This window comes from Bos indicus, chromosome 8, assembly GCF_029378745.1.
Source record: "Bos indicus isolate NIAB-ARS_2022 breed Sahiwal x Tharparkar chromosome 8, NIAB-ARS_B.indTharparkar_mat_pri_1.0, whole genome shotgun sequence".
Lineage (NCBI taxonomy): Eukaryota > Metazoa > Chordata > Mammalia > Artiodactyla > Bovidae > Bos > Bos indicus.
This window is the reverse complement of record NC_091767.1, coordinates 28,178,529-28,304,406: the sequence shown is the minus strand read 5'-3', so window position 1 is coordinate 28,304,406 and position 125,878 is coordinate 28,178,529. Positions and strand designations below refer to the sequence as shown.

Below are 125,878 nucleotides of genomic sequence, written 5' to 3'. Positions count from 1 at the left end.
GTCCATTGAGTCGGTGATGCCATCTAACCATCTCATCCTCTGTCGTCCCCTTCTCCTCCTGCCCTCAATCTTTCCCAGCATCAGGGTCTTTTCCAATGAGTCAGCTCTTCACATCAAGTAGTCAAAATATCGAAGCTTCAGTTACAGCATGTCTTTCCAATGAATATAATATTCAGGGTTGATTTCCTTTAGGATTGACTAGTTTGATCTCCTTGCCATCCAAGGGACTCTCAAGAGTCTTCTCCAACACCACGATTTGAAAGCATCAATTCTTCAGTCCCTAGCAGGAAGCATTTCTGTCTGCATATCTTATGGGTAGCTCAAAGTCAACAAGCCCCAAAGAAAACCCACTAATCTTTCTCCAGTTATCCTTAAATCTGTCTCCTTCCTGAAATCTCTTTTGCCTGGTGACCACTTATCTATGAAGCTTCTCAAGGCAGAAAACTGGGAGGGTCTTGAACTTCTCCCTTTCACCCTGCACCCCTCTATCCATCTCCCACTTAACAAGTCTGTTCTATTATCTCCAGTATCTCCTAGACCTGCCTTTCGTCACTGCTTTCTGTCACTGCTTTAATGCAGGTGACCTTTGTTATTCGTCCCTCCAGCATCATGAGAGCCTCCATGCTGACCTCCCTGTCTTCATAATGGCAAATATGACCATCACCACCTTCTCTCATTTCCACCACTTCTGAAATGAACTCGAATAGTTGATGTAGGCATACCAAGTCCTTTGTTATCTGAGGAGGGAGAATGTTGGAGTGGTTTAGGGTCACTACTCCCTGGATGGAAATCCTGACATCTCAGGTGAATATCCTGTCCTTTCTCAGCCTCAGTTTCCTGAAGGGTAGAATTGGGATCAACAGTACCTGTGTAAGTATTCCATAAGAAACACTTTTTATCAGAACCTGGCCCCTATTAAGAGATCAGTAAATGTACTCTATCATCATTGCACATGTCATGCATCATCTCATTACTGTATCCTGTTCCTCATCTGATACTTGGCATCCTTGGCTCTGGACTGGGGAGGGAATGCAGATGCATAAGGATCAGCACATTGCCAGCACTGGCACTGTCTGGAAGCAAGGCCCCCGTAGGAAAGGACACATGGGGGTCCCTGGGTGAGGAACAGAGTTGTGAGTCTCTGCTGTGTCCAGCGATGAGCTCTTATGATTCAGGCAAAGCACCAATTGACTCATCAAATTTTGACATTGGAGGCCAAACGTGAGCTGCCTCCTGTCCAAGAATTCATCATGTCCTGTGCACCTCCTGGGGAGCACAGTTAAGAGGCCCAGAGTGTGCTCAGGGCACACTGCCTGACCAGTTGAACTCATGTATACACGTGGCACCCTGCATGACAGCTGGGCTGGCCAGAGAAGGCGCAGGCTGGTGGGCCGGGTCGGTGTGCCCCATGTGCTTCAGCCTCCCCACCAGAACTGTCTAGGAGACCTGGCTGGGGGAGAGAAAGGTCAGGGGGTCCCCCTGGTGGCGCCCACCTTGGAGACTGAGCTGGAGGCATGGGCAGAAGATGCCTCATTCCAGCAAATAAGTGATGACCTCACGTCCTGCTGCCTTGTAACAGTGACAAGACCCCTCCGTTTCTTCAAGGGTCCCCCTCTGACAGTTCTCCATTAGAGGCTATCGATTAGATCCATTGGATTATCCATTAGCTTAGATTATCCATTAGCTTAGATTATCTATTAGATTAGATTTGGGGTGAAGTTCTCAGGGTGCAGACCTCAGTTCTGCCACTGACTAGCCCCTGTGATCTTAGCTAAATAGCTTTCTGTCTCTAAAGGTTTAGGCTCCTCATCTGTAAAGTGGGCATAATAATAGAATCCACCTAATCGAGTGGCTGTGAGGATGTAAATGTTTAAGAGACTTAGAACTGTGTCTGGCACATGGTAAGCATGGTGGACAGGAGAATTAGCAATGACTCCAAGGAGGCATTTAGGCCACAACCGCACACGGAGGGGACTCTGGTTTCATCTGTGTGTTTGATTATCCACATTGTTATCTCTCCCCTCTGGCTTCAATTTACTTATCTACAAGAAGTTTGGGGATGCTGTATGTTTACAGCAGCAGGTCCCAGGCCTCAGTTTGTACCTTGTCCCAGGAGGGCCCCAGGCCGTGCTCTTTCCCTGCCATCCACTCTCAACTTATCTTCTCAGTGGCCTGGATGGGCTTGCTCTGGTTTCCCATCTCTAGGGAGCTGTTTCTCAGGGTTCTATTGCCCCCCAATCTTTGGGGGCCTGTTGATAACACCTCTCTACGTCTAGCTCTCAGGCACCACCTACCTCGTCCTTTGTTGTTTTTCCTAAAGTCAGCCCACACTATGGTTTTAAAAAAATCTCCTTATCAAACACTCCTGGTTACCCATCTTGAGTGTGCCATGACAGATCTGAAATCCATCCCCAGCGTTCTCAACCACTTATACTCTACTCATCATCTCAGGATACAAGTGATGTCACATCTCTGTCATCTACCAACTAAACCTGGCCTGAGCTCCTTCCATAATGGAAAGCCCCATGTCTGTTGGGTCCTCTCCATCCCTCTGAATTGCCTGTCTCCATCCAAAGGGGCCGGGGGACAGAGGAAGAGAAGCTCTGAGGAGAACAACCTTTGTCCTGGTCCCAGATCCTGCTGCAGTTTCTCTAGCATAAGGCCGTGGGGCTGTCACTGGGGAAACTGGCCTGGACAGTCTGGCCATCCTCACTTGCTGCTGCCCATGAGCTCACTATTCCTTGAGGCTGTTTCTTGTCACCGAATGAGTGACAGCACTTTCATGTTAAAGGCACTGCTGAGTCACACACTTGCAGCTTCATATTCACAAAACCCTCAGGAAGTACAAACTTTTCCCACCAGGAATGAAGAACCTAAAGAGGTTGACTAAGTGACATGCCCTATAGACATTGGAGCTTTTCGATTTTTAAAATGAAGTGTTTGCTTTTCAAACCTAATTTCAGGCATTAGAATATGGAGAGTCAACTGTGGCCTCCCTCCACAGGCCTGTGCTCTACTTGATGGGCTGAATATGTTTTGGTTTTATCACTTTTTCTTTCTTCCTCTTTGTTCACTCCACAAACCCTCTTCCTTAACTCCCCTTCTCTCCCCAGTTACACTTTGAGAGGTCATTAAAATCCAGCGTCAGTGAGCATGTCCCATTAAAACGCTTTTTCTTTTCAAACAGACCGTGAGCCTTTCCAGAGTCCCTCCCATCGCCCATTTAAGCCTGATACTGACAGACGGACTTCCGCTCTTTCCAAAAACCCTTCCCCGGCCAAGAATATTCTATTCATACATTGTTGCTGGAATGGTAACGTTTGCAAAGCACTAACAATCTGAGTCTTGTATCTGCAGGAATAATTTTTCTCAAAGTTGTAGCTGGATAAATTCTCACTGATGGGTATGAGTTATGAAGATCAAAGAATATTAGAGCTGGGAGGACTCTTGGGGATCTCCAGGCAGGTCCACTAGAGAAAGATGAGGAATCTGAGGCTGTAGAGCTCAGGAAAGCAAAAAGTGGAAGTGTTAGTCGCTCAGTCATGTCTGACTCTTTGCAACCCCGTGGACTGTAGCCTATCAGGCTCCTCTGTCCATGGGATTCTCCAGGCAAAAATACTAGAGTGAGTTGCCATTCCCTTCTCCAGGGAATCTTCCTGACCCAGGGATCGAACCTGGGTCTCCTGCATTGCAGGTGGATTCTTTACTGTCTGAGCTACCAAGAAACCCCAGAGCTCAGGGGACCTGCCCAGAATCACCCACTATCTGGACTAGTGCCCAGGCCTGTGGAGCCTCGGGCAGCCCCTGGCACCTTTCTGCCCATCTCACATCTTCTCCCACCTCCTGCTTCATGAGATTGCTTTTGGTGAGGGAGAGTGTAACCGACAGATGGGGAGGGGTCCAGGGGACTGAAGACTAGTAAAGGCTCCCATCTCAGCTCTGCCCCTGCCATGCCTTTGGATGAGTGGCTACACCCACCCAAGCTTCAGTCTCCCATCCTGGTATGCTTGTTCTCAGGATGTGAGGCACAGATACAGGTCAGGGAACACCTGCCTCTCTTCTCTCTCCCTTACAGTCCTTTGCGTTTCCAAAAAGCAGTCTGGCGGTTAGCCTGCCTCCTAAGTGTGGTCCCTCAGCATCACGGGTGACAGCAGCTGCTGTTTGTCATGAAGGCCAAATCCCCAAACGCTGCACTGCTGGGCAGAGAGAGCTCCTGATGTGAATCTGACACCGGCTGCAGCCCTGGCGATGCTGGCTGCCTTGCTGTGGCCGCGCTTCTTCATTTCACAAGCTTTTTAGGGTGAGGGGTTTTAAGGCACAGTTTCAGAAGATTTTTGAGTCCACAGATGAGTGTAAATCTGGCCATCCTTTTCCCTGAGCGGGCTGCCTCTCAAATAATAGTCCTGTCCGACCCTTAGTGACCCCTTGGACTGCAGCCTACCAGGCTCCTCCATCCATGGGAGTTTCCAGGCAAGAGTACTGGAGTGGGTTGCCATTTCCTTCTCCATCTCATATAATAGATGCATTCATTTCTTGTCCCTCTTACTGCTCTCATTTCAGTTTGGGGCTGAGCTGGCCTTTGTCAAGGGGGAGGGGGTTGGAGCTAGCTCCCAGCACCTGTGGCCGGGCCTGATGCTGCCCTCTCTGACCTCCTACAACCTGCCTGCCTTGTCCTGCAATTTTTCTAAGTGTGTTCGTGAGGCCTTCACATCTTTGAGTGCGTGGAGGATTGTGGTCCTTTTCCAGACCCACTGTCTGAGCCCTGGGTCCTGCCTTGATATCAGAGGTTGGTCAGATAATGGCTTCATAGGCAGCAGCCAGACCATGGCCAGAAAGGACAGAGGGATCCTGGAACTACACCCTGAAAATCCAGTGTCTTGCCACCCTAAGAAGGAAAGCAAAGGGGACAAACCTCCGGGGGTCTGAGGTGGAGTCTATTAGAGACAGTGATGGCAGAAAGGCCTTCAAGGTGCCACTTGAACAGAGAATTGAGTGCAGGAGGCAGGTGGCTGGGTGGCAGCTCCCAGGGAGCCAGAGCATCCAATGTGAAGGCGCAGATCAGGGAGAGCCAGACTCCACATGGGGAACTGGAGTCAGGGGAAAGGGGGACTGAGAGGGGAGGGTAGGTCAGGGGAGACCTCCTAGGTCATGGTATGAAATTGGGTCTGCATGGGATGGGGATCTGTGGGAGGTTTTGAACAGTGTCTAACAAAATCTGACTTTAGTTTTAAAAGGATCTCTCTATTTCCAGCTTCTCAGTGCTGAGCTCTTAGCATTTGGGGAGGGATAATACTTAGCTGTGGAGAAGGCAATGGCAACCCACTCCAGTACTCTTGCCTGGAAAATCCCACTGATGGCAGAGCCTGGTAGGCTGCAGTCCATGAGGTCGCGAAGAGTCAGACACGACTGAGCGACTTCATTTTCACTTTCACTTTCACTTTTCACTTTCATGCATTGGAGAAGGAAATGGCAACCCATTCCAGTGTTTTTGCCTGGAGAATCCCAGGGACAGGAGAGCCTGGTGGGCTGCCGTCTATGGGGTTGCACAGAGTTGGACACGACTAAAGAGACTTAGCCGCAGCAGCAGCAGCAGCAATACTTAGTTGTGAGGGACCATCCTAACATTTAGGATACTGATCCCTAGGCACTAAAGGCGACAGGCGTTATTGTGACAACCCCAACTGCTCCTGTGTATTTTCGAACACCCCAGGCAGAGTGGGGCAGGGGGACCCACCCAGGTGCAGAAGTAGTGCCCTGAGGGGCATGTGTGGAAACAGAGACCAATTAGGACAAGAGCCACTGGGCCAGGGTGGCAGAGAGAGGGAAGCTTGAACTTGTGGGATTTAATGATGAGCTTAACAATAGAGAATTGCGAGAGCAAGAAGGACCCCAGATTTTTAAAAACTTGTAACCTGTCCCCCAGGTTTGTTCTTTTGTTTATTGGGAAGAATGGGATAGAATTACATTTTACTTCTAAAGTAGGAGATATGCCTATAGAAGATGTTCAGGGGGGTCTGAGAAACTGGAGTTCCAAAAGAGATCATGAGGCAGAGAGAAATTTGGGGGTCCTCATGACCCCCTTACCTGGTTTTCCGTCGGGCTTCCCTTGTGGCTCAGCTGATAAAGAATCTACCTGCAATGCAGGAGACCTGGGTTGGGTTCAATCCCCTGGAGAAGGGAACGGCTACCCACTCCAATATTCTGCCCTGGAGAATACCATGGACTATGTAGTCCACGGAGTTGCAAAGAGTCAGACATGACTGAGCAACTTTCAGTTTCATGATTGTTAAAGCCAGGAGGCTGGCTGACATCACCTGACGGAGAGTGAGGTCCAAAGGCAGAGCCTGGGGCCCTGGGCAGTCAGAGTTCTGGAAGCAGAGAGGGTCCTCCATAGGGGATGGAGAAGGAGCAGTCAGTGCAGGAGGAGAAGCGCCTGCAGAGGGGGCTTCTGGAAGCGTGCTGGAGAGTGTGCCAGGTGCTGTGGGGGGCCCTTTCAGGTGAATCACCTCCTCAGCCCTGGGAGGCTCCTGGGATGTCACAGAGAGAATGCTCTGCTAGCGCATAATCCTTCTGCCTTAGCTTTTGGCAAATGAAACATGTAATTTCATGATGATTATCCTCATTCTGCAGCAGGTTGCCCTTACTTCGTGTCTGCCGAGCACAGCCTTCAAGTCCTGGGAGATGGGTGTTCGGAGGCCTGATGGCCTGTATGCAGCCCCCAGCATTTTCAGGAGCTCAGGTGGGGAGAAGGGCCATACTGGTTCAGGTGGATTATTCCTGGATATCAGCTAGCTGTTCCTGGATTTTGTGTATGTTTCTAGTAAAAAGCAATTGATGATACACTGCCATAGAATGAAGCAATTTCTCTGCCCCCTTTAAGCTGGCAAATGGTATTAAGTTTTAAAATTTACTTTTATTTAAAAGAAATTCAAACCTGTGCCCTTTGTATGCCTAACAATAAGATAATGGCATCACTATTTAATGTAGTATTCTCCAGCCACTGACAACGTTTCTGAGCAGGAGAAAATAACATGGAAGAATGTTTATATTTTATGGTTAAAAAGGCAGACTATAACATTATAATGTTGTTTAGATGATAACCATGCAATGTAAACAAAATGAAAGATACAGATGTGCAGAAAAAGGAAAACATTATAAAGAATCTAATGGTGGTTTTCATTGGGTAGTAAGAAAAGAAGAAATATATTTCTCTTTTTCATGGTTTTACGTATTTTCCAAAATTTTGTAATGAGTATACAGGCATAGGGCTTCCCTGGCAGCTCAGATGATTAAGAATCGTCTTGCCATGCAGGAGACCTGGGTTCGATCCCTGGGTCAGGAAGATACCCTGGAGCAGAGAATGAATACCCACTCTAGTATTCTTGTCTGGAGAATTCCATCCATGGACAGAGGAGCCTGGCAGACTACAGTTCATGGGGTTGCAGAGTTGGATATGACTGAGTGACTAACACACACACACACACACACACGCACGCACATACAGGCATAGCTTATTTTTACACTTCACAGACATTGTTGTTTTACAAATTGAAATTTGGTGGCAATGCTGCATTGTCAGATGATAGTTAGCTTTTTTTTTTTTTAAACAATAGTCTTTAACTAAAGAGTGTACTTTTTTTAGACATAAGGCTTTTATTGCACATTTAATATATGGACCACAGGATAGTGTAAACATAAATTTTATATGCACCAAGAAAACACAAAATTCATTTGACTCATCTTATTGTAATATTTGCTTTATTGTGGTGGTTTGGACCCTAACCCACAGTATCTCTGAGGTATGCTTGATTGGCCCCAGGGTGGCCAGTGACAGCAGAGAGACCGGAGAGCCCTTCGCTTCTGGGCATCCTCCCACATCGATCAGCTCCAGCCAATGACTCCACCAGGGTCTTTTCCCAGACCCCCAGGTGGCACACTGACCAACACCCAGTGGCTGGTGAAGATTTACAAACCCAAGAGGACAAGCAGTGGGACACCCAGGGCACTGGGCTTGTCCTCTGGCTTCATGGAGCAGCTGCAGGGCTTGTCCCTGCTAGTCAGGGCCTGACAAAACATGGCCCACTGGAGAAGGGAATGGCAAACCATTTCAATATTCTTGCCTTGAGAACCACATGAACAATATGAAAAGGCAAAGAGATATGACACTGAAAAATGAGCTTCCCAGGTTGGTAGGTGTCCAATATGTTACTGGGGAAGAGTGGGGAAATAGCTCCAGAAAGAATGAAGAGGCTGAGCCAAAGCAGAAAAGATGCCCAGTTGTGGATGTGTCTGGTGATGAAAGTAAATTCTGATGCTGTAAAGAACAACAATAGGAACCTGGAATGTTAGGTCCATGAATCAAGGTAAATTGGAAGTGGTCGAGCAGGAGTAGGCAAGAGTGAATGTTGATATCTTAGGAATCAGTGAACTAAAATGGATGTGAATGTGCAAATTTAAGTCAGATGACCATTATATCTGTTACTATGGGCAAGAAGCCCTTAAAAGAAATGGAGTAGCCCTCACACTCAACAAAAGACTCTGAAATGCAGTACTTGGGTGCAGTCTCAAAAGTGACAGAATGATCTTAGTTCGTTTCCATGGCAAACCATTCAATATCACAGTAATCCAAGTGTATGCCCCAACCAGTAATGCTGAAGAAGCTGAAGTTGAATGGTTCTATGAAAACTTACAAGACCTTCTAGAACTAACACCAAAAAAATATGTTCTTTTCATCATAGGGGACTGGAATGCAAAAGTAGGAAATCAAGAGATAACTGGAGTAACAGGCAAGTTTGGCCTTGGAGTACAAAATGAAGCAGGGCAAAAGCTAACAGTTTTGCCAAGAGAATGCACTGGTCCTAACAAACACCCTCTTCCAACAACACAAGAGATGACTCTATATGTGGACATCAACAGATGGTCACTATCAAATCAGATTGATTATATTCTTTACCATCTTCACCAAAGATGGAGAAGCTCTATACAGACAGCAAAAACAAGACCTGAAGCTGACTGGCTCATACCATCAGTTCCTTAATGCAAACTTCAGGCTCAAATTGAAGAAAGTAGGGAACACCACTAAGCCATTCAGGTATGACCTAAATCAAATCCCTTATGATTATACAGTGGAGCTGACAAATAGATTTAAGGGATTAGATCTGGTAGATAGAATGCCAGAAGAACTATGGATGGAGGTTTGGAACATTGTATAGGAGGAGGTGACCAAAATCATCCACAAGAAAAAGAAAAGCAACAAGGCAAAATGGTTGTCTGAGGAGGCCTTATAAATAGCTGAGAAAAGAAGAGAAGTGAAAGGCAAAGGAGAAAGGGAAAGATACACTCAGCTGAACGCAGTGTTCTAGAGAATAGCAAGGAGAGATAAGAAAGCCTTCTTAAGTGAACAGTACAAAGAGATGGAGGAAAACAATAGAATGGAAAAGACTAGAGATCCCTTCAAGAAAATTAGAGATTCCAAGGGAACATTTCATGCAAAGATGGGCACCACAAAAAACAGAAATGGCAAGGACCTAACAGAAGCCGAAGAGATTAAGAAGAGGTGGCACGAATACACAGAAGAATTGTGCAATAAAGTTCTTAATGACTGGGATAACCATGATGGTATGATCACTCACCTAGAGCCAGACATCCTGGAGTGTGGGCCTTATGAAGCGTTACTACAAGCAAAGCTAGTGGAGGTGATGGAATTCCAGCTGAGCTATTTCAAATACTAGAAGATGATGTGGTGAAAGTAAGTGCTGGACTCAATATGCCAACAAATCTGGAAAACTTAGCAGTGGCCATAGGACTGGAAAGGGTCAGTTTTCATTCCAATCCCAAAGAAAGGCAATGCTAAAGAATGTTCAAATTAATGTACAATTGCACTCATTTCACATGCTAGCAAGATTATGCTCAAAATCCCTCAAGCTAGGCTTCAGCAGTATGTGAATCAAGAACTTCCAGAAGTACAAGCTGGATTTAGAAAAGACAGAGGAACCAAAGATCAAATTACCAACATCTGTTGGATCATAGAAAAAGCAAGGGAATTCCAAAAAAACATCTACTTCTCCATTGACTTCACTAAAGCCTTTGACGGTGTGGATCACACCAAACTGTGGAAAATTCTTCAAGAGATGGGAATACCTGACCACCTTACCTCCCTCCTGAGAAATCTGTATGCAGTTAGAAGCAACAGTTAGTACTAGACCTGGAACAATGGACTGGTTCCAAATTGGGAAAGGAGTATGTCAAGGTGGTATATTGTCACCCTCCTACATCATGTGAAATGCTGGACTGGATGAATCACAAGCTGGAATCAAGATTGCTGGGAGAAATAATCAACAACCTCAGATATGCAGATGATACCACTTTAATAGCAGAAAGCAAAGAGGAACTAAAGAACCTCTTGAAGAAAGTGAAAGAGAAGAGTAAAAAACCTGGCTTAAAATTCAACATTCAAAAACTAAGATCATGGCATCTGATTCCATCACTTCATGGCAAATAGATGAGGGAAAAGTGAAAACAGTGACATATTTTATTTTCTTGGGCTCCAAATTCACTGTGGATGGTGACTGCAGCTGTGAAATTAAAAAGACGCCTTTTCCTTGGAAGAAAAGCTTTGACAAACCTAGACAGCATGTTAAAAAGCAGAGATGTCATTTAACTAACAGCAGCCTGATTAGTCAAGGCTATGGTTTTTCCAAGAGTCATGTTTGGGTGTGTGAGTTGGACCATAAAGAAGGCTGAGCATCGAAGAATTGATGGTTTTGGACTGTGGTGCTGGAGAAGACTCTTGAGAGTCCCTTGGACTGCAAGGAGATCCAACCAGTCAATCCTAAAAGAAATCAACTCTGAATATTCATTGGAAGGACTGATGCTGAAGTTGAAGCTCCTGTACTTTGGCCACGTGATGCAAAGAGCCGATTTACTGAAGAAGAATCTGATGCTAGGAAAGATTGAGGGCAGGAGGAGAAGGGGGTAACAGAAGATAAGATGGTTGGATGGCATCACTGACTCAATAGACATGAGTCCGAGCAAGCTCCAGGAGATTTAAAGGACAGGGTGTCTGGTGTACTGCAGTTCGTGGGGTCGCAGAGAGTCAGACATGACTTATTGACTGAACAGCAATGCTTAGCGGTGTTTTATTTATTTATGGCTGCCCTGGATCTTAATTGCAGTGCATGGGCTTTTCTAGTTTTGGTGCCTGGGTTTCTTGTTGTGGTGGCTTCTCTTGTTGCAGAGCACAGGGCTCTGGGCACATGGGCTTCAGTTGTTGAACAGGGCACGTGGGCTCAATAGCTGTTACCTGCGGCCTCAGTTGCCCCATGGTGTGTGGGATCTTCCCAGACTGGGGATTGAACCCATGTCCCCTGCATTAGCAGGGGATTAGCAGGCAGATTCTTAACCATTGGACAACCAAGGAAGTACCCCTGACAGGATTTTAGAACAATGTTTCTAAAATAGAACTTTGTGCAGTGATGGAAACAGTCCATGTTTTTACTGTCTAATCCATAGCCACTAGCCACATTTGGCTATTGAAGAATTGAAATGTGATTAGGGTGACTGAGGAACTAGGTTTTTAATCATACCAAGCTGTTACCAAGTTAAATTAAAATTTTAGTGGCCATTTAAGGCTAGTGACTACTATATTTGACAATAAAGTTTTAAAAGTGCAAAAAATAATACAGGTAATTTTCTGCTTTTTTGGAAGTTCACTTTTCACCACCTCATTTTTTCAAAAGACCTGTATTAGTACCCATTTAGTTAACCAGAAAGAAATCCAAAAACAATTTCATTTTTACAGAAAAAGACAAAATGAAAATAACGTCCAGAGTTGGCTTTGCAGTGAGCTGTTATAGGGGCTGACAAGAGTGGCCACTCTGGGCTCCTTCCAGGGAACCACACACAGCATCTCAGCATCAAGCCACCATAGCTTTGACCTGAGTCTGTGAGCATCTGTGTTTTATCGTGATTGATTTTATGCAGTGGTTAACAAGATGTGCCTAAGGTAACTGATTCTTTGCTTCATGGCGTTTTGGCTTATGGAAGGTTTCATAAGAACACTGTCCTCTTGGATAGTGGGGAAACCTGTCTATAAGGACACGTGTATCCTATCTCAATAAGCTATTAAAAATAATATAAGCATTTAAAATATGCTCACTAAGGTTAGAAATTTTATTGCCGTGTGGAGTGAGTTTGGATTTCATAATAGAGAATGTGGACAGAGCACAGAAAAAACTGTGGCTTTTATTTTAATAGTTTATTTTCTAACTCAATAAAAAATGATCCCGCATTAGGGTTGGTCATGCCCAAGTTCAGTTTTAGACTAGGAAGAAACAAATTACAACCTGGATGTCATTAATTGTCGTTCTACAGAAAGTTCTGCTATTGTAAATAATATTCTTCTGCATACACGTCCAGATGTAAATTCAAAACGTAATATCTTTTGAGGTGGAAGCAAAGCTTGTTACTCCCATTTTACAGATAAGAAAAATGAAGCTTACGAAGGTTCAGTTCCCAGAATCATGAAACAAGGAGCAAAAGTAATGCCTCTTAGCTCTTGAAGCCCAGAGGATTTTATTATCTTTCACAATATGAACAAAACAATTTCTGATAAACTGTCTTGGGAAGGGGACTTCACCAAGGAGCTGGAAAGATTTGCTGTTTTTAAGTCCTTTAAATGAAGTCCTTTTGTTTTGGCTTTAAAAACTGTCCCAAGATTAGTTCTCAGAAAGCAGAGCACTGTGCATTTATCAAAGGCAGCCCTTTATTGGGTTGGATCTGTGTTTTTATGCTTTCCAGGGGAATGCAAGTGAAAAACCCTAGCCTTTACTCCCCAGTCCTGTACCTCCATCCCTCTTCTGTCCCTCCACGGTGCACAGCCCCTCTTTCTGGGTAGAAAGTTAGCCAATCATAATTCCACATCTGGCAGTTTAGAAAGATTTAGAAAGATGCTAAGCTCTCCCGGGATCATGTTCCCTGGACCAGGGGAGGCGCAGTGGACACAGTATTCGAGAGATGACCTCAGTTGGACAAGCCACCCCCCTCCCCATGCTCCCTTCATCTGGGTGGCCCTGAGTGTTTGCGAAGAGCAGCAGACAGCAGCACAACTGAGCACAAATGAATACACTGAATGTTTTCAAACTGAAAGTCTTAATCCTTTTTGATTCAAGTTCTAGGGGGAAGGTTGGAGCCAGTTGTGATTTAAAAAATAATAATAATAAAAAAAATTGGTTCACCCATCTGTCAGTACCGCCAAGAAATATTCACATGAGTAGGACTATCCAAAAAAATGAAGAGTAGCTCTTTTCCAAGACAGATCTCTGGAACTCTCTCCCTCCCTTGCTCAGAACCACTTCCTCTCCTCAAATCTCACTTTAAAACCTTCCTGTTTGCTTTAGCCTATGACTGACTCAAGCCCCATTCATCTTTCTTTCCTCTCTCCCCATGACCACATCCTTCCACTCTCCCCTCACCAGCCACCGTGAGAACACTCGCCGGCCTCTTCCTCCCTCCACTGCTCAGGCCCTTGCCTGCTACCCTGCAGTGACAGCCTGACTTGTGGGGGGTCCTCGCTGGCCTGCGTGAGTCACCCTCACACAGCCCAGACGTGTTTGGAAGGGTGAGGGCCTTCTCTATGAGGGTCCTGCCCCCTGGTCCTCAGAGGAGGAAGAGGTAGTGAATTTCAAGGTGACTTCTGTCTAAAGAGGTGCTTTGCCAGTTTTCTTTCACAAGTTACAGACTCAGAAACTTGAGAAGCAGAACACAAAAAGACCTTGTAATAGACCCACAAAGACACCAACTCTCAGGCCTGTTTCCCATAGGAGACTTTAGGTGAAGCCTGAAGGCTAGATGGGGGTGAAACACAGGCCAGACCAGAGCTGTTGTTACACCTCCAGAATAGAGTTGTAATTGTCTCAACTGCCTTCTTCCCCTCAAAAAACGAAGTAAAATTCCTCAGCAAAATTCTAAGGCAGGATTGGCCCTGGGAAAACTGTCTCAAAGTAAGCCCAACTGTTGGAATCCTTTTCATCAGGGAGTACACCCAGCTCTTTCTAAAGAGTATGTCCAGAAACAGATTCACAGACTTAGAGAACAAATTTATGGTTACTAGGGTAGAAGCCAATGGCACCCCACTCCAGTACTCTTGCCTGGAAAATCCCATGGGCAGAGGAGCCTGGTAGGCTGCAGTCCATGGGGTCCCAAGAGTTGGACACAACTGAGCGACTTCACTTTCACTTTTCACTTTCATGCATTGGAGAAGGAAAAGGCAACCCACTCCAGTGCTCGTGCCTGGAGAATCCCAGGGACGGCAGAGCCTGGTGGGCTGCCATCTCTGGGGTCGCGCAGAGTCGGACACGACTGAAGTGACTTAGCAGTAGCAGTAGCAGGGTGGAAGGGTGGGGGGAGATTGGGATAGATAGATTGGGAGTTTGGGATTGACATGTACACACTGCTATATTAAAAGTAGATAACCAGGGTCTTCCCTGGAAGTCTGGTGGTTAAGATTTCGCCTTCCAGTGCACGCCTTCAATACCTGGTTGGGAAGCTGAGATCCCACATGCCTTGTGGCCCAAAAAAAACAAACCATAAAACAGAAGCCATATTGTAACAAATTCAATAAAGGCTTAAAAAAATGGTCCACATTAAAAAAAAAAAAAAAGATCTTAAAAAAAATAGGTAACCAACAAGAACTTACTGTATAGGGGAACTCTGCTCAATATTCTGCAATAACCTAAATGGGAAAAGAATTAGAAAAAGAATAAATGCATGTATATGTAGAACTGCAACAGTTGGCTATACACCTGAAATTACACAAGAGTGAGTGAAGTTGCTCAGTTGTGTCTGACTCTTTGTGACCCCATGGACTGTAGCCTATCAGGCTCCTCTGTCCATGGGATTCTCAGGCAAGAGTGCTGGAGTGGATTGCCATTTCCTTCGCCAGGGGATCTTCCCGACCCAGGGATCGAACCCGGGTCTTCCGCTTTGTGAGCAGACTCTTTACCGTCTGAGCCACCAGGGAAACTGGAAATTACACAACAGGGTTAATCAACTTTTGCCTGCTTGCATGCTAAATCACTCAGTCGTGTCTGACTCTTTGCGACCCTACGGACTGTGGCCTGCCTGTAGCCTGCCAGGCTCCTCTGTCCATGGGATTTTCCAGGCAAGAATCCTGGAGTGGTTGCCATGCCCTCCTCCAGGGGATTTTCCCAACCCAGGGATCGAACCCTCATCTCTTATGTCTCCTGTGTTGGCAGGCAAGGTCTTCACCACTAGCACCACCTGGGAAGCTCTGTTCCAATATAAAACGGGAGTGTGGTTTCAGATTGGCTGTGTCGGCAACAGGCAAGCTGTGGGCTCTCCCACAATGCACTGCTCTGCGATCCCGAGGCACAGCCGCTCCCGCAGACATGGAGACAGGTCAGGCCGTGCCATCTCCACAGCAGCCTCACCACCAGCTCTAAAAGAGGTGCTTCCAGAACCCAGCACCAAAGGTTTTATCTTATGAAACACACACTGGTCTTACTTTTGATTTATCATAATAGCAACCAGTGCCTTTTTTTTTTTAAACCGCATCGCTTTTTTCCAAAGCACGTTCACGTTTGTTACCTGATGGACGTCAGGCCACTAATAATTTTTCCATTTTGCCCATAAAGGACTAAGACCATTGCAGTTTGACTAAGGTCACAGAGAACGTAAGCAGTAGAGTTGAAATCCACATCAGTCTTCTATGGGAGCCATGCCCCAACTCTCGACACGCCCAGGTGAGCACTTCCTTGTCCATAGACTGACAGTCTGGGGAGGGCTTCCACACGGTGGATTTGCAGACAGCCCTTGGAGATGGCTTTCCAGTGAATTGTGGGGGTTTTATTTCATTTTGGGTTACAGATCTTCTTTTTGATCTTGCTCAATCCTAAAGGAAATCAGTCCTGAATATTCATTGGAAGGTCTGACGCAGAAGCTATAGTTTCAATACTTTGGCCACCTGATTCGAAGAGCTGACTCTTTTGAGAAGACCCTGATGCTGGGAAAGATTGAAGGCGGGAGGAGAAGGGGACGACAGAGGATGAATTGGTTGGAAGGCATCACCAACTTGATGGGACATGAGTTTGAACAAGCTCTGGGAGTTGGTGATGGACATGGAAGCCTGGCGTGCTGTAGTCCATGGGGTCACAAAGAGTCAGATATGACTGAGGGACTGAACTGAACCGAACTGCCTCATTTAAAACCATAGGAGTGAGTCAGTGTTACCCACGCTCACCCAACAGGTGGTAGAGTGATGGGCCTTTGAATTATGCTTAGGGTGGAGCCTGCCTGGGGTTAAGTCTGGAACAATGAACTCTGCTGTGTGAAAAACAAATTACTAAAAAACATATTTTGAAAAATAAATAATTAAAAAATTGCCCAATTTCAGTTTTGAAAGATATGTGTGAGAGAATTTGTATTGAGTTGTGCCATGATTTTCCTCCCTCCAGAACCTCTTTTGTTATGCAGAAGCTTCTCTGAAGGTGAGCAGCTTGATCTGCACTAATGTGACAGTACATGTCCAGTGGTGAGATCTTGGGCAGACGGAACAGATGATTTGGAGAATGGGACAGGGAAAGAGAGCAAAGGGGCTGTTAGCATGGACACTCGGGCCTGGAGAGCCATTTCTGAGTGGAGGCAGGGAAAAAAGTGAGCCAGGCCACGAGGGTCCTCGCACAGTGCCTCCGCGCCACACCTGGGAACGGGGACTTGAGAAGTGGTTGACGTGTTTATTTGGTGTGAGGTCAGCTACAGCTCTGAAAGCAATAACACTATTCCCATAAAACAGAACTCCCAGGCTGGGCCACCAACCTGCTTGCCGCCAGAGAAGGATGGTGGCCTAATAAATGAGACATTGCTGTCAGATCTCCGTAATTGGAGGATTCATTCACTTTGTGAATTATGCAGGCTCTTCCTTGGTCTCCCATCTCCATCCCATCTATTGCTTTAAGCCCTTTCTTGTTTTGTGCTGCTTCTTTCAGATGAAGAAGAACGGAAAAGAGATTTGATCTCTGTGCCTATTAACCATGCCAATAGAAGGTTGTGTGAAAAACGAAGCTATTGGTAGAAGTTTGGGAAAAAATCTAGTGATTAGACCAGCAGAAGATCTGAACTTCGGAGAAGACCACAAATGAATTAAAAGACCAGTTCTCTTTTCAAAAGCTAACACGAAATGAGGATGGGTTTTATACAAAAGCAGCTGCTCCTGCCAGTGAGCTTATGCATGTCTGTCTTTCATATGCCACAGTCAGACCTAGGAAATTCCCTGGGAAGTCCCCTCTACCACAGTGCTTGCCGTTTCTCCATTTGACTATGATTCTATTGACTCTTGGGAGATTGATCTTCAGGAAGCTCTTATCACAAAACAGCTCTTCCTGGAGTGAGGAGAGAGCATGGTACCTGGGAAGACAAAGGGAGTGGACTGGGACATGGGAATCTGGTTCCCATTTTAGTTCTACAACTAGCAGCCTGGTGGCTTTAGGAGGAGCCTGCCATTTCCCTGGCCTCAATGGTTTCATCTGTAAATTGGAACGGCCTGGAGATGATAAAAGTGAAAGCATCCATTACCATGCCTGGAAGTGCTCAAGAAATGATTCTTTCCTGCCTGCTGACTTCCATTTTCCATCTGTAAGGTAAGGAATTGAACAAGAAGATCTCTTGTCCACTCTAATGCTTTAAGGTTAAGTCACTTTTAGGTGACTCTTTTGGTGACATTTTAGGAAATTGCCAACTAACATTCTGTGGTTGTAGTCTATTAGATTCCATCCAATCAGAATAGCGTTGTGATTGTGACTTTGTATTATGATTTTTTATTTTCCCTTATCCTGATTTTTATTTTCTATTTTATGGCTTGTGCTTTATTAAGTTGTCATAAATCCTTTCGGGTATAAGAAAAGAAGTATAACAAACTGGATGAAAGAATGCCTTAATGGAAAGCCAGAGAATAATGCTAATACTAATAAACTGCTTTGATTGGCTACATACTATGTATGAGGAACCATGCTAAGCACTTTATTTAGGTCACTTAAGCACATTAGATCACTTAAAGGCTCACAATAACCCCTTGAAGTTATAATTATCATCCCCATTTTATGGATGAGGAAATTGAGTCTTTGAGATACCAAGCAGGTTGTTCAAGGTCACACAGTTAATGAATGTCAAAGCTGAGTCACAACTCCAAGTCTGGCTAAATCAGGGCAGTGGTGGGCTGACAAATAGGCTCCCAAAAAACCTAAATCAAAACAAAACTCTAAATCCCTGATATAGAGTATTTACTGATTTCCATCATGTAAATACCTTCACCATGACCAATTTCAAGTTTCTAACAGTTAAATCAGCTAAAAAAAAATCCCAAATATTTAACAATCTGTTCTTGCAAGCCAACAGGAGCCAACGCCAAAACACTCCAGAAAAAGCCTGAATCATCACCACTGAGATACACTGCCTCCCTGGATTATAGGCTGAGGTTGGGGATAATAGAAAAGAAAGAAGAAAGGGAAGATGGTCATAAACAGAGAAAGTAGAGAGATGACAGATTCATTCATTCATTCCACAGAGGCTTACTGAGTGCTGGCGAAGGACCAAGCATTGTGATATGTGCTTTGGATTTGGGCAAGAGTAAGATAAGCAGGGTGCCCAAGCCAAAAAGTCCAGAATGTTTGGGGGAGAGAGCAACACTCAAACAAATAATTGAACACATTATGTGATACAAGTATGTATGAGTCTACGGGAGCCCAGCAGAGGGAGGAATGAATTCTATCTGAAGGATGCAGTTAGCGACACACACATGGGGACTCCTAGGTAATACACGTTGTTCTTCCTTCCCAATTTGTAAAGAAGTTTGCCTCACTAGAGAGGTGTGTTCAGCTTAGAATTCTGCATTTCTGATTATAGAGAAACTAAAGGTGGGATTAAGAAAGGGACAATGATATAGAAAGTAAGCTCTTTGAGTTAGGGGTGTTGTCTGATTTACCCCTATATTCCTGAGACCTAGCACCATGCAGAGAATGTAGTAAGCCCCCAGTAAATATTTGTTGACTGGATAAACCACTGTTGAATAATGATTTATGAGCTTCAAAGAATTTTGCTTGAGGAAAGAGGACTGATAATAGGTAAGAAGTAAGCAATATAAATGGGCTTCCCTGGTGGCTCTAGTGGTAAAGAATCCACCTGCCAATGAAGGAGATGCAGGAGACCCAGTTTCGATCCCTGGGTTGGGAAGATCCCCTGGAGGAGGGAATGGCAACCCGCTTCAGTATTCTTGCCTGGAGAATCCCGTGGACAGAGGAGACTGGCAGGCTGTAGTCCACAGGGTTGCACAGTGTAGGACACAACTGAAGCGACTTAGCACAGCACAGCAAGCAGTGTAAGTGCATGGAGGATCCCGCAGAAGAACAGAGTAAGTGGGGGGCAGTATATGGGCAGGGGCTCCAGGTGCCAGGATGGGGTAAGGGCCCAGAAGGTTGTGTGTCATGCGATGCTGTCACCTGTTGTGCTGGCTGGCCTCTCTGAGGATGATCAGAGGACGGGGCAGATCTCTGGCTTCCTCTGAGAAGCAAGAGGTCCTGTCACATGCCTGCAGATGTATTTGGTGAGCTGGGGAAGGCCAGGAATGATACCACTCATCGTTTGACTTCAAAGTTCAATACGGGAAGTGTTAGTTGCTCAGTCATGCATGATTCTTTGAGACCCCATGGACGGTAGCCCACCAGACTCCTCTGTCCATGGAATTCTCCAGGCAAGAATATCGGAGTAGGTTGCCATTCCCTTCTCCAGGGGATCTTTCTGATCCAGGGATCAAACCCAGGTCTCCTGCATTGCAGGCAGATTCTTTACCATCTGAGGCACCAGGGAAGCCCTCAATATGGGAGACGCTAACAAGTCATTGGTGCGATGAAGTTTGAGGATTTTAGTGGATTTCCTTCACATTTGTTTGTTCTTCTCTTCCTCTGATTATCTGAGAGGAGGCTGCTGTTATGGAAAACCAGGTAGTTTGAATATTCATTCTTAGGACTTAGGACTGGTTTTGTAAGAAATGGGTCTGCTACTAATGTGTAATTTGTAGATTATTTTCATCATAACAATGCCTTATATGTGTGGATGGTTCCTAGCTGCAAAGGTTTTTCCGGTAATTACTTTTGATGCCTCTTCAAGACAGTCCCATGAGGACATTAGAAAAGATGTGAGTGGCTCTATTTTACTAAAGAAGTCAAATAACTCAGAATCACGGAACTGAGTTCTAGTAGAGCAAGGGCCCAGGATCTGTCATTCCAGACACAGAGACCTCCGTGTCCTCCTGGTTTCTCTTATGATAATGCCTGCCTCCTGGAGTGAGCTGGGACCCAGCAGCGTCCAGGAATGGTTTGTCTTGGTATTCGAGAACTTTTTTCTCTATAGTGAAAAATGGAACCTGCCTGCCCCAGTTTCCAAACCACCTCATGATTCGAAAAGCAATTGCTTTAACTCTGACAAAATTAGGCCACCTCCAACCTAAATGGAGCCCGTTTTCAGAGTAAGACCCTGCCTGGAGACAGCTCTTTCCTGGAAGGATAACAAAAGCATGCTTATGTGTGTATTTCACTTGATGGAAAGGAATCCCCAGTGAGGCCATTTTTTCCCCCTGAATTCTCCCAAGTCCAGAATGTGTCCAAGTTTCCAAGATAATCTCAGAAGAGCCATTCATCTATGAAGATGGCCAAACTGTCTTCCAGCTCAGTAGACAAGGTCTGTTCAAGAGAAAGAAGGTGAGGGGGTGAGAATAGGGGTGTGGAAAGAGGGTGAGGGAGGCAGAGAGCAAAGGAGTAAGACATGCAAGGAGAAAATGTGTGTGGACGAATGCTGACGGGGAAAGGAAGGAGACCAAGGGGCCAGCCCTGACTCTGGAATTCCATCTGCCAGGGACATTTGCAGCTGATTCTTTTTAGAACCTGTCACGGTCTGCCTGGAGAGCTGTCACTTCTCATCACTTGGCTCTCGCTGAGGATCTTTGTGTCATCACTGTCATGAAGAAACCTGGCAACTGGCAAAGAATTTCCTGGGGCGCTACCTGATATGCCATTATTTGCCTCTTATCATCTTAGTAGAGTAGTTACACCGCTGTCAGAGGTAATGGAGACCATGCCACTAAGAAAATTGGCTGTAATTTATTTATCAATTGTTTCTGCATACCACAAAAGCGGCCTTCTACTTTACAGTTGCGTCTAAGGTATTTGAGAGCCCCTCAAGTTCATGGTTTTCCGGTATTCTAAGTTCTACTTATGGCCTTTCCTGTATATGACACACAACACCACCCTTGTGGCTTGCAGGCCGTTTTCTTCTTTGCTTTCTTTAGTCACAAATCATCCTGAGGCATCCCTTAAGTGCATTTGTATTGTTAAGTGCACCGGCTTGATTTGGTGTTAATTCAATTTGAGTGCCCTTAATATCTTGTGGGGGTGATGCAATGCGGGCCGCCTGTACCTTGTAAAATCGGGTCCCAGGTCTGCCTGGGAGCAAAGCACCTTTCGCATAGCCATTTACCAAAGTTGCTGATAAAATTTTCATAAGGGAACCTTTTTAGTCTGACCCTATTGTGTTATTGTACCATTAAGTCTCGGAGAACTGAGCTGGCTTCTAGTGACAGCTTATCACGTTCTCCATTATTGCTGGCTGCATGAAGAGCTAACGGGCTGGGTGCAGTGCAAGCCCCCTCCCCCCTCCCACTTCTGGTCCTTTCTGGGAAAAGCTTATGGGCCAGCACCTACGGGCTAATGTGTGATTGTCTCTCTGTGGGTGCCAGAGAGCTGAGCTCTCTTTCTGATGAGCCTGGGAAAGCTTGAGGAGCCCTGAAGGACTTGGTGGAGCCTTCGTGACAAGAAGGGGAGAAGAATGGGCTGAAACAGAATGAGAATTACAAAGCACTTTGCTTAAAAAGCAACCTCCAAAGCGGTAACGATAATGTTGACACCACTTTGACACATAGCTGGAGGTAGTGGATTGGGCCAGGATCTTTGGAAGGTTGGCATTAGAATTCTGACACCATGATTAACTCAAAAAAGAACTCCTAATACTGGGGTTTGGGTGTACCTGGGTTTGCATCCAGCCTCATTCATTGGCTTACCTGCCCTGTGATCTTGATCATGTTTAGTCTTGGAGCTTCAGGGTTCCATCTGTGAAATGGGAATATCAAGGTCAACTCCATAGGCTTTTTGTGGTGATGATGTGAGTGTGGAGTGTGGCTGGCACTCACACAGCATGTCTTGGGGTTATCTTAGAATCTCAGAGGTTAGGAGGTGAGAAATCTGGTTCACATGGTAAAGAAATTAGCCAGCTACCACAAGATGAAAAAATGAAAGAGAAAAATCTAGAAATCTGGTCTCCAGACCCTCATCTAGGTGTCTTTCCATCCTTCCATGTCCTGTCCACAGACATCAGGAACTTGGTTGGATTTGGGGTGCAAGAGGCCACACTCCACTTCCCTAATGATGGTATTTCTTAATAGCAGAGCAGAGTGCTTCTCAGCCCTTCTGCTTGTCTTGGTGGAAATGGCTTGAGCCTGTCTAACCGTGTGAGCCTAGGCCCCGCTTGTCTCTGCTGCTCTGGCTGAAAAAGCTTGGTGGTCTGAGAAAAGAAATGGAAGGTGCTCTTTCTAAAGAACATTTAAAAATCATTGTTATAAAAGCAATACATGTTTACTGTGGAAATGAGGAAATCTAGGTAAAATATAGAAACTCTAGTGAAAGAAAAAACCTCACCTGTAGTCCTACCACCTGTGACCCTAGGCTGCTGCTGTGTGTTTCCTTTCAGGCTCCTTTCCGTGCCCACACACATGCTAGCTTGTTCAGACCCTTGCTCCCTGCAGTGTATTTTAGGCATTAAAAGTGCAGTCTGGCTCCACAGGCAAATCATTTAACTTTTCCACTGTTGTTTCCTCGTCCATAAACTAGGGCTTCCTCAGAGGGTGGATCAGAGAAGTAAATGAGCTCATCCACCTGACACACAGTATGGAGCACACAGGAAGCCCTGCCGAGGCTTTCCTTAGGATGAGGATTATTCAGTATAAATCTGGGATTACCGTATAATCTGCTGGAAATACGGCTCTTATGGGAACCATTTCTTCTTTGCTCACCCCCAGTTGCTCAACTCTGATGCTTTCTTAAACTGCTCATCCAGACAGGGTCTCAGGGTCAGACTGACCCCACCCTTCCCCTGCTGAATGGTGATAATCATGTGTTCATCTTCCCAAAGGATTAACGCACGAATTCTCGCAACTTGACTCCTGGTGGGCGTATTAGACCCACTTTATAGGAAGGAGAACCAAGATGGAGCAGGCATTGAAGTGGCTGTATGAGGTCTCCAAGCAGATGAGGTGGATGTCCTGGTTGCTGAGAAATGAACAGGGCCACCCATAGGAGTGGTTGGGCTACCCTGGGCTTAGGATTTGCCTTTATTACACTGGAGATGAGGCTTAGATGGTTCAAGGAGGAAGGCTGAAATCACAAGAAGACAAGTTCTTGTAAACGAATATCTCATGGAAAAGCTCTGAGAGTCTCGTTGATGTGTGTTTGTGTGTGCGCACATGTGTGTCATCTTTTTGGTGTTTTAAAGCCTCCTTTCCTGGGATTCAAAGATTCTGAGAGCGAAAAATGATCATTTTAAGCCAGACTGGACAAGGTAGGATCATAAATCAGAAAGGATGATAAGGGTCCAGCTTTGTGTGTGTGTGTGTGTGTGTGTGTGTGTGTGTGTGTGTAGCACATGCACAGAGAAGGCGCCAGTGTGCAAGCCTCTTGGGGGTGAGTGGGAGGAGCGGACATGGGCCTGCAGAAGGGAGCTGGTTTTGATGAAATATTGGCTAACGCTTGGGGCACCGAAGGAGAAGAGGCTCTGGTCAGGGAACTGCGCTGCATTAGAATTTATAATAGATTAGTTTATCTGCCCCTTGATCTTCAAGGGTATTCGGGGAGCTGAGGATGAAGCATGTCTGCCTTGATTTTCACAGCGAGAGGAAACCTCTGGAACAGAATTCCCAGCCTCTCCCTCTGCACAGCCCAAGGCGGTGAGAGCTTGCTATTCACACCCCAGCTCAGGTCATTTGGAGGAGGCTGATGGTACCCAGGAATGCCGACATACTTCACAACATCACATGAGAAAGAGCCCACTCAGATTCCTAAGGGGAGCTGCTGTCGGTCCATCCGGGTCTGGACTGCAGCCCTGGATGTGACGGCCCCTGCTCCCCATCCCGCTGCAGAAGTTTGCAATCCATATTCATCCTCACTGTCCGCAGGATTCCCTTCTCTCCATCCGTCTGTCTGTCTTTCTCTCTCTTCCTCGCTCACTCTCATAATAAGGGGAGCCTGCTAGGGTGTTTCAGATGCTCTGCTTCAAATGCCAATGAGCAAAGCGGCCAGGAAAGAAAGAATAAGAGGTGAAGTGTGGTTTGATGTCTTGGGGTGCTGGGGAGATGATTCATATAACATGAGCCCCTTGGGGCCCTTGGTTAAATCCCAGCCTAGCACCCCTCCCCGACCCCGGCTGAACTGGAACTCTGAAGTCCAGCCAAGGAGCATTGCTGGTGCTCCCCTGGCAAACAATCGGAGGGTCAGAGGCAAAGTCCAGGGGAGGGGTGATTCTTTCACTGGAAAAATTACCTGCTGGGAAAGAAGGAATCGTATGATGTGTGCGGTGAGAAGTCCAGTCAGGAAGGACCTGGCTGTTGCATTACAAGGCCGCTTTCTGAAGCCAGAGGGACTTTTATTGCCTGAGAGGCCTGCAGGCTCCAGCTAAAGTGGCTGTGGCAAGTCTCTGGGAGGGCATGGTGATGAGGGGCTGCGAGCCAGGGCTCTGGATGCCAGTTTGGGAATGAGGGGGGTGGAAGCTGGGGAGGGGCCTTCACTGTCCTCAGACTCACTCTCCTAAGGCAGGAGGGAGACCCAGCAGAGAGAGGGGCTGCCTGCTTCCCAGCTAGCCAAGGGCAGTGCAGTCTCCGTTGCCCCCACCTTAGGCTTTGTTTGACATGCCCTATGTTTGGCCACCCTCTCTCCACCCCCAGCTTCTTAAAACCTTCCCGTCTCTCACTGGACCCTCTCTCTGCTTCTCTCTTTTTATGGAAGTTGCAAATCATCTTTCATTGAGGACAGCCCCTTTCCCCCAGGCTTCCTTCATGTAGGTATGGGTGCAGAGACTTTGGGGCACCTGACCCAGGTCTGGCCAGGTGATCCGGTGATCCGGTCCAATAAGAAGCAAACCTGGAACTTCAGTTGGAAACTTTTGTTGGAACTTTGGGAATGGAGAAGTTCTGTTTAATCTTGGTTGATGAGATGAGAGGATAAAAGCCTGGCTTCCAGGGAGGCCTATTAGGATTGGAAAATCTGTGTGAAAGTGAAGCTACTGGAAAGGGAAGAAGAGTGAAGAGGTGGATAGAGATGAGATTCTAATGGCATCCTTTGAGCACTAGGATCTGATCTTACTGGAAGGCGGAGTCTACACCTGGACTCTTCAGTTTTACCAGCTAATACGTTTCCTCCCCTTTTCCCTTTCTTGTTCGAATTTTTCCTGCTACTTACAATTGAAAATGTTATGTCTGTATGTTAGGTGGATATACTTTTCTCTCTTCCGTGCATGGATCAGCTATGACTATCTCCCAAAGTTGAGTGCTTAGCTTGCTCTTTTTCCTGACTCATTCAGGCTTTCCATGCACTCTGTGGTATCAACTGTGTGTGACCCCCATGAGAATGATCCTGACTGCCACATTTGTGTTTCTACCTTAAATCTTTTTCCTTGTATAACACATTTCCACATGGGCGTCATACATGAGGTCACACACAGCTAGCTGAAGTCAATATGTTACTCCTGATCCTTGGGAAGAATGAGGGGCCCCCTTTTCACGTTTCTCCTCTTCAGACTGGGCATCTGCTTCCTCTAGTTCAAAGTCAGGATTATTTTTGATTCCTCCTTTTCCCCTTTTCTGCCCTGTATTGCATTATCCATCAAGCCTCAAGAATTTCTCTCTCGTATGTTGTTTTCCTTTATCTACTGCCATCCTCTGGTCTAAGATCTCATCGCGATAATCTCAAAAGCCTCTTACCTGGCTTTCAAACTGTCCCATCTATGTAGCACCCTCCAGCATATTTTTAACTTCTTCAAATACCTCTCTCACTTCACAGCTTACCTGGGAATGTTGGATTTCTCACTGTTGGGCATCTCAGTGTCCCTTAGATATTGGCATTCATGAGGTGTGAGAAGTCACAGAAACATCTTTCTGAAATACTAATTTAATCTGAAATCTTTCTTGGGGTGTGGAAAGTTAAGGGTTTTCATGAGAAAGTAATTTAAAAATGTTTTTATATTAAAACAGATTGATCTCGGGTTTCCCAGGTGGTGCTAGTGGTAAAGAACTCTCCTGCCAAGGCAGGAGACGTAAGAGACACAGGTTTGATCCCTGGGTCAAGAAGGGGGCATGGCAACCCACTCCAGTATTCTTTCCTGGAGAATCCCATGGAAAGGGGAGCCTGGCAGTCTGCAGTCCATAGGGTTGCAAAGAGTCAAACACGACTAAAGCGACTTAGCATATACACACAGATTGATCTCATATAAAGAAGAACACAAATGCATATGAATTTTAAAGATTAAATATTGATTTCAAAGAAGTTCTGAGATTGTAGACGTCTACTTCCAGCCACCACCCAAGAGTTCTGGGGTTCCTTTTCCTATGCCATTGGGAAGAAAGTTTGGAGAAGCACTAACATGTTGAGTCAGGTTTCACGTCCTCAATTTGGTGTCTGCCTCAACTGCCCCAGTCTTTGCTACCCTCCTCCTTGTCTCTCATCATTTCTTGGAGGTAGAGGGCTTTCCTAGTTGTTCTTTGAACTCTGTACTCTCATTCCCAACTTCGTTTCTTGTCACTGTCTCCTTTCCCCAGTGATTTCCCCTTTCTTTTTCATCAGCCTAAATCATCTGCCTCTTTCAGCCTTAATCACCAGCTCACAACAGTTTCTCCCTTCTCATACCCTTGTAGCCTTTGGCAATCCAGATCGATAAATGGAGTATGTACTGGCCAAGAGTCACAAGCCTGATCAAAACCCTGACAAGGCTCCCTGTTATCTGGCCGTGGGATAAAGTCCGGATTCCTTGGCATGGCTTACTGGCTCTAGGCAGAGCTGGTCCCTGCCTGATGCTTCGGTCTCATCTCTCCTATGACTTCTGATCTTTGCCATCCAGACTTCAAGAACCATTTAGCGCACCTACAGCATAGTAGCCACTCTCACCTTTGTCTTAGTCCTCTTCATCCCCTTCTCCTTCCTTCTTGTCTTTATCCTTTACAGAAAGTATTGAAGAGAGTGAGGTAAAAAGAATGGAGCTAGAGAGGTAAAAGGGACCACATCATGTAGGGCCTCACAAGCCCTGATATTGAACTTTATTTTAAGGACAGTAGGAAATCATCAGTTGCTCTAGGTATAAATGTGACTACTTGGTTTATGTTTTTTTGTGGGGGGAGTGTGTTGCCTTGTTTTCTATTTCTCCCATTTTTATCATTGTTACTTTATACATATTGAATCTATATTGTGAAGTTCATATATCCCAATGATCGTTATATATAGTTCTTCTTTCCTGTTCTTCATATTCTCTTTTTTGGCTTAAATTCCATTTTCAGATATTGAAAGCGATGCCATGACTTTCTTTGATTCATATTTTCGCTGAATATTTTTTCATCCTTTCATCTTTTTGTTTTCTTTTAATTTTTCTCACAAACCACATATAGTTGAATTATATGCAAAAAATTTAGCTAATCTGAGAGTCTCTGTCTCTCCTATACTTAAATCTACGTATCCCCACAAATATCTCAGATCTATCTCTATTCCATCCTCCTATCATCTATTATCGATCATCTATCATCTATGTATAATCTTACCCTGAACAAGTTGAATGTGTTCACATATCCTCATTCTTTTTGCTGTCCATTCCTTTCTCCCATTCCCTTGTTGATATTGTTTGAAACTTTTATTCTGAGTTCTTATCAACACACTTACTTATTTTTATTTGTTTATTTTTTAGATAGCAAAAATTATAGTAATTATTTGAATTTCTTTATTTTCCATATTTCTTTTAGTAATCTCCTGGATTTATTCCTTACCTGAGTTGTCTAAATAGTTTGTTGTGTAGCAAGCCTGCTAAAGCCTTGTATGTTTGAGAATATATCTATTGAGCTCCCAGATTTAAATGATAATTTGCCTGAATATAACATTCTACTATAAAACTCCTTTTTTTCCCCTTTAGTAACAGGTGTCTGGTTACTAGGAGGGGCTCTAGATTGATGGAGCTCCTAGAAAGGGTCAGAGATGAGCTCCAAGGCAGAGTATCCAAGTTCCCCAGAACTACAGCATCTTACCTCAATTTTTTGCCCCTTCACAGGCCACAACTCTGGCCAGAATCCTCTTTTAAATGTTCTGAGAAAGTACCCTTGGAAGGAAGTGATCACTGTGGATAAGCTTTTCAAACTCTGGGTAGCAACCCATTAATGGATGATGAACAGTTTAGTGAGTCAGCCAGTGTAGGTATGGGGAGGAGGAGGGAAGAGAGAGGAGGAAGAACAAGAAGGACAGAACATGAAGAACAAGGAGGAAAACGAGGAGGAGAAGCAGATGGAGGAGGAAGGAGAAGGGGCGGAGAGGGAGAAAAAATAGAATGGAATAGAACAAAATAGGCTGAAAAAAAGTGGAGGGTATCCCAATAGGAAGCACATTCTTCTGTGAAATTTTGTTTCATTTATTCAGGGCTATATGTTTACTGAGTCACCACATGAAATGTGTCCTCTCATTGTGAATGGAAGTCAGATTTGAAGAACGTAGCTTTTGATGTGACCCACCAACCTTGAGGTGAGAGGGCATGGAGGCAGTGGTTTGGTGGTTTACTTGCTTGATCGTGTCCAAATATTGTGACATCATGGATGGTAGCCCGCCAGGCTCCTCTGTCCATGGAATTTCCAGGCAAGAATACTGGAGAGGGTTGCCATTTCCTTCTCTAAGGAATCTTCCCTGCCCAGGAATTGAACCCAGGTCTCCTGCAGCACAGGAGGATTCTTTACTGCCTGAGCCACCAGCAGAGGAGTGAAGCTCAAGACCGGCTGACCAACCCAGCAGTATGTCACTCCACAGGGTGTTGCACTGTTCTGGTTTTACCCTTGTCCCACTGACCATCTGGCTAATGTCATTGTCTTCTTTTCCACAGTAAGGCAGGAGATTATCTCCTGAAGGTAGTGGCAAGGGCAGAACTTGGGAGCTTCTTTGATCACTTTGCTCATACCTGCTGCCCCACCCACATTCAGTCTACTAAGGGCTTCCCCACAGTTTTATGTTAGCTCTCCAAATCCAGTCCTGCTGCTTCTTTCTGTGGTTCTTCCAGCTTGGTTGTGTGGGAGGGAGCCAGCATCTCAGGCTGGTTTTCATGCTGTCAGAAAAAGCAGAAACCTTATTTGCAATCTGACCTAGAGCCACTGTGGCCCATACCCTGCTCTTCCGTGTCCTTACCTTTAGCAGCCTTCATCCTCTTTCCACGCCACCCTAGGCCCTCCCACCTCATACATCCTCCTGCTTCATTCTCTTCCTTCCCCCGTGCACTGTCTATTTTGACTTCTGCCATTGCCTGTGATTATTGGAAACCTCAGGCCCCAGTCAGCAGGGAAATTTATAGCTAAACAATTACACTGTTGAAACCCTGACAAGTCTACCCTGGTTAATGGCTTTGAAAATATGGGAGAGGTGTGAACAACTAAGTCTAGGAGGCTCATGTTGTGGGTCCTACAAAGATAGACTTGTAGGACTTACTTTAATGGGAATTGTTCATTTTCTCTTCCCCTTACATTAGTGTTCCAAATGCTAGTCTCACTCAATATGGATTCATTACCTAGAGAATGCCTTGGATATTTGGATAATCATCTTCTAAATAGTTTCTTTTTTCCCTTTCCTATTATGATTTTTGGAGCTTGGCCAACAACAATGCACCAGGCAGGCAGCAGACTGAGGGAAAAAGCAAACAGTGCTGGGTTACATTAGTAAATTATCGTCTATTAGATGCAGGTGGGATTCCTCAACTTCCCAGCCTGGCAGAAAGCTTTTAATAAAGCAGCATGAGAAGGGAAGAGCTGCTTTTGAGGTGGTGTCATGGAATCTGGGGAGGAAAGGATCCGACAGGAGAGTTCAGTGGTCAAAGACAAGACTCTGTACTGCTGGAAAAGTGGGTACCTAGGGGCGAGCCATCATGGGCATTCTGAAGAACTGGACCTCTGCCTTATCAGGGCAAGCAAATGACTGATCTGACCCATCATTCCCTTGGAGCAGTTGTACCTGCATACCTTTTACATGACTTCTGGTAGGGAGGTGTACTTTCCTGCCCTTTGACTTTAGAGTGGGCCAAGTGATTTGCCTTGGCCAATGGGAGGTTTGCGGATGAATTGTGAGCCTGGGTTTGAAATACACATGTGAGATGGGACTTGCCATCTTGTGCTCCTACTTTCGCCATGGAAAGGACACAACTCAAGGAAATGGTCTTCCAGTGAAGATGAGAGATGTGGGGGAGCTCAAAACCCAACCCACAGGTTGGGACCAAGCCCAGCCACACCCAGTCTCCATCACTAGCCAAATCCCTGTCAACTCATAGTTGTGCGAGTAAAAAATAAGAGCTTTTTGCTGATTGCCTCCCAGATTTTTGTGGTTGGTTGTTATGAAGCGTATCTCATGGATGTACTCAGCAGGGCTGCCCTGGGACTCAGTGGGGAGGCACACTCTGCTCTTCACTGAGCTGGTGTAAGAAGTGGAGGTGGTTTTAGAACCCTGGAAAAGTCTAAGCTGTTGCTTTCTGTGGCAAGGTGACCCATGCAGATGGCAGTGCCATTTTCTCCACAGCATGGTTCTGGGAAGGAGAGCAGAGATACAGTCTCCAGAACTTGCTAAGACAGAGGAAGAACTGAGAGAGCATTTCTGTAAAGGAGCAGGGGTACAGCATTTCCAAATGTTGCTTCAAATGGGAGGTTGAAGTCCTTTGGGTGATCTGCATGTCATTTGTGCCAAGACAAAAAAATAATGTGCTGAGAGGTTTTATTGTCATGACTTAGTTAAGAGTAAGCGGGAATATGTGTTGTCTTGACAGGTGTAGCTTCTAATTCAACGCTGGAAGTTTCAAAGGTTTGATTTGACCGATACTTGGTCTCAATCTTCAACACTTAATACAGTACTAAACAAATAGGAGATGCTCAGTCAATTGACTTATAATTGATAGGTTATCAGGAAACTTAAACCTAATCACAGCACTGCCATTAATTTATTACATGACCCCAGACTAAAAGCCTAACTTCTCAATTCCCTCATGAGTATGAAGCTATTTGATGTCCATAGTCTCCATGATGATAGTTGGGAGGATAAAACGACATGAAGATGGAAAAAGTCTGCAGTGCTCCATAAGTGATAGATTGTTATTCTCCCATAGGCACTGCTGTATTGGGTGCTTGTAACTTGTCGAGCAAAAAGGAGGCTGAAGCAAGAATGCGGCCTCGAAGGGGTCAGAAGGTGCTATTTCCCTCTGCTGTCTCTACAGGAAAATGAATAAAGGAAGTAACAATAATATTTCCCAGTCCTTTTACTACTGTAATTTGTGAGGCCAAGTCAGGTCTCTGGGTTGAGAAATCAAGCTTTTTATTGCACCTTAAATTGCATGATGTGAGCCCTGATTTGACCTATAATTATTTTGTAAAAACATTTCCTCAATCAGCTACATTGGAGGATTAAACTAGCAGCATCTCTGATCATAGGCCCTCTGACCTTTTTTTAAAGCTCCCTGGTGACATAGGTAGTAATGTACGCATGTGAGAGTGGGACCATAAAGAAGTCTGAGCACCGAAGAATTGATGCTTTCAAATTGTTGTGCTGGAGAAGACTCTTGAGAGTCCCTTGGACAGCAAGGAGATCAAACCCACCAATTCTAAAGGAAATCAACCCTGAATATTTATTGGAAAGACTGATGCGGAAGCTCTAATACTTAGGCCACCTGATATGAAGAACTGACTCGTTGGAAAAGACCCTGATGTTGGGAAAGATTGAGGGCAGGAGGAGAAGGTGGTGACAGAGGATGAGTTGGTTGGATGGCATCATAGACCTGATGGGCATGAGTTTGAGCAAACTCCAGGAGATAGTGAAGGACAGGGAAGCCTGGTGTGCTGCAGTCCATGGGGTTGCAAAGAGTCGGACATGACTGAGTGACTGAACAACAACAAGTGACATAGGTATGGTTTGAACTGTGTCCCTCCAGATTCATATGGTAAAGTCCTAATACCCAGTATCTCTTGAAGTGACCATGTTTGGATATAGGGTCTTTACAGAGATAAATTGCAAATAACCAAAATAGCCTTCTGTGACCACCTAACTTAAAATAGAAGCACCTCACCACACATGTATTTGCTATTTCCCTTTCCCGCTTTACTCTTAACACCTGTATCTGCATGCTTTAGCTTGTTGATTATATATTGCCTAAATCCCTGTACTAGACTGCAGACTCCATGAGGGCAGGAATTGGGTCAGGTAACTGCTTTATTTTGTGCACCTAGAACAGTGTCTGGCACAGAGTAGCCATTCAGGGATGTGTTTGTTAAATAAATAGATCAGTGTTTGACATACAGTGCACTGATAAGGTACAGTGTTGTATCATCAGAAATTGTACCATAACGTTCAACCCTGATTCATTCTTAGTGATATGGGAGTGATAAAAATGACAAGTAAAAAATCAGTTTTCTAAGGTATATATAGTAGAAGATCCTAATTATATAAATACATGTTTCCAGGAAGAAATAAACCAAAATATTAATAGTTATCTCTGGTGTGGCTTCCCTGGTGGCTCAGGCGGTAAAGAGTCTGCCTGCAGTGCAGGAGACCTGGGTTTGATCCCTGAGTTGGAAAGATCCCCTGGGGAAGGAAATGGCAACCCACTCCAGTGTTCTTGCCTGGAGAATCCCTCAGACAGAGAAACCTGGGTGGGATACAGCCCATGGGGTTGCAAAGAGTCGGACACAACTGAGCAAATAAGCACAGCACAAAGATAAACAAGTTAAAATGAAGTCATTACTGTGAACCCTAGTTTAGTATGACAGGTATCTCCATAGAAAAAGAAAATATAGAATCAGACATTCACACAGGGAGAACTCCATGTGAAGATGAAGGCAGAGGCCAGGGCAATTCTTCTAAAAGTCAGGGAACACCAAAAAGTACCATTGGTCTACCGGAAGCTAGGAAAGAGGCATGGAACAGATTCTCACAGCCGTCAGAAGGAATCAACCTTGCCAACACCTTGATTCAGACCTGTAGCCTCCAGAACTGTAAGACAATGAATTTCTGTGGTTCAGGTCACCCAGTTTGTGGTATTTTTTTAGAGTAGCCTTAGCAAACCAATACACGTAGAATTTCTATTTGTGAAAAAGCTGGTTCTTTGTATTGATAGCAAAGATGTCTACGGTGCTTATGATTTACCAGGCAAGGTTCTAAGTACTTTACTTATAAGTTGGCTTAAAGCTCAACATTCAGAAAACTAAGATCATGGCATCTGGTCCTATCACTTCATGGGAAATAGATGGGGAAACAGTGTCAGACTTTATTTTTGGGGGCTCCAAAATCACTGCAGATGAAATTAAAAGACGCTTACTTCTTGGAAGGAAAGTTATGACCAACCTAGATAGCATATTCAAAAGCAGAGACATTACTTTGCCAACAAAGGTCCGTCTCATCAAGGCTATGGTTTTTCCAGTGGTCATGTATGGATGTGAGAGTTGAACTATAAAGAAAGCTGAACGCTGAAGAATTGATGCTTTTGAACCATGGTGTTGGAGAAGACTCTTGAGAGTACCTTGGACTGCAAGGAGATCCAACCAGTCCATTCTGAAGGAGATCAGCCCGGGGATTTCTTTGGAAGGAATGATGCTAAAGCTGAAACTCCAATACTTTGGCTACCTCATGCGAAGAGTTGACTCATTGGAAAAGACTCTGATGCTGGGAGGGATTGGGGGCAGGAGGAGAAGGGGACGACAGAGGATGAGATGGCTGGATGGCATCACTGACTCGATGGACGTGAGTCTGAGTGAACTCCGGGAGTTGGTGATGGACAGGGAGGCCTGGCGTGCTGCGATTTATGGGGTTGCAAAGAGTCGGACACGACTGAGTGACTGAACTGAAATGAACTGATTCCTCATCAGAATTCTCTGAGGTGGGGACTCCTAGTATCCTCATTTTGCTGATGAGGAAACTGAGGCAACCAGGTGTTTTAGCAACCTGCTTAGGGTTAGAGTCAGTATGTGGCAGAACCAGGTATGAACCCAGGCTGGCTGGCTCCAGAGCTTGTGAGATAGGACATTTAATGGTGTCCACTTGTTTGTACAGAGATCCCAAATCTGCTGTCTTGGTCTTTGCTCTCTAGAGTAACAGAACAACTTTATTTCCAACTCTAAATGATGCCTTTTCTGCTACATTTATGATATAGTTTCCCAAACTTTCCCCCTTGCCTTCTCTGAATAGCCCCGACTTTGTCAACATTGTCATTCATTTACCTCAATTATCCAGGATCCCAAATGTGGTCTGATCCAGTTGGAAAATGGTAAAGTTATCACTTGCCATGATCTAAATATTATATTGATTTTTTAGTAGTTGCATTACCCTAATGATCACATATTAAATCATGGTCAACTGACAGACCTGGTCAAAAGTCATAGCTCTTAAGCTAGTATTATCCTGTCTGTACAGTTGATTCTTTCAACCAACGTAATTGACTTTGCATTTGTCCCTGATTTTTTTCCCCCCAACATTTGCACTGTCAAAATTATTTGAATCTTGATTCTATAATTCATGGCCACTTATGATTTTATAGTAGATTTCTTTATTGGAATATGTTATGGGCCGCTAGTCTTCTGGAACATTCTATCCTTTCTACCTAATTCAAGATCACATAGCCAAGCAGTTACTTTGGTCTTAATGAAATGACAATTTCAGGCAAATGTGTGTGTATGTGTGTATATATTTATGTTGGTATCTACTGTATTACAGTTTTAAAAAATTTGGTTTGCTCGTAATTTTCTTTGATTTTCTTAAGCTCCCTAAGCTTTAAAATCGGAGAAAGCAATGGCACCCCACTCCAGTACTCTTGCCTGAAAAATCCTATGGGCAGAGGAGCCTGGTAGGCTGCAGTCCATGGGGTCGCTAAGAATCAGACACGACTTCACTTTCACTTTCACTTTTCACTTTCATGCATTGGAGAAGGAAATGGCAACCCACTCCAGTGTTCTTGCCTGGAGAATCCCAGGGACGGGGGAGTCTGGTGGGCTGCCGTCTATGGGGTCGCACAGAGTCGGACACGACTGGAGTGACTTAGCAGTAGTAAGCTTTAAAATAGAAATATTGAAGCATGTTTAGATGAAGAAGCCATGCCTTGTTCTAGATTTGATCTGCCCAAGATGAGCACTATTCTGTAACCTTCCTATGGTCAGGCAGTCCAATCTGGAAATCCAGTCTGCTCACCTTTGGGGAGTTCTTGGAAGATCCTCTTTTATAAGAAACATTATTTTCCACCTCGAGAGAGAAAAGAATATTCTTAGCAGTATTCTTAGTAGTTCACCAAGCACTCTGGAATTACCTTCACATTTTCAGCTTCAAGCCCTTATCTAAAAGACACTGATTCCCAAAGCCATACCAGCCTCCTTCTTTTTCATGGTAGGTGGCTTTTGTCTTCTTTGGGCTTTTCTCCTGCTACTTTGCTACGCTTATCCATTCTGCTGCTTGCTATCCTAAACCAGTAGCTGCTATTTCTGTTCTGCTGATATGGGGAATGTCTTTGTTTCTACTGATTTTATGGCTCTTATACTAGGCTCTGATAAAGTTTCATCACTGTATTTAAGTTTCTTTGCAGCCCTCTCTCTTAAGGAATGCAGAATCTGTTTTTCTGAGGCTAGGTGGAAGCACATGGGTTTTTAATTAGAAATACCCCTTCTTACTGACAGTGGACCACTGTTCCACATAAATTCCAGCCACACCATCAGGGGTCAAATTCTTACCACTTCTGGTAAGGTAAGCTCATTGGGTTCTAAGGTGGACATTGTCAATTGTTTACTAACATCCATTCTCTTTCTTCTTTCCTAACAAAATCCTTATTTTCTTCTTAGTATTTGAGAAGAATACCCTTGGCTGGGTACTCTGTACCCAACTCAGCCTTGTAACTTAAAGGAGGTTTCTTCAGTCTTTCATTTCAGGGATGGGTCTTGATTGGTCTAAGCCAGTCCTTACCATCCCTTCTCCTTTGCTGGTCATTACCCCTGGAGCCAGGGATAGGACAGTTTATACCTGATGGTTCCCTGGCAACTGCTGGTCCATTGGGTAGCCCTGGGACTTATGCTGACCAAGTAAGATTGAAGGGAAGAATTTTTAGTTCACAGTTAAGGGAGAGTTTTTGTCTTTTGCTCACTGAACATGAATAAGGAAAAATGTAACCCTGTATGCTGCTGAGAGCTAACTTGTAATCATGAAGGAAGTCAGCTTGAAGACAAAGCCAACAAGTGCCAGAAGAACAGACTGAGGGAACTTCGGAGGTTTAGCATCTGGGCCATGATGTGCCCTGCCTTACTGATATGTGGGGTAATACCTTCTTCTTTCATTGTTTATAGCCGTTCTAGTCAAACATGTTCAAATTAATGCAGGATCTTAGGGAAATGGGAGTCTTATGTTCTTGCAGGTTTGGTAGAATCCCTGAGGTGGGCTTGCATCCAGGGGAAACCCAGCTTTCAGCTTTGTTTGTATAGTGCAATTGAAATATTTGTTTCTTATGGATTAGCTTTTTTAACATGACAGAGATGCTTACTGAACCCTCAAACGTCTCCATTGATCCAGTGGCTTATCCCAATTATTCTAAGCTTCCCAAGTGGTGCTAGTGGTAAAGAACCTGTCTACCAGTGCAGGAAACATAAGCGACACAGGTTTGATCCCTGGGTCAGGAAGATCCCCTGGAGGGGGCCATGGCAACCCACTCCGGTATTCTTGCCTAGAGAATCCCATGGATTGAGGAGCCTGGTGGGCTACAGGCCATAGGTTCACAAAGAGCTGGACACGACTGAAGCGATTTAGTGTGTAGCATGTATAGGGTGGTGATGATCATGTCTGATCGTGCCTTATAAATGAAGCATAAGTATAGGAACCTTAAAAACCTTTAAAAATCTGATGTTCATTTTATAAAGCTGTATAAATTATGTTGAAGAAGGGAGACATTTAGTTCATGCATGACTTAAAAAAAAGAAAATGTTCATTGTGACCGTCCATTTCAAGATGCCTGCTCTTAGGAAAGGCACTTGGTATCTTCCTAACAAAAATGTACATACTCTTTCCAGTGTGTCATATCTCTGGTAGCTTGGAGAGCTTGGAGGAAAAAGGATTTTATGTGGTAACATGATTATTTCTAGCGTTTCTAATCAAATAGCTTATAAGGAAGTGAATTATATACGGTCCAAGTTGGTTTGAGGCAGAATAAATTCACTCACGTCTTCATGCTAGGTATGATGGGTTTTTAAGTTTCAGACGTTCAGTCTCTTTTCTTTTGTGACAGCCTCACTTTAATGTCTCAGGTTTCCTGAATACCAAACTCTCTTTGGCTGATGTAAACTTTTATTAGTGTTTCTGACCTAAAGGTGGGATAATTTGCTTTTTTAGGGCAAAGATATACTTAGTTTCATTTCAAGTAACCAATAATCTCTAGTTTTTCTTTTAGTTGAACTTATATATTTGTGTAGTGTGTGTGTGTCTGTGTGTGTGTGTGCATGCACGTGCTTTTGTATGTCTCCTTATGGACACACATGCCTGAGCTTTTTATAAACCAGTAGCAAACAACTTAAGAGATGTGGTCATATAGAATGGACTGAGCATCCTTTTCTTGAGTGAGAGATAATAAATCATTCTTCTCAGGTGGAATCTTTTATTTATGCTTTGGGATTCCCTTTTATCAAGAAAGCTTTGGTTTTCCTTTTTGGCTTTGTCTAAGCTCTACTTTAGTAAGTAATTCCAATCAAGCTGACATTTATTAGTGAGGACACGGTCCACTCCAATCTCATACTCACAGTCCAGCTGTTGCCATAACAACTTTGCTCTGGACTTCCCTATTTGTAAGTACGTGTGTATAATGGCAGTGCTGTGTGGTTGCAGATTTGCTGTTTGTTAGTAGAATAAAACCACTATCTACTCCTATGCCTTAGGAATCAGTTATCACGGGTTTTGTCATTAAAAGAGTTTTAGCTTAAAATCTGAGCAATTGAATAGTATTACCATAAACAAGAATACAAGATTTTACTTACGGGTTGTATGCTGAGAATATTTCTGTTTTCTAAGACATTTCACACTCATCGTTTTATCCTCACAGTAATCATGGAGGTCTAAAAGGTACATGCATACATGCCATCATCACTGTTTTATAGTTGAAGAAAATCAAATCAGAGCAAAGTGGTTTTTCCCAGGGCCACTCAGTTAAAAACTGGCCAGTCCTGAGATTCAAACTCAGAGCTTCTAAATTCCAGCACGGTTTTGCCACAGGAAGAAGCAAAGGTTGAAACAGTACTCTGAGGTCATTCCAAATTATTGTCTGTGTTGTTCTTGTGTGTGTGTGTATGTGTGTGTGTGTGTGTGTGTGTGTGTATATGCACCATCTCAGAAGGTAAGAGCCACCTGTGTTGTTTTTGACATTAATTTTCTGAGATATCCCAAGGAGATTTTAAATAATTTCCTTAGTTGGAAAATAGAGCTGTTTATTTGGGTGCTCTGGCTGGTGTGCCAGTTAAATAATTTCTGTGTTAAGTACTTCTTAGAGGTGGTTCTAGAAAGATAGAGCTTCACATTCCTTTCTTTCTTAGAGATCCAGAATTCAGATTCCCTGGGGATAGAACCTCTTTAGCTTCAGGGTTTTTTAATAATCAAATTTATTTATTTTAATGGCAACACACTCTAGTATTCTTGCCTGGAAAATTCTATGGACTGAAGAGCTTGGTTTGCTACAGTACATGGGATAAAGAGCTGGACATGTCTGAATGACTAACACTTTCACACTTTATTATTTATTTTTATTTGAAGGCTAATTGCTTTACAATATTGTGTTGATTTCAGGTTTTGAAAGGATTTGAGTTGTTAGCTCCTCCATGGAAGAGTTTAAAATTTTTAGTGCTCTTTCTACTGTTTTTGTTCTGATTGTCACATCTCCTGGAGTTCTCTCTGTGATTTCAAAAACTCATTCAGTGAATTTTTTGAGTGTCCATTTATGCTGGCAGTGCTCAGCGCCTCCCTTTAGTGATCTCAGTTTTCTGGTTTACAGAGACTGTATTCTGAAGCAAACAGTTGATTTTGCTGAAACTAGTGATAAACTAAAGAGACCGAAACATTGTTTTTCTCTCCAGTTACTCTGCTCTTACAGACTGTTCCACTGAGTTAATGTTGGACACAGGTGGTTCCTTTTAAACCTGAATCAATATGTTCTAGAAGTTGTGCTATTAACATCTGCAATCTGTATAACAGGATACTTAAAGTAAAGCCTGTTTCTTTAAAATGGGGAAGGAATATTTTTGGAGGCTGGGAACCATTTTTTCTTAACTCTGATGAGCATCAGAAGGGGTCTTTGAGACTGGGGACGAGCCCGCTGAGCTGGAAGGCAGCCTGTCAGCGCAAGGCAGAGGAAGGAACGACATAGCTTATGTGCTTCTTTGTCCTCTTCTTGATCTACACTCCCTCCCAAAGTGATTTCTTCCTATCCCAATGGCTTGCTGCATTTTTCAGAGCTTGTTCAGAGAGATAGAAGCTACTCTAGGGAATTCCCTGGAGGCTCAGTGGTTAGGACTCTCTGCTTCCAATGCAGCAGGGCTTGGGTTGGAGTCTAAGTTGGGGAACTAAGACCCTGTATTCCTTGCAGAGTGGTCAAAAAAAAAAAAAAAAAAAGCCAGTCTAAGTATTATAAGCAGTAATGACTTCAGTTCAGAGAATTAGAGGCAAGCAAAACTGTTCAAGGGCTGGGGAGCTAAGGTCAGGGAAACTCCCAGTGCTGATCTCAGCTGCTGGCAGCACTTGGAGTGGGTCACTCTGGAAAGTTTCCCCAGAAGTCACTGTGAACTTCAAGTCTCCAGGAGCAGGTGATTCTCCAGAGCTCTCCTGGAAACCCCCGTATGTGCTGATGTGTCTGCCTGGAAATCTTTCTGGAAAACTCTGGCTTCCAAATTTTGTGCAAGGGCCTCTGAGAAGAGACCCTAAGCCACAACCAGAGGGGAAGACGTCTAAGAAATGTGTTTCCAGGCTCTCCCCCGCCCTGCGACGCAGAGGAGAGTGTAGCAGGAGGTGGCGCCGATGCTGAGTTATCAGCTGACAACCAAGGGCATTGCCTGTATCCATTTTAAAGACCATTTTTTCAGTCCTTACCACGTGAAAAACAGTTACTATATGAGAATGTGCAAGTCCGAGGCTCCATGATGATCACAAATATGAATGAATTTGGTAGCCTTTATCCTCTTAAAAATTGTTCTTTTAGCAAAAAAGTAGGGAAATAAAAAAGAAGAAAGAAGAAAACCAATGATAGCCTCATTTTAACCTTTGTCTCTGTCCACAAAGTAAACAACTTCACTAACCAGTGACAGTAATTTTAAAAACTTTCATTTAAATCATTACAATTGGGGCTTTCCTAGTGGCTCAGTTGGTAAAGAATCTGCCTGCCAATGCAGGACACCTAGGTTAGATCCCTGGGTTCGGAAGATCCCCTGGAGAAGGAAATGGCAACCCACTCCAGTATTCTTGCCTGGAGAATCCCACGGACAGAGGAGCCTGGTGGGCTACAGTACATGGGCTCACAAAAGAGTCGGACATGGCTTAGTGGCTAAACCACCACCACCTCCCTGAATCTTTACTAAATCTGAATGAATTTCAAATATTGGCTAAGAGTTTATCTACTCTACCATAAAGAGAAACTCCTAAATCAACAGTTCTCAAATGTTTGATACAGTGAAGTACTTCTGGAGTATTAACACAATGAAGAAAAACACCTTTCTTTTACAAGTAAAAGAGGATGATCAGGAATATAGAAATAATTCTTGTAAAGTAGAAAATCTTCTCCTAGCTCTTCCCCTCCAGCTATTTCTTTTTTTTAAATCCCTATTTCATTATGTGCTTTTTCTCTAATTCCTCTTTCTCTCCTCACACCAGTTGTACCATTAGCTCTTCCTTCTCTTTGTTTTTCCAAGGAAACCTGGTCATGGCCAGGGATGGTCATCCCCCCACCTCAGGAACACTGACTGTGCTAATATAAATCATTTGTGGAGAACATACGATAGCCGACAGCCCAGGCCAGCAGGTCTTGGAATGTGTTCTCCTGCCAAAGCCCCTCCTCCCTCCCACAGACATTTTCATCACTGGATTTCAAAGACAGATAATGCATGAGAAGAAGTAACAGCCGTTTTTCTTCCCCCAGCATACCTTCCTCCCACCAAAACTCACCCTGATACCCAATGGGAAAGAAATGAGACAATTAGATTTTTTTTTTTCCTTAGAAAATTTGCAAGACGAAGCCCCAGAGACAGAGCATGCCAGATGTTGTGGAGAGCATGGCCGCTGGGTCCCTTTGGCCACACATGCTGAAGTCATGAAGTCAGGAAACCTGACTCAGGAGTCGCCGTTCCAGTGTGGGGGCTGACAAAGCACTGCATGGTCTAGGACGGGTGGAAACCGAGCCCATCCCTGGAGCCCAGTCCTCTTCTGAGTGCGTTCTTGGGCTGGGGTCAGTGGGAAGGAGCCTGGAGACTGCAGATTACTTTAGCACTTTCTGGGAAACCCTGAAAGGTCAGGATAAACTGGGGGCTTGGTGTCCCTGCAGTTGCAAGGGGAGTCCCATCCACACTGTTGATGGATGCTGAGTGCCTGGAGTCTAACCCTGGGTGCCGGTACAGGGTCTTGGATGCATACTCCCACAGCAAATGAGATGAGATGTCCAATAGGTTTAAATGAGAGAAAGTAAGAAAGCACATGCTTCCATGTTTTTCTATTCCAGGTTTGCCTTTATTAAAATTACAGTGAGACAGTCCTCCAAAAAATGAACACAAACACAAGAGTGAACCAAGTCTTAAAATGCAGGCTCTGGGCTCAGCCTGCTCCTCCTTGAGCCCAGATACAGTCAACTCCCACTCTGCCATATGCTCTTGTTCCAGGTCGAGCTGGCATATTTATACCAGACTTCTATGGATTCAGAAGGCTTCAGTGCTATGCTCATTTGCTCCAGACTTGACACAGCCTGGCAAAGCAAATAAGATCCTCCTTTTTGGCCCTACTGATCAGCTCTGGGAAAAGCCCCAGCTGCCTCTGATTCCCTGGAGACCAGAGCATCCTCCTGGGCTCACACATAGAAATGTTCCCCAGATATGGAGTTGTACAATCAACATGGACCCATGCTCTGGTTCTTAAATTAGTTCAGAACATTCACCAGGGAGACTTGTTATAGATACAGATACCAGGCTGCCAGCCCCAAAGATTTGAGTGGACTGCTACAGATCAGGGCGTCTTTCCTAAGTTCCCAGGTGGGTCTGATGGACTTGCTGATCATCGGTGACCTAGCTGGGACAGCTGCATTAGAAACTTCTTCTTACAGCAATGCCTCCAAGTGCCTCCCTAGTCCCCCCACCCTCCCCCAACCAGACAGGTGTAGACATTTGCTGTTTGCTGTACATCAGAGCATTTTACAACTAGCTTTCTGTAGAACAATAAAAAACAAAAGAGTTCAACTTAAACATAGCCAAATGACTTTTCACAGAGCAGTAAAGTGATTTCCTCCCCGGCTCTGCTGTGAAGCAGATCTGAGCGGCTCTGTCCATGCTGGACGTTTTTGCAAGTTGACCCTGGGCCCACTTCAGAATCACCCTGCGAGGGACCTGGACTGCCGGGTCCAAAGTCCATCATTGGTTAATTTCAGGCCTGCATCCCCAAGGGTGGGTGGGAGCTGGCTGAGGCCTCAGACCAGCTGGGTAGAAGAGCCCCATGCCCATGCTGCCTGGTGGCCTTCAGAGCACTGCAAGGTGGGTGGTCTGCGAGCTGGCAGAGCTCAAGGCTGCAGGAGTTCACAGCCCCCTCTGGGGGACATGACGAATGGCCGCGCTGACAAATCCTGGTCTGCTTTCCATCTTGGAGCCGCGCATGGTTTCGCTTTCAAAGCAGGAAAACAAACCACAGGAACCAGACACAACACTCGCAGGCCACAAATGATACAGCCATTTTCTCCTCTCAAGTCAGGGACCTGCAAAGGTGAAAGAAAAACTGCTGTTAGAATTCCTTGATGAAGAGTGGATACAGAAAACTCCCCCAGGGCTTGGCCTGAAACCCCCGCTGCACCCTCCCTCGTCACCTCTCCTTCTGACCAGTCTGAGATTCAGTCCTCTTTGGTGCTCAGACCCATCTGATACTGGTCTTTTCCAGGGCTTCCCAGTTTGCTCAGCCCTGATGATCCCTAGGCCCCTGAGGAAGGGCCACACGGCACACCAGCCAGTCCGTGTCTGCCAGATGCGCTCCTGGTGTGCCACTAAAACCTCTTCTGAGGAGAAGACTCCGCCAGTAAGGACATTCACAATGTTCTAATCTACTCTGACCTCACCTCCGTTTTAATGATGAGTCCAGTGAAGAAAGGAGGAGAAAAGATCAATGTCACGAGAAGCAGGTTGATTTCTGTGACCCGCTTCTCTCTGATGTTGCCTTGTCCCCATTCCCCTCTTTCACCCTGTGCTCCTTCCTTTAAGGTCCGGATGGTAATTTAAGGTTGAATTACCAAGAACCAGAAAGAACTAGTAAAGAACTTTGTAGATTGTGAATGAAAACCATGTTAGCTAGCCAATGTAATAAGTGATTCCCCTGCCTCAGCCTCTCCCAGTTGGCAGATGGATCTCTGGGATGCCTGGGTCCTGTCTGCCACACCCGATCACGTCAGGACGCCTGTCTTCTCTGTGTTCTCACAGCAACATAGGAAATGTAGCAGACAACTTGGGGCGGTCCCCTCCCCTGGCTGCTCATATATAAAGTAGCTTTGTTCCCCTAGCCGTAGCTAGCTAAGCCAAGCTGGACCAATGAATGCCTTCTCTTCATTGTGTAGTGGTTAACAGCAGGGATAGGCTCATACAAGAGGTGCTGTAAGAAGTAGGGCCTAAGTGTTGTGGGTAGACAGGACACTATGAGCAAAGTAGGGAGGATCAAATGAATAAAGAGTTCAGAGCAGGCCGTAGGGAGCACTGGGAAAGAAGGGCAGAGCCCCTGTTGTATCAGGTTAAAGTACTTGGAGTACTCTCCTAGGCAATTGGCAGACATTAGAAGGTACGTTAAATAAGGAAGTGAAATGATCAAATATAAGTATGACAAAGTTAACTCTAGTGGCTCAGTGGAACATGGATAGGGAGTGAAGAGGTGGTTAGGAAAATCTATCTTAAATGGTTTATTTGTTTAGTTGTTCAGGAAAAAAGCCTATAGTGCTCATTGGGTGTCAAAGGAGAGTAGATAAGAGCTTTAACTGTGGTGATCCCTCTGAAGAAGAAGGAGAAAGGGATTCACAACCCAGGTCCAACAAGGCTTGACAGCTGGTTTGCTGTGGATATGAGGGAGGAGCAGGACTCAAGGGTAACCGAGACCACAAAGGGGCTGTGTGCGCGCGTGCCGAGTTGCTTCAGCCCTGTCCGACTCTTTGTGACCCTATGGACTGTAGCCCATCCGGCTCCTCTGTCCATAGCACTGTCCAGGCAGGAATACTGGAGTGGGTTGCTGTGCCCTCATCCAGATGATCTTCCCAGGGATTGAACCCACATCTCTCGTGTCTCCTGCATTGGCAGGTGGGTTCTTTACCAGTAGTAGGAAGCCCACAAAGGGACTGACAGGCCACTATTCTGAAAGGGACATGTAGGAGGAGGAGCTCTTTGGGATGGAGTAGGGGGAGCAATCAGGGTATATATCAAAATGTGTTTCCTCCCTGACCAATGAGGCTATCCTAACATTAGAGAACTATCCAGAGGTTTGGAATCAATCCACGCCACCTACAAAACTAGTGTGAAAACAAAGGAGTATATCTCATGATGATATGAAACAATCAGAATGTGCTAACAGGGAGCTCACAAAAGAAACAAATTATTAGGAAAGAGTGTGAGCCCAATACTAATATGAAAGCCCTTTTCAGGAGTAGTGGGCATCTTAGAGATTCGTAGCAGGGCTAGGACACAGCCACCTTCAATGAGTGTGGGCTTCTTTGGAGAACTGAGATAAACATTTGGGCCCATGGCTGGACTTCTTTGGAGAAAGGATCTCAGGGAATGAGTAGAGCAGAAAATTTTATTTTCTGCCAGTTTTCTCTCCTTCTTACTCCCAGTGTTCTAGAACATTCCTCAGATGTGGTCTTCCACCACCTTCTTCTGAAATTTACACTTGGCTCTCTCTCTCTCTTTTTAATGCATACCACATGCACCTGTGTTTTGAAATATGGATAACTCTGACTTACTAGAGTATTTTTTCTGTTATCACCTGCTTCCCTGTAGAAATGTTAGAAAGACAGAGTGGGGGAAATCACAGAAAAAGCTTGGCTTTGGTGCCTGAAAAATCTGTTGTCAGATTCTACCTGATGTGACCTTGAGGAAGACACTGAGCTTCTCTGGGCCTCAGTTTCTTTAAAACTTCATTAGACTATTTCAGTATTTGAGGTGATGTATAAAAAAACATTCAGTACTTAGTAAGCATTTGGTAACTATGAGAATGACAGTGACTTTACACTCTGAGATTTTCTTGTTTCACTGTTCATTATCATAAATGGTCCCAGCATATATGCCAACAGGTAAAATTCTCTAGAAACAAAACTTTAGCAAATATCAGTGTGGAATTTATTCATGTTTTATTTAATTACTTAGGACATTTAATGAAAGAATGAATTATTAAGTGAGAACATTGATTGTTCCCTGTGTATGGCAAGAAGATCTCTTGCGTGTGCTTAAAATAACTCCATAAAGTGTAGATCAAGCCGTAGTAAATTAAAGGAAGGGAGAAATGGCACAAAGATGAAAAACACAATTGAGCCTGCAAGTTTGCACAAAACGGTAGCCACACCCCAATTATCCCACATCCCTCACACTCAGGATTCTGGCTCTCTGGAGTGCTGGTGGGTGCTGGCTTCATGAGCCAGAGTAAGACAAGCTCTCTCCGGTGTCTGTGTTCCTCCAGACCCTCTACCCTTCTTCACCCTTCTCTGGGCCCTGGAAGCCTTGCTCTCTGGCTTTTCACTGGGTCTGTCCAATGGGAAACCCTTGTAGGGTGTGGGAGTGAGGGAGAAGAGAGGTCTGAGGTATTTATCGCCCTGATTCTCTCTACTGAGTCTCTCTCTTAGACAGTCTCTAGGTTCTAGAAGTTAAGTTCCAGGTTCCCTCCCCCTACCACTATGGGCCTGGAGGTGGTGACAGCTCCCGTGTCTTTAGACCCAGGGGACTGGACCATCTCTCATGTGGTATACTCTGCCTACACTTTGCAGATAGTCCTTTCATTAAACCTTTCTAGAATTCTTTGGATTTGAGTGTGCCATCTATTTCTTGCTTGGCAGTTAGCAGTTGATACCAGCCAAGTCACAGTGGTACTAAAGGCTGAGAAGACTGGAGGAAAGGAAGCAAAATGAGAAAGCAGAAAATTAGAAAGAAGGGAGGCTATGATAGCCATGGACAATATCGCTGGAGGACAGAGGGATAGAGAAGGCAGGAAATAAACTAGGATCACACCAATGGAGCAGAAAAGTGGTGTGTGGGGCAAAGACACGCAACACCAGCCTAGAGTCTAGGACTACCCCCTCACACTTGGCCTCACCAGCCCTTGAGAACCTCTCAGGTGTCAAAGTAAAGCCACTCAGAGTGGTCCACAGGTGGGCTGGAGTGCTTAGTGCAAGAGTAAATTGAGTCACACGTAAGGCAGTAACCTCTGAGTTACTTCATTGTGTGAAGACATAGTCTAGTAGCTGATGGTTAAAATGTATGTAATCTAGCATCTTGAGATAAATCTGCATTATATTCCATACATTCCAAAAGGGAAAACCATATTTGTTGAGGGTCTAGAAGGCAATGGCAACCCACTCCAGTACTCTTGCCTGGAAAATCCCATGGGCAGAGGAGCCTGGTAGGCTGCAGTCCATGGGGTCGCTAAGAGTCAGACATGACTGAGCTACTTCACTTTCACTTTTCACTTTCATGCATTGGAGAAGGAAATGGCAACCCACTCCAGTGTCCTTGCCCGGAGAATCCCAGGGACAGGGTAGCCTGTTGGGTGGCTGTCTATGGGGTCGCACAGAGTTGGACACGACTGAAGCGCCTTAGCAGCAGCAGCAGCAGCAACAGCAGTCCTTGCCAAAACAGGTTTTTTGTAATCCTCATAGCAGCTGAAAGGAGAAGAGTGTTACCCTCATTTCATAGGTGAGGCAGTACCTTCAGTGAAATCAACTAACTGGCCTGAGCTACACAGCTTGTGTGTTTCAGATGTAGGAGCTGACTACAGTCTTTCTGATTTCACTGAGGAATCATGCTATCTCAAAAACAATGAATCCTTATCCAGAGTGATCCATGAGCATTCTCAAACCCATGAACATTTGAGGCATGACTATACATTGCTCTGGTTTGCTTTCAGTTTCCAGAGGCAATTTCTCGATTCATTTCCCTTATAATGTTCCCATCCTTGTGAGAAATAGACTTGTGAGTGTTAGCCAGAGACAGTATGTGAACTGGGATTGGGGAGTGGTAATGATATGGTGGCTCAGATGGTGAAGAAGCTGCTTGCAATGTGGCAGATCTAGGTTCGATCCCTGGGTTGGGACAATGCCCTGGAGAAGGGAATGGCTACCCACTCCAGTGTTTTTAACTGGAGAACTCCTTGGACAGAGGAGTCTGGCACGCTACAAGTCCATGGGGTCACAAAGAGTTGGACATGACTAGGCAACTGACACACTCCTATCACTATAATGGTATGATGTGCTGTGCTTATGTTATGTTTCCAGGAAAACTGAGGCTGCTCTGTGAATTCCCAACACCACGTACTAGGGCAGGGTGACTCATGTTGTAACTCTGACAGGAGATTGTCACTAAGGATATAATGATAACCCCTTGTGGAAGGTTTGTTTTGTTTTTTAATAATTTTTCTTAAAACAGGAAAGAACTAATCAGTATAAAATCTAGTTGATTCCACAACTGTGTAGTGAGTGACTGTTATATGTAGGACCCTAGGTTTGGAAGCTCCACCTCTTTAAGGCTTATATAAGCATCAGTTTTTACTAGAATTAATCAAACAAAGCACTACCAGGATCTTGGCCACCCTGCTTCCCTGGTGGCTCAGATAGTAAAGAATTTGCCAGTAGGGCAGGAGACCTGGGTTCGATCCCTGGGTCGGGACGCTCCCCTGGTCAGGATCCCCTTCCTGGAGAAGGAAATGGCAACCCACTCCAGTATTCTTGCCTGGAAAATCCCATGGATGGAGGAGCCTGGCAGGCTATAGTCTGTGGGGTGACAAAGAGTCAAACACAACTGAGTGATTAACACTGTTAACTTTTACCTTTCAGATGGGTTAACACCCAAATGCCTCTTAGGGGCAGCTGCATGTGCCCGTGGGACTGCAGCCTGTTCTCCTAATTTATTTTTCTGTTTCCTTTTCAGAGCAAAGAGGAGAAGAGGCACAGGAATTCCCAGGTAAGAAATATAGATAGTAAAAGCTGTTGCACGGAGCTCCTGGAAGGCTGGTGAGCAGGTGGGTAATGATGTCAGGGTGAAGATATGGCGGGTGAAAGAGACTAAGGTTAAAGTAACCATGATTTCGTTTGAAGCCACATCAGCTCTTCCTGATTTCCTGTCGCAGACAGGAAATTTTTAAACATTTAAAAAGACATAAAGACATTTTAAAAGACATTAAAAAACATAAAAAGACAAGAAATTTTTAAACATTTCTGATGTCCTTTTCATAAGAAAAGTACTGTAGGATTCCCTAGTGACTTCTATGACAGATTCTGAGAAGCTTGCAGTGGAGGCAATGTTTGCATGAAATGCATGAAGAGATTAATGAAAGAGAGCGTCAGAACCCTATTAAAGATGCCCCAGATACTCATATTCATGGATTTCTGATGCGAGTCTCTGGCCTGCACTGGTTTGGCATTGAGAGTGCATCAATAAGAAAGACATTGCACAACCGATATATTTAGTAAATGTGATGATGAAGGAAAAGACTTGAATAGATCCTCTTCTGCAGGCAGTTAGGAAACTCAGAGCAGACACAAGACAAGTTAGTGTGTCTTGGCCAAAAAGGAAGATGGAAAGAGAGAATGATTATAAAAACACCTACCGGTCCTTTCAGTGGCCATTACTTGGCTATGGAAAAGGCAACTTACAACAAACCAGAGACTCTAAGAACCAACGCTGTAGGGAGATAGCTTTTGGGTCAGAAAAAATCCTCACTAATCCCTCCTTTGCAAAACATCAACGAGTACATCTAATACTAGCAAAAGCTGAGCTTTCAATAAATCAGAAAACAATGGAGGCATTGTCTGAACTCGCCAAATAGTCTTTTGCTCCCACCACACAGAACACTCCAGTCTGTGTGCAGCCAAAACTCAGCCCAATCTTATCGAACTAAATTGATTTATGAGAGGAAAAACCTAAAAAGGGAAGCAGAGAAATAATGATATTAATTCTAATAATGCATTGACTAGTGCACATATAAATCATTCTCCCCACTCAGATTGATTTCATACAAATAAGAACTCTATGCATAAACTTGTCTCCAGCCGCCCAGGCAGCCACCCAGAGCCTGCTCTTGCAGATAGAGCTCAAGAAAAAGGGTGGGGGGTCTGCTGGAAGTTCACAGAAGTCTTGCCTGAGAAAAGCCTGTGGGATCAGCCCCAGAGGTACGATGTAATTGGCCACACACACAAATGTTGCCGCATCCGAACATTTTTGGCAACCCATGAAAGCCTCGTTCCTAGAGGCCACTTGAGTGTCCAAATAAAAGGGGATTTTTGTTAGTGAAAACTGGAAAGAATAACCCATCCTAGGATCAGGCTAATAGGGCCTGGCCTGTTAAAATGTAACACTGGGCCGGCCAGAGTTTGAAGTGTTGCTGGCAAGGATTTGGAGCAGCCGTGAGGAGAGCCAAGCCTCTCTCACAAGGAAAACTCTGCTGGTGAGGGGAGCTTTCCACAGCCCAAAGAGCCTGTATGGCCCACCTCGAGAGGAAAGCTTCTTCTGGGACAGGGATCTTATGTACAAGGCTGAAGGGAGAGAGCCTGGGGTTGCTTCTGTCTCCCTCAGCACCTCGGGCTCCACTCCCCAGTTCCCTACCCCACCCACCAGGCTGTGCTTCAAGGCAAGTGAGACTTGGTGGCTGACCTCTGGGGCCGCTTCCGCACATGGCCTGGGAACAGCAATTGCTCTCCGTGTGTCTGCAGGGTGTTGACAGCCCTGGGCTGAGGGAGCTGGGGGAGGGAAGCAGAAACAGTGATGCTGTAGAAATCAGGCCACAGAGGCCTTCTCTTATCACCAAAGGGCCCCCAGCTGAAGAAAGTTCTACTGCTGCCTGCTTCACAAAGGAAATGCCTTCTCCTACTGCAGGCCAATCTTGGCCTGTTCATGTAGCAGAGGCCCCTAGGTTCTGCCTCTAGTATTGCCAGATAAAATACAGGATGCCTGTTTAAATTTGAACCTCAGATGAACAATGAATGATATTTAAATATAACTGTGTCCCAGGTGTTGTATGGGAAAATGCCATTTTCATTTGTTGTGTTAGGTAGAATTTTTAGACACCACCAATGACCCTGACTTTTGATTAATCTTCTCCTCTGACGTGTGGGTAATACCAGTAACTAAAGGAGCCATCACTGCTGTGATTGTTTTACATTACATAACAAAAAGGATTTTATGTTTGCAAAATGCTACTAAGGTAACTAATAAGTCGTGTTTGAGTTAATCAAAATGGATTAACTATACCTATCCATACGAACCCTTTATATCTGGATCTAGAGGCCAGAGACACAGTCCAAGATTCAAAGCAGTAGAGAATTCTCTGTTGGCCTTGAAGGAGAACACTCTTGTGTTGCAGAGAAGCCTCACAGCCAGGCACAATAGCCAGCCTCTAGAACCTGAAAACAGCCCCCAGTTAACAGTCAACAAAAAAACAGGGACCTCAGTCCTTTACCACAATGAATTGGATTCTGACACACTGAAAGAGCCTGAAGGAGGACCCCAGGCCTCAGGAGAGATGGCAGTCTGGCCGGCTCTGATTTCTGCAATGGGAGACCCTGAGCAGAGAACCCATCCATGTTGTGCCAGACTCTGGACCCCTGCAAACTGAAAGAGGAAAATCCTTTTGTTTTCAACAGCTGTTTCTGGTAATATGTTAGGCAGCAATAGCAAATAAACACTTTTGCTGTATCTTAGAGCTCTATCTGTATCCCGTGGTCTCTAAGGCACACTTGTAGGGGTTCCTGGTGTAGACAGTAAGAATAGAAGATGTATGAAGGGACGAGGCAGACCTGGATAAACTGGGCCTCAGTAGAAGAGCAAAGGCAGGAAGACAAACCATAGTATTGTATGCTCTGGAGCTCATGTCCTAACAGGCAGGAGTGGTCTGGCCTCATGGACCTCACAGGCCCCAAGTCTCAGTTTAGACCTGTAAACACACACACACACACACACACACACACACACACACACGCACTCTTATATATATCTTGTCTCCCAGGGAGGAATGTGGGAATGTGCAAGACAATCTGTCCCTTGTCTCAGAGACAGATACAGTTAATAGATCTGCACATAAAAGTGTGGTATCAGCCAGAGCCCATTACTGATCCAAAGCTATAGAAACACATGTGTTCCATGTAAGGATAAAGTGTGTGTGTGTATGTGTGTGTGTGTTGGAGGGTGGGTGTGAATATAAACAAAGAAAGCGAGGGCTGTGCCAGTCTAGAACTTCCTTGGGCATCAATTCAGCTTCCATTCAGATCATGTAAACAAGCCTTCAGAGACTAAAAGAAACTTGCATATCATTTTTAAAAAGCTCAGAGGCTTGGTTTTGTGTTTCATTTATCCAAATGTTCTTTTGCTTATGGATTCCCCTAAATTTTCTTTCCAACCTCTTCTCAGCCTCTCTGGCCTCACACTACCCTTGAAAGTGGCCAGCAGGAAACTCATAGGTGTCAGCCAGTCGGCATGGAGAGTTTTTCTTTCATCCCCTGAGTGTCTGGAGATGTGAGTTTAATGAGAGTCATCGACCTTTGAATTATACAAATGGACCTCTTTAGCAATCACTTCCCTGCCCAGTCCATACCCACCCTCAGCTTTTAATCTTCTCAATTATATTTCCTTTTCATTGATTACTACTTTGCTAACTTTCAGATTGAGCAGGCAGTAAAACCTTAGCCACACAGGTAATGCAATTGCTTTTTGAGCCTGACACGTACATCTCACCTCCTGAGGGGGCTTTCAGGTCCCCCTCCCACCCTACTGGATCTTGGCAAGTCCATCGGCCTTCAATTGATTTTGCAAAATGGCCCCTTCCAACCAAAGACCGTGCAATCCTAGTTAGAAAGACAGAATTACCGTTCTGAGCTTTGGTAGCAAAGATTGGTGAGGTGGGGGTGTGCTGCGTGCTGCTGTAGGGAGTATGGGAAGGGCCCTCACAGAAGCTGGCTGTTCCCAGCTCCGCCTGGGAGTGGCAGGTGATAGGCTTGGGAGTGGGGAGTTCTGGGTTCTGTTCCCACCTCTGCTCTGACTTTCTGAGCGACCTTCGTTGAACCACTTAAGTTTCTGTGCTTTCCTTTCTGTGCCATCTGGAAGGGGGAGACAATGACACTTGTCTGTGAAAATGCTTTGAGGGATCCTGGCATAAAAGACCCAATGTAAAATCAAGTGATGGGCAATGCTTCCCATAAAGAGCCCCTTGTGTGCATCTGCAAGAGGCCCCACTTGAGGGCAAAGAAGAAAACTGGAGAAATTTCCTTGATATCAAGGCCAGGTGGAGGACGGACATTGCTCGGGACGAGTTAGAAAACCCTGCTGTAGCTGGGGGCTCTGGAGCTACAGCCGGGATATGAGCTCGGCGAGGTGCATGCTGGGACCTGGCCAGCAGAACAAACAGATCTGAGGTCTCTGCACCAAGTAGGACCCTGTGCTGTATCAGGATTAGCCAGGGGACCTGACCAACAGCAAGGGGGGGCCTGCCTCCCATGATTTACGGGCACTGACGCAGGGACCCACCGGGGGAGGGGGGAGTCAGAGAACTTTGGGGACATTTTCAAAACTGGAGGTCGTTCAGAGGAAATTACTCAATAAAAACCAGGTTTCTCTAACTGAATAGATCAATTTACAGCTCATAAGGTGGAAAAAGTCTGAGACTTCAAGATTCTGGTTGGGCGGGTCTCCTAAGGTTTCCTCCCTTGGCAGAGCGGCTGTGGCTTTGGCTCTCTCAAGCCAGGCACCCCTTCTGTAGCTTTCAGGGCCAGCATTTTTTCTCTCATCTTGTTTCTCTCTTTCTCTGCTACTTAAATTTTTCTGGTTAAGATTCCTCCTCTCTTCTCTTACAAGCCTCCAACTTTCACCTCCCTACAGTCCTATTAGAGAAGCCCCTATTGTTTTTGTTTTCCTGATAATACAGTTTCTTTTTTCATGGTTCGCCCCTCTCAGCTGCCTCCCCTTCCCCATGGCTCGTCTCAGAGCCTCTCTTCCCTCTGTTTTCCCTTCAGGTCCCTAAAGTTTCTGCTTTTCTCCTCCAGCTGCCCATGGTCTGTTTTTCTGTGGACCTTTCAACCTCTCTATTTCTCTCTCTCTGCCTTTTATCTTCCCGGCCCCTCTCTTTGGTTGCTCTCTTGGCCTTTCTCAGTTGCTACTGCAGTAATTCATGATGAGCGTCCAGTAACACCATCACCTATTGACTGGGCTTCTTTAAGACAGCACAAAAGCAAGAGATTTCTCAGGGAGGCAGGATCCAGGACCCGGGAAGGAAGATAGACAGGACCCAGATGGAGCTGTATTGGAATTCCATCATCCATCAGTCATCATTCATCCATCATCCATCTATCTACTCATCGACCCATCCATCCCTTCATCCAAACCTTCATTTAATCATTCATTCAGTGAACATTTGTTGATATGTGCTAAGTGCCATGGACTGGGCTAGGCACTTGAGAGAAAATGGAGATCCAGTATAGACATGAGCCTTGATTTCAGTAAGGGCTAAGGAGAGGTATAGAGTTACCAAGAGACCATCTCCTCAGGATAGGAGCTACTTAGGAATAGGGAATGAGGCTCAGAGGGGAGAACATGCAGGCGGTGTACATGACTTTTGAGAAAGGCTGCCGCTCCTCACCCCTACCAAATCCTCTCCCATTGGCAGACCGAAGGCTCTAGTTCTTCTAGCAGAGGTCAGCGCTGTTGGGCATTGACTTCAAGTGAAACACATCCTGTGACCTGGAAGCAACAACTTGGTCTAAGTGGTAAATAATAGTCATTAGTCCTTTCCTGGGAACAGACTTTATGAGTGGGCAGAAGGCATTTGACACCCGAAGGTGGGAGCTTGTGGGAAGAAGTCACCTCTCGAATGTGGATGTGTCCCCAGGACGACGTGCGTGCTCTGCACGGTGCTGGGGGTGGACTCTGAGGGTCTGAGGGAAGAGGGCATGCCTCCCCGCCAGCCTGCTCTTCCAGGTGTCAGCTGGGGCCCCACAAGCTGCTCCTTCCCTCTCTGGAGCCTCAGGCCTTCCATAAACTTTGGAGACCAGGTAATTCTCGAAGCCCCACACCTCCCTCCTCCCTCTCCATGGCATTGGTCACAAATTCAAAGCGGCCCTTGAGTTTCATGCCTTGATGGCCTGGTAATTGTTATTGGAACTCGCCTTGGATGGATTTACGGTAATGAATTTACCTAATAGCAAACCCGTCACAGGGCTCTTTGCAGACAGGATCTTTCCCGTGTGAAGATATTAGAAAACCATTCTGCAAAGGAAAAGCGGTACTGACTGGTGACTTCAAGTTTAAGAAAAAACACCACTGTTTGAGTTTTTCTGTTGGTCTCTAACTTTAAACACTTCATTGGCCAGTTGCTAACCAATAGAGTTTTTGGCCAAGATCCTGTTTATATTGGCACCAAATGTGTGTATCACAAGCAGTTTGTGTGTTTTGGGGCATGTGTGTATATGTGTGTGAATCTGTATATGTTACAATCTCCAAAACTTTTGAGCACAAGGTCTTATGCTCTGCTTTTTGCAGATTGTTCTGTCTGTAGACTGAACTAGCAGGCAGAGCATCCATGTGCATGAATAACTTGTTGTCAAGCCACCCTTTCCCATCACAGCCACCCTCTGGCTTGGCCTGACCTGGCATGGAGCTCTCTGGCTTCCCTGGCCCCCTGTCCTGCTGAGTAATGAATGAGTGAGATGGCCTCTGCCCAGTGAAAGGGGCTCCGGGGACAGTGGGTGCTTTCTGTGTCACCTCAGTCCGCAGGACCAGAAGGCGAATCATCAGGAATGCTTGGGATGAGGAGGAATTTGCTCCTAGCTTGAGCCAGGAAGGCTCCATGTTTCTGTGGCTTGGCATTAAGAAAACAGCTGCTTTTTTGTTCTCTCCTCAAATTATTTGTCCAAACAAAAGGCAACTGTCATGGGGAGAAAAGTACAATTTTTCCAGCGCTTGCCCCTCTGTGTGCCTCTTCTCACAGCATGCTCTCTTTCTGTGTGCATTTCCACAGTTCAGTGTCAGGTTTCCAGCTGACAGCAAGGCAGGGTCTGCTGCCCTGCAATGTGAAAGCCACCCTCTGCCACTCTGAAGCCTCCTGACCCAGCACAACATCAGAGCTAAAGGCCAGTTTCCCAGGATGGCACCTTCCCTGTCCACAATCCCCAAGGATTTCTTAAGTCTGTAAATCATGAACTGAGAAACATTCCCTTGGAGACTGAAAGTTTGGAAAATCTGTGAATCCTGGAGGAAAGAAGATGCTCCCTCAAACTCCCATTTCTTTGGAAAGTTTTGTAGTTGGTTCTTCTGCCTGGCAAAGGATTGTTATTTAATTGCGAGTCATCCTTTAGAAAAGACTTGGGTTATTAGTTTGCATGTCATTAGAATATGGTAAAATATGCTAAACAATACAACTAAATGATACAGAATTTAATCTTCCTCTGAGGCTTATTGGGATTAGGCCATGTCCTTATCTGCCCAGCACACTCATGACTTTTCTTCAAGACTTGGGGCAAATGTCACCTTTCTAGTGGGGACCTCCCCTGTCACCTGACCCAGAACTGCCCTCACCTGCCCTGCAGAATTAGGGCAGCCTCATCCAAGCTCCCATAACTCTCCTAGTACTGGCACATCACAATGTTTACACTTTCTGTTCCAAAATAATTTCAGACTTATAGAAAAAATTGCAAGAAGAGGATAAAGATTTCCTATATACCAACATTTCTCAACCTTTTCCTCATTATTGCCCCCTTTCCCCCAATCCTTTCTAGATTTTTTTTCCTAATTATCTTCTGCCATGAAATTTTAATACAATAGATTTGCTGTAAATATGCTTGTGAAATCTCTGTATGTCTGAGCTTTACATGGAAAAAGAGTGAGTTGTGTTGCCCCCAAGAACAATTTCCATTCTTGTGAGCACAGTATTGCCTCCTGGAGAATGTATGCTGTATATCCTTTACCTAGACTCCCCACACGCTAGTGTTTTCTCATATTTGCCTTATTGTTTTTTCTCTAAATATGTATTGTTATTGTTTAGTTGCTAAATTGTGTCCAGTTCTTTCGTGACCCCACAGGCTGTCCATGTGTCCAGGTAAGACTAGTGAAGTGGATTGCCATTTACTTATCTGGGGGATCTTCCTGACCTAGGAATCGAAGCTGTGGGTTTGTGTCTCCTGCATTGCAGGTGGTTTCTTTACTGCTGAGCCACTGGGGAAGCCCCTAAATATGTGTGTGTGTGTATACACACACACACACATACACACATATATACATAGAAATATACACATTTATTTATACATATACACAGTATATATTTTTTCTGAATTGTTTAACAGTAAGTTGCAGACATGATGCTAAATAATTTAGAAAGTGTTCTTGTAAACAAAGGCTTTGTCTTTGCATTTTAACAAAAAAAATTTTTTTAACATTTCCATCTTTTCCATGTGACTGTGAGTTTCTCAGGGTCTACAACCTGTTTTTTACTATCTTTGGAGACTGAGTACCAGAATAGGGCCTAGCATATAGAAGGAGCTACTATAAAATAATACATTTAATTGGAATATAGCATATGCCATGCATTTTGATATAATTTCAATATAATTTAACAGATATGATGAAATTTTTTCCCTTAGTATAAAATATATAATGTAAAATATCATATGCTGTACATAAAAATGCAAAACATTTCTATTTATAAATGAATGGAAATCTCAGGGTCATCAGTATAAACTTCAATCACAAAGTAGTCTATAGTTTCAGAAGCTAGAAGAAATCAGACTGAAAATTTTCAGACTTTGGAAATTGCTGTAAAAATAGCAAATAGCAACCAAGAAACTGTTCACCTGATGTCAGTGTCATAGAAAAATACTTGGAGTTGTCTGAGCGTGGCACTTGCCACCTGGTCTCAGCATTTGTGTTACTCTTTGGGAGACAGTGTAACACAGTAATTCAAACACTGTCCTGTTTTCTTGCATTCACTCATAAAGATTTATTGACAACCTTCCATTGACAAGCAGGTATCAGAGGATCTTGAATTTTATTTTTCATTTTCTATGTACTGAGAAGTTGCCTAACCCACATTTGCCTTGATTTCTTCAACTGTAAAATGGATATCAATACATTGTGTCCTGTGCTTCAGCACATTGCTTAATGTGATATAGAATATGCTGAGGACTGATTCTTCATGGATTTTAGAAGGAGAAAATGTAGAACAAAATTCCAGGGACCACTGCTGCCAGGGACTAAGATGACCCAAATAAGACATATTCCAAGAGTTTGGCATCATAGGTGTGAATACACTTGGTATGAATAGATACCCATCCCACAAAATATGTAGCTGATGTACAAAACATGTAGCTGATGTACAAAACATGTAAAATATGTATGTTAGGTTAATTTATTTCAAAATAAATTATTTTGCTGAATTAAATTTTACCAATGAAACATTGACAACCCTAAGCATAAATGAGAAAAAAATATAAGTATTTGCTGTTGTGACCACTATTTAAAGATTTTCTTGACTTTCTTGAAGATTGCCAAACCCCACTGTTTCCTTGTGTTATGTCCAGTCCAAGCAGTCTGCTCACCAGATTACCCCAAATATCATGTGAGAGTCCCTGAACTTGCGGGGGAAAGCTTGGGTTGGGGGAGCTGAGAATAAGCTGTGATGTTCTATGGTTAAAGGGTAAGACTATATCAAAGGCTAATTTTGTTGAAATCACAGTATTCGCAATCGATGTTTCCATACTTTGTGCCTTTCATTTCCTCCACAGCAAATGGACAAGAGAAGCTATTCACATCTTCCAAACTCTGAGACAAGACATCCCGGGACAAATCACTGTGAGGACTGCAGCCAGTTATGGCAGAAGGTCCCGCATCACTGAATCCAGAGCTGGAGGAGTCCAGGTGAGTGAGATCTCATCCTGTAATGTTGTAGACAAAGTGAAGTCCCTGTGGGTGGAGGTGACTTGGTTATGGTCACAGAACAAGCTACTGGCAGAACTAAGACTACAGTCCAGGTTTAGCCCCTAGTCCTGGCACTAGGATACTTTCTTTTTTTAAGTGCCCTCCTTGGAAAATTTAAAGATTAGTAGATGAGAATATGTTTTGTTCCCACTTCTTTGAAAGAAACGTTCTGAATAAATTTAAATACCGTATGCACCATTACTTGAGATGATCCAAGGCTCTGATTAGATATCATACTAAATTCATGAGACTAAGAAACAGAATCAGTATCTTCATCTATTTTTAATTTCCCCATTTTGCAGATGAGAAAAATAGGGTCTAGTTGCACTATTTTTGGCACTGTGAACTTTCCTTGAAGATCTAGCAGAGTTTGGATGAGGATTTTTATCCTAACTCAGTTATCTGTGGAGTTTCTACTAGATTTCACTGTTCCTTAGTGGTGGGGCTAGGTATTTTGGACAGGTGAAATTTGATTTCACTTCTTTTTCATGTTTCCTTGTGAGTATCTTTTCCTTAAGCCTCAAGGTAACCAATTAGAGTATATATTGGAACTCTTTTCTTCCCCATGACTAGGCTTTCCCCTCTCTTACTATCAGAGTGCTGTATGTACTAGACTGCCAGACCTCTCTGTCTTTTGAAACATATCCATCCTCTGTCTGACTCCCTTATAGTCCCGTTCATCTGCTATTGGGCCCAGTGGGTCCCAATAGGTTCATCATAAAAGTGATCTATACCAATGAATAAAATAGGCAATGTGTTAGTCTATCCATATAGCTTCATGCCATAACTAATTAAATGTGTATATAGTGTAAATAATTCCCTCCCTTGTGGTAAACTGTTTTTGAAATTTTAAGTCCCTTTCTTTAAAAATATTATATTCACAGCAAAAAGAATAAGATACAAAGTGACTGATGAAAATCTGAGAACATTCTTCCATTTTTCAGGAGACACCAGCAGTCATTTTGCCGGAGATATTGATCAGCCAGAGAATACACGTCTGTGCACTGGGTAAGTCCAGGAGCAGGAGTGGAGGCAGGTTTACCTGAAGTAAGCAACAATGTCCAGTGGAATGAGGAGCCTAACATTCTAGGTGACAATTTTTATATCCAATTCACTGGAAATATGGTTGAGTCCCTTGGTAGGAAAATTTATTTTTTTAGCACTATGGCCTCGGAACCAGCAGAGTTCCAAGAATGAGAAGTAAGCATTTAAAAAGTCCAGCACTGGGTGAAATACCAAGTGTTCCTTTCCTATTTCTGCACTTTTGTTGGTGGAATTATGTTTTCCACCTGTGGAAGAATCGCTATACATTGGTCACTGGTTCACAGCTATGTCACATCCTATTGTTCAGTCGCTCAGTCGTGTCTGACTCTGCAACCCCACGGACCACAGCGTGCCAGCCTCCCTGTCCTCCACTGTGTTCCATTCTACAGGACTCAGTCCAGACTTGGAACATGGTATCTTCCATTTGGAGCTGAAACTGAGTGTCCAAGTCCCTTTTACCATTCTGTGAGACTGGCTACTTCTGGGTGTTGGGATACATAGTAACACAATGGATGCCATAAGTCTGTTGCCTCACTTTTTTGGTTGAAAATTAGGCAAGACACAGGAAGAAAACCATTAAATAAAATGTGATCATTGAACTTCATCAAACTTCAAAGCTTCTACTCTTTGAGAAGCTATTAAGAAAATGAGGTAAGTCACAGATTAGGAGAAAGTATTCATATTTATATAGCTGACAAATGACTTGTTTACAAATATATAGAGGACTTTAACAACTCAGTAAGAAAATCAATTGACAAGGGGCAAAATTTGAACAGAGACTTCACAAAGATATAAAAATATCTAATAAACACATCTCCGCATCACTAGACATCAGGGAATGAAAATTAAACCTACAATTAAATAGTGCCAAACTACACCTATAAGAGTAGCTAAAATTTAAAACATTGACAGTACTAGATATTGGAGAGGATGGGCAGCAGCTGGAACACTCCTATATTTTGGTGAGATTATAAGACGGTATTTTGAAAAATAGTTTATTGATTTCTTTCAGAGTTAAATATGCACTCACCATATATGCCTCAAAAGTCTACTCCTTCAGTATCTACCCAGGAGAAACAAAAACGTATGTCCAAACAAATACTCTGCAAGAATATTTATAACAGCTTTATTCATGAGAACTATAACCTGGAAGCAACCCAAATGTTTAATAATGGACAAAAAAATTGCAGTGTGTCCATACAATGTGTTATTTCTCATTAATAAAAAGGAGCAAATTGCTAATATTACTGATACGTGTGACAGAATGGAGCAGTCTCAAAAATATTGTGCTGAATGAAAAAGATCCCAATACAAAAGAGTTAATATTGCCTGATTCCATTTATATAAGACTCCAGAAAAGATAAATCAAGTATATAATGACAGAATTAGTGGTTGCCTGGGGCTAGGTTCAGGGACTGGAATAGGGATTGGTGTGAAGGGGCATAGGAAGCATTCTGGTTGGAAGAAAATGTTCCTTGTCTTGATTGTACTATGGTTTCTCAGGCATATAAATTATCAAAAGTCATTGAAATGTGCACTAAAATGGACTTGTTTTATTGTATTGTACTTACCTCAGGTACAATAAAACAGATGGAGAAGCTCTATATAATTAGCAAGAACAAGAGCTGGAGCTAACTGTGGCTCAGATCATCAGCTCCTTATTGAAAAATTTAGGTTTAAATTGAAGAAAGTAAGGAAAACCACTAGGCCATTCAAGTATGACTTTAATCAAATCCCTTATGATTATACAGTGGAGGTGACAAATAGATTTAGGGGATTAGATCTGGAAGGTAGAGTGCCTGAAGAACTATGAATGGAGGTTTGTAACAGTATGGTACAGGCGGCAGTGATCAAAACCATCCCAAACAGAAAGAAAATAAAGAAGGCAAAGTGGTAGTCTGAGGAGGCTTTACAAATAGCTGAAAAAAGAAGAGAAGTGAAAGTCCAGGGAGAAAGGGAAAGATATACTCATCTGAATGCAGAGTTCCAGAGAATAGCAATGAGAGATAAGAAGGCCGTCTTAAATGAACAATGCAAATAAATAGAAGAAAACAGTAGAACTGGAAAGACTAGAGATCTCTTCAAGAAAATTAGAGATATCAAGGGAAAATTTCATGTGAAGATGGGCACAATAAAGGACAGAAATGGTAAGGACATGACAGAGGCAGAAGAGATTAAGAAGAGGTGGCAAGAATACACAGAACTATACAAGAAATGCAGATGGTGACTGCAGCCATGAAATTAAAAGACACTTACTCCTTGGAAGGAGAGTTATGACCAACCTAGACAGCATATTAAAAAGCAGAGACATTACTTTGCCAACAAGGTCCGTCTAGTCAAGGCTATGGTTTTTCCAGTGATCATGTATGGATGTGAGAATTGGACTGTGAAGAAAGCTGAGCGCCGAAGAATTGATGCTTTTGAACTATGGTGTTGGAGAAGACTCTTGAGAGTCCCCTGGACTGCAAGGAGATCCAACCAGTCGATCCTAAAGGAAATCAGTCCTGGATGTTCATTGGAAGGACTGATGCTGAAGCTGAAACTCCAATACTTTGGCCACCTGATACAAAGAGCTGACTCATTGGAAAAGACCCTGATGCTGGGAAAGATTGAGGGCAGGAAGAGAAGGGGATGACAGAGGATGAGATGGTTAGATGGCATCACCGACTTGATGGACATGGGTTTGGGTGGACTCCAGGAGTTGTGATGGACAGGGAGGCCTGGCGTGCTGCTGTTCATGGGGTCGCAAAGAGTCAGACACAACTGAGTGACTGAACTGAACTGAACTGATACAAGAAATGTCTTAATCACCTTGATAACCATGATGGTGTGGTCACTCACCTAGAACTAGACATCCTGGAGTGTGAAGTCAAGTGGGCCTGAAGAAGCATTTATTATAAACAAAGCTAGTAGAGGTGATAGAATTCCAGCTGAGCTAATTAAAATCTTAAAAAGTGATGCTGTTAAAGTGCCACACTCAGTATTTTAGCAAATTTGGAAAATTCAGCAGTGGGCATATAGACTGGAAAAGGTCAGTTTTCATTGCAAGTCCAAAGAAAGGCAATGACAAAGAATGCTCAAACTACCACACAGTTGCATTCATTTCACATACTAGTAAGGTTATGCTCAAAATCCTTCAAGCTAGGCTTCAGCAATACCTGAACCAAGAACTTCCAGATGTACAAGCTGGGTTTAGAAAAGGCAGAGGAACCAGAGATCAAATTGCCAACATCCGCTGGATCATGGAAAAAGGAAGAGAGTTCCAGAAAAACGTCTACTTTCCCTTCATTGACTATGCTAAAGCCTTTGACTGTGTGGATCACAACAAACTGTGGAAAATTCTTCAAGAGATGGGAATACCAGACCACCTTACCTGTCTCCTGAGAAACCTGTATGCAAGTCAAGAAGCAACAGTTGGAACTGGACATGGAATAACTGACTGGTTCAGAATTGGGAAAGGAGTACAACAAGGCTGTATATCGTCACCCTGTTTATTTAACTAATATGCACAGTACATCATGGAAAATCCAGGGCTGGATGAATCACAAGCTGGAATCAAGACTAACTGGAGAAACATCAAGAAAAACTCTCAGATATGTAGATGATACCACTCTAATGGCAGAAAGTAAAGAGAAACTAAAGAGTCTCCTGATGATGGTGAAAGAGGAGAGTGAAAAAGCTGGCTTGAAACTCAACATTAAAAAAACTAAGATCATGGCATCCAGTCCCATCACTTCATGGCAAATAGAGGGGGGAAAAGTGGAAGCAGTCATAGATTTTATTCTTTTGGGCTCCAAAATCACTGCAAATGGTGAGTGCAGCCATGAAATTAAAAGACACTTGCTCCTTTGATGGAAAGCTGTGATAAACCTAGACAGTGTATTAAAAAGCAGAGACATCACTTTGCCAACACAGGTGTGGATAGTTGAAACTCTAGTTCTTCCAATAGTCATGTACGAATGTGAGAATTGGATCATAAAGAAGGTTAAGTGCCAAAGAATTGGTGCTTTTGAATTGTGGTGCTGGAGAAGGCTCTTGAGAGTCCCTTGGACTGCAAGGAGATCCAACCAGTCAATATAAAGGAAATCAACCCTGAATATTCACTGGAAAGACATCTGATGCTGAAGCTAAAGTTCCAATAGTTTGGCCACCTGATGAGGAGAGCTGACTCACTGGAAAAGCCTCTGATGTTGGGAAAGAGTGAAGGCAAAAGGAGAAGGGGGCGTCAGAGAATTGGATGGTTAGATAGCATCACTGAATCAATGGACATGAATCTGAGCAAACTCCGGGAGTTAATGAAGGACAGGGGAGCCTAGAGTGCTACAGTAAATTAGGTTGCAAAGAGTTAGATTCAACTTAGCGACTGAACAACAATTTATACCTCAGGAAACGTGTTTTGTTTTTTTTTTTTTTTTATAAAAAATGTGTCCTTATATGATACTGGATATAATCACCTTGTGATTCTATCAGGACTTGAACTCTTCATTGTGAATCATCTTTCAGGGATTGACATGGAATCCAATGAGCATCTCAAACACTTCAAGCTCTATTAGATTCATTAGTCAGAAGACCTACTGGCAGAATGACTTGTGTTGTGGCCTGAATCAGCTTCTCCAGCTTTGGACTCCACTCAAGACTGAGTAACCTTATGCCTTACTCAGCAACATGGTCAGAGGAGGACATCCATATGTGGTACGTATCGACCCAACAAAGGCCAATAAAAGTGTTGCTCATTCTTAGTGGTGATGTATGTATGATACAGCAGTATTTCTTTCATCTTGGAGGAACTATTCTAGTATTGCAGAAACATGAGCTTCTAGAAATACCCCTGAGATCCATGAATTTCCAATGGATGTATCTCCCCACTTGTGACACATGTGTGCTTTACTGAAATATCTGCTCCTGTCTGCTTACCTGGTTGATTAGCCTGGTGTCAGCTAAACTGGTCCTGTAGAACATTCCATGGAATAACAAGAGGATCAACAATCTTTCCTGATCTAAATTATGGCACAAAGCAGAGTTCCAAGGCCAGGGTGGTGAATATGTACTATTATTCCTGTCAGATAAAAGCAAATTTCTTCTGATTAGAGAGTATACATTTACCAGGTCAGCAGCATTAGATAACTAATTCAGTGACTTGGCGACAAGCTCTTCTGCTGTCCCAGCTATTACTCGTGCCAGTCATGGGAATTATGAGTCAGATGAGAGGGAACCATTTATATGAGGTCAATGCGGGAGATATTTTTGGGAAATGTGACTTTTCCTCATACCATATCTCTTTATAAATTGTGACAGCCCCACTGTGTGATCTGGCCATTGATACATGATAGCTTAGATTTGCAGGGAACTTTAACTTATAAAGAAATAGCTTACAAATATATTTATTCACAATTTCCTTCACAATAGGTCTATGGAACAGATAGAGCAGATATTATTTTCTTTAAAAAAAAAAATCGTTTATTTGGCTGCACTGGGTCTTAGTTGCAGCATGCAGGATCTTCTTGTTCCATGACCAGGGATTGTACCTGGGCCCCCTGCATTGGGAGTACAGGGTCTTAGCCTCTAGACTACCAGGGAAGTCCCAAGGGCAGATATTATTTTTTGAATTTGAAATGACTGATATAAGACAATGTCAGGATTTTAGTGTAGATCTCTCTGATTCCACAACTGAGTTGCCACCATGCCCCTTAAAGCAATGCCGTTCCTAATATGTGGGTTAGTTAAATTCAGTTGAACATACTTAATGGTGAGAAGTGATATCTACACAGCACTTGGTACAAGATAGAAGATTCACTTGTTGTTGTTGTTTAGTCTCTAAGTCTTGTCTGACTCTTTACAACCCTGTGGACTGTAGCCCGCCAGGTCCTCTGCCCACAGGATTTCCCAGGCCAGAATACCGGAGCAGGTATGCCACACCCTCTTCTAGGGGATCTTCTCAACCCAGGGATCGAACCAGTGTCTCCTGCGGATTCTTTACTGCTGAGCCACCAGGGAAGCCTACTAAGCGGTGGCTCCTGCTAAGATTGACATACATACATTTAGGATATGCCAAGTGCTGGGGATACAGATGAGGTCCTCCCCTTAAGGAGCATGGTGTGGGAGGATAAGGCAGAACTTGCTGAGGCATATGCTTCCAAGATTGCCTCAGAAAGCCAGCTGCTGCTGCTGCTAAGTCGCTTCAGTTGTGTCCGACTCTGTGTGACCCCATAGACGGAAGCCCACCAGGCTCCCCCGTCCCTAGGATTCTCCAGGCAAGAACACTGGAGTGGGTTGCCATTTCCTTCTCCAATGCATGAAAGTGAAAAGTGAAAGGGAAGTCTCTCAGTCATGTCCGACTCTTAGCAACCCAGTGGACTGCAGCCCACCAGGCTCCTCCATCCATGGGATTTTCCAGGCAAGAGTACTGAAGTGGGGTGCCATTGCCTTCTCCCTCATTAAAAAAAGAAAAAAAAAAAAAAAAAGATTACCATTTGAGTTCTGTTTAGGCCAGGCAAATTAAGGCTAGTAGTGGAATGCCCCAGGGCTCCTTATGGATCAGAGTTCTGTCCCTTCTCTGATACAGGGCCCTTCTCAGGTAGGGCCCTCCCACCCCCAGTGATTTGTTCTGAAAGCGACACCCACAGAGCAGGTTGCTTTGGGGAGAGGAGTGCAGTGATCACTGTGAACATCCCATTTTTCAGTTTAGCCAATGATCATCACCTTATTTCTTGGACCCAGTGTGACTTATTGAGGTATAAAAATCAGCTGGAACACCTTGGGGAGAACACCCTGGAATGAGCTTCCTACCTCTGTGGGGTCACCCAGGAAACATCCACATTCATATCACTTCTCAGCGTTCACAGGGCAAAAGAGTCAGATGGGTTGGGGGTAGCAGAGGAAGCCTGCAGAGAGGCAGTGAAATTGCTTATGCAGTCCAGGGAGGGAAGAGGCTGACCTGGGCATTAGAGAGGTTTATGTGATACCCAGATGCTCCAGAGGTGCCCTGGTGCCACCACGGGCTTTCCCCAAGGGAGGACAAGAAGCATTCTGAGTGGCTGCTCAGGGTCTGCATGGCGCTGAGAGTGGCCTGGTTTGGCTGGATTTCTCTTGTTTTTGTTTTTCTGTTTTTCAGAAACGGTCACCAAATTCCCATCATTCTTTGTATGCAACACCCATTAAACCTAAGCGATTTTCCAAGACAAAGAAAACACCATGTCTGGGAACACGTGCCAATAAGAAGTACATGACCTCCTCTTGCTGGGGCACTGGTATTTTTAAAGCAACAAATGCTTGATATTGAATATCCCATCAAGGCTCCCTTCCGAGCAGATCCAACAATTGTCCTGGGGAAGAAACAATCTGAGAAATGCCCCCAAACCGTTATGGGGTGCCCACAAAAACAGCTCATCAAATTCCTCTCCCTAATCAGGAAGGCAGGGGGTAGTGTGTGTGTGTGTGTCTGTGTGTGTGTCTGTGTGTGTGTGTGATAGAGAGAGGTGCTTGGCATGGTGCTTGAGACCCATCTTTGTCCCCTTATCAACCTTTTGCTTACCCCTGTAAAAATACAACACAACTTCTCTCCGAGAACATTTTCCAACCAGAGGTCTCTGCCTCAAGGCAAATATATCGACTCTTCTGTGAAGGCCCTTCACAGGCCTTCTGGAAGCCGAGCGCCCTCACTTGGCTAAGTAAATATCAAAGTGCTGGGGCTTGTGAGCAGGTGGAGCTGAGCCTGGTGGGCCTGAGCCCCAGCCATGGCCTTTCTGATCCTTTGTTTTTCTGCAGCAAGTGGAGGCGAAGGCAAAGGTAGAGGGAAGGGAAATGTGATCTCCAGTGAATTGCAGTGTTTTGCTTTCTCTAATCCTATTCAGGTGGTGACTGTAGCAAAAAGGAAAAACAGGCCAATATATAGGATGCAGAAAAACCCTGATTATTACCCCGATGAATGTGCACTGGCGGAATTGAATTCAAGTTGCAGTGATTCATTATTAATGGGTCCCAAGTTCTGACCCAGGGTGGAGGTGGGGCTCTTGTGAAGGCAGAGATGGTGGCTGAGGTAGGGTCTCCACCCTGGAGAGGAACTGGGCCCAGAGCAGGCGGCCCCTGAGCCTGGCCCAGACCGCAGCTGGCCCAGGGCCACGCTTCCTCCAGGACTGCCTACTGCACACCTGCGACTCGGCTTCTCTTGTCTCAGAGCTGCACTGTTGGTGATTTATTCCACCCTGGAGCCTCCCAGAGGCTGGGCCCTGGGAGAGACTGCGCTCCATCTCCGCCATTCCCCAGTGAGGACTCCCCAGTGAGGAGGATGGAAAACACTGTCTTGCATGAATAATACGCCTTCCCCTTTTTGAAGATCTCAGAACACCTAGCAGACAGGATGCTCTTCACCCTCAACCACTCCCTGAGGCTAAATCAGGTTTTGATTTCCCCCTCCCTGCCTTTTTTTTTTTTTTTTTTAAATGAGGAAATGACAGCACAGAGCAATTGGTCCCCGGGAGTGAGTTGTGTTGGGGTAACAGGAAGCAGGCAGGGAAGAGCTGATTTGGTAAGAGTCCTATGTAGAGGCAGAAATTCTCTCAGCTAACCCCGTGCTGTCAGCACAGACACACGAAAGGGATCCCAATCATTTAAAAGCTCCAGTCTACATAATAGCTTACCCCAGATGCTGGTCAATGCACAGGGCTTTTTTGTCTGTTTTAACTCACAGGAGGGTTCCCTTCTAAGAGGACACTTCTAGGTCACATAGAAATAGAATTGAAACCACACCTAAGAATTGGAAAGGCCACAAGGAGAACTGTGTATTCAACCTTCAGTCCTGTTGAGCTCAGGAAATGAAGGCAAAAATTCCCTGTCCCCAGATTTTTCTGCCAAATGAATGGAACAAGAAGGGAGACCCAGGAGCTTCTCTGTGGTAGACTGTCTGTTAGGTAGTGGTGACTAGCCTCTAATTCTCTTTGGCCTTTATTATTGTGCAAATTCTTATTAACCTTTTAGCTGCCCCTAGTTGACTCAGTGGTAAAGAATCTGCCTGCCAAGTAGGAGATGTGTGTTCAGTTTCTGGGTCGGGAAGATCCCCTAGAGAAGGAAATGGTAACCCACTCCAGTATTCTTGCCTAGAAAAACCCATGGACAGAGGACCCTGGCGGGCTACAGTCCATACAGTCACAAAGAGCTGGACACGACCAAGCAACTAAACAGGTCTTTCCTTCACCATGCTACAGCAAAAATGATCTTTTACAAAACCAAACTCTTGTCATGTCATTCCTGTACTTAAAGCACTCTGTGATATCTCATAGTCTTCAAAATAAAATTCAAACTCCTTAGCATAGCATGAAAGACCCCTATCTGCCCACCAGATGCAGGAAACAGCCTGCTACTCTTTATACTCAAGCTTATTCATTCATTCAAGACATCAGACTGTCATTGATTGGGTGTTAGGTGTGTTAGTCTCTCAGTCATCTCTGACTGCGACCCCATGGACTGTAGCCCACCAGGCTCTTCTGTCCATAGGATTCTCCAGCAAGAATACTGGAATGGGTTGCCATTTCCTTCTTTAGGGTATCTTCCCAACCCAGGGATTGAACCCAGGTCTCCTACATTGCAGGCAGATTCTCTGAGTAAGGACTCAGTATTTTTCAGTAGGTTTGCCAGGCACTGGAAATGTACTACTACACTTGGTAGAGCCTAGAATGTGATCTGACCAAGACTCAAGGAATCCACCCCTAGCCCCAGAACTTACTTCTCTCTCTGCCCATAACTTCCTCCTCTTCCACCAGCTAGCTTTTCAGCTTCATGAATTTTCTTCTTCATTTCTCCCAAATGCCTCTCTTGAATTTTCTGATAGCCCATGGTGCTATAATTAGGTACTTTTCCGTTTTCCCCCTTTGTGTATGAGATTTTTGAGGACAGGAACTTTGTCTTGTTCATAGCACCTCACATAGGGCCCAGCTCATGGTAGGTGACTCTAGGGGTCATGGTTCCACAGCCACACTGGCTTTGGCCAGTGTAGGGTGGTGTAGGGGCTCTGGAAGAGAAACCTCTAAACACACTGTCCCTTGCTTTCTCCTTAGTGTCACGTCTAGACATGATGCCTGGCGCTGCTGCAGCCGTCTTGCTGTCCAAGTGGCACTAGCTTTAGAAAGAAGCCAGTAACGAGGGCAGCAGGGCAGAGAGTTGCAAGTAACCTCAGTCTGGGATCCTCCTACATCTGGACCTGAAGTTATGTATATAGCAAATTTCTCATGGTTTAAGCCATCTGATTCAAGGTCTTTTCTTTCCTTTTCCTTTTTCTTTTCCCTCCTTCTCATCTTCCTCCTTCTTGTACTTTTTCTTTTAGCTTTTCTTTTTTGCTGCCCACATCTTTCTACCTGGTTTGTAACTTAGTACCAGTCTTCAGTTGGACTGACAGCGGAGAGCCTAGCCAACTGAGTCTAGCTGACAGCATCTGCAATTAGTTGTTTTTATTTAAAGGTCTTATTTTCCCTACTAAACTATAGATTCTTCTGAGGGGAGGAAGTGATTTTGTCTCATATTGTCCTGTTATTCTCTTCTTTGAAGCTCTACCTAATGCCTATTATGTAATACAGAGTTCCAAAAATATTGAGTCAAACTGAACTGAATTGGCATGTTCAAATACTCTTTTCTCCTTTTTCTTAACCCTCAATATATCACTTATCTTTATACCACATAATGTAGTATTTCGTGCTATACTGTGGTTCTTACATTGATGCCCATTGAAAGTCTTGTACTCCTCAAGAAGATGTTAAGGTTCTGGAGAACCGCATCTGAGTCTCATCTCGTATTTCTTTGATATCCTTTGTAGTTCACAGCATTTGTAGGGCTCATAGAAGCATCTAACAACTTCCTGACGAACTAATGCTCTGAAGCCTTGCAAACATTACACCTTCCCGAGGTTTTCAGTTATGCACTCCTTCATGTTTGTCTCGGTTCATGATGGCAAGTCCTCACCGTCTTTGCCGGACACCCTGTAGACATAGAGTACCTTCTCTTCTTTCCCGTGTGCATAGAGGTGACATCAAATAAAGCCTTGTGACTAATGAAGGAGAATATTAAAGTATTATCTCCCCACAGATCACAATTCCACAGAGCGGTTTTGGTAAACTTAAACCTCTCAAGGACTATTGTGGTGGAGGTGGAACTAACATTCAAAATAGTGTTTGGGATGGAGGGCAGATTTTGGAAGTGACACCACACACTGATCACCTTGTTTAGCCGCTAAGACTGCTTTGCTATTAACTGTGTGTAGTTGCAGAGCCTAGTTTTCTTTTTCGTCTCCAAGACATCTCTATTTTTGAAGCTCTGCTTCTTAGGTATGTCCCTCTGTGTTTCTGAAGAAGTCTACAGTCACAATTACCGTTTGCTGAAAGGACACTCGGCGCCCTGTTTTCTATCCCTTCGAAGGTCCTCTGACAAGATGCTCCAGCTGCCTGTTTTTCACACATTTTCCCATGACTGAGATTCAACAATACAACTCAGCAGTTTAAATTGTTTAAACAAGCTCCCAACAAATAACAAGTCAGGGAGAGGTAAACATAGGGACCTATACATTCTTATTTTTCAGTGCCTCTTTGAACATTGCTTTCCCTCTCTTGGTGATGGATTTTGACTCTGGTTATAATAACAGTATCTCTTAGAGAAAATATTTTAAAAACCCTGAAACCAAGAGAAAGCAGGAATTAAGAATCGGCAAATTTGTCCTCATTTTTCCCTCCTTATTTTACATATCTGAGTGGTTTTGCTCTCCAAATCTGATTAACAAGTTTTCCTTTTGAAGAATGGTCATGCGTTCTTTGGGTTATTTAGTTTGCAGCCAGGTATGTCAAGGTGGTAAGAAATTACATGTGCTTAGGTGTCAGGAACATCCATAGTATAATCAAGGGGATGCCAGAGAGCAGGGCTTTTAATTTAATCTCCTGTGTCAAGTACTGTACAGTTCAGTTCAGTTGCTCAGTTGTGTCTGACTCTTTGCGGCCCCATGGACTGCAGCACTCCAGGCCTCCCTGTCAATCACCAACTCCCAGAGTTTATTCAAACTCATGTCCATTGAGTCGGTGATGCCATCCAGCTATCTCATCCTCTGTCGTCCCCTTTTCCTCCTGCCTTCAATCTTTCCTACCATCAGGGTCTTTTCAAATGAATCAGTTCTTTGCATCAGGTGGCCAAATGATTATGATTGGAGTTTCAGCTTCAGCATCAGTCCTTCCAATGAATATTCAGGACTGATTTCCTTTAGGATGGACTGGTTGGATCTCTGTGCAGTCCAAGGGACTCTCAAGAGTCTTCTCCCACACCACAGTTCAAAAGCATCAATTCTTTGGTGCTCAGCTTTCTTTATAGTCCAAGTCTCACATCCATACATAACTACTGGCTTTGACTAGATGGACCTTTGTTGGCAAAGTAATGTCTCTGCTTTTTAATATGCTGTCTGGGTTGGTCATAACTTTTTTTCCAAGGAGCAAGCATCTTTTAATTTCATGGCTGCAATCACCATCTACAGGGATTTTGGAGCCCCCCAAAATAAAGTCTCTCACTGTTTCCACTGTTTCCCCATCTATTTGCCATAAAGTGATGGGACTGGATGCCATGATCTTAGTTTTCTGAATGTTGAGTTTTAAGCCAACTTTTTCACACTTCTCTTTCACTTTCATCAAGAGCCTCTTCAGTTCTTTGCTTTCTGCCGTAAGTGTGGTGTCATCTCCATATCTGAGGTTATTGATATTTCTCCTCTCAATCTTGATTCCAGCTTGTGCTTCATCCAGCCCCGCGTTTCTCATGATGTACTCTGCATGTAAGTTAAATAAGCAGGGTGACAATATACAGCCTTGATGTACTCCTTTCCCTATTTGAAACCAGTTTGTTGTTCCATGTCTAGTTCTAACTGTTGCTTTCTGATCTGCATACAGATTTCTCAAGAGGCAGGTCAGGTGGTCTGGTATTCCCATCTCTTTCAGAATTTTCCACAGTTTGTTGTGATCCACACAGTCAAAGGCTTTGGCATAGTCAATACAGCAGATATTTTTCTGGAACTCTTGCTTTTTTGATGATTCAGTGGATGTTGGCAGTTTGATCTCTGGTTCCTCTGCCTTTTCAAATCCAGCTTGAATATCTGGAAGTTCACAGTTCACATACTGTTGAAGCCTGGCTTGGAGAATTTTGAGCATTACTTTACTAGTGTGTGAGATGAGTGCAACTGTGCAGTAGTTTGAGCATTCTTTGGCATTGCCTTTCTTTGGGATTGGAATGAAAACTAACCTTTTCCAGTCCTGTGGCCACTGGTGAGTTTTCCAAATCTGCTTTACAACTGATGGACATATCTCAACTTAAGGAAACTTGACATGTGAGACAGTGTGTTATGTGCCCTAGGGGATAAAACATACGTCAGACATATTCAAACCCTACAGACATACTCAAACCCTTTTTTTTCGGAAAAAAGCGGTTTTTTTTCCCCTTTTTTGATTGCTTACAGGTATACTATAAGCATTTCGAAAATGGAAAAATTGTATCACAAAAGTAATTCACTGAGAAATAGATTTAGTATAGAGACTGAAATGTCTAATTCTCCACGTCTCATCGGAGAAGGCAATGGCACCCCACTCCAGTACTCTTGCCTGGAAAATCCCATGGATGGAGGAGCCTGGTAGGCTGCAGTCCATGGGGTCGCTAAGAGTTGGACACGACTGAGCGACTTCACTTTCACTTTTCGCTTTCATGAATTGGAGAAGGAAATGGCAACCCACTCCAGTGTTCTTGCCTGGAGAATCCAGGGACGGGGAAGCCTGGTGGGCTGCCGTCTATGGGGTCACACAGAGTCGGACACAACTAAAGTGACTTAGCAGCAGCAGCATCCCAGAGATAGATACTGTTAAGAGTTTTGTTGAGACTTTCAGAATTTTTATGTATATAGTATAATACATGTGTATAGAAACGTGTATTTTTATGCAGTGGGATCATATTATATATATGGTTCTTTAACCTCTGTCAGTGCATCTAATTATCTTTGCTTTATTTCTCACTGGCTGTGTACTATTCCATTGTATGCGTGTATCACACTGCCTCATATTGACAGGGGACCCAGTTCTCTGAGTGTTTTAAATTGAAGTATAGTTGATTTAAGTTGTTGTTCAGTCATTCAGTTGTGTCTGACTCTTTGTGACCCTGTGAACTGCAGCATGCCAGACTTCCCTGTTTTAGGTGTACAACCTAGTGATTCAGTATATTCATAGATTATACTGTATTTAAAGTTATCATGAATAATAACTGTATTCCTCTGTGGTATACAAAATGTCCTTGTTGCTTTCCCTGAGATATTTTTTACTCCATTAGAAACAGTGTTGTAGTAAATATCCTTGTTCATTTATTTATTTATTTATTGCACTTGTGAAACCAACTTCTTAGGAAGATCAGGTAAGATTTCAGAGAAGTGGACCTTTAATAGAGCTTGGAGGATGGTGTGTCATGGGCAAGGATGGAAACCACAAGATGTAGTCTGGGGTCTGTGAATAGACGTCTTTGGGTGAAGTGTAGATTTTGTGGTTTCCATCTTGGGCAATTGACTCACAATAAAAAGTTAAGATGAAGGGGGAGTTTGCAAAAGAACATGAAGTTCCTACAGTTTAGACATTTTGAGTTTGCAATGAATGATGCCATGATGCCTAAGAAGAAATATTAGATGTGGGAATGGAGGGTGTCAGGTAGATGGGAACCACCAGAGAGGAGGAGACATCAGTTTCCGGTAAGCACAGGGAAAGCCATGGCACACAAAAGAGACATCATGAAGGATGATTCAGCAGGGCTGGATGTGATGGAAGTCAAGAAGCCCTGTTTCCTTATCTAAAATTTGGGGGACAACAATTTCCATCCCTCATGGTTAGTATGAGCACTAAGTGAAATAACAGGCAAACTTTTCATAAGTAACAGTTATTCCTGTAATATCATTTCATTGGGTTATGAACTTTCTCTCTAGTCCCCCAAATAATGGTCATCCCAGCAGGGCTCTAGGAGTTGTTCGTTTATGGAACAAAGAGGGTGAATTACAGTGACCTTTTCAGGGAGCAACTGTGAAGTCACCGAAGGGGGTTGGCTATGTTTTCCCAGTGATTCAGTGGAAACTTAAGAGTTTAACTTAAAAGTCACCTCCAAAGATGTGAATCTGGTCTAAATACTTTGGGGCGCTTTCACATCTGTGGTTACTGAGTTAAATTTTCCCTTTTATCTATTTCAACACCCCCTATCCACCCCACTCCCCATCAAATTACAGAGATTTGTTTTTGCTTTTAGAGCAGAAAGGAAGGATGGGAAGACACATTCCAAATATTTAGTTAGTTTCAAAAGTATGTGTTATTCAAAGCACCTTCAAGTACTAGGTTTCTTGAAATAAGAAACTCTATCATCTCTCTCTGCTGTGTTCCCTTGGCAGGAACAGTAACCTTCTACTTCAAGTGCAAAACACTCAGCTCTTTGCAGGGAAAGAATAACAGCCTGAGAGTTAGGAGAGGGGAATTCCAGGCTCAGCTCTCCTCATCCAGGTGGGAAGACTTCTCTGGGCCTCATGATCCTGATCAGTAAAATGAGAGGGCTGAACAGGAAGCCTTTAGTTCCTTATTGGTAAGAAAGCACAACCTCTGGTTCACAGATCCCTTGTGAGGTTGACGGGGCAGTAGCATGAGCCTTGTTTTGCAGACTTGGAAATGGGAAACCCAAGAGGTGAGTGACTTGTCTAAGCAGAATGCGACTTCCCTCCTCAGAGATAAGACCAGAGCCAGTGTCTGCCCCCTGATTACTAGCGGCAAACACTGTCATCTGAACAACTCTGCCTTTGATTGGGATGGAGACTTCTAGAAGGTCAGGGATCTGCTTCCTTCATGTGGAAATTACCTCCCATCCCTTGGCAGCCCCCATTATTTCTTCCCTTCCCACTCCCACTTTTTACTCTTTATTCCAGCCACCATGAACTAGTTTGAGTTCTTCAAATGGCCCCACTCCCTCTCACCTCCTGCTCTCTGCATAAACTGGATGTATTTTTCTTTTCTCTTGGAAAACTTTTCTTCCCATGAACCTTTTCCCCTAGTTAACTCCCCCTCCTCCTTCAGGCTTTTGTTCTGTCCTTGTCTCTTTCATATAGTTTTCCCCAACTCTCCCTCCAAGCTATGTTAGAGATACTTTCTCTGAACTTTTCTAATCATTGTGATGATAGTATTTACCATCCTGCAAGGTAAGTGCCTGTTAACTTACCAAAGTATATGAAAAATATACTGGATTTCAGTGGCTTCAACCAGGTAAAAACTTTTCTTTCATGTAACAAAAAATGTAGAAATATGCTCTCGAGAGTCAATGTGGTAGCTTAAGTCAACAGGGACCAGATCCTTAAAGCTTTGTGCTCCAGTGTCCTTATTGTTGCCTCATGGTTCCAAGACGGCTGTTGGAATGCAAGCCATCACATCCATGAACAGGGCCGGAAACAAAGGAAATATCTACCAGATGAGTCAGCCCCCTTAATGAAACTTTCCTAGAAGCGCTATCAAAAATCATCTACTTGCCTATTCTAGGTTGGTAAATATAGTTTGTCAGTATCCTGAAAAACACCGGATGCTCTTGGGAAGGTACAGGAGAGAGGAGCTGTTTGGTAAACAATCTGCGTCTCTGTCATCTAAACTACTCAAGATGTGGTAGGCCATCCTTGTCAGTCTGTTGAGCAGACAAGTGAGGAAATGTACGAATTTATGAACTTTTATAAGAGCTTGACATTGACATGATGTGGTATCTGTCCACAGTGATAGTCAGTAAAACAGTAACATTTGGTTCTTTCCCACAGAGTTTGAGAAGCACCCCCTGCCACAGGTCCTCTATCTTCCCCACAAGACTGCAAGCATCAAAAGGGCAGGTAAGCTTTGCTCTCTGTGTCATTCATGGGTCCTGCTGCTATGACACCTAATGAAGAGGTGGTTCACAAACCTGTGAGTCTGGATGATGCCAGAAACTCGGCCTCTGTGCACTGATGCTGAATTGAATCTTGGAGACAGAGTTTGGGGTGAAATAGAAAAGAATAGAAAAAAAAAATTGCTTTATCACTTTGCCAGGCAAAGGGAGGACACAGTGGGCTCCTGCCCTTGAAAACTGTGTGTACCTACCCAGAAGGATTTTTTGAGGAGTTTTATAGCAATAGTTCAAGGGTAGGGTTGCTGATAAGATTAGGGTGTGTACAGGGCCTGCACTCCTTTAATCTGGTCTCAGGTCACCTTCTTGATGAGCTGCTCTGGTTCCTTTAATCTAGTCTCAGGTGGTCTTCTCTGGCATGAAGACTGCTGACATCTTCCATTTATAGAAAGTTAATTCTATGAAGAACTTAAAAACATTGTTATGTGTATCATTGTTATGTGTACCTTGCTGAAGGAGGACCCTGCCCCAAGGCTGCACTACTGTTTCTTGGCTACTCCTCCCTTGACTCTGCATCCCCTCCCTTCCTGGATTAGCAACTGTTCAAATCTGTGCTTTGAAACTCAGGAAAGGTCACGAAGGCTAGACTCTGTTCCCTATAAGAAATGGGGTTACACACAACAGCTTCTGTACCCAGGAGCCCCACAGGGTCCTGCTGGGCTTCAAGGCTAAGCACTGATTGCATTTGTCACCATCTGATTCTTGCTCAGCTCACCTACCCAGATGTGTCTGAATTTCTCTCCTCTCCTGTGTCCCTTCGTGATCTTGTGTTCGTGCTTCTCTCTTGCCCTACTCTATGATCCCTCTTTCTCGTCCAACTCTTGAATATGCCAACTCAGCCCTGAGCCCTCCACTTCTCTCTTTCCACACCTTCTTCCTCTGGGGTTACCTACTTCATCAGCTTTCCTGCTCCTACAGGAGAAAGACCTCCAGATCTGGCCTCAGGCTGAACTCTCTCTTGGCCCCTGGTATCTTCCAGGTGCTTGCTGGAGTGGGTCCAAAACTGAAGTCTCTCTTCTCCTAAGTTAGGCTGACTTCCCGACTCCTTCCCCAGACACCAGTGGGATTTGACGAAGACCCAAGAGAGGCCAAGCCTTGAGAATGGATAAATCTAAACAGCTGGGGGAGATAGGACGTGCTTCTACATATGAGCAAAGGAGGCTCCCCACGCTTAGACCAGGCCCAGAGGGGCCCCTCCTGTAGGGCTCCGGGAAGGTGATGCAGGCCCTGCTTGTGAAACTAGAATGCTTTCTGTATTGGGCAGGGAGGTGTGATTGAAGATACTTCCTCCCTCAAGGATGACCCTTCATCACAGTGAGCAATTGCTCTTCTCTAATTAAGTGCAAAGCCCACCCACTGTGAACTCACTCCCCAGGTCTGTCTAGGACTGCCCTGGCCTTCTCAGCTTGCTTCACAATCGATAGCTCTAGAAAAAGGAAGCTTTATTCACTGAAATCACAGATCAATGAGACAAGATTTGCATATAAGCTTAGTATATAAATCCTGGGGTGAGGTAATAATTTTTTTTTACCTGCTACCTCCTGATTTTCCCTCCCTTTCTGTTTTCTCAGTTCATTCTCCCTTCGGCTCTTTTGTCCTTCTCCTCTCTGATAATGTCCTTTCCTTAAAGACTCCTGCTTTCCCCACCCTACTCCTATGCACTTCCTCCAGGCCCTGTGTGATGATTATCTGCAAATTTGCCTCCTTCCACCCAACCCTGAGGGCAGAGATACTATTTCCCTCTGGGTCTCCAGAGTGAGGGCTTCCCTGATATCTCAGTTGGTAAAAAATCCACCTCCAGTGCAGGAGACCCTGGTTCAATTACTGGGTCAGGAATATCCCCTGGAGAAGGGAAAGGCTACCCACTCCAGGGTTCTAGCCTGGAGAATTCCATGGACTACAGTCCATGGGGTTGCAAAGAGTCAGACACGACTGAGTGGCTTTCACTTTGACTTCTCTAGAGTGAGCTGGGCATGGGGGTTTGGGGGCTGCCGCATGGCCTATGCTCAATACTGTTCTTTGAACTCATACATCTGTTTATTGAACAGATGTTCCTGTCCCTCTTCTTTCTCCATTCTTTCCTCTTCTCTCTCCCAGCTTCTCCTTTCATTCACCTTCCTTAGGAGGAAGATTCCTACAGGTACCTTGACAAGGAGGAGCTAGAGTGTGTCACCACGATTGGGACTTCCCTGTCCCAGAGGCCAAGGGGTCACCTGGGACAATTAAGGATCATTTCCCTACATGGAAGTATGACCTGTGTTCCCCAGTATTCTCCCTTACTCCCAGGGGACTTGAAAGACCTGAAGAATATTTGTGTCCTTTTCTTGACTGAAGGCTTTGAAAGCTTCTCTCAGACAGAGAGGTGGAAATGGTGTGATGGAAACCCCAAGAACCTGACCCCAATGAGTCTCTCCAGAAGATAGTGCCCATAGGATTCTTGGGTTTCTATTTTCTGTCTTGACTAAAAAGTTGTAATGTGTGCAGTCTTTCAAAACAGATACAGCTTTTGGCTTTATTTTTGCCAGTTTAATCATGTTTTGTTGTAACTTTCTTTTCTTTCCTTTGGGATATCAAAAACTTGCATTGGCACATTTGGGGGTCCTCTTCTCAGTGTGATACTTATATTTAAAGATAAGTGATTGTTTGAATAAAAATTGGCATGGGTAACTGCCAAGACAACTTCCTGCATCATTAGAGATGAGTCCAGATTGGAACGGAACTTGGGGTCCCATCTTGTATGCTGGCTGGTCAAGATCAGAGGCTCCAGTGCTTTGTACTTGTGACTTACAACAGTGGTGGCCCCTGACATTCCTGTAGTGTGTCACTTACAGTGTGCCTCCATGTAGGATCGTATTTGAATCTTGTGTCAGTGCTCCTAAGGTCAGTTGTAATCACCTACATTGTAGGTGAGTTCATTGAAGGTCAGATGTTATGTACTGAATAACTTGCCTGTAGTTCCACAGCCAGGAAGCACTTCCTAAGGCTCAAACCCACTTTTTGCTGCTAAATTCCTTGTTCTTTCCACTGAGCCACATGGTCCAGGTATGAGCTCTGCTCTAGGGTGATGAGCATCATGGGATTCATGGGATAGTTCTTGACTGCTACTGCCCTAGCTGTCAATGTGAAAAATAGCTCCTGATGAAGTTCACTTTTCCTGGGAGAGAAGGAAGGTGAATGATGTGCAAATAGCTGAACTTCCTTCCTCCAGTTTCCAGAAAATGCTGCCAGGGCCCATGGATAGGACCACTTTAAAACCATCCCAGTCTCTCCTCTTCCTGTGCATACCTTCTCTTCCTTGCAGCCTCTCAGTACTGCCTTCCTTCTGCCTCTGGCTCTCTGGGCATCCCAAAGCCTATTAATACCCGTTGTTGCAGTCAAAAATATTGTGCAGTTACTCTCCTGTCCCAACCTTTGCTGAGAAAGAATCTGGTTAATTAACATTGATTGCAATCCACCAACTGCAAGTAAAAATCGATAGCTAGGGTCCCTAATTTGAATGTACTTCTCTCTCCTTATCTCTGGTGAGAAAGAGAGAGGCAGAGAGAGTGAGAAAGGGAAGAGGGGAGAGGACAGAGGGTATTTCTTAAGCAGTCCAATTTCCAGGGTCGCTGGTGAGGGACATTAGTGATGCTGCTGGTCTTTAGATTTTGCCCACTCGCCTTCAGCGTGGCCATTTTTCAGTGTGACGTCTAATTGCCACAAATAGTCACTGTGCCCATTTGGGCCTTGTTCATAGCTCCCTACTTTATTGAGAGAGGAGTGCTAGTATTGATTCTGGATGGCCAGGGAGAGCGGCAGAGAATATTAGTAAGGAGCGGAGAGAACACAGTACATAAACTTTTATGACACAATGTCAAGCTGGATTGTGAAGACATAAATGAAAAGGACAGCATGCTCTGTAATTACCACAAGCACATGTCTTCTGTCTGCTGGGGAAGGCAGCCCAGGCTGGCTGGGGCAAATTGCAGAGGGGGATGAATTGTCCGGCTCACAAAAACAGTGACCCATAGTGGTTGCTCCTCACAGTTGAGAAAGAATATGTGGAATGTAAAAAAAAAAAAAAAAAAAAAAAAAAGCCCTTTTTGTTGTGTGTGGCAGTGAGGTCCTGAGAAAATTGTGTGGATTCTGATGTCAAGTCTGTCACTGACTGTTAGCCATGTGACAGTGGGTTAGTCACTTAACCTCTCTGAGCCCCAATTCCCTACAGGGTAAAAGAGAGGTAATTATCACTACTTTGCAGGGATGATGTAAAGCTTAAATGAGATAATGCATGCAAACATTTCACATGGTATTGGAAAATAGCAGGCTCTCAGCATAGTTGGACTTCCCTGGTGGCTCAGCTGGTAAAGAATCCACCTGCAGTGCGGGAGACCTGGGTTTGACCCCTGGTTGGGAAGATCCCCTGGAGAAGGGAACGGCTACCCACTCCAGTATTCTGGCCTGGAGAATTCCATGGACTGTAGAGTCCATGAGGTTGCAAAGAGTTGAACATGACTGAGCGACTTTCACTTCCACTTTCACTTCTTTCAGCAGATAGTAGATATAATCATCATTATTCATTTTTTGATTCAATAAATATTTATGGACTGTTTGCCCTGTGCCAGCACTATGCTTGGTCCCAGAGGTAGATGGGCATCCCCAGGCTCATGGATCTCACAGTTCTATGGGTGAGACAGACATTAATTAATTATCAACCCAATATGTTAGAAGCTGGGAAGACCATAGTGCTTACATGACAAAGTGAGATTGAGGGCAGGAGGAGAACGGGGTGACAGAGGATGAGTTGGTTGGATGGCATCACCAAATCAATGGATATGAGTTTAAGCAAACTCTGAAAGATAGTGGAGGACAGGGAAGCGGGGCATGCTGCAGTCCATGGGGCTGCAGAGTCGGACACCACTTAGTGACTGAACAACAATAACTCCTGTTCCTGCCTTTTCCGCACTCACATTTATTTGTTTATTGTCTGTCTCTCTCACTGAGAACAGGTACTTGGTTGGTTTGATTCACTGCTCTGTCTCCATTGCCTGGAAGCATGAATGACATAGTGAGTGGGCACTCAGCAAGTATTTACTAAACCAATGAGTAACTATATACCCAGCATGCAGAGCAAGAATTTGTACCCTACTTTTAAGAGCTTATAGTCAAGTGAGGTACAGAAGAAATGCATAGTATTTAAGACTCAATGAAATCATTATCAAGTTTAGCTACAAAATCACAATGACATGTGTACCTAGAAAACTCTCTGCCTGGACACTGGCATCACATACCAGCATGCGCCGATGTCACACAGTCAGTATTTAGTGAGGAGTAAGGAAAGGCAATGGAAAGATAATGTAAGTGGTTGTCCCTTCTGAGGTTAGTGGCTGTGTTCACCCAGTGTGAGTAGTTAGTCAGGATAGGTTGACTTATTTAGCCAACAGTGCCCAATCTCAGCAGTGAGGTCAGCACAGGGACTCCACTCTACCAACTATTCAGAACATAGGCTCTGCTGGTCGGGTCTTGGGTGCTCCAATGGAGCTTCCTCGTCCAGCTGACAGGTGACTCACTGCAGTAGCCTGCAGCCTGCCAGGAAGCTGCCTCTGGCTCACGTGAGCTCTGGCTAACGTTGTGGTGGTGAGATGTCACGTGGTCAATGCGGGCTGGACTGGGGAGCGCAGACAAGTGGTGTGTCCAAGAGGGGGAGCTGGTGGGCACCCTATGTCTCTACCGCTGTGAGTTCAGCAAACTCATGGAGACCCAACTGTGAGCCAAACACTGGGTTCCAACATGGCCAGACCCCAGAGCCCTCCAAGAGAATGCCATCTAATGGGCAAAACACGGAACCAAATCACGAATGGCAGGTCTTAATAAGGGCCATAGTAGAGGGACGGCAAGTACAATAGCAATGTGTAGAGGAAGGAAGGAGTTATTCCACCAATTATGGGACAGTCCACAGTCAGACTGGAAAGGAAGTTAAGACTATGATCCCTGGGATGGTGAGATAGCTAACTGTACACCGTAGACTTGTGTTCCCTTCCTGTGGTACAGGCTAGTGACAGGTAAGCAGCTGTCCAGGGTCTCCATTTCACAGATCTCCTGGTGAGGTTTCACTAGTTTTGAACAGTGAGGTGTCAGTCAAAAGGATAATGTTTACCTCTGGGTCAAGCGGCAGGGCTTCTAAATGACTGGGGAACAACCTCCCCGTAATTCCCTGACGCCCTGGAATTACCCTGGACAGTACGTGAATGAGAAAGAAAAATGTTATTGAGTTTAAAATATTAGATATTTTGGAAAACAGTGCGATATTTTCCTACCAGCTTAAAAATGCACCAGTCCTATCTTCCAGCAGTTCTACTCCTAGGGCTTTACCTAGGAGAAATGAAAACATATGTCCACAAAAAGACTTGTGCTAGAGTATTTATAGCAACTTTATTTGTAATAGCCAAATACTGCAAACAGTCCAAGTATCTGCCCACAGGTGATTGGATAAAAACATTATATATTGCATATTCATATGTGAAATACTCTTTGACAATAATTAGTAGGTAAAGAATGAATTACCAGTATACTCAACAACATGTGTAAATATTGAAAAAGTAATGTTGGGCAGAAGGAGCAGGACACAAAAGAGTACACACTGTGTGATTCCTCTGTGTAAAGTTCAAAGCAGACAGACTAATTTGTGGTGACAGAAATTAGGATAGTAGTTGCCTCTGGGAGAGAGAATTGGCTAGAAGGGGACATGAGGGAACGTTCTGATACATGGAAATGTTAAGCTTGGAAACACTGAGTGGTGGCATGGTTGTGTACATTTAGCCAAAGTCACCACTTGGTACCCTGAAGATCTATGCATTTCATTGTATATAAATTTTACTTTAATGTTAACTAAGCAAAAAAAAAAAGTGTTCAGGCAAAATGAATGATAATTTTGATTAAAGCGTGGGGTTCTAGATGGAGGGATAGGGGTAGAATACAGTAGTATTAGTACTTAATATAGAATGATAAGTAGTATTCTAAGACTAGTAAACAGCTGGGCTTCCCTGATTGCTCAGATGGTAAAGAATCTGTCTGCAATGCAGGAGACCTGGATTTGATCCCTGGGTTGGGATGATCCCCTGGAGAAGGAAATGGCAACCCACTCCAGTATTCTTGCCTGGAGAATCCCATGGACAGAGGAGCCTGGCGGGCTACAGTCCATGGGGTTGCAAAAGAGTCGAACACGACTGAGCAACTAACACTTTCACTTTTCACTCACAGTAGCATGTAAGACTGGTATACATTTTGGGCATCTGATGCCAAAGGAGTTGGATTTTATTACCGAAACAATAGGGTGCCACCCCAGGCTTTTGAGTAGTGGAGAAACAAGCTCACGTGCCAGTTTTGGGAACAAAAGTGTTGGCGTGTGGAGGAGGGAAGGGCAGTATGAGTAAGATGACCAGTCGCCTTAGGAGCCAGGGCCCGTGAGTTATACGCAGACTGGAATTTTCCTCTGCACGTATGCAGTGGCCAGTCCAGGGAACCGGCCCCGGATCTAGTAGCTGTGTTGGCCAAAGGTCGAATTGTGAAACAGTTTCTTTCATGCAGAGAATATTTTAATCCCTATGACTCTTTAGTAAGACCAGGCCTTGTGTTTTGATTGGAAATGATTTCTATTATTAGTTACTATTACTACTCTCGGACTGTTGAATGCCAAGGCTTGGGAGGAGCTGGGCAAGACCCAGAGAAAGAAATAGTCTGTGAAGTTTGCATTTTCCAGAGCTCAGCAGACAGGCCCTCAGCCTTGCAGCTAGTCATTTTACACTCATTCATCCACACCTCGGGCTGTGTCCTTCAGTTTGCGTCAGAGACCAAGAACCTGGAAGCAGTGATGGTAGAACCACAGGGCAGAGTTTCAGAGTGTAAACAGCTACTTAGACCCATACTCAGCAGCTCATGCGTTCCTCAAAAATCCTAGGAAAGACTGTGGCAGAAACGCCCCCAGGCCATCCTGAGTTATCACCTAGATGAGCCTCCCGTATCTCTTGAGGGCCCAGAAAAGATGAAAGAACTACCAAGTCAGCTCAAAAAAACTCTTGTTTGTTAAGTCAAACATTGCCTGGGTATTTTCTGAGTGTTGACTCTGTGTAGGCGCTGGGACATAGAAGTAGGTGAGACACATGAGGCTCTTCACCCCTTCTGACTCCTTCCTATCACCCAGCAGCGTCTCCATGTCAAGTATTTTCCATGACAGTTTTGAATTTATGTATTTAGATCCTTTTCATCAGAGATGATTCATTAAATATCAAACCATATGTGGCCTTATTTTAGTACCGTTGTCAGATTTTACTCTTAAACACCTCTAGGAATTGGAACAACGAATCCTTTGTCAGTCTCTGAAGCAGAGTCTCAGAAGTAGTCATTGTAGTTGTACACACCAGGTGCTCAATAAGTGCTGAAACTGTGCCTAACCAGGGCCTCTCTGGAAGGTAAACCAGGTAGCTGCTTCCCAGGGTCCCAGTCATCCTGGCTGTGATGCCCCAGGGGGCCCCCATCCACGCTGACTGAGGGTGTCCAGCAATTTCATGTAATGAGTTCCCAGTGAATTGTTGCAGTGTTTGCGATCTCATGGTGCAGGGGTCTTCCAGTGGTCTTTGGGGTGGGAGTAGCCCTCTACCAGCTGTCCTGAACGCACCATGCTCATCAACTTAGGAGCTCTTCAGGGGGTCCTTGCTTTGCCCTGAACAGCAGAGGCTTGGACATGAGGAATCAATCTTCCTGGAAGCTGCAGATGGTCAGCCTTCCTTCCAGACTCCCCTGGAGGCAGGACTGATTACCAAAGAAAACTGGCTTTTTCTGCCATGGAGACCTGTGTTCCCACTCTGGGCAAGTCTGTGGGCCTCCGAACCTTTGCCACACATGGGCCTTTGCCGAGAAGAGACAGCAAAGCAGAAAAAAAAAAAAATCTCTGGAGGCAGAGAGGCCTAGGTTTGTGTCCTGGCTGTACTGTTTACAAGTAGTGAGACCTAGTCTATTACTCCAATCCTGTTTTCTCATCAATAGATGGAGGTAATAATAGTGATGACTTGTTTTAGAATAAGTAGTACTGGGAACCATAACCAACAACCTTAAATATGGGTGTCCTACTACGAGAAAGGTTTATTTCTCATTCATGCAGAGTCTTAACATGGATGGTTTTGACAGATGGCTCTCCTGGGTGGCTCCTCTATAAGAATGGATTCAGAAGTCAGGATTCTCTCTATTGCCTACCTCTCCTGTTCTAGGGACATGAAGTCCTGTGTTTCCAGCATTGCAACAGAAAGAGAGAGAGAGAGAGAATACCAACATCTTTAATAAGATAATCCAAAACAAAAACTGTCAGTACTTTTGCTCACAAAATGTGCAGAAATACAGGAGGCCAATGAATCATCTCCCCAAAGTTGGCAGCTTGAAGTTGACCTCGATGGGAGTATTTACATCTCAGAAATCAGCAGATGCTACAACAGAGGACCATTCCCCAACTGTTTGTTAAACATTTCCAGGAGCATCCCTGGTCCCCTTCAGCTCTGAGTTAGATGGGCATCCTGAGGGCTGAGCGCCCTCCTCAAACACTTTGTGTCAAATGATGTTTGAGAAAGAAGTGATCCTATTTGTGAGTCTGTGCAGAAAAGCAGGTCCTGAGGAGCAAAGAGAACAAAGTATGGCCTCTACCAGGAGTCACATTCTGTTCACAGCCTCTGGAGGCTGCAGGCCTATCACTAAGCCATACTTTATCTCAGTGACAAAACCCAGAGCTGTGCCCATGGTGCCCATGACATCTCACCTTCTGAACCCTGGAAACAACACTCGCAAAAGTCACGGGCTCTCTGCCTGAGCTCTCGAACCTGCCTCACAGTCTTCCTGTCTTGACTGCTACCCCAGCGGTCTCCAGGCCAGCAGAACTGAGAGCTTTTCAGCAGTTGGGAAGCTCAGCAAAAGGCTGTCCTTTACAGCATCCCCCATGTAGAATAGCTGTCCTCTAAAGACAATTATGGGCCCTGCAGTGCGTGCACCTAGGCACATTCCCTGTCTCCTAATGCTCACATTTCCTACTCTTGCCATTTTCTTTTCTGAGACCTCTGGGAACCATTAACAGGGTTTTCCTGCTCCCCAGGATTTGCAGGAGAATGCAGATGGGCCCAGAGAGGCCTCAGTGACGTCTAGAAGGATGTGATAGAATTTGCTACTGGAACACTTGCTTTTCTTACCTGTGGTGAACATTCGTCATCACTCCCCAAAATAGCACAGGCAGAACCAAGGCTTCTGGGTCTCTGGGCTGGCCTTGGCCTGGGCCTGTGTGTGCTGGGAAGAGAGGGCTGGGGTTAGTTTCACTCATCATTCCAGTGGAGGAAAGGCAAGATTCAGTGCCTTTCTGTTTGTTTTCACAAACTCAGCGGGACCACCTCCATCCCTACTACCACCCAGTTTGCAGTTAGACCCTCCCCAGACCCTGGAACACAGCCTCATGCAGCCGCAAGCTCCAAATGGCAGTGGATGAATGGCCAAGCCTGCAGTGATGTCAACAGCCTGTGCTGAGGCCAAGGAAAATATGCGGGGGCCCGGGATGGCTTCATCCCTGGCTTGTTGAAACGCAGCTGCACGTCGTAAGTTTTCCATCTGAGCAGACAGAGTACGGTGTATCTGAATTAGACTCAGAACCTAGCATGCCGTCTCCGGAAACCTTGCCCCCTCCCTTGACTCCTCACCCTCCTTGAAGAACCACAATTCTCCAAGCAAGTGGAGCTTGAAGGGGCTAGAGATGGAATGAGAGGTAGCTAGAACTGTTGGTAATTTGGAGATTTGGGGGAAGAAAGCTTGAAGTCCACAAGTTATGGCAATGCGGGGTGGGAGTAAGGGGCAGTGAGCAGCCAGGGCCAGGGGGTGTAAGAGACAGAATTCTGGAATTCTTGATATACTGCTGAGAATAGAGACAGCTGTTTTGATCATTCAAGCTCCTATGCCTACTTCTTCCTGATTTATATAAATCGTTCCAAGTCGTAGTTCCTGTTTTGAAGGGGCAGAGGCTTGAGTTGTTTAAAATCATTGTTCCAATCTTTCACTTGCCGCTCCCCATGAAGACACAGCCAGCAGGGCTCTGAGCACCCTGCTCCTCCTTCAGGCTGCTGGTGGTGGAGCCATCTCCATGGTCAGTAATTCTCCTTTTGAATCTGCATCACACAGATGCAGCCCCAGGGGGACCATCCTTAAGTACCCAAGCGATGCATTTTATGGATCAAATGACAAGTGGAAACCGAATTGTTTTTCAGAGTCTAGCAAGGCCTTGAAGCCTGGGAGCAGTTTAGCATGACTCCCTGGCTGCCCCCTCTTCCTCCTCCCAGTTGCCTCCACCTCCCCCAAGTCTCTGTGAATTGCTCCAGCAGAGTGGAGGTTGAAGAAAGTAGGGTCTGTACAGCCTGACAGCCTGATGGGCTGCAGGGCCTTTCCTCCCCCACGCTGACCAGAGCTGGCTGGACACAGCCGGCCATTACCAGGATCGCTGCCTCCCCCACCATCACCGACACTTGGCTCTCCTTTTATGACTGTGTTTATACAGCAAACATACTTCGGAAAAAGAAGAACCCTCCCGTGGCTGCTGGCCATTCCACCTTGTGGTTGCAGAAGCAAAGCAGGGCTGGGCCTGATCTCTGGATGCCACAGAGTCCTTCCCAGGGTCCCGGGGTGCTCTGAGACAGTTGGGCCTTTGACGCACATCTCCATCCCCTCTTCTGTGTCACCTGCCACCATGAGATGATGCTGGGGCTTTAAGTCTCCTGGGGAAGGTTGAAAGCTGAGCCACAAAGTTAGAGACCCATCTGCATTTGTACCTGTAACACCCATTTGCTTCCCTGACCAACAAGAATAACCTAAGAGCTTTCAGCTCCTGAGAACATAGTGAGTGCTCCCCAGACTTTGGCTCCTGTCATTATCAAGGCTCTTCTGGGTATCGTCTGGGTGCTTTGTGTGTTATTTCTAATCTTTACGCCATCTTAGCAGGAAAAGTACCATTAGCTTCATGTTAGAGGTTTGGCTCAGAAAAGTTAAGTAACTTGCCCAAGGTAACAGCTAGGCAATGTTAGAGGCAGTCTAACTCCGAAGTCTAGGCTCATTATAGGAAAACCTGCAGCCTCCTCATATTTTTTCTCATGCATGCGTGCTAACTCCCCTCAGTCATGTCCAACCCTTAGTGACCCCATGTACTATAGCCCGCCAGGCTCCTCTGTCCATGGGATTCTCCAGGCAAGAATACTGGAGTGGGTTTCCTTCTCTAGGGGATCTTCCCGACCCAGGGATCGAACCCACGTCTCGTGAAGCTCCTGCATTGTAGGCAGATTCTTTACCACTGAGCCACTGGAGAAGCCCAATATTTTTTTTCTGTCCTCTGTTTTTTCTCTGTCTTGATGGGCTGCACAGGGGCTGACCACTCAGTCCTCAGGGTCCATGAGTCCTCGGCCTCTCCTTGGAGAGCAGATGCCTCCTGGTTTCTCCTTCCCTTCATCCTGTGTACTTGCCTCTGGGACTCTTTAAAGAACCCCTGCTGGTTTCTGAGCAGCAGAGCTGTGACGAGTAGTGGTCTGTTGGCCAAATGCCCTTTCCAACTCTCCTCATGACCTGTTGAAAATTCAACTCAGTCAGGGTGGGGTTGACTTGGGCCTCAGAGTGTTGCCTTCCAGGAGAGGCCTTCCCACGGAACTGACTGCATCTCCACGTCTTCCCACCTGTACTGAGTGGTGAGACCCAGTCGGCCCAGGGGGGCTCAGCAGGCCAAGCTCCAATAGCTGTGGGCGTTGGGGAGATGGCCAGTGAGCGAGGGGGCCAAGGTCACTTGGTTGGGCCCTAGGAGTGGCTCTGAGAAGGGAGGCAGCATGGAGGGCTGGGGTCCACCCGGAGAGTCCATCTAGGACCTCAGAAACCAGGACCACTGCAGCCACTGCGGTTCCAGGTCTAGTGGCCCTCTAAGAAGCAGAGGAAGAGAGAGAAGTCTGTGACCCCAGGATCTGTGGGGAGAAGGAGACGTCTCTCACCATTCATTACCAACATTCTCTCTTTCATGGTGTGGTCTTCCGTTTAGCCAAAGCTGTGTGTGTGTGTGTGTGTGTGTGTGTGTGTGCATGCAAAGGCCATTACATGCCCAGAGCTCAAACCTCCTATGTCTAGAGTGTGGCTAGGAATTCTCCAACATAGAACCTGTTTGCTGGGAGCCAGCCAGGGCACCCCACAAATCTGTAGTGGAATAAGAGAATGACTGTGTGAGTGAATCCATGAGTGACTCCGTGAACAGATGAGATGGGAGACCTGTGCTGGACTCTTCTACTTGTCCCTCTCCTTTCTCTCTGTATACAAATTCCACATGCTACCTCGATTTCTACTTCCTCAATGAACACAATTTCGATTAACCTGTCAACAACCCTCAGATACAGTATCCAGGGTCATTACCGAGGTCAATACCCTCTCCACAGCCTCTTCCAGGAAGTCTCGAGCAAGCACTGAGCTGAATCAGGAGTCCCACACTTGAGCTCCGACTTGGTTCCCAGTTAACTGTGTGGCTTTAAGTAGAACTCCTGCCTTTTCCAGGCATTAGCCACTGCCTCTGCCAAAGGAGGGTGGCCTAGGTAGTCTAGGGGCCATCAAAGTATGGTTCTCTGTAAGTGGCCTTTGAGTGAGCCACAGCCATCACACGCTTGGCCTTTGGTGCAAGAACCACAGTCACTGAAAACCATAGACTCTTTTGAGGCTTCAGCTTGATTATCAAGTATCTGAAGCTTGAACCTTATCTTCCTGTTCATGGAAAAGAGGCATTGAGGGAGCCTAGCACAGTGCCTTCAGGCTGACAAACAGGTCTGTCTTTGGAGTTGTAACAGCAAGGGAAGAGGGATGGGGATGTGAGAGGAAGAAGGCCCAGGCTGGCGGGCAGTTACAGGGCAAGGCTCCTTTCAGAAAGGCAAGGAGAGCCCAAAGCAGGCAGGGTCACTGAGGAACGTCAGGTGGCGGAAGAATGTGGCTCTTCTGAGCTCGGGGACAGAGAACAACAGGCTTTTTAGTGCTGCAGCATCCTCCTCTCTCCTCCTCTCCAACTGTAAACACCACCCTGGGGAGGAATGGGGAGAAGGGTGAGCTGGGGGTTTCTCCATCCTGTGTCAGTGGCTCCAGACCGAGTTGATGATTCAGATGATTTAGTGATGATAAAAGTGTCAGTGAGACTCTGGGGGAAAAGCACAGCTTACCAAAAAGCCTCGCAGGGAGTCTAGGTCAGTTAGGGAACAGCATCCAAAAGTGGAAAGGCCGCGAGAAACCTGCAGACTGGGCTGCGGGCCTGGCATTTGCAGGTGCGGCTACCAAGGAGCCTGAATCGCAGACCACCCCACTGGTGAGGCCGAGGAGCTGTGAGGAGGGCAGGGCAGGAGGGCTGAGGAGCCCAGCCCCTGCCGCACAAACAGCAGATGTCCTGGCGACTCCTCTCCCAGAGTGGGTGCTTCCTAAACTGTATGCTTCAGGGCTGACAAGCAGATCTTCTGTTTCCCTAATCCCCAGCTCCTAATAACCTTCCTACAGGCACCTGGAGTCCTGTCCACGTGTGGAAAGCTTTATCACTTAGGGAATTAATGATCATAAGATAAAAGTCTTCTTGAGCACAAACTCAGGAACTACACTCAGTGCTTTGTAGATATTGTGTTAGTCAGGGTTCTCCGCAGAAACAGAACAAATAGGAGCTCTATCCATCCATCCTTTCATCCATCTGTCTGTATCCATCTGTCCATCCATCCATCCATCTAGAGATGGGGAGAGAGAAAGATTTATTTTAAGGAATTGGCTCACACAATTGTAGAGTCTATCAGGCACTTTGGCAGGCTGGAGTCCCAAGGAAGAGTTAATATCACACTCTTGAGCTCAAAGGCAGTCTGGGGGGACAATTCCTTCCTTTTCTGGGGATCCTCAGTCTTTTCCTGTAAGACCTTCAACTGATTGGATCAGCCCCCCACACACATTTTGGAGGGTAATCTGCTTGACTCAAAATCTATTGATTTAATCTGCTTGGCTCAAAATCTGCTTGGTCCTAGTGCTTGACCAAGTCTCTGGGCCTTATGGCCTAACCAAGTTGCCACATAAAATAAACCATCATGCATACTTTATTTCTTTAATTCTCTGTGCCTGGATAGGTGCTAGAATTATTTTAAATCTTGTAACTAGGTTAAGCACAAATCCTGTTTTCCTTAATGCTCATTTATAGGCCTAAAGGAGATTAAAGGAAGTTAACAAGTCACCAAAAATAACACATCTAGTAGGCAACAGAGTCAGAACTCATGTTTAGGACTGCTGGATTCTAGAGCCCACCTCTAGCCACTGCACTGCACTGCCCTCCTGCTTTGGCTCCCAAAGTGTTTGTTTTAAACTACATATGTTTGGGAGGTGTGTCATGTTAAATAATGACCAGGGACTCTCTTGCTCATTCCCCTTTTAAATATTTGGAAGTATCTATGATAAGTGGGACATGCTCGTGAATCAGGCTGGTCAGTCACTTCCTACCCATGGGGTCAGGAGTCTTGACCTTTCCTGCTGAGAGCACTATCACTTGACTAGCATTAAGGGGGATGCTCAGCATTGGGGGTGGTGCTGCCTGCACACTTGTGGCTTGTCTTTTCTTTTATATTCCACTGCAACAGTACTTGCATTCCCAGAGCGTTGCCTCTCTAAGACTCTTTACAAGGCCATCCACTTCCTGCCTTCCCTGCCCAGAGTCAAGGTCCCATTGCTCTCCTGCCTGTGCTTGGAAGCCTGGGCATCCTTCTTTTAACTCCCAAGAAAAGGTAAGGAGAGAAAAGGAGAAACTTAAATTCCCATGATGAGCCTTGAGAAATGATGGATTTAAATTGGAAAGCAAAACTTTTTTCCAGCTTCAGGCCCCCTAGAGAAGGATGAAGAGCCTAAGAAAATGAGGCAAGAAAGAAATCATCTGCCCTGTCTCTGTCTGCCAGCCTCGCCCTCACATGGCTTCTTCTCCCCAGGGTCTCTGGTCTCTTCCCCCTCAGCTTCCACCTTCTGTGTTGACCTGGATGAAAAGGATCAATGCAGTGTCCACCCTGATTCCTATCAGCTGAAGTCCCTCAGCCCATACATACACAGGAGATGAATGGCTCTGCTCACTACAAATCATGATCCTAACAAGCTGCTCACCAAAAGTCAAGTGCGCAGCAACTGTTGAGACTCCCACACTCTCTCTGCCATGGAGGAATTTGCCTAATAAATTTCCTTTTCACTGTGTGAGGGAGAAAGGGAAGAGAGAAGCCGGCCAGCTTGGACAGGAAGCCCTGCATGCTGACGGTGCAGTGTCTGCTGCTTTGTTGGGTCTCCCTTGTTCAGCCCCAGCCACCGGCCCTTACTCAGCATCTGCTCCCTGATAGTGCCCCACACTGGTTGATGGAAGAGAAGAAAGGCAGACAGATGTTGCTGCTCAGGTTTCAGAGTTTTAGGACCCACTGGCTCCCTGAGATTCTAATACCACAGGTGTTTCTCAACCCAAGCCAAGAATGTCAAGTTACAGCGGGAGACAGAACCTCATTATGGGCAGAGACATGGTGGGGTGTGGGCCTCTGGAAATAGCTACTTAGGTCTAAGTAAATCAATTGACTGGTCTTATCTTCTGCATAGAAACCTGAGTTTCCTTTCCATTTTCTTTATCAGAGAACTTATTTGATAGCATTTTATCTGAATAATGATGTTTCCAGGAGGATCTCTCTGATCATAAGATCCACCCTCCTTACTCTTACTCATTCAGTTCAGTTTAGTCGCTCAGTCGTGTCTGACTCTTTGTGACCCCATGAACCGCAGCACGCCAGGCCTCCCTGTCCATCACCAACTCCTGGAGTTCACTCAAACTCATGTCCATCGAGTCGGTGATGCCATCCAGCCATCTCATCCTCTGTTGTCCCCTTCTCCTCCTGCCTCCAATCCCTCCCAGCATCAGGGTCTTTTCCAATGAGTCAACTCTTCACATGAGGTGGCCAAATTATTGGAATTTCAGCTTCAGCATCAGTCCTTCTAATGAACACCCAGGACTGATCTCCTTTAGGATGGACTGGTTGGATCTCCTTGCAGTCCAAGGGACTCTCAAGAGTCTCCTCCAACACCACAGTTCAGAAGCATCAATTCTTCAGCACTCAGCTTTCTTCACAGTCCAACTCTCACATCCATACATGACAACTGGAGAAACCATAGCCTTGACTAGATGGACCTTTGTTGGCAAAGTAATGTCTCTGCTTTTGAATATGCTATCTAGGTTGGTCATAACTTTCCTTCCAAGGAGTAAGTGTCTTTTAATTTCATGGCTGCAATCACCATCTTCAGTGATTTTGGAGCCCGAAAAAATAAAGTCTGACACCGTTTCCACTGTTTCCCCATCTATTTCCCATGAAGTGATAGGACCAGATGCCATGATCTTAGTGTTCTGAATGTTGAGCTTTAAGTCAACTTTTTCACTCTCCTCTTTCACTTTCATCAAGAAGCTTTTTAATTCCTGTTCATTTTCTGCCATAAGGATGGTGTCATCTGCATATCTGAGGTTATTCATATTTCTTCTGGCAATCTTGATTCCAGCTTCTGCTTCTTCCAGCCCAGCGTTTCTCATGATGTACTCTGCATAGAAGTTAAATAAGCAGGGTGACAATATACAGCCTTGACGAACTCCTTTTCCTATTTGGAACCAGTCTGTTGTTCCATGTCCAGTTCTAATTGTTGCTTCCTGACCTGCTTACAGGTTTCTCAAGAGGCAGGTCAGGTGGTCTGGTATTCCCATCTCTTTCAGAATTTTCCACTGTTTATTGTGATCCACACAGTCAAAGGCTTTGGCATAGTCAGTAAAGCAGAAATAGATATTTTTCTGGAACTCTCTTGCTTTTTCCATGATCCAGTGGATACTGGCAATTTGATCTCTGGTTCCTCTGCCTTTTCTAAAACCAGCTTGAACATCTGGAATTTCACGGATCACGTATTGCTGAAAGCCTAGCTTGGAGAATTTTGAGCATTACTTTACTGCTGCTGCTAAGTTGCTTTAGTCATGTCCGACTCTGTGCAACCCCATAGACGGCAGCCCATCAGGCTCCCCCGTCCCTGGGATTCTCCAGGCAAGAATACTGGAGTGGGTTGCCATTGCCTTCTCCAATGCGTGAAAGTGAAGTCGCTCGGTCGTGTCTGACTCTCAGTGATGCCACAGACTGCAGCCCACCAGGCTCCTCCATCCATGGGTTTTCCCAGGCAAGAGTACTGGAGGGGGGTGCCATTGCTAGCATGTGAGATGAGTGCAATTGTGCGGTAGTTTGAGCATTCTTTGCATTGCCTGTCTTTGGGATTTGAATGAAAACTGACCTTTTCCAGTCCTGTGGCCACTGCTGAGTTTTCCAAATTTGCTGGCATATTGAATGCAGCACTTTCACAGCATCATCTTTCAGGATTTGAAATAGCTCACCTGGAATTCCATCGCCTCCACTAGCTTTGTTCATAGTGATGCTTTCTAAGGCCCACTTGACTTCACATTCCAGAATGTCTGGCTCTAGGTGACCGATCACACCATCATGATTATCTGGGTCAGGAAGATCTTTTTCGTACAGTTGTTCTGTGTATTCTTGCTGCCTCTTCTTATTATCTTCTGCTGTTGGAAGTGGTCAAACAGGAAATGGCGAGAGTGAACGTTGACATTCTAGGAATCAGCGAACTAAAATGGTCTGGAATGGGTGAATTTAACTCAGATGACCATTATATCTACTACTGTGGGCAGGAATCCCTTAGAAGAAATGGAGTAGCCATCATGGTCAACAAGAGAGTTCGAAATGCAGTACTTGAATGCAATCTCAAAAATGACAGAATGATCTCTGTTTGTTTCCAAGGCAAACCATTCAGTATCACGGTAATCCAAGCCTATGCCCCAACCAGTAATGCTGAAGAAGTTGAACTTGAATGGTTCTGTGAAGACCTACAAGACCTTTTAGAACTAACACCCAAAAAAGATGTCCTTTTCATTATAGGGGACTGGAATGCAAAAGTAGGAAGTCAAGAAACACCTAGGGTAACAGGCAAATTTGGCCTTGGAATATGGAATGAAGCAGGGCAAAGGCTAATAGAGTTTTGCCAAGAGAATGCACTGGTCATAGCAAACACCCTCTTCCAACAACACAAGAGAAGACTCTACACATGGCCATCATCAGATGGTCAACACCGAAATCAGATTGATTATATTCTTTGCAGCCAAAGATGGAGAAGCTCTATACAGTCAGCAAAAACAAGACCAGGAGCTGACTGTGGCTCAGATCATGAACTCCTTATTGCCAAATTCAGACTGAAATTGAAGAAAGTAGGGAAAACCAGTAGACCATTCAGGTATGACCTAAATCAAATCCCTTGAGATTATACAGTGGAAGTGACAAATAGATTTAAGGGACTAGATCTGATAGACAGAGTGCCTGATGAACTATGACTGAGGTTCGCGACATTGTACAGGAGACAGGGATCAAGATCATCCCCATGGAAAAGAAATGCAAAAAAGCCAAATGGCTGTCTGAGGAGGCCTTACAAATAGCTGTGAAAGGAAAAGAAGTGAAAAGCAAAGGAGAAAAGGAAAGATATAAGCATCTGAATGCAGAGTTCCAAAGAATAGCAAGGAGAGATAGAAAGCCTTCCTCAGCAATCAATGCAAAGAAATAGAGGAAACCAACAGAATGGGAAAGACTAGAGATCTCTTCAAGAAAATTAGAGATACCAAGGGAACATTTCATGCAAAGATGGGCTCGATAAAGGACAGAACAGTGCATAAAATAGAACAAATAGAAAATAGAACAATGCAATGAAATAAGTAAGAGTAAAAAGATCACTAGCTTCCCTGGTGGCTCAGTGGTAAAGAACTCGCCTGGCAATGCAGAGTCAGGAAGATCCCCTGGAGAAGGAAATGGCAGCCCATTCCAGTATTGTTGTCTGGGAAATCCCATGAATAGAGGAGCCTGGCCGTCCATAGTCCATCGGATCACAAAAGTGTTGGACAAGACTTAATGACTAAACAACAAACAACATCAAAGCAAAACCACTTAGAGTAGGTCTGGAATTTATGCTGGAATCTTCACGTTATAGGACTACATCACTGGCCTTGAAATGTGTTGAATTGGATTATCTTTGAGTGTGAGTCTGAGAAACAGAATTTTAAAGCCGAATGCATCCCATATGAAACCATGTAGTCTAATTCCCTTTTCTTCTAACAAACAAGACAGCCAAGGCCAGAGAAGTTAAGATTCTTGAAAATCATTGCACAGATAAGATAAGGCCAATCCTGAATTCTGAGTTTGGAGAAATAGAATCAGTTGCAACTTAAGACTGAGAAGGAGGCCTTCTTTTTCCTGGTGGAGCATGAAAACCTTTTGAGGGCCACCTTTCGTGGCTGCTGCCTTTTCCCTTCACCTTTCTGTCCCTCTGACTCCACTGTCCTCTAAAAACAGAGGATCAGGAAGTCTTCTGTCTTTTGCACATGTCTCCAAAGGCATGCCTGTGTTAGTCAGGCTATCTTGTGAGATTCTTAGCGGGAGAAGGAAACTTGAAGAACCTCTGACATATTTTATCCTTCCTTTGAAAAATGTCTTGATGCCAGCTCAAACTGGTAAGGAGCCAAATATCAGAGAAGGCTCACCCTTGGAAATGCTGGATGTTGCTCTGTGTCATCATTTTTCAGAGCTGAGAATGATTATTAATAGATAGAGGATTTAGGGTGGCTAGGCTAAAAGGATGACATGAAGTCTACTTTTATCTTCCCCTTTTCTCCTGGGAGCCCGAAAACTCCCCCTTGTGCTTTAAAATCCCTGTGGAATGACCCTGGCATCCTGGTTTGGTATCCTGGTTCTGTGATTTTATTGCAGTGTTCCCACAGTGAGATTCTGAGAGAAAAGGGTGGTCACACAAAATGGATTCCTTTGAAAATCAAACGTACAGGACTGTGGTGATCATCCTGCCTTGAAATGGAAGTTCAGTTATAATCTTAATCATCATCATGGGACTCAGTGTAAACAGATTTAAGCCTTCCTTGTAACCCACATTCTCTTTTCTACACTGCAGTAGCAGAAAATTTTTCAAAACTTAAATCCAGTCATGTCATTCTCTTGCTCAAAAACTCCCAGCAGCTCCCCTTCATTCTCAGAGTGAAATTCAAAGTTCTCAGCATGACCTAAAAGGCCCTACGTGACCTGGTGCTTGCTGCTTCTGTGGCTTCACTTCCTATCATTCTCTGTCCTTCACTCTGTTCTAACTACATTGGCACATTTGTTTCTCTAATTCACGAAACAGGTTCTGCCTCAGGGCCTTTGAACTTGTTTTATCTTCCTAGAATATTTTTTCTGGGCAAATAGCTGTGTATTTAACTCTTGATTCATTCCTATTTTTATTCAGAGAGGCTCCCTTGACTGCCCAGTAATACCCCACCCATCATTTTCCATTACCTCATCTTTCCCTTTATGAAACAGCTGTTTTTGTTATTTATTCCCAGTCTCCTTCATTCAAATATAGATATCATGAGTCTGGTAACTTTCTCTGTATTTCTAGACTTGTACCTAGCACATAGTAGGCATTCAATAAATATCTGTAGAAGAAAGGAATGAAAAAAAGAAAGGAGTGAATGTCTTGTAGTTAGTGTTTGCATATATTTATATCTCTCTATATATTTTTGTTCCAAGCATGCATACATACATCACATACCACAAATCAAATGTACACTAAGCACAAAACACTTAGGCAGGAGGTCATTTCAAATTCATTAAGCATTAATTGAACACCCTCTTAGGGCAAAGCCCTCTACCAGGTGCAGGAATGAGAGGAAAGTCCTAGAAAAAGAAACAAAATAATCTCTCTCTCCGGCAAAACCCCTTTCTGTTGATGCCACTAAAGCTATTTTACTTCTTGCAATTATAACACAAAACATGAGAAATTATTTGTTTACAGTCAAATATCTGAAATTTTACTTGGTTTTTAAGCATGTCACTCCTTTATGTTTTTCCTTTTTATGTCATCCTATCTTTGAGTTTATTCTTCTACACTGAGTTGTGATTTTGGAATTCTTTATGAGGAATAATCCCAGTGCTGAGATCACACAATTAATTCTTCAAAATGAGATTAAGAAACTCTGCATTCTGGATGGAAGACCCTGTCTGGTGATTAGTTGCCTGGAAGAGCTTGTTACAAGCCAAATAGAAGGAGCTGTCATCCTGTTGATGGTTTCCAGGGACTGAGGCTCCAGGACCTGCAGTAATTTCATTTGTCATCATTGCAAAGCCAGAGAGTCACGTGAACCACCAAAGCCTGCAGCAAAGGAAGTTCACTTGCCAACTGTCCTTAGGAATCGGAACAAAAGATAGACACGGCAACTGCTGGAAGTGAATTATATCCAGCAGTCATATTATCATTGTCATGAAAAATAGAGGCCCTGAGTTTGGATCTACTTGTAATAATTTCCCAACTCCAGGCAAAGACTTTTAGCGATGAAGATATCTTTAGGAATCATGATGTTAGCTCCTTTCCTTGTCATTATGAAAACAGGCTACAAGAAAGCTTTGATCAGCAGTGGGGCTAGACTGGAGGAAAGAAAGGAGAGTCATCTTACCAGCATGCTGTGCTAAAAAGGAGAAAAGGTACCTGCTTGAAGACTCAGCAATATCCCAAGGGTATAAAAGTACAGGTGATGCTGAGTCAGTCAACAGAGTTAGTGAGCACCGGATAGCATCATGACCCAAGTGGCAAGCAGACCTGCACTCTTATTCTGGTCAATCTGCCCATCTGTTGATTCATGGAAACACCTCAGCTGATAATTGGGGATAAAAGGAAAGGACGTCAAGTGCCCAGGAAAGGGATTAGCAAAAGCTGACAGCCCTCACAGGCCTCGAACAGCCTGGACAAACTGAAAGTATGTTGTAGGAACAAATAATACCCATGCCCAGTGACTTAAAACCAGGAAGGCTTGTTCCTTGCTTATCGTAGTAGTGTTCGTCACTCAGTCTTGTCTGATTCTTTGAGATCTCATGGACTGAAGCCCACCAGACTCCTCTGTCCATGGGATTCTCCAGACAAGTATAGTGGACTGGGTTGCCTTTCGCTTCTCCAGGAGATCTTTGCAACCCAGGGACTGAGCCCAGGTCTCCCACATTGCAGGCAGATTCTTTGCCATCTGAGCCACCAGGGAAGCCCTCCTGGCTCACACTATGTATGTATTACACATCGGCAACAGGCTTAGCTGGCTGTGGTCATTCAAGGGCCCAGTTGCCAGTCTCCCTACTTGAGAGAACAGAGGGCTCTGGCAGTCTTGTGCTCATAATGAAATGCTCCACTATAGAGGTGACCCACAGACATTCTGCTTATAAGTCACCGGCTAGGGCTAGTTTTCACAGCACCTGCACAAGAGAAAGTATAATCCTGCTGACTGGGTAGGTTGAGGGCTGAGAACTGGAAACACTTGGTGAATAGCATTGATGACTTGTGCAACCTCTTCTAGGTCCTGCGGGGTGCTCAGGAATAAAGAGAAGAGGGTTGTCCTGGTCAGGGATGGAAATCCAGAGGAGTTTGGGAGAATGAGGGAGACAATATGGAGAACAAGAAATGGAGGGGCCACAGCAGAAACCTAAGATTTGAGACCAAGTCCGCAAAGTGGAGGTGGGGTGCCCGAGGTGGTGGCAGCTCAGTGGCCATGCCCAGCCCAGGGCTGTCCCTGGAGATTGGGTCTGGATGGTGACTAACTCACTTTTAGATCCATCCTCTCCCAGTAGGAGACTGAGGTCAGGGGATATTCTTTCCTGCAATCCTGAGTGGTTGTAGGTCCTCCAGGCCTTGCAGGAGGAGCCTGTCAGAAGACGTACATGGGAGGGAGCTGGGGAAGGGAGGCAGGGGCTGACATCCAGCTCTTATTTCCCCCTGACTTAGAAAATGCCTATATTTTCAAGGACTGTCATTCTAAGTCCTAAAACCCAGGAGAATAGACACAAGGAAGAATTTTCTGAAGCTCTTGAAATTCCCAGATGAGTTCCAAGGGAGGGAGAAGACTTTTGTTTGCCTAAGACTCCACAGCAGCATTTTTTTTGCAGTGTGTAGTTCAAGGCCACCTGCATCTGAATCACAGGGGAGGTCGTCAAAGACGAGGTTCCCTGGGCTTCTCCTCAAATTCACTGAATCACGACTCATGGGGATGGAGCTCAGAAAGTTGTGTTTTTGACATGTTCCCTTGATACAAATTAAGGTTAGAAAACCATTGCCTTAAAAAGGAATCAAGTCACTGGTGGAATGGCACAGGTTGGTCCTCCCTAGAAACAGAAAAGGAAACCCTTCTAGTCCAGTGGTCATGTATTCCAGGGCTGCAGTGTAAAGATTCCAGTAGATTTCACTAATTAGTCTTGTTTGCTGGTTCATAACCGTATTCTGGCTTCAGCCTCTAAAACTGTTTCAACTTTCCCCAGCATTTGCTGAAGTCTGAGTACCCGGTTGCTGCGATGGGAAAGACAGGTGGCTGGGCCTATGGGGTAGGGGGGTCTGCTCTCCGCAGGAGACAATTACATGCTCTGAAAAGGACAACCATGGCTTGTCCTAGGCAACAGAGGGGAACTCTTGTCAGCATTTTGAAAAGCTGGCGCCATGCTTGAAAGGGGCTGACGGGAGCTACTGATGGGTCCGGCTGCAAAACAATTGCTTATGAGGAGGATCGGTGTCAACTTTGAAGTGAGCCATGCTCGAATTAGCACCGTCGTGGTAACAAGCAGAATGAGCACAGCTGAAATGACATATTTAGTCAGGAGAGAGGCCTGTGTTTAAGGGAAGGAGTCTTTCACAGGAAACAGTGTGCAAGACTTGGATGAGATGCTTCTGGCTCCTTGTTTGTCTGGCTTTAAGAAGCTTCAGCAAAGTTCAGACTTAGAGCTGAGTGGCTCGTTCCCTGAACTGAGTGACATGTGTATCTTCTGTATTTACGTAGCGGATGGAACCTGCCCTTTCTGGATTGTGGTATGGTTGCCATCATTCATGCCCTGCACGTCCCTAGGAATCCTGGAGCTCCTGTATGCTCCACAGTCTCCAAAGGTGGGAATCATGCCTTCCCCCCCTGACTGAGGGGTCTCTACAGAGCCCCGTGGAGAAAATGAAGCATGGTTGCTGCACCTAGGAAAACTGGGTCCACTGTCCCCCCTCCTCGGGGGCTGTCTCCCTCAGATGTATTTGCAAAGAGTGATAGTGTTGTTTTTGGAGGTGATGGTGGGCTGAGAGGGGGTTGCCAGGTGGCACTAGTGGTAAAGAACCCACCTGCCAATGCAGGAGATGTAAGAGATGCGTGTTCGATCCCTGGGTTGGGAAGATCCCCTGGAGGAGGACTTGGCAACCCAGTCCAGTATTCTTACCTGAAGAATCCAATGGACAGAGGAGCCTGGCAGGCTGTAGTCCTTGGGGTTGAAAAGAGTTGGACACGACTGAAGCGACTTAGCACAGCACACATGTGGAGGGAGAGGAATGAGGGATGGTGTCACCTCTTCCCAGTCTCTGCAGCTTTTCTTCCCTCTGTGGCTTTTTACTCTGCCATGAGCTACACTCACAAACTCCTCTAAATTCCTTTCTCTTCACAGAGCCTTCTATGCATAACAGTCATGGCCAAACTAGGTTCTTGGACCAGGTCTTTTCCTCTCAAGCTCTGGGTGGAAGGTGGAAAATGGGACGTGAAGTAGGGTATTCTTTCACCTATACCTTCATAAGCCTTTACTTTCTCAACTTCCCCATGTATAAAATATGGGAATAATACCTCCCTTTAAAGATAAAATACAGTCTCTAAGAAGCCTAGTCCAATATCTGGCAAAAAGTCAGCACATGATACATACTTCTTGCCTTTAATTGAGCTATTTTGATTAATATCACAAATGATATGATAATGACTTCTTATTTGGGAGTGGCATTGATTCAGGCTCCTACGTCAGTCACATTACAGATGTCACAAAAGGCGGGATTTTTATTCTGTCTATGGCATATAAAATAAACAGCTCTACTTGTCTTCATTTAGGTGAAGTGTTTTTGCCTCTTTTCTCTTAAAAGCGTTCTTTAGCAGAGCCCAAAGTGCACAGTTGGAACACAGTGTTCAGCTTATAATTGAAATCAGGAGTTCATTATTAGCTCTCTGGACTTGTAGAGACTAGTTACTTAGCATTTCTTCACCGGGTTCTCTCCATCTGGGAGATGGGGACAGCGTTCATTTTCCTGATGGTCGTTGGTCAGTTGTGTTATAAAGATGAATAAAAGAAAATCCTTCAAACACTTTCATTTCTTAACAACAACAACAAAAGTTGCCATAGCAACCCAAAGCATTAGTCGAGGTTTCAGTTCATCGTTGGAAAAATCTCTCAAACACTGGTTTCTATGTGGGGGAAAAAAAGAGAGACATCATGTTACAATCACTCATTCAGGTAACCCTTGGCACCTTTCATACAGATCAGGAATCACTTCCGGAAGGTTATAGAGTGCCTGTGCGAAGAGTAAGTTGCAGCAGAGAAAAAGCTTAGCACAGCTCCTCACAGCTCGGCCATCTGGCTGCCCTGCTTCCCACCACCCTTCTGTCGCTCACCTGGTGGAGCGCCTGCCCAGGGACGGCAGGGGGCGGCCTTGCAGATCCAAGGCCAGGCTGCTCAGCTGCAGCAAGCACAGCAGTCCAGCCACGAGACCAGAGAGTCCATTAATTGGCTAATTTTGCTTATAATGTTTGGTCACTGCCTGGCAGGCCCCACTGTCTCTCGGGTGGTATTGGGCTCATTTGGAAAAACAGCCTGGCTTGGAATTGTTTTTTTGAATGGCTTGTGGCATCTTCTAACGGTGCCCTTTGCTCCACTCCCTAGTCTAGATCAAGTCTTCTGGTCGTAGGCTACCCGGCAAAGCCTGGTGTGGAGGTGAATCCCAGTGAGTCTCTCAAAATGTCTGCTTCTTCTTAACTGAAGGTTATCTGGTTTTGGGTGAAGGAGAATGGCTGGGAACTCTAAGATGCCTCGGAAATCCTCTTCAGACTAGACCCTTTAATCCAGCATGTCACTATCCCAGGGAAGTCCTGGGTTTCTCAAGTCATCCTACGTTTCCCGCAGCAAAGGAAATGAAGTCCCCAGGTGTTTGCTACAATCAGGACTTCAGAATTTTCCTCCTGAGTTGTATCTGTGTTTGTGTCTGTGTCTGTGTGTGTGTTCCTAAGGCATTTTTTTGTTCTTTGTGAAAATTTCCTAGAAATGGCTGAACGAGGTTGAGCCCGTCACTCCACCCTTCATTTGATGTTTTGCTTCAGTGCCAGTTACCCATAGATGTTTTTCTATTTTCTTAGGATTTTGTCTTTCAAACTTCTTACAGACCTTAGAAACATGTTCTTTTCAACACAACTTCATCCCTAAACCATACCCTTAAATTCTTCTTCCTTTAGACCTAGAGAGGGACCAAGTCTCCTATTCAGTTCAGTTCAGTCGCTCAGTCATGTCCGACTCTTTGCAACCCTATGAATCGCAGCAAGCCAGGCCTCCCTGTCCATCACCAACTCCCGGAGTTCACTCAGACTCACATCCATCAAGACAGTGATGCCATCCAGTCATCTCATCCCCCGTCGTCCCCTTCCCCTCTTGCCCCCAATACCTCCCAGCATCAGAGTCTTTTCCAGTGAGTCAACTCTTCGCATGAGGTAGCCAAAGTAACTGGAGTTTCAGCTTTAGCATCATTCCTTCCAAAGAAATCCCTGGGCTGATCTCCTTCAGAATGGACTGGTTGGATCTCCTTGCAGTCCAAGGGACTCTCAAGAGTCTTCTCCAACACCACAGTTCAAAAGCATCAATTCTTCAGCCCTCAGCTTTCTTCACAGTCCAACTCTCACATCCGTACAGGACCACTGGAAAAGCCATAGCTTTGACTAGACGGACCTTTGTTGGCAAAGTAATATCTCTGCTTTTCAATATGCTATCTAGGTTGGTCATAACTTTTCTTCCAAGGAGTAAGCGTCTTTTAATTTCATGGCTGCAGTCACCATCTGCAGTGATTTTGGAGCCCCAAAAAATAAAGTCTGACACTGTTTCCCCATCTATTTCCCATGAAGTGATAGGACCAGATGCCATGATCTTAGTTTTTTGAATGTTGAACTTTAAGCCAACTTTTTCACTCTCCACTTTCACTTTCATCAAGAGGCTTTTTAGTTCCTCTTCACTTTCTGCCATAAGAGTGGTGTCATCTGCATATCTGAGGTTATTGATATTTCTCCCAGCAATCTTGATTCCAGCTTGTGTTTCTTCCAGCTCAGCGTTTCTCATGATGTACTCTGCATGTAAGTTAAATAAGCAGTGTGACAATATACAGCCTTGACGTACTCCTTTTCCTATTTGGAACCAGTCTGTTGTTCCATGTCCAGTTCTAACTGTTGCTTCCTGACCTGCATATAGGTTTCTCAAGAGGCAGGTCAGGTGGTCTGGTATTCCCATCTCTTTCAGAATTTTCCACAGTTTATTGTGATCCACACAGTCAAAGGCTTTGGCATAGTCAATAAATCAGAAATAGATGTTTTTCTGGAACTCTCTTGCTTTTTCGATGATGCAGCAGATGTTGGCAATTTGATCTCTGGTTCCTCTGCCTTTTCTAAAACCAGCTTGAACATCTGGAAGTTGACGGTTCACGTATTGCTGAAGCCTGGCTTGGAGAATTTTGAGCATTACTTTACTAGCGTGTGAGATGAGTGCAATTGTGCAGTAGTTTGAGCATTCTTTGGCATTGCCTTTCTTTGGGATTGGAATGAAAACTGACCTTTTCCAGTCTTGTGGCCACCGCTGAGTTTTCTAAATTTGCTGGCATATTGAGTGCTGCACTTTCACAGCATCATCTTCCAGGATTTGAAATAGTTCAACTGGAATGCCATCACCTCCACTAGCTTTGTTCACAGTGATGCTTTCTAAGGCCCACTTGACTTCACATTCCAGGATGTCTGGCTCTAGGTGAATGATCACACCATTGTGATTACCTTGGTCATGAAGATTTTTTTGTACAGTTCTTCTGTGTATTCTTGCCACCTCTTCTTAATATCTTCTGCTTCTGTTAGGTCCATACCATTTCTGTCCTTTATGAAGCCCATCTTTGCATGAGATGTTCCCTTGGTATCTCTAATTTTCTTGAAGAGATCTCTAGTTTTTCCCATTCTGTTGTTTTCCTCTATTTCTTTGCATTGATCACTGAAGAAGGCTTTCTCATCTCTTCTTGCTATTCTTTGGAACTCTGCATTCAGATGCTTATATCTTTCCTTTTCTCCTTTGCTTTTTGCTTCTCTTCTTTTCACAGCTATTTGTAAGGCCTCCTCAGACAGCCATTTTGCTTTTTTGCATTTCTTTTCCATGGGGATGATCTTGATCCCTGTCTCCTGTACAGTGTCGCGAATCTCAGTCCATAGTTCATCAGGCACTCTGTCTATCAAATCTAATCCCTTAAATCTATTTCTCACTTCCACTGTGTAATCATAAGGGATTTGATTTAGGTCATACCTGAATGGTCTACTGGTTTTCCCTACTTTCTTCAATTTAAGTCTGAATTTGACACTAAGGAGTTCATGATCTGAGCCACAGTCAGCTCCTGGTCTTGTTTTTGTTGACTGTATAGAGCTTCTCCATCTTTGGCTGCAAAGAATATAATCCATCTGATTTCGGTGTTGACCATCTGGTGATGTCCATGTGTAGAGTCTTCTCGTGTTGTTGGAAGAGGGTGTTTTCTATGACCAGTGCATTCTCTTGGCAAAACTCTATTAATCTTTGCCCTGCTTATTGACTTCAAAGTCCTTAAGAACTCCATAGTCCTATCTTTCCCCTTCTTTTCCTTCTAAGAAAATGGTGTCACCACTGTATCTTTCTAGTATTGTGCTGGAAATGCCTTTTTATTTCTTACAGTGTGCCTTCCTTCTCCTTTTATTCGTCAAAGCTTTTCTGAAATCCCATCTCCTTCCCAGGGACCATTCTGCCCATTGGAGGGATGTTGGTGACTTATCTCCATACCCAGTGCACATGCGTCCTTTTGTCTTTTCATCTTTCTGGGTCCCTCAGCTTTCACATAATAAAAATTCCTTAATTTTCCTGTTTGCCTAATGCCTGCCCCTCAGTGTGTGTGACTTGCCAGCATCCCAGGTTTTCAGTAGGCTGAGTCCTGTCAGACGTTGTCTTTACCTAATCTCGCTCCCTAGCCCCTGTGGCTCCAGGTACTTGGGGTAATTTAATTTTCTTGCACAGTCATGAGGAGGTCTGGTTTACAAATGGCAAAATGAGGTGCAAATAGATTCCTTGGAACAAATGAGTGACTTGATTAGACATGGAGTTAATCTTCCAGCTCATGAGTCATTTGGCCACGGTCCCCAGAGCTCCGCATTTCTTTCAGATCCCACTCTGTGTGCAGAAAAGAGAGGAGCCATTTTTTTTAGTCTCTGTTCTGCTCCATTTCCCCTACCAGTTGGTGGACATTTTATAAATGCTATTTGATGAAAATGAAAACCTCACATTACAAAGAGCAACAGCATCTGAACCTTTATCTAATTCTTAAACTTCTAATAAGCTCTCAGAATGTGACTTGTTTTTCTGAGGGAAATAATTTAGTTAATAGTTGGTTATGGTTCTTCTCAAGGATAAGATAGTTTCATTGAAACCCAATTCCTTTTGAAGTTATCCTTTTTAGTGACATTGTTTAACTCTGGAGCTGGTGTGGGTATATGAGAGTGATATGTGTGTGTATGTGTGATACGTTTGCGGTGAGGTGTGTGTGTGTGATGTACATATGTGTGCTGTATTCATGCTATGCATGGAAATGTACTCTATGTGTACATGTCACATCCTTGTGCTGTGGTGTGTGTACGTGTGATATGTTTGTACTTTGAGGTGTCTGTGTGTGTATGTGTGATGTATTTGTGGAATCTGTGTGTGTGATGTGTTTGTGCTGTGTGTGTGTGTGTGGTGTGTGTGCATGTACACATGTATGCTGGGTTTGTGCTATGTATGTAAACATGTATGTACATATGATGTGCTTGTGCTGTGGAGTACCTGTATGCTGGGGGGTGTTGGGATGTGTTTGTGCTATGTGTGTGTGTGTGTGTGTGTATGTGTGTGCTGTGTGTTTGTGTACATACGTATGCTGTGTTTGTGCTAGGCATATAAATGTGTGTGGTGTGTGTACATGTGATGTGCTTGTGCTGTGGGGTGTGTTGGGATGTGTTTGTGCTGGGTGTGTATGTGTGTGCTGGGCATGTATGCATGCTGTACTTGTGCTATGTATGTAAATGTGACGTGGGTACATGTGATGTGCTTGTGCTGTATGTGTTGGTGTGTATATGTGATACATTTGTGCTGTTGCTGTGCACGTGTGTTGGGGGTAGCTGGTGAGAAGAACACAGCTCCAGGCATCTTGGAGGGAGTGTTTGTAACTGAATTTGAAGTTAAGAGCTTTTCCCGGAGCTCATGTTTCATGAAAACCCAGAGCATGGGCCAAATTCAGCAATAGCTGATTTGCGGTTGTGACACTTGAGGACCGGGCAAATCTGATAGTTCATCAGGATTGGTTTCTGGGGGACCCCGGGTCAATGTGTGGGAGAGAATCTGGGTCCAATTAGGACTTGATGGGTGAGAAGGGTTTGTTGGTGATCTGAAGAACAATTTAGGGTTCCTCTGAAGGGAAGCCACACAGGCCTGCACAGACAGACAGACACCATACCTGGCTTTTGTGAGATTTGCCCGTGAGGGACTGTCCCAACTACTTTTCACATGGATGGCTTCTGGCCTAAAGAACTGCACTTAAAAATAGAGAAGACATTTTCTGCGGTAAGACATTCAGAAACCAGAAACAAAGGAGAGAGTGCCCTGCACCCGCCCTGCGCTACGGCAGCCCCCGGGCTCCTCCTCTGACCAGACCCTTCTGGGAAGAAGGGTGCTCATCACAAGCACTCACTTCAGAACTCCAACTTTAAAGAAATATTTCAAGAAACATTTCTGACACGTAAATAAATTTGCAGACACCATATCTGGAAAAGCCTGGTGTGCCTTTCCAATTATTGAGTACAGACCAACACTCATGCCTGCTTTGCTCCCGAGGTTCTTATTACAGAAAACAATTATATCTGCCTATGTGTCTTGTCACTAGTTAAATCATTGTGTTAAAGCAAGACAAATGTATTCCTTGCATGAGGAAAAAGCATAAGTGAGTTATTTTGAAAATTTGATTGTGAGATGTGTCTGCAGAGAGAGCGAGAATATGAAAGAATGGCGTTGAATGTCCATCTGTGTCCTGTAAACCCCAGCTTCCTGAACTAAGCTTCTCGTGTTCACTGATAAATGATGCTCCAAAGAATTAGGCAATTGCTACTTTTTTGAAAGACCATGAATACTAACACAAAACCAAAGCAAAAGTAAAAAGCCAATATGTGAAAAGAATGAAAAATCATTTCCAGGTAGTAGTTGGCTAAGGTATATGAAGAGTAGCATCTTTCTCTCTCATGTCCTGCAGTGTTTATCTCTTTGTTTTGACTCTGACCTCAGTTTTCCACATCTAGTGTGACAGGTGGCAAGAAGACTGAATTCTTCAACATGGGTGATATCGTAAAGGAAGTTTCAGTTCCATAGTAGAAGTTTAGAAGAGCTTTTTTCTATACTAGAGGGAAGATAAGGAGCGGGTGGGGAAAGAGCCTCTGTCTCTGCATCCGCTCAGGCAGAATGTACATTTAGAAACAAAAATCCTGTGTGTCTGGAAATAATTGAGGCTGCACAAGATATATAAATGAATAAGAGAAAACATGTAAACAATCCAGATAGCAACTGAGAAACAGATTAACATAAAATAATATAATTTGGTGACACATTGGCTTCTGCCTTCTTTACAGGTAATGAAAACACATGTTTGTATAGTCTGGTTTCCAGGACATTCCTTTAAAGTATCTTCAAAAACCTTATCTTATCTCTGGCTCACTCCCTGCTTAACCTTGGTCTGATGTCTGGGATAAGAATGGGGATGCTCCCGAGATCCAAAAAGCGGTATGTTAACCATACAGTGTTCAAAACTGCTCATCAGATGCAGTGTGTGCATATTTCTCAGTACAGAGCAGAAAGGCTGGACGGAGGGCCTTTATGTTGTCTGATAATGCAGCTCTTTGAAACATTGCTGGCAGACTCTCTTCACATCATGTCACACAAGACAAGAAATGGGACAGGCCCTCTCTGCTTCTTGATTCATCGACCTGCCATACAATACAACAAACCAGCTTTTTCAAGGCCCCCTGAATGAAGGCCTGTGCCTGCAAGGGAAATTTAATTGGATTTCTTTATGGGTTGCAACAATCCAATGAAAAATTATGTAAGAATGGTATGATTCAGTTTCAGCATGCACTTGAATAATAATAATTTTTTTATTTATAACAAGAATTCTTTAAAAAATAAAAAGAAGAATTTTTAAATGAAAACACCGTGAAATAGCACTTTTCAGCTCAACGAGACCAGGCAGCCCAACTGTATCTGCAGCAGCTTGTGTTGTGTGGATGTTTGTGTCATTGTCCCAGCTCAGAAAATGATTTTCAATGCATAGATTACATTCAGAATGGAGTCAGAGGTTTTCAAAAGCACTTGGTTTGGCTTTCTGGAAGAATAATGTTGTCTTTTACAATGTCCCCTGCTTTGAACCCAAGTGTTATTTGTGAATCCTGGAGAGGAAGAAAATGGCCATCCCTCTATGCATTCTTTGGAACATCTATGTGACAATTGAAGATTAAGTCTTCTGTAGTGTTTTGACATCTTCAGATTGGTTGAAACTGTGTTGAAGATTATTGCTTTTCCTCCTCCTGGAAGTGGGCAAGGGGCTAGTACCTGCCTAAAAGGCCTTCCTTGATATCCCTCCTATTTTCACGGTCACTGGGTGCCCTTTTTGGCTACTTGGGCAGCATAAGGAGCTAAAAGCACCTCATCGCACCCACCTCCATCCATAAATAGCCACATGGTTGAAATACAAGGTGGCAGGTCACTTAGGCTATTTCCTGTGTGACTTCAGCTGTCCCTTCATTTATTTGTTCTTTTTTATTCATCAAAAAATATGCTCTTCTCACTTCCTGTAATATACCTCTTTCACCTGGTTTACCTGGGAAACCCATATCATCCTTCAAGACTGGGATCCAGCGTGTCCTCCGAAAGGCTCCTTACGACCCTTCACCCGTTCCAAAACCAGCACCTTCCCCTCTGTGCTCCCGCTACTCCTTGCACCTCTCCAGTGTAGTTCATACCACATCGCCGTAACTGTGTGCACAGATTGGGCTCCCACACTAGACAAAGAGTTGAATACAAGGGCCATCGGCCATAATTATCATTGTCTCCTCAATAATTGATACAGTGCCTAGCACCAAACAGAAATTTAATAAATAGTTCTTCAGTGTATGAGGCTTCCCTGGTGGCTCAGATGGTAAGGAGCCTACCCACAATGTGGGAGACCCAGGTTCGATCCCTGGGTTGGGAAGATCCTCTGGAGTAGGAAATGGTTATGCACTCCAGTATTCTTGCCTGGAAAACCCCATGGACAGAGGAGCCTGGTGGGCTATAATCCATGCGGTCTCAGAGTCGGACACTACTGAGCGACTAACACTTTTTTCAGTGTATGAATAAATTGATGTGTGTAAATAAAATGAAATATCAGTAGCCCACATATACCTGCCTAATCAAAAAGAGAATCTATTTTTCTGAAGATACTACACTAAAATGCAGGACTTTATACTTTTGAATCAGGGCTCTTTGCTGAATTTTTTGGAAATGTCTGAAAACATCATACTCATTTATGTAGAAATGATGTGCCTAAAAACTGTACAGTGGAAAGGAAAGCTTTTTAAATACATATATAAATTGTTTGAGCAGGGCAGCCCCATAACCAATCACTTGGTATTTGCATGATGTCTAATAATAATAATAGTATCTGACATTAGCATGTGCTTTACAGTTTTCAAAGTATTTTAAGATTCTTATTCCTGCATTTATTCAGCAAATAACTACTGAAGGCTGCTTTGTTGTAATTGCTGTGACAGTGTGCTATGTGGAGCAAAATAGGCCTCAGGGTGCTTACTGTCTAGTGGAGGAAGAAGATGTGAAAGGAATCATTGAACAGATGATTTTAACAAAGACTACTATGCATTAGGATGGAATATTAAGAGGGTATCTGTTATGTCCTATGTTACTTGAGTTTTACACTTTTGTGAAGATTGAAGACCATCATGTATATTGTTATGTGTCACATTAAGCCAGAATGGACAGAGTTTACAGTGGCTAGCAAGAGTGGAAGCAAGAGTAGAATCCAGTTGCACTTCCAAGTGGGAGCGGGCATTGGGAGTTGCTGGAGGCTGAGCCACAGAAGTTACAGGCCTGGGGCCCTCCAGAGATGTCTCCACTGAGGTAGAGGAAAGAGTTCCTATCTTTGTGAATGGGAAGGAATTGGAGGCCTGAAAGAAGCTCGTACGGGAATGTAGCACACCTGGGAGGCTTGGTCAGTCGGGGGGGTGGGGGGTGTGTGTGTGTGTGTGGTTGAGATGGCTGGCGTTGGAGGGAACCATGTTCATAACATCTTCTAGCTCCTGTGATGGAATGATAATGGCCTCCATTTTAGCGCTTATTAGATGCAAGGCATTTACATACCTTAATCTCCATTTTATAGACCAAAGGCAAAAAGACACAAAAGAGCTTAGAAAAAGCAAGGACCCTGCCCATGAGCATAGAGGTAGAAGGCGATGGGACTGGGATTTGAACCCACATCTGTGGCCTCAAAACCTGTGTATGTTGCTGTCACCTCTTCTGACCCTCAGATCTCACAGTTTTGTAAATTTGGTGGTTGCTGTCAAAAGAACTTTTCCCTCATCTTTGCTGTTACACTGGAGCATAGATGTTAAAGGATTCCCAGCACAAGTAGGTTGGCTGATTTTAAACTATAAAGATTCAAAAATGGTAAGAATCTTCCACCCATGAAGGCTGCTACACACACACACACACACACACACACCCACACCCCCCCCCCCCCCACACACACACACCCTACTCTGGAGATTGTCCTTACAACTCCGCATCTTGCCACCAAGGAGAGACTTCAAAAGTGTTTGGAGCCTCTCCGACTTCAGTGGGACACACATGTGTGCATCAGGAGACAGTATTTGGCTAGTGGGGAAGAAATGAATTGTGGCTATCAGTGACCGTGGAAGGAAATCTTGAATCAAGAGTCTCTTTTTACCATGGGAAGTAGCTTTGTTGGTAACACTCCTAATCTTCTTTTTCAGCGGGTGAGCGGGGTAATGACATTTCTGGCTGAGGCTCACCGGGAAGTGTGGCACGTGGGGGAATAGTTGAGCATTCAAGGGGAGGAAATGTAATCACAGGAGCCGTAAAACCACTGCCATTCAACCCCACTCCAACAGCCCCAGCCCCTCACATTTCAGCCACTCGTAACTTTATGACAAATTCTGCTTTGGGGATAAAACTTTCCAAGTTCAGTTTCTGCTCCCTGAGGGTCAGCTTTTTATGGGAAATTTGTGCTAAATCAGCATAGCTCTGTTCAAATTGGAGAAATACAAGATACGATATGCTTTCCCTTCGCCAGCTTGAAAGAAATGACCAGAGCAGGGAGCGTCTCCTGAGGTCACCATCTCAGGGATGTCTCTTATTTCTGAAAGTTCCAGGCTTGGATATGATCTCAGCGATGATGAGAAACAGCATTGACAATTTTCAGAGATGTCTGAATCAATGACAGAGCCAACAAATGGATATTGCCAGGGCACAGGGGCAGATGTGAGAGAAACTGGGGGGTAGTAACAAATGAACAGAGAGATTTTATAACACAGAAAATGTTAATTGACAGGGATGTCTCTGATGAAAAATAAAACTCTAAGGTTTGAATAGAAAAACATCCTGTGAGAACACGCCCATCTGTGCACCAAAGCCAGTCTTTCAGTTGGGTATCTAATGTCTCCTGAGGATGTACCTGGTGTCAGACTCCACTTGAAGCCACTGGCATCAGGTCCACTTGTTCTCAGCACGAACCTGTGTGACAGAAATTCCTGTCCCCATTTTACAAGAAACATTGTTCATTTATTCAGCCAATAAATACTTTGGAGAGTTTAACGTAGTCAAAAGCAGCAAACCAGACCACAACTTTCCTCTCTCAAGAAGGTCCCATTCTCACAGGGCACGGCCGAGAGAGACAACAGTTACGTGTCCAGAAGCGATCAGAGCAGTGAGGAAAGGTGAAGCAGGGTGTGAGCTGCCACTGGGGGCCCTGACCAGGCTCCCTGGTGAGGGGGCGTGTAAGCCGGGCCCTGAGGACAGGTATTCTTGGCGGCTGCAGCATGAGCACAAGGGCAAAGGGGACAAGAAATGACGGTGGAGATTGTCAAGGGCAAGATCGCACAGGGCCCTGTGGGTCTCTGGAAGGTTTTAGCTTTTATTTTATTGGGTTGGCCATAGAAATTTCACTTGGGTTTTGCTATAACATCTTACAGAAAAAAAACCCAAATGAACTTTGTGGCCAACTCAGTGATGCAAACTCAAGGCCCTGGAGGGTGTGAAGCTAGAGTACACGTTCAGCTGCCATAGTAATGGAATGAGATGCAAGTCTCGTTCTCTCTCAGGTGATATCCAGAGGCGGGAAGCCCAGGGTTGTTAGAGTGGCCGTGTGAGGGTGGGTGTAACTGCACCCATAGGCAGGGGGAGAGAAGTAGTGATGTGTCCCCCTCTGTCAGTGCTTAGTCTGGACGTTATACATGTTGCATCTGCTCACGGACACGGACTCCAACCTAGCTGCAAGGACACACCAGCTGCTATGGAGGTGGAAGATAGAGTCTTTACCCGTTCTTCAGATACATTTTGGAGGATCTATTATTAAAGGAAGAAAGGGAGAATGGGTGTTGCGGGGCAGCTGAGAGTCTGTCAGAGAAGGTTTTGAGTGGAGAAGTAGTGTGATCCGATGTATATTTTTAAGAGACTGCTCTAAACACTGTCTTGAAAAAATCACCTGGAGGACCGAGGGTGGAAGTAAAGAGACTAGTTAGGAAGTGATTGTAATAACCCAGGTAATGAATAATGGCACAGGCTAGGGTGGCAGAAATGAAGATGGTGAGAGTCATATAGATTCTGGATATATTTCAAAGTAAAGCTAGAAAGATTTATTTTTTAATTAAAAAGTTTTATTGAGGTATAGTTGATGTATAATATTATGCAAGTTACAGGTGTACAATCTAGTGATTCACAGTTTTTAAAGGTTATACTCCATTTATAGTTATTATAAAATTTTGGCAATATTTCCTGTGTTGTACAATGTATCCTTGTAAGCTTATTTTATACATAATATTAAAAGTTTGTACCTCCTTAGAAAAATTTCTTTACATTTTTATTGATATAAGTATAAGATGTGATAAAAAGAAAAAGGAGTCAAAGATGACTCTGAAAATTTCTGATGTGCATACTAAAAAAACGGACTTATCATTTACCAAGATAGGAAAGACTGGGTAAAGGGTAGATTTTGGTATAAAATTAAGAGTTTGCTTTTAGACATATTGAGTTTGAGATGACTATCAGACACCAAAAAGAAATGTCTAGAAGGAAGTTGGAATTTTGACCCCCCATTTGGGAGGAAGATTAGGCCTGGAGATACAAACTGGGGAGCTGTCAGTGTTTAGATGATGTTTGAAGCCACACTCAGATGTAATGACCTGCTTCCAGTCACTGGTGTAGTTCTCTCTTTGTCTGTGTATGACAAAGCCCATGCTTTCCCCACTAGGCAACACTAGTGATCCAACTCTCCATCTCCTAGGAACGGCTCATCTGTCTTCTCAGACCCACTGTGAATCACTCCACCCCTCCCCTTCTCCCCCCACACCCATTTAAACTTTAGTTTGTGCCTTCAGTATTTCATTAGAGAAAGGAAACAAAATATATTCCAGTCAAGCAGAGAGACTGCACAGAAAGGGGTGCCCTCAAGTCCTTGTTATTCATAAACTCCTAGAAGTTAACCATAGGGCATGAGATGAAAACAGAGCTGAAAGGAGAAGCTGGTGAAATGGGATCGCCAGGGAAGAGGCACTGTGAGTCTCTGAAGGCAAGAAGCATAGACAGAACAGTGGGGTGAAGTGGTGGCTGGGGCAAGTGGTGGAGGTTGTCAGGGCAACAGAACGAGGAATAGCGCAGAGCTCAGGAAGCTTTTGATGACCAGCTTCTGGGACTTTGCATGCTATGCAAGGGGTGGGACAGTCCTGTATTTCAGAGCCCTGTTGGCCTGGTCAAGACCACCACTGGGAGGGGCTGTCCATTGTGCAGCTGCTAAGAACAGCTTTTATAAAGGTATCATGGGGATTGAGGAAACACTGGAGCGGAGTTTGAGGACTTACAATAGATTTCCTTTAACTTTTAGCATCTCTTAGTTTCTACCCTGTCTATATTAGCTGAAAAAGATGAGCAAGACTCTAGAACAATGGAGAAAAATTGAGAATGCCATCCTGAAGCTTTGCTTCTGTGGTCTTTCTTCTGGAACTCACTTTCCTGATGACCCGCTTTCAGCTGGCTCATGGAGACAAGGGGTTTTTCTGCCCTCCTACACTAGAGGCCTCATTATGGGTTGAAGAGTGTCCCCCTTCCCCCTGCTACCTCCTCGACCAATTTCAGTGTAGAAGTCCTAGCTCCCAGTACTCAGAATGTGACCTTATTTGGAAATTGGGTCATTGCACTCCTAATTAGTTAGATTGAGATGAGGTCATTAAAGTGGCCCTAATCCAGTAACACTAGTGTACTTAGGAAAAGGGGAAATTAGGGCACAAAGCCGTGCATAGAGGGAAGATGATGTAAGTAGGCAGAGGGAGAAGAGAGTTACTTACAAGCTGCAGAGAGAGGCCTCGAACAGAGCCTTCCCTCACAGCCCTCAGAAGGAACTTCAAGGTATAGTTGAGTACCATGCTGGTTAGTTTCTGCTGTGTAGTGAAGTGACTCAGTTACACAATGCTTATACGTTTTTATATTCTTTTCCATTATGGCTTATCCCGGGATATTGAATATAGTTCCTTGTGCTATACCGTAGGACTGTGGTGTTTATCCATTCTATGTATAATAGTCTGCATCTGCGAACCCCAGATTCCCAATCCATTCCCCTCACCCCCTGCCCCCTTGGCAGCCAAAAGTCTATTCTCTATGTTTTTGAGTCTGTTTCTGTTTTGTAGTTAAGTTCATTCATGTCATACTTTAGATTCCACATATAACTGATGTCTTATGGTATTTGTCTTTCTCTTTCTGGCTTACTTAATTTAGTATAAAGTCACATCCATGGTGCTACAAATGGCATTATTTCATTCTTTTTTTATGGCCAAGTAGTATTCCATTGTATATATGTACCACATCTTCTTTATCCATTTATCAGTCAATGGACATTTAGGTTGTTTCCATGTCTTGGCTGTGTGTATAGTGCTGCTATGAACATCGGGGTGCATGTATCTTTTTTGAGTTATAGTTTTGTCTCGATATATGCACAGGAGTGGGATTGCTGGATCATATAGTAATTTGACTTTTAATTTTCTGGGGAACCTCTGTACTGTTTTCCATCATGGCTGCCCTTATGTACATCCCCACCAACAGTGTAGAAGGGTTCTCTTTTCTCTCCCCACTGCTCCAGCATTTGTTAACTGTAGACTTTTTAGTGACGGCCATTCTGACTGGTCTTAGGTGGTACTTCATTGTAGCTTTGATTTGCATTTCTCTCCTGATTAATGACCTTGAGCATCTTTTCATTGCCTAATGACAGTTTGAATTTCTTCTTTGGAGAGATGTCTATTTAGATCCTCTCCCCATTTTTCAACTGGACTGTTTGTTTTATTGTTCTTGTTGAGTTGTATGTCAACACTTCAATTTAAGACTTCTAGCCTCCAAAAGGAAAAGACAATAAACTTCTGTTGTTTAAGTCACCCAGTTTGTGGTGCTTTGGAACAGTAGCCCTAGCAAACTTTTTACAGGCCTCCATCCACAGCACTCCAACAGGTATCCACAACAGGATACCAGACTTAGCCTGAGGACAAGGCATTTATGCAAAAAATGTTTCCTTCTCTTGTGAAGTCCTGTTCTATGTACCCAAGATTTTATCTTTGCTGATGCTTTTTAGAACCTGAGAATCTTTTTCCCAGCAGCACTATGGCCCTGATCAAAGAGATTCATGGCGTACATGTATACCTTAAAAAAGTGGACTATACCAGTTTAGGGGAGAAAGAAGAGCAGTTTAAATCAGTGGTCCCAATCTTTTTGGCACCAGGGACTGGTTTCATGGAAGACAGTTTTTCCACAGATGGGGAAAGGGATGGTTTCAGGATGATTCAAGTACAACAATGGGGAGCAGTTGTACATACAGATGAAGCTTTGCTGACTTCCTGCTTCCCACCTCCTGCTGTGTGGCCTGCTTCCTAACAGGCCATAGATTGGTACTGGTCTGTGGCCTGGGGGCTAGGAACCCCTGGTTCAAATGATTCTGGCAAGTTTGCCCTCCATCCCACTCAGCAGATTTATGCTTCAGAATGAGTAGGAGCCAAGAGGCAGGAATCTGCTGTTCCAACCTACTGTTTCCTCCTGCTCTTGATTCTGGCCTGCCTTCACATGAGAGTCCCTTTCCAGGAAAGGGTGATTCCTCTGTATAAAGACTTGTTTTTCATTATTTGGGGTTTAAATTATTTTGCTTTATAAGATGACTCTAACACCCATCCCTGCGTAGGCAGTGACCCCACAAAAATACTGCCATGGGGGTACTTCTGGTGGAAACAGTGGCATGGGAGGTGATCCCCATGTGAGTATTGTGCTCCCTGGTATGGATTAGAATAGGCTCAAAGGCCAATTAGAAGATGCCATGCAGGGAGTGTTTATGAAATTATTTTTTTCCTCATGCAAGTCAAAGACAACAATGAATGGATAGTTCTTGTGTGAAAGAGCAGGAAGATCATCTAAGTTTAATTTTCTTTTTAAATGTCTCTTTTATACATTGCAAACCTATGTGGAACCCAATGTAGAAATCAGATAAAGGGGAACCTCCCAAGGCCAGAGTCACACTGGTCAAATATCTCAAGGTAGGTCATTCAGCTGAGTGAAGTGAGCTGGGTAGATCTCTGTTGAGATTGGAGAGAGTGTCCCTGGTCTTAAGAGGCAGCCACTAGATGGCTTCAGCCCTGCAGGAATGGGTCCCAGTGTTACCAGATCTACTTCCAAGGGAAGCCAGGAAGCTAGAATATGTGAATGCGCCTGATTTCTAAACTGCTGCTCTGTGATGGACACTGCTAAAAAAATGAAAAGACCAGCCATAGACTGAGAGAAAATATTTGTAAAACACATATCCAATAAACAACTTTATCCAAAATATACAAAAAGTTGACAATAAGAAAACAAACAACCCAATTTAAATGCGCCAAAGATCTGCACAGACACATCACTGAAGAAGATGTACAGATAGTAAATAAGCATATAAAAATATGCTCAACATCATATAATATGACCCATGGGAATTGCCAGTAAAAACAGTGAGATGCCATTACACAGCTCTTAGAATGGCTAAAATCACAAACACTGTTGCTGCTGCTGCTGAGTCGCTGATAACACCAAATGCTGATAAAGATGTGGAGCCATAGGAGTTCTCATTCATTGCTTGTGGGAATGCAAAATGGCACAGCCCCGTTGAAAGACAGTTTTGGCAGTTTCTTCCCAAACTAAACATAATCTTACCATACGCTTCAGCAATGATGTTCCTTGGTATTTACCCCAATGATTTGAAAACTTGTGTTCACACAAACCCTGCACATAAATGTTTATAGCAGCTTTTTCATAATTGCCCAAACTTATAAGCAACCAAGATGTTCTTCAGTAGGTGAATGGATAAATAAACTGTGAGACATCCATAGTGCTAAAAAGAAATGAGCTATCAAGCCATGAAGAGACATGGAGGAATCGTAAATGCATATTGCCCAGTGAAAGAAGCCAATCTGAAATCACTACATACTGTCTGATTCCAACCATATAACATTCTGGAAAAGGCAAAACTATCAAGACAGTAAGAAGATCAGTGGCTCCTAAGGGTTGGGAGGATAGAGGGATGAGTAGGCAGAGCAAAGGGGATTTTTAGGGCAGAGAAACTAGTTTGAGTGATACTGCAAGGCTGGGTACATGGCACGGGCATTTACAAAACCCATGAAATATACAACACGAAGAGTGAACCCCAACGTAAACTATGGACTTTAGTTAATAGTCATGTATCAGTTCCGATTCATCAGTTGCAATAAATATATCACACTGATGCAAGATGCTAATGATAATAAAGAAAACTGGGAGCCAGAGAGAAGTGAGAGGAAAGAGTTAGTATCTGGGAGCTCTGATTTTTGGCTCAATTTTTCTGTAAACCTAAGACTGCTCTCAAAAAAATTATTGATTTAAAAACTCCTGATTTTGAAAGCTTAGCAACCAACTCAATAGGTAAGGGGAAAAAAACCATTGTACAGGTCAAGGAAAATACTCATCTGTAAGCTGAGCATGAGCTGCTTGATTTTGACCTCTGCCCCAGGCCCCTCTCCCTGGTGGCTCAGACCATAGAGAATCTGCCTGCAATGCAGGGAACCCAGGTTTAATCCCAGGGTTGTGAAGATCCCCTGGAGAAAGGAATGGCAACCCACTCCAGGATTCTTACCTGGAGGATTCCATGGACAGAAAAGCCTGGAGGGCTACAGTCCATGGGGTCAACTGAGCAACTAACACTTTAACTTTCATCAGGTCCCGGCAGCAGCCCCATGGGCACTGCCACCAGATGCCAGGCTCCATGGGACACAGCATGAAAACCACATTGCTTCTCCAGTCTCCATCTATAGAGATAGGGAACTGAGGCCCAGAAAGCGGGGACTGGCCCAGGGTGACCTGGATGATTAGTGACAGGGTTCAGACTGAGACCCCAGCCTTCTGCCTTCAGTTTCTTCCCCAAGAAGTCTTTCCTGAGGCCTCAGGCCCTCAGCTTCCTTTCCTTCCATTGCTTAATCAAAGAGAAAGGGCCACCAGGTTCATTTTAATAGAGGCAAAACTGAATCCTTGAGGCTTGGACTTGGCAAAGGGAAGGTAAAAACGGAGTGGAGAGATTAGCCAAACAGACAAAGATAAATTCTTCCAGCAGGGAGCTTCCTGCAAAGCCATAACGACACTCAATGTTTCAAACACAAGTCAGAGGTTGAGACTGACTGTGTGTTGAAAACAATTGGGTGACACAAAGGATTTGAGGGGGAATGAAGCCTAGTGTTTATGGAGTACTGATGAGTAATGATAGCTGTCGTTATGGAGCACTAACTCTGTGTCAGGCACAGTCTGTGTCCCAGGCTGTGTTAGCCTCAGCAACGCCGTACAAGGCAGGCGTCATTCTATCACTGCCATTTCACGGGACAGCTAAAGCACACGGGGGTTAGTTGTTGGCCCAGCGTTATATAGGCACTAAACAGTAAGTCTGGGATTTCAGTTCTGGTGGTGTGACTCCCCACCCCTGCTATAATGCCTCTTTAACACCTATCAAGTGCCCAAATTGGTGGTGTGGTGTTTTGACTATGTAAATGAATGTCCACATAGCCCACTGAGGCAGCTGCAATTGGTTATAAACATTCGTGGTCAGATATTCTGGCTTTGGGCTTCCCTGGTGGTCCAGTGGTAAAGAATCCGCCTGCCAATGCAGGAGACACAGGTTCTATCCCTGGGTTGGGAAGATCGCCTAGAGAAGGAAATGGCAACACACTCCAGTATTCTTGCGTGAGACAACCCATAGACAGAGAAGCCTGGCGGGCTACAGTTCATGGGGTTGCAAGAAACTCGGACACGGCTTAACGAGTAAACAATAACAATAATTCTGGCTTCAACACATACCCGCTGTGTTGTTTTCAGGCACCTAAAACAACTTAGCCTCTCAGTGCGTCAGTTTCCTACCTGTAAAATTGGGCTGATAACAGTGTCAACCTTGTAGGGCAACTGTGAGGTTTAGAAGAGGTAATGTGCCTGAGAAACCTAGCACTTTTTTTTTTCCCCATTTAATAAATGGGAAGAATGAGTTTCCGAGAGATTAAGTCACTTGCCAAAGATCACACAGCTGGTGAGTATATTGCCTTCTTGGACAGTGGGGAGAAGGGAGTTGGGGGCTGCTTCTGAAATGAATGTAATTCACTCTAAAATGAATGTAATTTGGACACCAAATGCAGCGGAGAGCATCGGACTCTAATAGAGAAAATATGATTTAGTGGTTGGTTTTTAAACTAAACAAATTTACTGTGGTCTCTAAATGAGTCTCATGACAAGACCAAAACATTTCTTTAGCCCCAGATTACCAATATCATATGTTAAGGAGAGAAAGCCAGATGGCTCTTAAACTGGTGTCAGTAGAAATATATATAGGTGGGTTGTTTTTTATAGCTGTTGGCATATAAAATAAGTCATTATTCTAAATAGAAAAATATTGATGATGTCATCGAGGCCATTGAAAGAACATCAACCTGATCTGATGAACCGGGAAATCAATAGATACTTTCCAAACAAGATGACATGCCTTTTTAATTGGTTGTGTGAGTATGATATACTGTGTACTGCAAAGTTCAAAGTTAATTCTCACTGGTTTGGGGTTTTGATTGTTGCTTCTGTATGCGGGCACTTTTGGATCCACGTAGTGTGTTATTAATAGCGATAATAGTACCTGCTGCATGTGTCTTCTTTCCAGCAGGGACAAAGTCATAGGTGTCTTTGTCAGCAACATAAGAAGAAGATTGGCATTTCTACCTACTTCGCTGGAGGTCAAGGGAAGGCTGATGTAGGTTTGACCTACATGTAACGCATGAGACACCAACCAAGAATTATCCTATTTCCCATAGGATGTTAATTCAGAGGCAGGTGACTCAGTAGATAAACTTGATTGATTCTGGTTGTGGGCTCTCTGAGCTATTGCCTTGGCTCCAAATAAGGTCCAGGTGATCTGTGTGTGCACCCTTGTCACTGAAGCACCTGGTTGAAAAGGTCTTGGGATCAGAGAGAGACAGAGAGGTTTATGGGCCAGGGAGGTGGTGTCTTGCTGCCGTGCCGCGTGGCTTCTGTTCAGGAAGGTGAAAGTGAAAGTTGCTCAGTCATGTCCGACTCTTTGTGACACCATGGACTATACAGTCCATGGAATTCTCCAGACCAGAATACTGGAGTGCGTAGCCATTCGCTTCTCCAGGGGATCTTCCCAACCCAGGGATCAAACCCAGGTCTCCCACGTTGCAGGCGGATTCTTTACCAGCTGAGCCACAAGGGAAGCCCTGTGTTCAGGACTTGTGCAGTGATTTTCTGGCACACCTTCCTAAGAACCAAGACCTGGTAAACAGGAAAATGCTTTGTCCACAAAGGACTTGCTAGCCCTTCCTATGTTTCTTGGTGTCTTTCCCCGATTTCACATGGTTTGGTATACATTTCCTTTGAGAAAGTGACTGTACCTCCAGAGAGACCCATTTTAAGGAAGAGGCATGAGTGGATTCTGAAAATTTTGTGGGAAATCAGTGCTAGAAGGAACCTGAGAAGTGATATAGTCAGTCCCCCTTTTCATCAATGACAAGGAGTTTCAGCTTATAAAGCAGCCTAAAAACATGGGCTGTATATCAAACTAGTTTTAAAAATTGTAATGTTTGCTTTTGTAATGATGTATGTAATTATGCAATATACTTTGAATGACAATAAGGAAAAAAATAAAATAACTTGACCTCTGTGAAAGTCCTTTCTGGAGTTTCACATTTTGGAGAAAATGATATATGAAAGAAAGGGAAAAGTCAGAGGATTGGAAGAGGGGAAGAAGAGGACAGGGGGATGAGAGAAAGAGGAGAGAGTGACAAGCTCCCACACCAGCATCTTAGTCCTCACACCACCTGCCTCCCCAGTATACCGGTGCTTTGTCCTGGCTGCAGGGAATGGTTCCTGTTGACCACTGTGGAAGCTTTCAGCCCATAGGCAAAGGTACACTGATGTTTCTCTCTGCATCTCCTCAGAATCGCTGGGTGATGTCTGATTGCTTTCCCCCAGGAAGCAAAAGCAGTAAGCCCCCAGTTGTTACGATTGACGGGGGCTGAAGAAAGTGGTATATGGAGCCTGAAAAGGGGAGAGGTCAAAGACCGTGGCCAAGTGGGTGGGCTGGGAAGTAGGGCAGGACACTCCCATGCTCTCTTCAGAAAGTTCTCCAGCCCCTGCAGAGGGTCCCTGCACACGGAGTACTCACATTAGAAGACAAAGCAGCTGTCATGCTCCAGACCAACCCCATATTTATAGTGACCAACCCTGCCTGAGATTTACAAGCTCAGCCCTTAGGAGGGAAGTGCCTAAGAACACACACCAAACCCTGAAATGAAGTGGGTCCATCACTCCACACCTTATCACCTCTTCATCCATCAGAATGACATTTTTTATGGCCTTCTTCCCAGCCCAAGGTCAGCCAGAGGGCAGTTTGGCTTCTCTTGTTTTCCCTCATACTGAGAATGTTCGGTGACCTTGCTGCACTCTTCCCCACCACGCCTCTTGGAGGATTTTTCCTGCCTACTCTTAGCTGTTGATTATTGATGTCCAGTCCTTGCTGTGAAGGTGGCGACCCATCCTGGGGGATCTTTGGCTGGTTTTAGTTCAACTGATTACAGTTTCCAGTCAGATGTCCTTTCTCCCTTGAGGCCCTGTCAATACCACCCTAGGTAACCCTCTGCCAGAATATGTCTGGAGGAAGCACCCCATCACATTCAGAAAGGGGCTTAAATGCAAAAGCTCATTATACTTTCTCTATAGAATTGTGACCTTGATCAGGTTCCCTGGAATTGAGTTTCCTCCTGTTGGACAGCAACAACAATACTAATCATTAGAAGAAGCGCTAACATTTACACTGTTCTTATGTGTCCATGTCTAAACACCTATGTGTTTAGTGTGAGTCAAATCTCTCAAGAACCCTGCCATGCAGGTATGAGTATTACACCCTTTTCACAGTTGATGAGACTGAGGCCTAGGGTGTTTAAAATGTCTCAGCACAGTTTGCTCAGCAGAACTTGGGGCCCAGGCAGCATGACTTTGGTTTAGAGTCCTCAGAGCATTTGCGAAGCTGTTTCACTGATTCCTTTATATAGTTCCAGAAAGGAAGCCCAGTAAGAATGATAATTCCCATTTTTCAAATAAGAAAACTGACTCTCAGAATTTAAAAGATGTCCAGAGATAGCTGGCTTGGGCAGAATGGGACCTGGAACCTGTTCCTTTTTGGTAAATCTAGACCTCTTTAGCTTTGAGGCCCTGCAGGGTGTAGCTCTCGGCCAGCCGATTCCTGAGGATCTTTCCAGAGCCTCATTCAAGACTATAAATTGGAAAGTGTGAAAATGTTAGTCACCCAGTCGTGTCCCACTCTTTGTGACCCCATGGACTACAGCCCGCCAGGCTCCTCTGTCCATGGAATTCTCCAGGCACAAATACTGGAGTGGGTTGCCACTCCCTTCTCCACACAAATTGGAGAATCACCTCTCTTGGCCATTGGGACAAGTGTTCCTTCCATTGTTTAAACAGTGATTAGAATATAGGAAGGAAATTCTTCTCAGCGAAATGAAACAAGTTGCTTTATGTAGAAAACTCTTGCTGATAACCTCCTTAACAACAACAACGAGAAAAACCCAAAGCATTTGGTTGGATATTTTATGTTTTTTTTTAAACAGAACTCTTTAAAGGAAGCCTAATATTTACTCAGGATTGCCCTATCTACAGAATATTAATTAGGAAATGATTAAAGGATATTGGATTGCCTTCCATTCATTGCCTCAATTATTTATGAGGAATGCATATTTATGGAAATGCTCATTTTGTCATCTTTGAATCTATTAGCTTTCATACTGAGTTGCATTTTGTCAGGTTGCCCCAAAATCCAGTGGCTAAACAGGACCTAAATCTATTAAATATTGACTCCAGCTCTGCCAGGCAGAAACGTTCCTCCGTTAATAATGCAAGTCTATTAAGCATCATTGATACAGTAAGTGAGACAACTTCGTGTTCGAGTGGCTACGTTTACTCTCAGGCAAGGGAGCAGAAAGGGGTTTTCCAATTTGATGTCAGTGAGTTTTCTTCTACCATGGGATTCTTGTGAAAGAAAAAAAAAAAA

At 44.5% G+C, this 125,878-nt stretch overlaps 1 protein-coding gene across 1 annotated transcript; it reads left to right on the top strand.

The window, feature by feature from the left end:
* Positions 1–17,006: 17,006 nt before the first annotated feature.
* On the top strand, positions 17,007–76,704 carry LOC139184453 (uncharacterized). The gene is made up of 6 exons (XM_070794314.1): positions 17,007–17,654; positions 48,713–48,745; positions 58,543–58,675; positions 59,680–59,743; positions 64,283–64,471; positions 76,590–76,704. The coding sequence occupies exons 1-5, from the start codon at positions 17,242–17,244 to the stop codon at positions 64,330–64,332; spliced, it is 693 nt and encodes a 230-aa protein (XP_070650415.1). The 5' UTR covers positions 17,007–17,241; the 3' UTR covers positions 64,333–64,471; positions 76,590–76,704.
* Positions 76,705–125,878: the final 49,174 nt, after the last annotated feature.

Bases quoted from the DNA above. Each gene is read 5' to 3' on its own strand.
- LOC139184453 (XM_070794314.1), top strand. From the start codon at position 17,242: ATGCATGTCTGTCTTTCATATGCCACAGTCAGACCTAGGAAATTCCCT. The intron at 17,655-48,712 runs GTAAGGAATTGA...TTTCCTTTTCAG, and splicing joins TTCCATTTTCCATCTGTAAG to AGCAAAGAGGAGAAGAGGCA. The intron at 59,744-64,282 runs GTAAGTCCAGGA...ATCATCTTTCAG, and splicing joins AATACACGTCTGTGCACTGG to GGATTGACATGGAATCCAAT.